This window comes from Perissodus microlepis, chromosome 16, assembly GCF_051167445.1.
Source record: "Perissodus microlepis isolate ML-2025 ecotype Zambia chromosome 16, ASM5116744v1, whole genome shotgun sequence".
NCBI lineage: Eukaryota > Metazoa > Chordata > Actinopteri > Cichliformes > Cichlidae > Perissodus > Perissodus microlepis.
This window is the reverse complement of record NC_140476.1, coordinates 30,514,637-30,635,447: the sequence shown is the minus strand read 5'-3', so window position 1 is coordinate 30,635,447 and position 120,811 is coordinate 30,514,637. Positions and strand designations below refer to the sequence as shown.

The following is a 120,811-nucleotide window of genomic DNA, read 5'->3' as shown; positions in this document are numbered from 1 at the left end:
TCCTTTAATGTTTGAAGGCAGCAGAGCATATGGCCTTTGTAAAAACGCAGGCACGGCAGGAATTAGGAGGCTTAGGAGTCATTAACAGTTTAGAGAACAGAAAAGGAGATTTTCACTGACACAAGGTTCACAGAGCTCAGGCCCCCTGAACTGTGGATCTTGAAACTGCAATCAGTAAGTGCCAGGGCTTTCTGACACATTGTTTCAGCTATTCAGCTAATAGCTCCCCTGATGCTGCTAATTTAGCATACAAGGTACTGGGTAAGTGCTGAAATGCAAATATTTACTTTGTTAAACAGAAAAACAGGTTAAAAACAACATCGAAACTTATAAAGTTAACATATTAAAAATAAGCAGTAGGAATTCGTGTTTTGTTTTACATGTGGACTGCATTTTAAGCAACCTCAGAGTAAACCCTGCAATATGTTTCACTATTAAAGCACCACAGCAATAAATTTGAAATAATTACCATCAATTATTTAGCATACTCGTCCACAGTCTGTCTAGCCTGGGACAAGATCAGTAGATATTTACAATATTTTTTTCTTTTAAAAACAACTACAAGTTAGCGAATAATTTAATCGAATTATAGTTAAACAACATAGATTTGGAAACACTCAGATTTCTACAGTCATTGCTCGGAAGTGAGTGACCGTTCTTTCACTGATTCTGCTCTGTCGTCAAACTCTTGATTGGCCTGAACCAATCAGAAAATGAAACACTTCGCTTGACGAATCATAACGAACAGTACTTTTGAAGGGGCGGGACTTAAAGTGCCAATGAGCTGGCCGAAGTTCTGTTGCTGTACATGGTTATCGGATAAAAAAGAGCAGCGGAAACTCAAAGTTTACAGCTCATGAAACTCACAGAATGAATGGAACGGCTTACTCCAACTTTGACAATCAAGAACATGTGCTGAAATTGGGAGAAACGTTTGAGAAACACCCTAAAAGTGCCTATCACACAGTGCGATGTAAGTGGTGGTTTCACTCGTTTGGTTTTGTGATCGCTAACCGTAGCATGCTAGTTAGCTCATTAGCTGAAGATCCGAAAACAGCTGTTTGGTGTGTAGCCAGTTTAGCAGCTTCGTCAGTTCGTAGCTGTCGACTTACTGGTGAGACATGCTTGTAAAAGTATATAGTAAGTTAACGCTGAGATATACGTAGACTTTAAGCTCTGAGTTGTCAATATGCTAGATAATGTTAGCCCAGCTTAAGTCTGTACAACACTACCACCTGCTGGTGCCGGTACCCCACTGCAGCACTGTCAAATACATCCGTGGTTTACGTTTACAAATTCAGCAATGTCACTGTCATTATTAGAACATTGTACACATTGTTATACGTGATGTACCTATACCTTGTTTACGTATGTGTTATTTTACAAATTCTTGATTTTCGTTTGCGTTTTTTTTAAATAATTGTTGTTGTTGTTTTTAATTGCCACAGATGACTTCAAGCCAGCATCCATTGATACCTCATGTGAGGGGGAGCTCGAAGTGGGCAAAGGAGAGCAAGTCACTATTACGTTGCCTAATTTAGAGGTTAGTGTCTAGTGCTCTAGAGCTTTACACTGCAAGACATAAATGTGGATTTCAGTGGTGGATTATGGTGCAATCTTGTTTCAAGACCTCTTTTGGAGCTCATGTTTTTAACTTGGATGAGTGTTTGCAATCCACAATAGATCTCAACTGTTGCTGATCTCAACTTTCTGTGTGTGTGTGTGTGTGTGTGTGTGTGTGAGAGAGAGAGAGAGAGAGAGAGAGAGAAAGAGGGGAGCAACAACAACATTTTCAGCTTTGTGGTTTAAATTTTTGACAGATTTTTTGAGAAATTGTTAAAATATTCTCTGAAAAATTAGCATAATAGTACTGTGACATCTAGCTTACATACATACTTACTTACATTTATTTTGCATTTTAGGGTTCCAGTGCTCCTGTAACGGTCTTCAAGGGATCCAAGAGGCCTTACATGAAAGAGTGTATCCTCATTGTAAACCATGACACAGGAGAGTACAGACTGGAGAAGCTCAACAGCAACATAGCTGTGAAAAAGACGAGGTGGGGTTAAAAAGAAGCAGCATACTAATCTAAAGTGGTATTTCATTTACACTTGCAAATTTGTGTGGCAGCAAGTGGCATTGTCACTATTTGATTCGATATAAAACTTTCCCCCGCAAAAAAAGAGAAATTTGAAAGAATGAAAGGTAGCGCTGCCACGATTAGTCGACTAGTCACAATTACGTCGACTAATAAAATCGTCGACGACTAATTTAATAGTCCTTCATTTCCCCAGATTTGAAGGGTGGGTCAGGTGTATACTTCGTGGCCCAACCTATCCCAGAATTCATAGCGCGGCCCAGCTCAGTTTCCAACAATGGTGGCAGCTAGTTAGTTTTAATATTAATCTTATTATTCTTTTTGGGTCACAAAATAAACGTTTAACATATTTTCAGGCGAGAATGTAGCTGTGTATACTTCAAATATCTGCTCAGTTTATCAAGACACCACATATTTTAAAAAGCGCTCCGACGTTTTCAGAGACGTATTGTTACCCACCAGCTCGATAGCTAGCCGGGGTTTAAGGCTCACTAGAGCCGGCGAGAACACCGGACTCCCGGCAAATTGTTTTCAAACCCACCGCTGTCTTTCGCTACTCAGGTTAAACATGATATTTAAGTCACTTAGATAACTTAAAAATGTTATTGTTTGGCTTTTTTCAGTATTTTATTTGTTCCTGAGTAAATCGGTTTGGCTGAATAAACGTCAAGCTAGATAGCAATGAGCAGACGGCTGAGTTTATTAAACTTCACCGAAACAATCTGCAAATTTCATTAAAATTTAATAAACTATCATCTTGTCTTTATTTTTCGTTAGCACATACCTTAAAATCTTAAAGCTGTAAGCTAATGATAGTTATATAAGAGCAGATGCATGCTGGTGCAGTAAGCTGTACGTTTTACGTCCAATAGATGCATGATCTGATTAGTCGACTAATCGCAAAAATAATCGGTGACTAGTCGACGATCAAAATAATCGTTTGTGGCAGCCCTAATGAAAGGTTAGTTATCAACATTTTTAAAAAAAGAAAAAAAACTTAGAAAAAATTATAAAAAATGTCCGTGTTTGCCTGTCCTTGTGGATTTTCAGGGCTGAGGGTAGCAGTAAGATTCATTCTCGACTGGAGCAGCAGACCAGTCGCCTGGGCCAGCAGATGAGGAGTAATAACAGCAGCAGTAACAAAACCCCAGCCAGCACTAAAAGTTCTCCACCAAAAGAGAAGACTTCCCCAGCATCCCCAATGGATGACATCGAGAGAGGTAACATGGAGTCAGACTTGGTGTGTTTAACTGATGACATCCACATCTGTATCATTTTTATTGGGTTCGGCAGAAGAAGACTCATCTTTTCTCATAGACAAATTAGTCGTCATATCTTGAAGTCTTGTGAAGAAATGTTTAAGGATGGGAATTGATAAGAATTTAACGATTCCGATTCCATTATTAATATCACTTATTGATTCAGTTCTCATTGGCTCATCATCACCACCCTCTCTAAGCAGCATATCAAAGACATTACACATATTACACAGAACACTTTTTTTAAAAGTGTGGGTGAGCATTCACTCAGCTTTAACATCACTCTCAGTTCTTGACTAGCTAAGTAATGTCCATATCCACACTGCAGACTGCGCCATTATTTTTCTCCTCCAACACACGAACTGAAATCAGCTGATTGTAGCGAGAGTGCAAGAGCCGATAAGCGGGATTGATACGCAGGCAGACTTTAGGATTTCCAGGACTTGGTCTACTGGGAACCGATTCTCTAGAAGAACCAGTTCTTGATTCCGATCCCTAGAAATATCAGACATATTCACAAACACATTTTCTAGTTATGAAGTCACGTTGGATGTGATCCAAAATAAACCTGTAGCTTGTCAGAGTTTTATGGAGATACACTAAAGTAGCATGCTTTCCCTGGCAGAGGACATTAGAACATTTTCTGATATATTTGTTTTGGATATTTCTGCATTTCTGGGGCTGGACAAAAGGTGGAATAAAAGACTGCCTGTATTTATTTTACACTTGGGACATACAGGTGATGTTCCAGCCTTGAAATTGGAAAGGGAACCAAGATCATTTTAACACCCTTGTCTTTTTTTTCTTTCTTTATTTTTCCCCAGAACTGATGGCCGAGGCTCGAGTCATGGATCAGATGAGCAGCAGTGACAGCTCCTCAGACTCTAACAGCTCATCGTCCTCCAGCAGCGACGACAGCTCCAGCAGCAGCGATTCAGAAGATGAACGTACTTCCGCGGCACCCTCAGTCAACCACAGCATGCCTATCATCACCAGCACCGACTCCAACAGCCACCACCACGAGAGTGGAGGAGGACTCATGAACACGCTCAGTGAGTAACCCCCTCAGCTTCATCTAAGTTAGACGGACGTCATCTTTACATGAAAGTTGATACCACCTGGTTGCTCCTAAGTTAAAGTTGTCACCATAAATATGAACACATGAATCATACGCACCACAGAGCTGAAAGATTAGTTTTCCATTATAACATGTAAGGGCAGGTTCTCTCTTTAGTGGCAGTTCTCATTATTGTCACCCAGTATGAAAGCAGTTGGAGCTCTTAAGCTCCATCCACATGTCAGTCAGTTCACATAGCTTTGTAGTTGACGGTTATTAAAGCGTCTGGCTAACCGGATAACCCTGCAGCTAGAGCTGGGCGATAGAACGATAACGATATGTATTGCGAAATAACTTTTTCTCGATAGAAAGATTAAACTATTGCGATAGGCCTCATCTCTCTTGTCCTCTACAAAAAAAAAAGAAAAAAAAGAACAGCGAATCCAAATTAAGTAGCGCAGAGCGGAAACAATCACAGCCGCAGCGTCACGTCACGTGACTTGTTACGTACAGCACAAGTGCCAAGCCGCACATGTGTATTAGTTTGGGAAGCAGCCAGCCGCCGTACCGCCCAGGTAATGGAGGAAATGAGTGTGCTGACTAGAGAAAAATCAACCGAGAGTGTGACCGAAGGTTACCGAAGAGAAAACAGATGATGGTTCCAGTGCCGGACAGATTGTCGAACGGAAGAGCCAGTAGTGTGACGGTATTTCGGCTATTTCAAGTCTGACAAAAAACAGAGTAGCGTGCACTGTAAATTGTGCCGGAAGCAAGTCTGGAAATACAATAAACCGGTGCATGCTCAATCTCTGACTGAAAGCGCTAATTCGTCATTCGGCTTTTGTCAGACTAAAGTAACTGTTAAAACTGTTTGAAAAGCTAAGCTATACAACAAGGAGAGATTGGGAATTTCCTTTTAGTTCTCAGTTTATTTGATATTGACAAAAGTTAGTCAATTTTGTCTGTTCTTCTGTAAAACAAACTAAGATTTATTTTTAGAATTAATATTTTGTTTTTAAGTGGAATTGACAATTTAGTAGTCTGTTTTGTTTGTTCTCTTTTGAAACTTAAACGCTGCCTTTTGTGTAGTTTGCAATATTTGCCTTTATTTATCTGAAAAAGTCTCATGTTCCTTAAGTACATCTACCCTGTTGAACTTATTATGGGAAATAAATATTTAAATCAAAACAAGCTGCTGATTATTTCACATTTTACTTGTGAGCAACGGCACATTTAAATCTTACAAATATAGTTATTTGGCTTATATTGTGATATATATCGTTATCGCCTGAAATGAAAAAAAAAAAAAACATATCGTGATATGAAAAAATTTATATCGCCCAGCTCTACCTGCAGCGTATTTTCACCATCAACTGTATTCATTACTCACATTAGTAGCTGCTTCACGCACTCTATTCAGTGTTGTTTTGTCCTTTTTTTCCCTTTACATCTGTCTTGTCTTTGGCTTTTGTGGTCAGAATTATGATCTGAATGGGATGTGTCAAACACATTTTGCCTTTCCAAGATAATCTCTGTAAATTCTCCATAGGTTTCTCTTGTTCGTGTGTTTCCTTTATCTGTTTATTCATTTCTATTAGTCTGATTATTCGTAATTTTTTTTAAGTGTTTAATTGTATGATTTCTTTAAACTCCAAAGTTATAAACTACTGTTGTAGTAATTGAATAATAAAAGGGAGAGGTGAAACAAACCAAACTGTACCATACAAAAGTGATGCAGAGACCCTGTGCAAAGAGTAAACTGAGCTTTAAAGACACATGTATATAATCTTAACTTGCTGTCTGTCCGTCTGCTGCAGAAAATGACCTTCAGCTGAGTGAATCAGGCAGTGAAAGTGACGACTGAACAGCAGGAGGACACGTCTGCCTGTTTGCAGATCTCAGGAGCATTTACAGTGAGGAGTGAAGGAGCCAGTCACAGACCTGTCAGTGTCCTGCTTCCATGAATATGGAACAGTCTTCTCTACATATCAAATGTAATGTGCTGCTTCTCTGCCAGAAATCAGTTTTTATGTCACATGTGTTGCTTTATATTTGTGTGTGAAGAGATGCCTTAGTTGAGAGCGCTGTGATGTCATTAATGTGAGAGAAGCTGTAACATATGATGTGCACTCTGTGATGGATCTCACTGGATGCCTCTGTGTAGTTAAACCGACCGAGAAAATGTGATTGGCAGGATGACGGTGGTCTTCATGTAATCGTCTTAAACAATAACTTGGCTTCCTCAATTCAGCTTAGAAACATGAAAAAACTTTAGTTGTGCTTAGATAAGATATAAGTTGATGGCTTCAGGTCCGTCTCAGCTGCTTAGGTTTGTTTTATTAGAGACATATCTGTGTTAACAGAAATGAAAGCCACGCTGCTTCAGTTACATTGAGCCTTTTATTTTGGTTTACTTAAACGTTTTTGTTTTATTTTTTAATTTTAGTTACATTAATTACTTTATTGTTTGGGCCATCACGCAAAGAATGCAAGTCTAATGCATATAACTCCACGCTTTGCTTCTTATTTAACTCCTGAGAAATAGGCCAGACTATCAAAACATGGGCTGAAAGATGCTAAAATGCTCCATGGAGCAGAACTGAAAAGGTAGGTGATGATTATCTGTAGCTCAGACCACTTTTCATTGCACTAGTCATGTATTCATTGTTAAAATAAATAATGGTTATTGCAGCCTGAAGTAGTAGGACGTCTCCAAAACCTTGTGGATCATGATGATTTAGTATACAGCTGGGTATTATTTCAGGCAAAGTAGTCCACTATGTAGTTGGCTGACTCAGAGTCATGCTTTGTAGCTTTAAACCTGCAATACTTGAATCTTTATATCTCTAAATATACTCGACCAATGATTACTTGCTTATATTTTATATATATATTTACCAACCAAGCAACTGGAAGTACGAGTAAATAGTGAGTGTGAGTCTTAAAGAACTTCATGTGCCTTGTGTTGTTTCCTTCCGCCTTTTATAACATGGAGCTTCCTATTGATTTTCAAGCGAGGCCCCCTCATCACTGCTGAGCTGTCGCTACAGGCAACAAGCTGCTGTTTATGGTCCAGAATGTCTCTGGCATCCCTACTGACTGATAAATGGAATGAGAGAGAAATACAGAGAAATTCAGTTGCATGTTTAGCCTAAAGGAGAGAGAGAATTGTTTGAGAGCAATTATACAAAAACAAAGATTTTAATGCTTTCCTGTGCTTTGGCGTCAATTTTCATTCATGTGACTGCAACGTCTGTAGCGCTTTGTGCTTTGGCGTTTACTCCAAATTTTAACGCTGATATTTAAGTGTTGCTGATCAGACCAGGTGACCTTTTGCATTGACTTGCTGCCATATGATTGGGTGATTAAAGGTTTAAGTTGTCAACGAGTTGAACAAGTGTACCTAATAAAGTGATGTGAGTTATTATTTTACTGAGATACTTCCTTGTAGAAAGCTATCTGTTACACTGTTAGGTGTATTACTTGTATGATAGGTATTTACATTGCATAGTAAAGTATTACCACAGAGCCAGCAGCAATGCTCCACCTCTCTAAAGGCATAGATGACTATTTTCTCCAATCAGCCATTACGATCATGGCGAGTGTTTTCTGTCGTAGTAAATTCTAGGTTTTCCCTTCAGTGTGATGTAAGTAAACTCCAGCATGTGGAAAGAATTTCAAAGTGAATTCCTTTCTGTGGCTCGTAGAAAGAGTACGTGTAAAAACACGTATAGTTTTCTTTTCACAACTCTGTTATGGCAGAGAGCAGACGTATGTTTTTGGTTCAAGTGCGCACACAACTCTACATAAAAGATTAAGATCACGGGTAATTTCTCTGTTGTAAACAGACTGGGTGATAGATTAAAGTTGAAAACCATGAATTATTGCAAACAAGTAGAAAATAGAAACGGCAGCATTGATTTAAGCAGATCTGATTTAAAAATATATATATTTTCACTACTAAAAATATTTATTCTTGATTGCTGACAGCTATTCCAAAATAGTTCATTGTAGTTAGTTCAATAGTTCTACACCATACGTTTTGTCCTTGCTGTAGAAGGAAGAAAAAAAACTTTATTTACCTGCACATGGGAGGAAAAACTCCTTTTTCTCAGAGACCATCTGCCTCTGCCATGGAGTAAGGAAAGCGTGGGGAGAGTAGAGATTACAACAGAAAAATAAACACTCGTTCCATCAGTTGGACCATTAATTGCAGATAAGAAACGTGCAGCTGCAGAGCCAGCGATACCTGCAGAGCTATATAGGGAAAGCCAGGACAGAGACAAAAAGCAGAAACTACAAGAGAGAATAGAGTTAAAGGTAATTACACGCCGTGATGGAATATAACTGGACGATGAGGGAAAGGGGAGAGCAAATTGCTGAAGGCCTAAATTCCAATTAATGTGCATGTGTCAGTGCACTTTTTGACCAGATTTGAAATTAAAATTTTGTATTTGGGCCTTCAGGAGCTGCAGATCTCAAAACAGAGCTAAATATGTTCACCAACGTAGCTAATTTGATTAAAGTAGCTGCACAATTATTCAACTTCTGCACCAATGTTAACTTTCTTTAAAGCAAAATCTGGATAATTTAGGAAACACGTCTTTTTGAGCCTCTGGGACTAGATGCACAAATAACACTTTGAAGCTGTTAACATACCACCTACATACAAGGATCCTCCCATACATTCTGTGAATAGGATGAACTTTGACTGTCAAAGGGTTCATGTGGCAATAGCACTGTGGAGCACACCTAGTTGCCTTTGGCATAAATGCCTCTTGGCATTGAAAGTCAGAAAGTTGACACTGAGTACTGATGAAAGGTAAAAGATTACATAAATAAGACTATTGTGAAGATGGACATTTCATGTCCTTGAACAGCTGGAGAGGAAATACAATCTCTTCAATAATACAGTTTTATGTTATTTGCAGTTGCAATCTTTTCTCAGAGCAAATATAGGCCATGAAATAGAGACTCGTTCAGCACGGAATGGGAGAAAATTCAATTTCTAAAGCATATTCCCGTTTACAGAGTCAGACCCCCAAACCAGGTCTGCATAAATCTAGAGTGAGGTGGATTTAAACATAGCATCAATGGAATATCTTTTATTCAATTCAATTCAATTTTATTTATATAGCACCAAATCAAAACAAAAGTCGCCTCAAGGCGCTTTATATTGTACAGTAGATACAGAGAAAAGCCCAACAATCATATGACCCCCTATGAGCAAGCACTTTGGCAACAGTGGGAAGGAAAAACTCCCTTTTAACAGGAAGAAACCTTCGGCAGAACCAGGCTCGGGGAGGGGCGGGGCCATCTGCTGCGACCGGTTGGGGTGAGAGAAGGAAAAGATTAGATAAAAAAGCTTCACCAGAGCTTTTTATCAGATTTATTCCTTGAATAGTTATTCAATACCTATTTTAATTGCATATTGAGACTTGTTCGTTAAAGCTTTCTTCTTTAATTGTACCTCACACCACAGAAATTACATCTACCCAATCCTGAAGTCTCTACCTTTTAAGAGTGATAGAGATATTTTACCTGGCTTTGTACAAAGGTGCCCCCGTTCTGGTATGACCTCTGAGATACAGTCGCTTGCAAAAGTATTCGGCCCCCTTGAACTTTTCCACATTTTGTCACATTACAGCCACAAACATGAATCAATTTTATTGGAATTCCACGTGAAAGACCAACACAAAGTGGTGTACACGTGAGAAGTGGAACCAAAATCATACATGATTCCAAACATTTTTTACAAATAAATAACTGCAAAGTGGGGTGTGGTAATTATTCAGCCCCCTGAGTCAATACTTTGTAGAACCACCTTCTGCTGCAATTCCAGCTGCCAGTCTTTTAGGGTATGTCTCTACCAGCTTTGCACATCTACAGACTGAAATCTTTGCCCATTCTTCTTTGCAAAACAGCTCCAGCTCAGTCAGATTAGATGGACAGCGTTTGTGAACAGCAGTTTTCAGATCTTGCCACAGATTCTCTTGGATTTAGATCTGGACTTTGACTGGGCCATTCTAACACATGGATATGTTTTGTTTTAAACCATTCCATTGTTGCTCTGGCTACATGTGTAGGGTCGTTGTCCTGCTGGAAGGTGAACCTCCGCCCCAGTCTCAAGTCTTTTGCAGACTCCAAGAGGTTTTCTTCCAAGATTGCCCTGTATTTGGCTCCATCCATCGTTCCATCAACTCTGACCAGCTTCCCTGTCCCTGCTGAAGAGAAGCACCCCCAGAGCATGATGCTGCCACCACCATATTTGACAGTGGGGATGGTGTGTTCAGAGTGATGTGCAGTGTTAGTTTTCCACCACACATAGCGTTTTGCATTGTCGCCAAAAACTTCCATTTTGGTCTCATCTGACCAGAGCACCTTCTTCCACATGTTTGCTGTGTCCCCCACATGGCTTGTGTCAAACTGCAAACGGGACTTCTTATGGTTTTCTGTTAACAATGGCTTTCTTCTTGCCACTCTTCCATAAAGGCCAACTTTGTGCAGTGCAGGACTAATAGTTGTCCTATGGACAGATTCCCCCACCTGAGCTGTAGATCTCTGCAGCTCGTCCAGAGTCACCATGGGCCTCTTGGCTGCATTTCTGGTCAGCGCTCTCCTTGTTGGGCCTGTGAGTTTAGGTGGACGGCCTTGTCTTGGTAGGTTTATAGTTGTGCCACACTCCTTCCATTTCTGAATGATCACTTGAACAGTGCTCCGTGGGATGTACAAGGCTTGGGAAATCTTTTTGTAGCCTAAGCCTGCTTTAAATTTCTCAACAACTTTATCCCTGACCTGTCTGGTGTGTTCTTTGGACTTCATGGTGTTGTTGCTCCCAATATTCTCTTAGACAACCTCTGAGGCCGTCACAGAGCAGCTGTATTTGTACTGACATTAGATCGCACACAGGTGCACTCTATTTAGTCATTAGCACTCATCAGGCAATGTCTATGGCAGGGGTGGGCAACTCCAGGCCTCGAGGGCCGGTGTCCCTGCAGGTTTTAGATGTGTCCTTGAACCAACACAGCTGATTTAAATGGCTAAATTAGGTCCTCAACATGTCCTGAAGTTCTCCAGAGGCCTGGTAACGAAGTAATCATGTGATTCAGGTGTGTTGACCCAAGGTGAGATCTAAAACCTGCAGGACAGCGGCCCTCGGGGCCTGGAATTTCCCACCCCTGGTCTATGGGCAACTGACTGCACTCAGACCAAATGGGGCTGAATAATTACCACACCCCACTTTTCAGTTATTTATTTGTAAAAAATGTTTGGAATCATGTATGATTTTGGTTCCACTTCTCACGTGTTCACCACTTTGTGTTGGTCTTTCACGTGAAATTCCAATAAAATTGATTCATGTTTGTGGCTGTAATGTGACAAAATGTGGAAAAGTTCAAGGGGGGCGAATACTTTTGCAAGCGACTGTATATTAACTCATATCATGGGAATCACTGTTCCTTTAGATCCTGAACTGAGTTTACTAGGAAATGTGACAAAGGTCAGTGGATCTGTAAGCAATCACCAAGCAAAGTTAATAGAAGTCTATTTATAGCAGATGGACCTCAGAAATGAAGAGTTGTAATCATTTGAACAAAGGCCAAAAAACAGATATGATGTATTTTTGAACATCTTGCAGCTCTAGTATACAGGTGCAATATTATCTGAGATTTCCAGCTATGTTACCTGACATGTGGTAATTGCTTCAAACTTCTATAATGAAATTTTATTCAAACTGCATTCACGCCTACGAAACGGGCGTTTACGCAACAGTGTTTGACGGTAATTTTCCACAAATAAATATAGGAGTGTGTTTTATATAGCTACGGGTAAGGAAGAGTAAGGAAGCAGACGTGTTTCCACCCCCAACATCCTTTAAAGGAAAACGGAAAACCGGGGCTTTGGCTCAACTCCACATTAACCTTATTTGTACTGAGGTTGTGAATTATGAATGTGTTTGACTAATTTATCTTCACCAGAGCTTTATATGTATACGAATAATATTTGTTCCTCTGCGTTTGCGCAGGTTACAAACAGCGTCCATAGGCTCACTTGCTGACGTTTATGATAATGTCAAAGTCCACAGTTGTTGGTAGGAGGCTGGTACACAGGCATCGGGTTTGCTGTTTCACAAACAAAGAGGCATTATTTCACCGCTCGCTCTCTCTCTCTCACACACACACACACACACATAGACATATACAGGCACAGACACCGGGGCTGATTCACTTGGTTAGCCTCCTGTCACGGCACAAAGAAGGGACAGATAAGACGCACTGCATGGTTAAAATGCTCGGGAGATCTCTGATGAACGTCGGACTGCGCGTGAAGTGTCAGCAGCTTAAAGGGATCCAGAGAGTGACAGCGGGACTAAACCCTGCCAACTATGGGGACACCCTCCGCCGCGAGGCAGCCTCCACCAGCACCGTCATGGGTGTCAACAAAATAAAAACTATGGATGATTTAGGCGGACCGAGTTTCATGACTACCTTGTATTGGCTTTTTATAAAGGGATATTTCCAAACGACGCAACAAATGCAAGTAAGTTGGAAAAGAAGGTGAAAACAGAGTTTTCCTTCTGGACTAAGGGTTCAGTCCGCCCCCTTGAACTACAGTGCACCTTCCCCTGGAGCTGCTAGAGCGATCAGTGTATCCTGATGACCCCACTGTGGTATTTATTCACGCACAGTTTGGGGTTTAGAATTGAATCTTGGTTTAATAAGCGCTTAATAACAACGATTAAAATCATCTGTAACAAATCCTGTAATACAAATAAATGAATTTAAAAAAAATCTATATTAGTTTTCCTTTGAGAGACAGTCACAGTCTCAGGAGAGTTTTTCACGATAGAGGATAAGTAAGAGATATTTTTTTTATAATGAGGATACTCTAAGCCAGGGGTGTCAAACTCAAATACACAGTGGGCCAAAATTCAAAACTGGAACAAAGTCGCGGGCTAACGTTAATATTTATTGAAATATATTTATTCCTCCAGATATAAGAATGAATCTTTTCTTATGGACTCAAACACGTTTTGCTGAAAAACTGAATATGGAACAAGCAAAGCTTAATACTAAACAATATATATATTAGCTGTATAATACCAGTAGGCCAGCTCTAATAGTAATTTGGTATGGCTTCCCGGGCCAAATGTAATTAGGCTGCGGGCCAAATTTGGCTCGTGGGCCAGAGTTTGACACCTATGCTCTAAGCAAAGATAAGTATGCACTGATATGTCATGATATTTTCTAATTCCAACAGGAAACTGTTGGTCTCCTTAAACATCATTTTACCTCCTGATAACTCTGAACATGCAACTAACCTATTAACTCCCATTATTTGCTCAAAGATTGAGCACAGCAAGATATACGGCCCCCTGTGGAAGTCCAAATACGGCCCTTTGGTCGTGGTGAATGTGGCCAGTGCCGACCTGATAGAACAGGTGCTGAGGCAGGAGGGTAAACACCCAATCCGGACAGACATGCCCCACTGGAGGAACTACAGAGAGCTCAGGAACCAGGCCCATGGACCCCTGACTGAGTGAGTGAAACCATCACAGATCCACCACATCTGTGTCCTGAATCCACACTGCACTGTAACTCTGAGCAGGCTGACAGCATGTTGTTTGTTTTGTTTCCGCTAATGAAATCTGTCTGATCAAGCTGCAATAACATGTGATGTAGCAACTGCAGATCATTTCTTTTCTACAAACAAACAAACACGATACATTGATTTTTTTGTTGTGTCAGTTGCTATGCGAAAAAACTTTGTCCTATGCCAAACTTTGCTAGGTGTTCAGGTTCTTTAACATGGGAGCAAATACGTGGACTTTGAATGCAATGTTATGAACAAAAAGAAAAAAATCCATAATATAATCCAGTCAATATAAAATATGTAGGTATTGTCACGGTTCTGGGTCCGTTGGACCCAGTATTTTGAGTTTATTATGTTTTGGTTTAATTTTGCATCATGGATTGTTTTCTTGTTCTCTTGTTGTGGTTGTGATGGTTATTATTAGAGTTTCATGTTTCTGTTATCCATGTTTTAGGAATTGTGGTTTCATGTTTAGTTCAGGTTCCATGTGTCATTCTGTCTGTCTCTCAGTGTCAGGTCTGCGTCTTGGTGTAGTGTTCTCGTTTCCTGTTTTATTGTGAAGGTCTGCGTCTCATGTGAGTGTGTTCAATTTTACCTCTGTCTCGTCTTGTTGATTATTCCCAGCTGTGTCCCCCACCTGTGTGTAATTCCCCCGTGCTTCTCTGTGTGTATTTAAGTCGTGTCCTCGGTCATTGTAGTTGCTGGTCCGTCTGTGTATCCACCATGTCGCACCTGTGTGTTCTCCCTGCTGTCTACCATCGTCTGCCTCTGCTCGCCCTCCTTCATGTTCGTGTTCTGCGCTGTAGTTCAGTTGTTTTCCAGTATAGTTTAGTTTGTCTTCGTTTGCCATTCTTCCTTTGCCATTTATTCAATAAACCACCTTCACACCTTCACGACTGCCTGCGCTTGGATCCTCCTTCATTTCTTCCACACGGCTCTTCTCACTCGCCGTGACAGGTGTATATATATATATAGATATATAGATAGATAGATCTAGCACATCTCTCTCCTCTTGATTTTGCCTTGAAACAGTTCTAACAGATTGGAAACTATAATTTAACATAATTTAATCTCACCTCATTTCAGTTCATACCTTCTGTATGAAATTACTTTGTGGTTAGTATTTGTGATGCATACTTGTTGCTGACAGGGAACATTGGCAGCATGCAGGGATTCAGTCCAGGCCTGCAGCTCAGTTTTTTTGTTTTGTTTTTTTTAGTGTTAGAGACTGAGACCAATATAGACGTCATCAGTTTCATATAAAATCTAAAGTATTAAAAGGAAGGGCCTGTGGACCACAATGTTCTTTGGCAGAATAACAGACACTTTCTCAGCTCCTCATTTATTCTTGTCCGACTTGTTTTAGCAGCACTTATCAGTGTTGAAAGTTAAGACCCTGGAGCAGTACTAACAGGCTTTCAGACACTATTAGACAACCCGGAACTACTCAGGGTACACTCGTTCATGTGCATTTAGATATGTTTAAAGATCTCAACCACCCACTCGTGTTTCCAGAGATTTGCCCATCTGCTATGGATATTTTATTTTGAACAGTTTGAAGCACTTTGGAAACAATAACACTTGTTATTAGTATTAATTCCTTGTTGACTTTGGTCTTTGGATGGGATTTGTTGATAAAGAAGGGAAATATGGAGACTCTTACTAGCCTTGCCTGTAAAGTGAGTCCATTTAAATGTAAGCAAGAATAAGCCAAATACAAATCTATACTTATAGATCGATATTATCATAAAATGATTTTTCAAAGAAGTAATTTTCTATGACTTGCTCTCTGGAGCCTCATTCCCTTGTTTTTATATTGGTTTTTAGGATGGGGGCCAAATGGCAGCGGATTCGCAGCATCTTGAATCCACGAATGCTGAAACCCAAGCACGTCTCCTCCTATGCCAACACCATCAATGAGGTGGTGTCAGATTTCATCTGCAGAGTGAACTGGCTGAGGGAGACCAGTGGACAGGGAGTCATGGTCAATGACCTGACTGCAGAGCTCTACAAATTTGCTTTTGAAGGTTAGCAGAAAACAAAACAAATAAATGAAATGTTGTTAATTAATCAGCTTTAGAAACTCATGCAGTCCATCTCATTTAGATGCTTGGAAACAAGAAGAAAACAGAGGAATATGCTGTGTAATTGTTCTTGTCCTTGATTTTTTCAAACCTGCAGACCTCATTTTCTGTGTGTCATTCAGTAAGCCGACAGCTGCTTTTTCTTTTGGCCTTGACTGCTGATTAGACACGATAATGTGGTCATATAATGCGACACGGTCACTTTGATCGAGATTATTTTTAAGTGTTACAGTCCCGTCTCAATCATAAATCTAAAATCCGACAGCAGCACCGTCCAAAGGAAATCCATCTTCCAAGACGGCACATTCCTGCTTAGAATGTTGGTGGTGTTATATTTATCTTATGCTAGCAGATCTTTACACTAAGGTACAATGACTGCTGGCCGTAGCCTCATAAACAGAATGTGATTTCTTCCATTTCACAACACATTACATTTAAAGATGCGCTATGTGAAACTTGCGTCACATCAACTGACCACATATAAAAGATCGCAGTAGCATCTCGGTGACAAAAGCGAAGGGTGGTTTCCCGCAGATGTCTCGTCTGTGACCTCAGTAAACAATGAGCTCGTTGGCTCCGTGTCAGGTCTAGTGAAGTGGAAAAATTCAACCGGAGTCCAAGAATAAACACAGGGAAATACTAGAGATGCATCACAAGCTCTTAAGTAGTATCCATACCAAAACAGGATGGCTTAAGGATAACATACATAAGGAACAAAGACAACCTGAGGGAATAAATACAACAGAGGTGAAAACACAATCAGCAAACTAAGAATCAAAGTGGCAGGTCCAAAAAATGAGCGCTCACATTCAGTTTTACTGAATACAGCCGAGTTTAATTATGCTTGCCATCAGAGTCAGAAAGGAGGCTAAAGCAGGGTTTGCTTTGCTGAGTGACTGACAAGTGGCTAATGGACAATGGGCCTCATTCACAAATATAAGTGTGGAAACATTTTTAATTGGTGCAAAAAATGAGTTTTGCATGCAAATTTACTGTAGCATTTGTAAAATACGAGTATCAGTCTATTTTGTTCTCACCACCGTGCATATGCTAGTAAATCAGAATCATTCGGGACCAGCTCACAATATCCATACACGGAGATGATTTATCTGAATTTCAGCAGTGGGATAACCTCTCCATACACACCCCTTCTGGTTCTCTGTCTATACATGACCACCCCCGGCACTACAAGTTGTTTGTTCTTGTTTTCGTGCACCACCCTCCCTCCCTTTTAAATACATTCACCACTCATTAGTACGTGGGGATCTGCCCGGCCCGGGAGCCTCGGCCAGTCCCCTCTGAGACCTTCCCCACCCCGCAGCCTCAATTCATACTCAAGCCATCTGCCATTATCTGCTAGAAATGCTGTCAAACCTAAAATGAGGATGTGGTCCAAGCTACTGAATTGCATTTTATCGGTGCCTCCATTAATCTATATATAAAGAAACACATTTGCTGCCAGGTGAAGTAGAAAACGTGGTGACTGAGATGAGGTGGAAGCCAGAAGAGGTGCAGCTTTCTAAAGAGTTTCCACAGGAGTGACCATCTTTCAGTCATTTCACCTGAGACAAGAAAAATGTGGAATCAAAGTTGATATGAAAAGATTGGCAAACAACAAGAAAGGAAGGAAGAAAACAGGTGGAGGACAAGGATCATGTGACCTGTCAGCCCCAGATGAGAGAACAATAAAAGCCAGATTATCCAGCATTCATGGGATAGTGCCAAAAACTTATTCTATGAGTGACATTCAGCAATGACAGAAGTCATTTGTAATGAAAGATAAGAACATTTAAGATACAATAAGGGACAGTGGAATATGTTTAAATGGAAAAAGGTTAAATATATAAATGTTTTCTTTATATTTATTTATTTTTATTGCATTTCTGAGCATTTACCATATTGTGAAAACTGTAAATAATGACCAAAATTTGATAGCAGAATAATATTAATAATTAGTAGTAGCAGCAGGGATCAGTGACCCTGGACACATTTCAGTGGTCTGTGCTGTTTGCAGGAAGGTTTTTCTATTGTATGCATGTGCTGTCAAATTGATGTTGTTTTGTCAAGTTGCATTGCACTGAGCTCTTTTGACAAACTATTGTTTTGTTTTTAAACACAGGAATATGCTCAGTGCTTTTTGAAACCCGTATGGGCTGCATGAGTGAGGTGATCCCCGAGAAAACCCAAAAGTTCATTGTCTCCGTGGGGGAAATGTTCCATCTCTCTCAAGTCGTCATCCTCTTCCCACAGTTCCTCTGGCCCTACCTGCAGTCCTGGAAAAGGTTTGTCGCAGCCTGGGATCATCTCTTCAAAGTTGGTGAGCAACATTAATTTTTAACCAGTAAATAAAAGTGTGGTGTGTTGGTAAATTCACTGCTGAATATTTATCCCCTTTCTGCCATTATGTGATTTCTAAAACCACTTTGAGACATTTTTTTCTGTTTTAGTGCAAAAAAACCAAACACCTTTCAGGCTTTTCGTTAAATATTCAAGATTTAAAATTGAAAAGACTTTTCTAGTTGTCAGAAATTTGTAGGATTTAATTCATGGAAACATTACCTACTCCCGATTCCATACTGGTTGTGGATCACCAAGGTTAGTTCAGTTCAGGGTTCATGGACATTTTCAAGTAGCACTATCAGCTAATTTCAAGGTCAGCACACACAACACACACAAAGAGACAAAGTCCACCTTACATGTGACATTTCACACAATCAGTGTGCTAACAAGATGCCTAACTGTGTCTCTCTTTCCCCATCTAGTGGGCAAACATGTCTTCTCACAGTCTTTTTCTTTTAATTTCACATGAGATAAGATGATGTTGTCTCTCGTAGCTGAAGAACTGGTGAATAAGAAAATTGAGGAGATCCAGGAGAATGTCCACCTGGACAAAGACGTGGAGGGAGCGTATCTCACACATCTCCTGCTCAGTGAACAGATGAACAGCACAGAGATCCTGGGCAGCATCACTGAACTCCTCCTGGCAGGAGTAGACACAGTGAGTAATAACTACACCGCTCCGTCATTCCCAATTCCCAAAATAAATTTGTTTGCATTAAAGTGTCTCCCATTATTCGTTTAGGCTTCCAGGTTTCCATCTTCCCAGAGCCACTTAATAAGAACCAAAAAAAAATAAATGTTAGTTTTCCTTTATATAAAAACAACCCACTACCACTCACCCTAGATAGAGACACAGTTATTGGGAAACAGTTTTACTTCTTCTATTCTACTTCTAATTTCTATTTCTACTATTGCTGACAGTGGAGCTGCTAACATGTTGGTTAATTTAAGTTTCTTTTTCTCTCTTTTCAGTTCCACCTTTTTTCTTTTTGCTTTTGTTTGTTCCTCTTTATTAAACACTTCTTTCACATTAACTCTGTTCTACAAGGTGCACGAGTGCACAGGGAAGGTAGGGGACGGGCCAGCGGTGTTACCAGAATTGATTGGGCATTGTATTGTCAGTAATGAAAATGAACTAATGGGCTGCTGTGCACAATGCACGGTGCACAGTAGCCCTTCAAGCCAGCCTGTATAGTTATATTGACAAAGAAAAAAAGAACTATACTGTGGCGGCCCATCAGGCAGATTACCAGTCCAACCTTGGAGTATAGCTCTCAGCTACAAGTTAAGAGATAATTTTTGAACATATTAAAAGTCTTCTTAAAGTCAAAGAATGCATATAAAAACAAGAAGTTGAAGTTGACTTAGAAAACCAGTTGTGCTTTTCCACACGGAGGCTGATTTTTTTGTAAATATACTCTACTATACAGAATGATGCCTTAATTCAGCATACAGTTTATAGACTACTCACTGGGCTGATTCCTCTGTAACTACTGGTTTTGCCACACACTGTGCAATGCTGTCATGTCAATATGTACCAAAGTCTCCGAGGAATGTTCCTGGTATGTTGTTGAATCTGTGCAACAAATAATTAAGCCAGTCGTGAAGGATAAAACCAGCAAGGTGTACCTAGTGAAGTGGTCAATGAGTGTACGAGTTTTGGCATTCCAGAATAGTCATTTTAAATTTGATTAACTTGAGAAGTGGCCCATGAGAGTATAAACAATTATTTTTAAAGATCATTGGTCGCATGCTTGTCTACGGATTTACTCAAAGCAGCATTTTATCCACTTAAATATGAAATAGCTTTGTCCTGGATTGGAAATCTTGAGTAATATAAATGAGGTGTTCTTGTCTCAGATGCTGCAGATGAGTAATCGTCATGTAAAAACATGAAAGGTATGCCATTCATTAATCAATGCGGTGAAGTTTTCGGGAAGATATTTCTCAACCCAAAGATCAACCTCCCTGAAAGTAAAACACAAAACTTTATATTCTGTCAAACCAAGCCCAGCTCTGAACTTGGCTGGATTGTAATGGAACATGTCAAAACATTACATAAAACAGAACATTACACTCTGTGTTTCTCTGATTTGCAGACCTCCAACACTATCTCCTGGTCTCTGTACCATTTGGCGAGGGAGCCAGAGATCCAAGAACAGTTGTACCAGGAAGTGATAAGCGTTTGCCCTGGGGACAAGGTGCCAAACAGTGATGACATAGCTCAGATGCCGTACCTGAAGGCCATCATCAGAGAGACACTGCGGTAGGAGGGGAATCTTTTTATTAATAAGATAATATCCAAGGTGAAATGAAACACTTATCTGCTCCTAAACATGGAAGTTAAAGAAATAAAACCACTTAAAAGAATACTTCACCTTTGCTTAAAGTTAGGAGACATGGTTTATGGACTTACATGTTTGTAAGGGGTGAGATAGCAAAGAGTTGCATTTACTGAACAAATGGAAACTGTGTTGATGCCTTTCTGCATTTTGTGGTCGCCAGCCTGTATCCAGTTGTGCCAGGAAATGCCCGCATCACTGTTGAAAATGAGATTGTGGTGGGAAATCATCTCTTCCCAAAAAAGGTAAGATGCACGTTAAGCACACCTGGCCTCTTACTAGTAAATAAATGCAGTCTTGTCTATACAGCGCCATCTGAAATCAGTTGGGGTTGTTGGGGTTCAGTCATAGCACAATAGCAAACGTCATGGGTTTTCTCTCTTAGACGCTGTTCCACCTGTGCCACTACGCCGTGTCCTATGATGAGAATATTTTCCCCAACCCCCACACCTTCCTGCCGGAGCGCTGGCTCCGAGGAGGGGAGGATAAGTCCAAGCAGCACCCGTTTGGGTCAGTACCATTTGGTTTTGGGATCCGGGCATGTCTAGGTCGGCGGGTGGCTGAACTTGAGATGTATCTCCTCCTCTCCAGGGTAAGAACATCTGTTCCTAATGCTAATGATGCTCCGTGCTTGCTTATAAAGAAGCAACTTTTGCCAACACAGCAGTGTACTTTGGCTTTGAGCAAAGCTACTGTGTCAAGTCTTGCCCAGGCAGCAGAGTGGATAGTGATAAAAGCTACTAGATTATACATCTAATCCAAAAACAGTTTGCATGATTTGACAAACTGTAACTTGCACTTCAAGTTCTTAAAATATAACTTTAAGTGCAAAATTGGAAAAGGTAATGGATAAGGTTTGGAAGGAGTGCTGTGAATTAATACTTTGCTTTACGTGAGTTGCTGAACAAGTTATTATAAAAACTCAACAGTAGCTTGATGCTTACAACTTTAAAGACTTAGAAGCTACGGTTAGGTTATTATTCCACTGCATATTGTGTTAAAGGATCCATACAACTTTATAGCTATAAGACTGCAAGACTGAAATATGCAAACAAACAGGGTCCAAACATTGTGCCATTGCTTTTTTAAATTTCCTGGAAATCGGTTGTTCTTTAGCTTCATTCAGGGAGCAGTATTAACCTAAAGTAACTTCTCGGCCCATTCAAAGCTGTTTACTCTTTTGTCGGCCTGGGCATGCACATGAATACAAACCACTCATCAGTCACTTTGACCTGAGTCATCCAAAATACACAGTAGTCAATTGGCAAGCAGCTGGTAATCAGTGAGTTTAAAATTTCTGCTCACATAAATAAATGTCAATTGCATGTTTTTCTTTTTAAAGAGTACTCTTTCTTTTTTGTGTGTTTGAAGTTGATAAAGCACTATGAGGTGAAGCCTGATCCTGCTGGAAAACCAGTGAAGCCAATCACCAGAACTCTGCTTTGCCCTGCTACACCAATCAACCTACAGTTTCTGGGCAGACAAGTTAAGCAGGTGGAGCCAAGAGCAAAGTTAGCAGGTTCTCCATGAGCTGTTTTTCTATTCAAAGTCTTCATTTCACTAACCACTTGTTTATGTGGAGTTTTATTTCATGAAAACTGGATTTATGTTGTACAGTATATAATGGAGACACACGCACACATACATCTTCCTCCACTACTTACCAATTTAACAAGATAAACTGGATCACATTCAAACATACCTGCCTGGCCACCCTCTACATTGACATCTTCACCCTTCTGCACTCCTTCATGACTGAAGAATTGTAAAATATTACTATTAGTATTACTATAGTTAGATAAATATCTACTATATTATAAAAAAAATTATATACTATTGGCTGAAAATGACAAGCAGTGGAGGAATTTTTCAAACCATTTCATTGGGAAAAGGAAGCAATAAAACACCATGAAAACACATTATTAAAGAAAAAACTGTATTAGTGGAAAATTGTGCATGAAGTATAAAAACTGAGATAATTATTCTGAAGAAAATTATTTCTCATCAATGTTAAATTGATTAATATTACTGCTATATATGTTTAAGGGTGACCTCATTTTAAATACTTTATATTGTGTTTAATGTCCAGCTCCATTCACAAAATATCTTAATTATGAGTTTGTAGTAGCTGTCCAGTGAGGAAGCTGTTCATGACCACAGAAACAAAAGTCTACGTCTTTATTTTACACATTTAGCATTCAGCAAAAGCAGAATTAAAAGGATTGAGCAATACGTGACATGGTTTACTGTACAGGGTGATTTCAAATATGAATGAAAAAAGAACGTGGAGTGTTGGCAAAACAGCTGGTTAAACATTTAGACATTCTCATAGATGCTAATCTGAAAGTGCTGGCTGACCCTGCACCTGGTCAACTTGCCTGTTTTTATTAGACTGGACATGTTCAGAGAAATCGTCACAGCTTTCCTTGTTAATGTACTAAAGAAGTTATTAAAAACTTTTTCATGCTCTTCTTTACATCAGATATGTTAACCAAGGGTGGTTAGCAAGAGGGAACTTCTCTGTTATGATGCTAAATCACTGAAGCTGGTTTGCTTGGTAGTGCAGACCATAACTGATCTCAGAGCAGTAAAAGCTGAGCTAGCGGCAGCTTGCCTGTCACGCTAGTCTGCCATCGGTTTACTGGCAGACCAGTGGTTTGTCCACAATGCACATGTGCAAACCACAAGAAAAAAGGTTTCTGGCCTCTCAGCCTGCCCAGCTTTAGTCATTGATAACAGGAGATGGACACACCCTCAGGGACAAAGCTGTAGTCTCCTATGAGACTGAAATAAGCCGGCGGTCACAAGATGGCAGTAACGTAAAGCCACACATCAAGTGAAAGAGAAGGAGCTTTATAGCAGTGCTGTCTGAGGTGAAAGGAGAGAAATCACTTTACTTTGGTGTGTTTTACTTTTTGCATATGTTCAGACTTGACAACACACTCACAAATACACACACACACAAGCAGTATGTAATCTTGGTTTAATTAAGGAACATGTCTGTCAATACAAGTGACTGACTTTGAATGCACATGCAGTATTTGTGTGTGGATGTGGAGGTTTGGTGTGAGTTCATTTATGTAGAAATTGGGGACCTATATCAGCTCACACACCAGTTGATTTGGGACTACTGTCCTCAGTTAGATTTGAGGCACATAAAATATTTGTATTTAGGGTGGGGTTTTTCTGTGTTGTATTGTGTATGTGTGTGTGGTAGTTCTGAATGTTAATGTGCATGGTTATCTGTCTCTCTGTGTTAGCCAGAGTTGCATAAACGGAAGGAAATTAATAGGTGGATACCCCATCAATGATCATGTCTGAAAATAAATCTTTTTAAAGGCATTTTAACATAAAGTAAATTTTCTTCAGGAAATCCATCATTTGAAGTTTAAATTTTGGTTTTATTGCTGATTGTTGGAAAGTTTTAATGTTTACTGTTAGTAGTATGTACTGTCATAGACCAATGCTGCCCTCTTGTGGTCTGTTTTGTCCTTGAAAACATTTTTCATTCATGCCTTACTCATTTTCTTTCTTTGCAGAGACAATTGATTTTTTTAAGCTTCTTTAATGTGTCACTGTCCAGACATAGCTTTTATAGTCACAATAAAATGATCAGGTGGCCAGTGAGCAAGCAAATGTTTAGCTGTGTTCTGGTGACTTGTTTGAACAGCCATGTGATTGTTATTACCACTTCTATTAGCTGTTCGAAAAATGTTAATCCTACACTTACAAGTCATGACCCACAAAGTGATTAATAAATCCCTACATGTCAAAAGGTTGTGATTGTTTGGATTCTTTTATAATCTGTTTAATGCTGTATGTTCAACTAGAAAAAGTCTCTTTTCTCCAGAGAGCTTCGTGACCCATAACACCTGTACGGTGCTCAGATCCTGTGGGCTGCAAGCCCAAGAAGAAAAAGAAGAAGACAAATCCTTTTATTGTTAATATGTGCATAACGAAATTTTGTTCGGTAGCTCTTGGCACAGAAGAGAACACCCTTTTACATACACAAATATACTGTTCATACATATACAGATACACTATAAGACAAGTGAAACCACACTATCCATGTGTGCAGGTGTGCAGAAATAATATGTGCAAAAAGTCACAGAATTGTATTTCACAGCTCTGGGGAATGAAGCTGTCTCTCAGGCTGGTGGTACGTTTTCATGTTCCTATACAACTTTCCTGAAGGAAGCACGTCTGGCCCTGTTTTTGGGATCTGTCTAGCGTACACCGAGTCCAGATGTGGAAGTGGCTTTCCCACAATCCCTTGTGGTGTTTTCATCACCCAGGCCAAGTTCTTTCTGTCTTGTGCTGTGCAGCTGCCATGCTACACAGTCATACTAGGACAGATGATACTTTCTTTTGTGGCTCTGTAGAAGTTCATGAGCAGCTGAGAAGAGAGTTTGTTCCGTTTTAGCTTCCTGAGGAAGAAGAGCCTTTGCTGGGCACATCACACCCAGAAACTTGATGTTGTCCACACGCTCTACTGCCTCTCCGTGTATGAGGAGAGGAGCGTGTTTTGTCTTGCCGGACCGCCTGCAATCCACAATGACCTCCTTGGTGTTGCTGCTGTTAAGCACAAGGTTGTTGTCTAAGCACCACTGTGTCAGTTATTGGACACTCCTCCACTTTGGTCTGAATTGTGCAAAGGACATTGTTTGCACAAATCAGAAATCTTTTGGTTCGTTCAGATTCAGCTTTGGAAAAAGAAGCCATGTTGCCATGTCCTTTATAAAGAGAAAAGGCTTTCTTCTGGCAACCCAACGAAACAACACCATTCTTTTTAAGACTATATTTCAGTTAGAAAAAACACTGTTTTACAACAGTTATTTTTTTTGCCCAAATCTTGGCACCGGTAACTTGTTACCCTAGATACTACTAAACTTCTGGCTACTACACTGGTTGTCATTAATGCCAGCACAGTGTTGGCCAGTGGTGGTTTTGGACTGATGTTCAAACAGCCGGAGATGACATCTACTGTTTCCTTAAGTCTCATCTCTCAAGGTTTGGCATGTTGCATGGGATGTTATACCAGTGGTTCTCAAACCTCTTCTGGTGTGCTCCATTTCAGAAGAATATTAATAGAAAATATTAATAGAAAATCCAAATAAACATTTGTTTAAAGTAAGTATATAATATATATATAGCATCATAAGCTCTTATTCATTTATTTCCTCCCTCTCTGAAAAATAATTCTGGTCAACTTTATGTTTTTTCTCCTGGTTATCTGTGCCCCACCTATGATTTCAGGCTAATTTGTCTGTTTTGTTGTTTGCAGTTTTTGACCAGTGTTATAAATGGTGGATCCAGGCAAAGTAATGTAAAAATAATAATTTTAAAAAAAAGAAGAAAAAAACTTTTGGAATGAGTAAAGCATATCCTACTTGAAAGCAATCGAAATTGGCTTTGTATGTAACGCACTTTCAGTAATTTTGAACAATGGCACTGCAAAGATTTTAACAGTTATTTCTGTATCTGTGAGTTTTAAAATCACGTGTGTTTTCTAAAAGTCCAAGCACATTTTTTTAAGTATTAATTTGTTTTTGTTTTTTTAACAATCTTTTAATAAAAATGGATAAAGTGAACTCCAACTGTGGCGTCTTTAAACCACTTTTTAATCTTGTGCTGTCTTGCTCATGTTTAAATTTAGCAGACTTAAACAATTGTGAAGATTGGAAAAAAATCTGCGTATATTGGTGGTGACCATTAGACCACATTAAAACCACACATGTGCTCACAGGAGCAGCAGCATTTGTGTCACTTCAGAAGACATAACTAACGTAGCCCACATTAATATATTATACAAATACAAAAATACACCACTATACAAAGTTCACTAACATCTAATGTTTTACACTATGTGGACATCCTTTTTGCTCCCAAATGGGATACAGGTCCCCACAGTGTGACAGTGTAAAAGTATATATGTGTAAAAGACGCATGTCCCCACAATATGAGTAATTCAAGTACACACACACACACACACACCTTTGTGGGGACATGATCGTGAATGAAACAACAACTGCAATTACTTTGACATCGTGCATTCTCTAGACTTATAGGTTTACCTTTACTATGATTGAATGTCTAAGCCTAACCCTAAAACCCATCCCTCAAACAGCAACTAACTAACACGTGTACTTGGGACACACGTCCACCACCACCGCTGATATTACTCAGGGTGAATAAAAAATAAATAAATGATACACTCGAAGTCATCCAACCAGAGATATGCGCTTTGACCCGCACATCCATCCCACAGTCAGGTCTGCGGCTGAGTGCAACAACGACTCTATTGTACAAGTAGATCCCGCTTCACTGCAACTTGCGCCCCCCCCCCCCCAAAAAAAGGGAGTGAAAGGCGTTGTAAATATACGCATATATAAACACTCATCTGCTACCTCCTTTTTAATATTTCACAAAAGACCGAAGTACGGAGGCTCGCTACTTTTCCTGAGGTGACAAGTCCAGTGTTCTGTGGTGGAATATTAACTTTGAGTGTGCTTTAAGAGTGTAAGTGTCCGAGGTTTTTGCATCTGTGCCTTCAGAGAGCGGAACGGAGTGGGACGGACTTGGATGACAGTCAGGAGCTCCCGGTGCTGCCGTAAAGATCCTAAACTCTCTCATCTAAAACGACAACATGGGAAAGGTAAACGTGCTGTTTTGTGATGTTTTGCGGATCATGCGCTGAGTTGCTCAGTTAGTTTTGTTGTGCGTCTCTGATTTTTACCACGCAAAGATGCGTAGTAAAAGAAAAGAAAACAAAAAAAAGAAAAACAAGAAAAAAGAAAAGTTGTACGCGGGTTGGAACGCGTACAACTTCCACGTCTGTGGAAATAAAACACGCAAAGATGTGTTGTTGACGTGTATGCGAAGCATGCAGAAGTGGGCTAAAGAGACAGAGGGAAGTCTGCTTTGAGACCAAGCTCTCACTGAAGCTCTATGCTAAATTATTATTGGTAAGATGATGCAACAGGCACCCCCTCCCCTCTAAAAGTAAACCCACACTAACTGCTGCTTGGAGAAAGCTGGTGCCACATGTGGCCTGAGCGATTATGTTTTTGGAGATAGCAAATCCAATAATGGATCATTTTTAATATGCTTACTGTACAGATTTGTTTAATCTCCAGGGGTATCATGCAGAAAATGGACAATATCTACCACGCTTTGATTTTCCTCAGTTGTAGAAAACTGTTGATACAGCGAGGTAAAATTATATATCAGAGGCAAATTGAATGGACTCATGTTGAAATTGAATGGACATGTTTTCATGCTTTGATTAATTGAAATTAAATGACACCAAAACTGACATGGGGATGGGAGTAAATATGTTCGCTGTACATTTGGTAAACAAACCCTTAAATTAAGTCTTAGCAATTAAAAAAAAGAAACATTACCAAGTAGGGACGCGCAAGTCTAACTACTCCTAGTAAGTGTTTATCTGCTTGTATACACTGGAGTGACTGTGACTCACTGACTGCCTAAAGCTCACTGAATGAGGCCATGGACCTATGATGATGATGATGTTGATGATGATTAAAACACTGACCTCATATTAATTACATCCAGCTCCAGATCAGTGAGCACATCATTACCAGTAAAATTCTACAGAAGCCTCCATTTTTAGCAGCCGGTTGTGCAAAGTGTTTTACTGCTTGTAGACAGTTTGTATAGAGCTGTAAGTACATGAATCATACCTTTACATACCAGGGCTACAGCTGATGTGAATGATACGACCTGACAGATGGCCTAAATTGTCAAAATGCACTAAAGCAACAGCGTATAGTTGCAGATCATTGTTAATCAAAACATCCCACACGGTGTTTAGTTGAATACTAAACATCCACTCCAGAAAAATCCACTCAGAACTCAAGCGATGGATATTTTTCTTCATTTTAACTGAGCCTGGTCTCATTAAAGCTTTAAACCTATAAAACTTCTATTTTTGCGTAATGATTAACTTCAGTATCTTGTGAGATTGACTAACAGGAAGAATATATCAGCTACATTCCTCTCTTTTCATGTCAGAGTATTCTCTGTCAGAAAATAAAACTGTTCACTGAACCTGCCAGTTATTGTTTATATTTGACAAAGGTGGGGGAAAAAGATTAGATAGTGGATTCTGGATGTGCTTTTACTTTGGTGTGATTGTTTGGAGAATAATGTGTACTCTTTAAAAAGTGCTGAACTTTGTTCTGTTAATACATTTTGCTTCTTTTAGAAATTTTTTGGGACCAATTACCCAGTCAGCATCTGCTTCATAGTGGTGAATGAATTCTGCGAACGCTTCTCCTACTATGGCATGAAAGGTATGCAAATAAATGCCTGGGCAATATTACAGTGCAAATCTATATAAAGCCTAAATAAAAGCAAGGTTTTCTAGATTCACAGAAAACATTACAGATTATGAGTATTACTGGGGCAATATAATAGAGAGGCAACAAATAAGGTTTCTCTTGTTCCCTCACACGACCTCACTTATCTCCACAAGTGACAGATTTACTTCAGCTGGATCACACACAAACACACATGTAAATACACCACGCAATTTCCTGCAGTTTTAAGCTGATGCACTGTGTCCACAGTTTCAGCTACTGAAATTTCTCCTCAATCCGAGTGAATTTAAGACTCGGGGGTTTTATTTAATTATACTGTCTCTAAAATGTGAGAGAATATTAAAAAATAGACCCCAAATATCTCATTTATTTCAGTCTTTAGTAAAAATACCAACGGTATTAATTTTACTAATGAATAAAAGAAGAGAGATCGCATCAGAGAGGTAAGTGGTTTGAAAATAATGGATTACTGATATTCTGTAACCATCAGAATAACCAAGTTGTTTTGGATTTATTCTGGTGGCCTCTACGGTAATTTAAGAGCTACAAGCTAGCACAACTGCAGTCAGCCAGGAAATGCCATCTGCTGACGGAGATGAAGAGATGTAGTTGAGTACTCGGGAAAAGCTAGGACGTCTGTTTTGAATGAAGATGTTGCTTAGTTAACAGTGTGAGTTTTGCAGCACACAAGGTTCATCTTGAACTTTCCCAAGCGACTCTCGTGTCTGTTATGGCTTATTTATTAAGAAAATGTCCCACAGCTTTTTGGTTTTAGGTTAAAATGCCTTAGCTTACCTGAATGACAAACTCAAACCCAGAATGTTTACTTGTGGATCGTCTAAGCTTAAATGTAAGCACAGTGGGTGTCACCGATGTTTGGCTGTGCAGGATGAGCCACCAAAACACAGAGGTTGTGTCAGGATTACATTATTTAATGTGATGGTTTAACCAGCTTAAAAAAAATATCTTATAACGGAATATAATCATGTGGTATTGTTGAATTCATGAACTGCGGAGGATTCGCTGAAAGGATTCTGAGTGCAATAATACTTTTAGAATATGACAGTTCATGTTGAAGGCTTACGATGTATTGTGGTGTTTAGGTGTGGGCTTGGGCTTCTCCATCCTGTGAGCTGATTCACAGCTTATGCTTGCTCGTGTGTGTGTGTGATCACAGCATTGCTGACACTCTATTTCCTCACCTACCTGAAATGGGACAAGGACCTCTCCACTGCTGTCTACCATGCTTTCAGCGGCCTCTGCTACTTCACACCCATACTGGGAGCTTTCATTGCTGACTCCTGGCTCGGAAAATACAAGTGAGTCTCTCAGCTGTAAATGCACTAAAGTGTGGATTCAAGCAAATAACAAAAATACATTGTGCAAACTGTGTTCATGTTATGTGGATACATTCTAAGCTTCTGCCACTGGAAAAAACAAACATTTGTTGCCATCGATAAGTCAAAAATTTGGGTTTTTATCTCAAAACGTCTCACTTCATAGCTCGAAATCTTGACTTATAGCTAGCAAAAAATGTATTTTTCAGTGGTGGAAACAGACACATTTTATGCATGTGCAGTATTTCATCATCTGCTTTTAAGCTGCTAGCTTTGCCTGACGTTGCCTGCTACTGGAGATGAATCATTCTGAGCACACATAGAGATTTTGAAGAAGGCCTGAATGCCCTGTACATAATCACAGCTTGCTCCCCACAGGACCATCATCTACCTGTCCATTGTATATGTGATCGGCCATGTGGTCAAGTCGGTTGGAGCCATTCCCACCGTGGGAAGCACCGAATTGCACATGTGAGTTGTCATGAGCTAATTCTATCACTCTGCACAATCACAGCCCAGCACTGTTAGAAGAGGAAGAGGTGAGGAGGTGTAATAATTAATAATCCTTATTGCACTGAAGGAATTTGAGCATTGATTTCAAAAGTTTTGAATCAGGATAAAATTATTTTTTTGGTCCATGAACGTCATGTCATTGATAAACTGATGCCCATCACAGTTCCCAATGCCATACAGTTTCCCATAGTTTTCACTCAGCGATTCTTTGAGTGCCATTCATCCAATCTCTTCTTTCTTTTCAGCACTGTACTGTCATTAATATACACTGTGTTGTAGTTTGAATCAGCAGTTTGTTTGTGTTTTGTGTCCGTGTGTCCTACAGTGCTCTGTCCATATCAGGTCTGATACTCATAGCTTTGGGCACCGGAGGGATCAAACCCTGCGTGGCGGCGTTCGGAGGTGACCAGTTTGACGAGGAACATGTAAGCCTTCTTTAGTTTGTGGACGTATTTGTATTATTTTTATCGGTACACCAAGGAAACAAGTTTATCAGAAACCAATCCCAGCTATCTGATAACTTTTATATAACGCTTTTTTTGAGGCGCAGCTTAGTGATAACTACCTGCCCATCATCAAACATTAGGTACTGAGCCACACATACTTCTCAGAAGTTATCTGTGGCATGTAGGAATTGGCAGTTGCTCGCTAATGTCGGACTCTGTAGTTTTCTCTGGTCCCCTCCCCAATCAGACCAGGACTGACATGTTTAGCCGCATGTTCTCCTTAAATTGCTGGCTGTCTGAGTGGTGTCCCAGAAACGATGTGGGCTTCATAGATAATTGGCAAACCTTCTGGAGGAAACCTGGTCTTGTTAGGAGAGACGGCATCCATCCCACTTTGGATGGAGCAGCTCTCATTTCTAGAAATATGGACAAATTTATTAAACCCCCCAAAATATGACTATCCAGAGTTGGGACCAGGAAGCAGAGTTGCAGTCTTACACGCCTCTCTGCAGCTTCTCTCCTCCTGCTACCCCCCCAAAAACCCATCTCCATAGAGACTGTGTCAGCTTCCAAAAAGACAAAAAACAAACTAAAAACCAGCAACAAACAACTTAAACATAAACAATTACAAAGAAAGAACAATACAGTATCCACATCTGAACCAAAGAGTAAAACAGTGAAATGTGGATTATTAAATATTAGGTCTCTCTCCTCCAAGTCTCTGTTAGTACATGACTTAATAATTGATCAACAAATTGATTTACTCTGCCTTACAGAAACCTGGTTGCAGCAGGATGATTATGTTAGTTTAAATGAATCAACACCCCCGAGTCATTCTAACTACCAGAAACCTCGAAGCACAGGCCGAGGGGGCGGTGTGGCAGCAATTTTTCACACCAGCCTATTAATTAATGAAAGACCAAGACAGACTTTTAATTCATTTGAAAGCCTGATGCTTAACATTGTCCACCCCAGCTGTGAAACTCAGAAACCAGTCTTACTTGTTATCATCTATCGTCCACCTGGGCCTTACACAGAGTTTCTGTCTGATTTCTCAGACTTTATATCTAATTTAGTTCTGAGCTCAAATAAAATAATTATTGTGGGTGATTTTAACATCCATGTAGATGCTAAAAATGACAGCCTCAACATGGCATTTAGTCTGTTATTAGACTCAATTGGCTTCTCTCAAAATGTAAAAGAACCCACCCACCACTTTAATCACACTCTAGATCTTGTTTTAACATATGGCATAGAAACTGAACATTTAACAGTGTTTCCTGAAAACCCTCTCCTGTCTGATCATTTCCTGATAACATTTACATTTACAATAATTGATTACACAGCGGTGGAGAGTAGATTTTATCAAAGTAGATGGCTTTCTGAAAGCGCTGTAACTAAGTTTAAGAATATAATCCACCCACTGTTATCATCTTCAATGCCCTGTACCAACACAGAGCAGAGCAGCTATCTGAACGCTACCCCAACAGAGGTCGATTATCTTGTTAATAATTTCACCTCCTCACTACGTACGACTCTGGATACTGTAGCTCCAGTGAAAACTAACGTCTCTAATCAGAAGTACCTGACTCCGTGGTATAATTCTCAAACACGTACCCTAAAGCAGATGACTCGTAATCTGGAGAGGAAATGGCGTGTCACAAATTTAGAGGATCATCATTTAGCCTGGAGAAATAGTTTGCTGCTTTATAAGAAAGCCCTCAGCAAAGCCAGAACATCTTACTATTCATCACTGATTGAAGAAAATAAGAACAACCCCAGGTTTCTCTTCAGCACTGTAGCCAGGCTGACAAACAGTCAGAGCTCTGTTGAGCCAACCATCCCTTTAACGTTAACTAGTAATGACTTCATGAACTTCTTCACAAATAAAATTTTTATCATTAGAGAAAAAATTACCAGTAATCATCCCACAGATGTAATATTATCTACAGCTACTCTTAGTACCATTGATGTTAAGTTAGACTCTTTTTCTCCAATTGATCTTTCTGAGTTAACTTCAATAATTACTTCCTCCAAACCATCAACGTGTCTTTTAGACCCCATTCCTACAAAACTGCTCAAAGAAGTCCTGCCATTAATTAATTCTTCGATCTTAAATATGATCAACCTATCTCTAATAATCGGCTATGTACCACAGGCCTTCAAGCTGGCTGTAGTTAAACCTTTACTCAAAAAGCCATCTCTAGACCCAGCAGTCTTAGCTAATTATAGGCCAATCTCCAACCTTCCTTTCATATCAAACATCCTTGAAAGAGTAGTTGTCAAACAGCTAACAGATCATCTGCAGAGGAATGGTTTATTTGAAGAGTTTCAGTCAGGTTTCAGAGCTCATCACAGCACAGAAACAGCTTTAGTGAAGGTTACAAATGATCTTCTTATGGCCTCTGACAGTGGACTCATCTCTGTGCTTGTCCTGCTAGACCTCAGTGCAGCGTTCGATACTGTTGACCATAATATCCTATTAGAGCGATTAGAACATGCTGTAGGTATTACAGGTACTGCACTGCAGTGGTTTGTATCATATCTATCTAATAGACTCCAATTTGTGCATGTAAATGGAGAGTCCTCTTCACACACTGAGGTTAATTATGGAGTTCCACAGGGTTCAGTGCTAGGACCAATTCTGTTTACATTATACATGCTTCCCTTAGGCAGCATCATTAGAAGACATAGCATACATTTTCACTGCTATGCCGATGACACCCAGCTCTATCTGTCCATGAAGCCAGATAACACACACCAATTAGTTAAACTGCAGGAATGTCTTAAAGACATAAAGACCTGGATGGCCGCTAACTTTCTGCTTCTTAATTCAGATAAAACTGAGGTTATTGTACTCGGCCCTGAAAATCTTAGAAATATGGTATCTAACCAGATTCATACTCTGGATGGCATTACCTTGGCCTCCAGTAACGCTGTGAGGAACCTTGGAGTCATTTTTGACCAGGACATGTCCTTCAACGCACATATTAAACAAATATGTAAGACTGCTTTCTTCCATTTGCGCAACATCTCTAAAATTAGAAATATCCTGTCTCAGAGTGACGCTGAAAAACTAGTTCATGCATTTATTACTTCCAGGCTGGACTACTGTAATTCATTATTATCAGGATGTCCAAAAAACTCACTGAAAAGCCTTCAGCTAATCCAAAATGCTGCAGCAAGAGTACTGACAGGGACTAGAAGGAGAGAGCATATTTCTCCTGTTTTGGCTTCCCTTCATTGGCTTCCTGTTAAGTCCAGAATTGAATTCAAAATCCTGCTCCTCACATACAAGGTTTTAAACAATCAGGCCCCATCTTATCTTAATGACCTTGTAGTACCATATCACCCTATTAGAGCACTTCGCTCTCGCTCTGCAGGCCTACTTGTTGTTCCTAGAGTATTTAAAAGTAGAATGGGAGGCAGAGCCTTCAGTTTTCAGGCCCCTCTTCTGTGGAACCAGCTTCCAGTTTGGATTCGGGAGACAGACACTATCTCTACTTTTAAGATTAGGCTTAAAACTTTCCTTTTTGCTAAAGCATATAGTTAGGGCTGGACCAGGTGACCCTGAATCCTCCCTTAGTTATGCTGCAATAGACGTAGGCTGCCGGGGGATTCCCATGATGGATTGAGTTTTTCCTTTCCAGTCACCTTTCTCACTCACTATGTATTAATAGACCTCTCTGCATTGAATCATATCTGTTATTAACCTCTGTCTCTCTTCCACAGCATGTCTTTTATCCTGTCTTCCTTCTATCACCCCAACCGGTCGCAGCAGATGGCCGCCCCTCCCTGAGCCTGGTTCTGCCGGAGGTTTCTTCCTGTTAAAAGGGAGTTTTTCCTTCCCACTGTCGCCAAAGTGCTTGCTCATAGGGGGTCATATGATTGTTGGGTTTTTCTCTGTATCTATGAAGCGCCTTGAGGCGACTTTTGTTGTGATTTGGCGCTATATAAATAAAATTGAATTGAATTGAATTGAATTAACTGCTTTGTTACTGTGTAAAAATAATACTTTAAACTGCAGTGCTAGATTTACTCGGTGTTATTGATGTCCAAACAGTGTTTAGGACATATCCAAAAACTCATCTGAAGGCTTATACACTCTTTAACACAACAGTGGTCATGTGGAGTTGTTGTAGCAATGTTAAACTCAGTAAGTGATTATGTTTTTGATCCCTTCTAGACCACAGAGAGGCAGAAGTTCTTCTCTATTTTCTACATGTCAATCAATGCTGGCAGCTTCCTGTCGACTATTATTACACCCATATTGAGAGGTGAGCACATAGTCGTAGTTTTACATGTTACATTATATCCAGTGAGGTCCACTGTGTTAATAACACACACCACTCCTGCAGGTGACGTGAAGTGTTTTGGTGGAGACTGTTATGCTTTGGCCTTTGGGGTTCCTGCAGCCCTGATGGTTGTGGCTTTAGGTGAGTTTCCACCTCAACATTTACAGAGTTTTCTCCAAGTGCTTTTTAAACAGAGCAAGGGATTTTTCAACATAACATTTCTAACTTGACAGTTTTCCTTGGGAAGCATACATTATTTCTGTTTGTGCACAATAACAGAATTATTTCAGGGAAAAAAAATACAAAACACGGTCAGCTCCCTGAAAAACTGACCTTTTTATTTGAGCCATAGCACAAACCTCTGCTGTGGCAAGAAAATCTTGTAAAATCAAGTCCCAAGTCCCTACATTGTCCACAGTTTTTTTTACACAGCCCTTTCTGCTGTTTTTGAAATGCTTTAATCAACTTTTTCACAAACTCAGTATTTAGGCATGAAAATAGTGCCACTAATAGGGACTGAACTTACATGTTGTCCTTCTTCGATTAGAATCTTCAGTTCCATGTTTTTAGCAACGTGTTGCTAAATGCAGTATGTGTGCTTATGATATCCGATGCTGCAATATGAAAATGTTGACCTATTTTCAAACCTGCCAGTCGCATTTCGAGATCTGAGCTTTATTCCAGGCTGTGATCAGCATGCTGAGCTTGCGTTTTCACGAGCCGGCCTTACACTCGATCAAGACCCATCCACATTTGTCCTGACAGTCAGTTGTCTCTGCCTCTCGGTCCCCGTCACCCCTGATCCTTATGGGATTCATGCTTAACTGAACCCTCGCTTTGAAAACAAACTGTGATTTAATTCTTGAGAGGTCACAGACAGATCGCAGTGAGGGTGAAGCAGAGGAGGAGCTTTAGTGCTAAAAGCCTGAAGCACGTTTACAACATGGTAGGTTTTATTACCCCAAAGCCTTCATTAGCAGCTGTGAGAGGACAAACCATCCTTAAATAGGTACTCAGTATTATTTTGGTTGTTCTGACATCAAGGCAATCACTCGCTGTGATCTTCACTCAAACAAGTCCAGTCTGACTCTTTATTTATCGCACACAGTTGTCTTCATTGCTGGCAGCAGTCTGTACAAAAGAACTCCTCCCCAGGGAAACGTCCTTTGGGAAGTCTGCAATTGCATCGGGGTGAGTAATCCCATACTTCTCCCTCGACTTATCTGAGAGCTGAAGTGCAAGCACATTGATTTACTGCTTTTTACTGTCAAGAATCATTAAGAAAGATATGAATTTCACACTTCGGGGTTTCTGTCTGTGTTGTACACACTCCATTTTCATTCCAATTATTTACCATTGGCCTACAGTTTGCACTTAAAAATCGTTGGAACAAATCAAAACATGACCCACCGAGACAGCACTGGTTGGACTGGGCTGAGGAGAAGTACTCGGTAACGTCAGCGAACTCCTTCTATTAATTCATTGATGCGTAGAAGTTTTTTAAAAGTCATCTAACCAGTGTGTGTTTGTTTGCGCGCGCGTGTTTTATTTTACAGATGCGTCTGATTCAGGAGATAAAGATGGTTTTGCGAGTTCTGGTGCTCTACATCCCGCTCCCAATGTTCTGGGCTCTCTTTGATCAGCAGGTAAGACAAAATAATAAATAATAATAAACTTAACTTGTAAAACAGAGTTACTTTTACATAATGCAATAACAAGTCATAATCCAAAATCAAAAAGACAACTACACACAAATAAAATAACCGAAAACAGAAGACATTAAACCTTAACAGTGTGAATATTATAACAGGTAAGATAAATAAATACATTTATAAGAATGAATGAATTTATTTACCAATTTAAAGGTAGTTGCTGGAGAAATCCACAGCTCTAACACAAAATGTCCTTCTGTAATGAGCGTGCAGGAACAGATAAAATGTGTCTGAGGTGCGAGTAAATCTGTGATGTAGGTGTTGTGAACCACTGCGTTTTGCGGCCCCGAATGCAAGACTCAGGACACAGGAAATAAAGTCAAAAATCATCTTTTAATGCTGCAAGTTCAATGAAATAAACAGAATCCAAACAATTACAGAATAGGACAATAAAATCTAAATGCCAGATATGTGAACAATGCAATTAAGGACAAGAGGAGTCTGAGACAACATATAAACAAGACAGTAAGGGGAGAGGGAACAGGTGGGGAAATAGCCAAAACTTTCAAAGTGAAGTAAAACTAAATACATGTTTCTGTGCCTGTGAAGGCAACTGTTGGTACCTACAATAATATAGATGAAACCCCAACAACCAGACGAACAAAGCACTTGGCAACAGTGGGAAGGAAAAACTCCCTTTTAACAGGAAGAGACCTCCGGCTGAATCAGTTTCAGAGAGGCGCAGGCATGTGTGGAGCTGAGGGGAGTGAGACACAAGGGTAGACACAGAGTATTGAAATAAAAAAAGGAAGTCACTAAAGAAGTAACCACTATCAAGACAGGCTTATCAAGGCTTATCAAGACACAAAAGGATACGGGGAAGGCTAGATTACGCAAGAGATCAGAATGTAAAACAGTACTACATACCAACACACCTTCGATGACATTACTAAAAGCTTAAAAACAACTGTCCAAAAATGCAAAACCTTGGGTTTAAAACCCAGAACCATGACAGTAGGTAGCAGCAAGACCATGGAAGACTTTAAAACAGGGGTGGAGAACTCCAGGTCTCAAGGGCCGGTGTCCTGCAGGTTTTAGATGTCACCCTGGGTCAACACACCGGAATCACATGATTAGTTCATTACCAGGCCTCTAGAGAATTTCAAGACATGTTGATGTCATTTAGGCATTTAAATCAGCTGTGATGAATCAGGTAGCCAGTGAATCGTAGTGAGGTTGGCAGTGATGCAGTCTTTTGTTTTTGATTTTGTTAGTCTGAACTCGTGTGTTTTGAATGAGATTGAGAGGGAAGAGTGATTTTTGGTTGGGAAAAAGACATATGAACCTTCACAATGAGCTGCTCTGCATTATGTATCCAAACCCCATACTTTATACACCATGTACTAAAGTTAAATGGCCAATGAAAATAAGCTCTAGGAATGTGATTAGCACATCAGTTCAATTCGGTTTTATTTATATATCGACGAATCACAACAACAGTCGCCTGCATTGTAAGGTAAAGACCCTACAATAATAAAAAGAAACCCCCCACCAATAAGACGACTCCCTGTGAAGGAGCACTTGGTGACAGTGGGAAGGAAAACCTCCCTTTTAACAGGAAGAACCCTCTGGCTCAGGGAGACTATCTACCGTGACCGGTTGGGGGTGAGGGGAGGAAGACAGGACAAAAAAACACACTGTGGAAGACAGCCAATCATTAATAATAACTAATGATTAAATATTCTTAAGTATTATTTAAATTGTGTTCCACTGTTGTACTCAGGCCTTTATTTCCAGTTTAAGCAACATTTACAGTCACAGCTTTTACTTACTTTTTAATCAAAAAGAAAAACTTGCCTCAGTTCCCTTCCTACTTGGACAGACTGCATTCTGTGTCAGCACAAGATCAAGGTCTTGTGGCGAAACTTTCTTGCAAAATCCCATAAGTGTCTGTTATGTTCTCCTCTGACCAACAGTCAACACAACCATCTGATTATAGAAAAACCTCAAAGCCACATTCAACATTCCTGTTTCTCTTTCCTCCTGTATCCGTTTCTTCCTGTAATTCAACTGATTTAAAACTGATTTCTTAGAGGAGATGTCAGAAATACACTATCCCTTTATTATTATTATTGTCCCTTCCAGGGAAAATGAGGAAATCCCATCTGCTGTGCCTTAAACAAATTTGACAGTAACAGATGGCGTCTTTTCTTTATTGCAGGGTTCCCGCTGGACACTTCAAGCCACGAGGATGAACCTGGCTTTTGTAAGACCTTACTTACGTGAAGCAATGGTGTCAAGATGTTAAAAAGCTGATGCTGTATTTTCACATTGTTATCAGTGGGCTGGTTTAGATTAGCATCTGATATCACAGACAGGTCTTTAGAAGAGAGCTTTTCTTTGTTAGGGTGTTGCTGCAATTTATCATTTTATTCTAGTAAATAACATTGTTTATGGCTCGTTATCAAGTCAAAAAATCATCAACTCATCAAGTTTAGATTTATAAAGATAAAGTTTAAGTGTCTCTCCTGTCTTTGTCTTCTTTTATTATAGGGAAACTCCTTCGCTATTAAGCCTGACCAAATGCAGGTATGTGCAGCTTATTTGGCTCTTGCTGGGATGCAAATTGTGCGCAGTCTCTGCTAATCTAAAAAAGCAATAAAGAACGGCAGAAAGTCCAGAGAAAAGCAGAAAATGATTGTGATGGATGCAGATTTCTTAGCATATACTTGTAACAGTACTGATATATGTGTATGTATATGACCCAAAGTAGTTTTCCAATGGTTTAGCAAGCGAACACACTGTGCTTCAATGCTAATTTTTACCTTTGGAAATGGGTTAAGTTAAATTTACTGTATATTGCAAGGATTCAGTATTTTATTTATCACTGGGCAAATTGTAAACTGCTGACAACTGTTAAACATGCTTTTCTGGCTGATCAGCATATTTGAATTTCAGTAAGAATGATAGATATTTTAATGTATTGTGGCTTTTTAAAAACATTTCAAGGTGCTCTATGCAGTCCCCTGAAAAACTAAGTACACCCTTACAGTTTCTATAGATATTAAGAGGATAAACAGCAGCCAGGTGCTGCTAATCAAATGCACTTAATTCATCATGAACAAGTGTGAACAAGTGTTGGCAGTTTGCTGCTCTGGAGCTCTGTTAACACAATACCACAGCCTTCCCAGGAGTGGAAAATCCAAGAGCTACATTTCTGACTCTGTTTGCATGGAGTCTGTTAGCATGCTAGTTAGCATGCTAGATGCTAAAGTTCATCACAGTGCTGGCTTGTTTGTAAAGGTGGCCAGGAAAATGGCAACATGACTTAGGTTTGCAAAGTTGCATCTGGAGAAAACTCAAGAACAATGGAGCAATGTCCTTTGGATAGTGGAAGTAATGCATAGCTCCATGTTTGGTGAAGATTTTAAAAAAGGGACAAACACTTCATTCGAACTATGTTGATGGTGGGGTGATGATTTTGGCTTGTTTTCCAGCCACAGGACTTGGACACCTTGCAGTCACTGAGTCAGCCATGAACTCCTGTGTATACCAAAGTATTCCAGAGTGAAATATGAGGCCATCACCCTAACAGTTAAAGCTTGGCCCAAAATGGCCCATGTAACAGCACAATGACCCCAAGCACAGCAGAATGACTGAAAAAGAAAAGAATCAATGTGTTGAAATGGTCCCGTCAACCCGATTGAAATGACTGTGGTGGAACCTTAAATGAGAGTTCTGCAAAAAATAATGCCCACAAACCTCAATAAATGGAAACAACACTGTAAAGAAGAGTCCTCCAAAATTCACCCACAATGTTGTGTTAATGATGAGAGGCTGATAAAGTACAGAAAACCATTACTAAAGGTGGTTCTGCATACTACTGAATCATGGGGTGGACTTAGCTTTTCTCAGGACTTCATAGAGAGCTGTGAAAACTTTATTTTCACATGAATGTATGTGATTAGTGTCTCCTCCTCGTTTTTGTTTGTGGCAGTTTATCATGTCATAGTTACAGTCACAGTTTTTTCCTGCTAAGAAAAGCAGTAAAAGACGGTGACATGTTAATCTGCACTTGACCATTGGTCATGGCAGCCTTTATGGTCACTGGATAAATGCCAGACTCAATTTTTTTCTATTTATTTATTTAAAAGGGACAACACCGTTTGACATATTTCCAATACAGAGCATGAAATTGATGTGCTGCATTTAGAGTTTATAGTTCGTCCCTTATCCACTGAACTGGACTTTTATCCATTAGTTTCAGAATTTGGTTGTATAAAGGTGTCAGATGCTTAAATATAGACGGTGGTGCTTAGGCAATATGAAAAATTAGAAAATATCATCGAATGGATAAATAAACGAGCTGCTGAAATGGGCGTGTGGTGTTGAAGTTCATAGTCAAAATTTATGGTTGAAAGTGATTGTAGTTTGCATTGCTAAACCATTAGTAGTTTAAACTACAAACTAGTTACAAAAACTTGCATAAAGTTAAAAGCCACACTGTCATTACAGTCAAAAATAAACCAAAGCCATCAGGAAAAAATAAAATGTTTCTTTTTATCTCCAGTGTCAGCAGGCACTGTGGATGTCATGAGTGAGGCTTACCATGTGAGCCTTGCATTGCAGCTTCACTTATGCCAGTAAAGAGCATTACACAACTTGACCATAAAGTGTTAATGGTTACTGTGTTTTTAAGCTTTACGATTTAAAGACTAAGCATAAAAAAGAGCTTCATGTTGTTCTGATATAAACAACCTGGGACTCTCTTAAAGTCACTCCCTCGTAGTCTCTGTTAGGTTTCAAAGCCAGTGTGCTTGAATACAGCACCATAATTGATGGAGTGTCCTGCACAACTGTTATATATTTCTAATGCAGAACCTACCAGCTAATCTAAGGCACAGATTTTAAACATCCAGTGAAAAGAAGCATCTCTCAAGTCCCCTCACTAATGAAGACCAATGTTTGACTAGGCTGTGATGTCTGTGAAGGTTCTCAGTCATCCAGGTCATCGTAGTCAAAGGAGCTTGCAAAGAAAAGCGTCTGGACTTCTTTAAGTTTACTTGAAGACGTTTCACCTCTCATCCGAGAAGCTTCTTCAGTTCTAAGGTCAAATGGTGGAGAGTCCCAGATATAAACCTAGTGGGAGTATCCCCCCACAGAGGGACAAAAGGACCCCCTGATGATCCTCTAATCGCCTGAGCCAAGGTGTGAAACTGGGTGTGGGTCCCAATCAGCCAGAGTTTCGGGTGTGTTCATTGTGAAACCTGGCCCCACCTTATCATGCGAATTCCTGAGGTCAGATGGCCCAGGATGTGAGTGGGCTTTAAGGCGTCTGGGAAGGGATCTCAAAACTGGATTATAGATGGCAGAGAGTTGGTGTCGTAAACCCCCGCCTCTGTTCAAAGATGGTCGCTCACAGTGGACATAGATGGCTTCTTTCACTCCTCTTTCACACCATCTGTCTCCTCTGTCCAAAATGTGAACATTGGCATCCTCGAAAGAGTGTCCTTTATCCTTAAGATGCAGATGGACTGCTGAGTCTTGTCCTGTGGAGGTGGCTCTTCTATGTTGTGCCATGCGCTTGTGAAGTGGCTGTTTGGTCTCTCCAATGTAGAGGTCTGGGCATTCCTCGCTGCACTGTACAGCATACACCACATTGTTAAGTCTGTGTTTTGGTGTTTTGTCTTTCGGGTGAAAAGGCTGTGATGAGGCTATTTTCATGAAAACACTTTTATGGTTCTTCTTCACTGCCATCTCTTTACAAGCAATACCGAATCAGAATCTCTCTCTTTATTGACGCAACATTTATGATTTTATGGACTCTACAGAGCTTTTATAGAGTCGTTAAAAGACTAATTTTCCTCCCCCTTGTTGTCTAGATGTTGAATGCTCTGCTGATTCTTGTCTTTGTGCCTATCTTTGACCTCATCATATATCCGCTCGTTAGACTCTGCGGACTCAAGATCACGTGAGTAGTGGATTTTTTTTGGCTTTGTTTTGTACTGCCACCTTTATTTCATTCAGGATCATCTTGTAATCTCGTAAAATGGAAAAAATGAAGCATGTGATTCCACATATATTTCCCAGGATTATGCCTTAGAAAAGAAAGTTAACGATTGAGGGAAGTGTCTGTAAACACAAAGCTGGTATTCATTTACAAATGAATGTTTAATGAATGTTAAACATTTACTTTTAAACCCGACTCCAAAGTACTTCTCACAGTGTAAATATGAATTTCCATACTTGTTTCTCAGGTAGGGAAATTCACAGGGTCCAGAGAGTGTTAGTCAAAGCCATCTTTATTCATTCGACATGCATCACACAACAACTTCTCAACCCTCTCCAAACCCTGATTCCTCGTGTTTTAACATGGGGAATTGAGGATGCCACGCAGGTGCATCCGCCCTCCCTGCACGGCACCGCACACCACGCCCCACCACATTACATTTTTGGTCGCATTAGCATGCATGTGTGTATTCATTCTACTTGTGTGCACGATAGCTCATAAAGTTTTGAATGATTTCTGATAAATCTTTGTAAGCGTATAGAGTGAGGTCATATTAACAATTCATTAAAATTTGACTTATATCGACCAACGTCTTCAAGGTCAACTATTAGTTAAAAACTGACATAAAAACCTTATAACTTGTAAGTATAAAGAGATGGTGGTTCTAGTGAAATGTGTAATGTCGACATATAGAAACTACTGTAAAAGGATTTAAAATATCAAGTAACATTTGACCTCTGGCCTCTCCTTCAAGAGTATTAGGTTGATTTGAAAAAAATATAATAACGCTGTATAGAGCAATTTAAAACTATGTTTCTTACTACCATCCAGCCTATCCAAGCTGCCATAGGCCATCGTTTGTACTAACAACATATAGGCATATATATAACTGTCCAAAATGTCTCAGTATGCTGAAGCATTAAGAGTTCCCTTTACTGGAACTCAGGGGTGAAGCCCAGCTGCTGAAAAACAACCCCATACCATAATCCTCCCTACTTGGAGTCAGACAAGTACTGTTCTCCTGGTAAGAGCCAAACTCAGAGTCGTCCATCGGATTGCCAGACGGAGAAGTGTGACTCGTGATTCCAGAGATCACGTCTCCACTGCTCCAAAGTCCAGTGGTGGCATGCTTTACACCAATGCATCCAATCCAATATTTTTTTGTCGTGCAAAGCTGAGAAAGAAATTCAAGCTCACACATCAGTAAAAGCATTTTGCATGATCCATATACAGACACAGGAAAATAGAAATGCTTGGCAAAAACAGGATAATGTGAACATTTTAGACTCCCCAAAGTTTCCCAAATCATATTCTTAGTGGACCAATTTTCTTTTTAGGAGATCTTGACTTTCTGGAGTTTGCACCCAAGTGACGTAACGCTTCTGAGAGTATCCCAACAATCAGATGATCCCCAATGAGCAAGGAGTTGGTGACAATAGGAAACAAGAACTCCCTTTTAATAATAGGACCAGACTTAGGGATGCACAGCCATAACAAGGAAATAATGCGACAGAAAGTTGGTCAGGGAGGACACTGGTGTGGAAATAACCCTTCTGATAAAATGATAAAGCCATGCTTTCAGAATATTTTAAAAAGCAGTGAAAAACAGGTAAAGGTATTAACTGTTGGGCACCAACTCTCTCTGTTTTCAGACCTCTGAGGAAAATGGCCATGGGAATGGTGTTTGCAGCCCTGGCCTTCGGAGCAGCCACTCTGGTGGAGGTGAACGTTGTGGTACGTATGAGCAGCAATCATAGTGATTGCATCACTCACACTCGGCAAAACCCTTACTGCTCATGTTTCCAGGAAAACCTGAATGTGTACAGTTTAGATGTATAATCATAATGGTAGCTTGCAGTTTTAAAGTTTGGATGCCAAAATATCAACTTAACAGTATCTTTTTGCTAATATTAAGTACATTTGCTTTTTCTAGCATACCCACATGAATCTTATACTTTAACTGTTTTGTTGTTGATTTTATCTCATAGTGATTGTCTAAACTGGTCAAAAAGTGTTTTCGCTGATATTTTTCCATCATTGTGCTCTGATTTGCTTTTCTCTCTAATAGAAAACTGTGGTGAATCCTGCACCTGCAGGGAAGTGTCTCTTGCAGGTTGTCAACCTTGCTAAAGATGATGTCAGTCTGAAGGCTCCTGGCACCAATCTGTTTCTACAGTCAATCAAGTACCTTGAGGTAAGAAGAGTGCAGGTGGCTAAACTTTTCATACTTTTCACTGTTGCTCAAGGCGAATAGAATTAAAAACCACATTTCCCTGTCGTTCACATGTACAGTGGATTTTTCTTTGCATAAATGTCAGGAGTGTAGGCTGACCATTACTCAGAGATCCACGTATGTATGAGTGTGTGTGTGTTCTCCAGGTTTCTTACCCCTTTAACTTTGGCCTGCTGCAATTAGAAGTGTGTGTACCTTTTGAAAAAGCAGACATGTACGAAACAATAAATAAACAGAATTCAACTAGTAATACATGTAAGAAGAGAGAGATAAGACAAAACTAAAACTCAGTGTGCCGTTAACAGTGAAAATGCTATTTTAACTTTGATTGAGCTGTTCTACAGAAACAAGAGATTTCATAACTTCATTCTGGCAAATGAGTAAGTTTATAATTCAATTTTCTAAAAACATTAATTCTCTGGCTTCTCTCAGGACCCTCCTGGTTATGAGACTGTTCCACTGTCCAACGGAGAGCTGAATCTTGAAGTCACTGTAGTCAATGGAGGAAACTTTTCGGCTACCCAGAAGGTTGAAGAGAAAAAGGCCTACAGTGTCATCATTTACCCCGACGCTGCTGGAATCACCTACACATTAGTGAGTGTTCCTACGAGCTGTTACCACATCTTCACTTTTTTTCCCCAACACTGTTGACTATTGAGAATTAAATAAGCAATGAGTACAGTTTAGTTTTAAAAGTATTTTAAAAAATCGACATGAGGTCAGCGCTCTGATCCAGAAAGCAGGTTCAACAAACTCTGAGTCTGATCATAAACTCTGTGTTGGGAAACCGAGTTTCCTGTTCCAGTTAAATCAACTCAACTGTGAGTCAAGCATGTGCGTGTGTAGCGGGAGAAAGGCATCATCAACGGAACTCGGATTCCATGATTCACCATGGCAACGGGTATATACAGAGCAGAGCCTTCAATTTAACATAGTTGGCCGAGAAATATGAATGAGCGTCACTGTGGACGAGAGAGGAGAAAAGATCCTGTCATCATTTCCCAACTTGAATTTTCTTAACATTTAAATTTTAAATTGAATTATTCGTGTCAACGGCTGGAAGGGCGGTTTGTTTGAGGAGCGGACAGAAAAGCAGACGACTGAGAGACAGGATGACAGGATTTAACAAAAAGCGAGCGTTTGTTCAGGCTGATAACTAAACACAAAAGCAAAAGGCAGAGGCGAACAGAGGCAAAAACTAAACTTTAAGTTGAACTGGAAAAACTAAAACTACGCATGAAAACAATAACATGAACATAAGGATGAGGATGAAGAAAAACTAACACTTGAGAAACATGAAATCCATAGACATGACAGAAAGAAAGCAAACGACCTGACAATGAACAAAGGGAGACAGAGGACTTAAATACACAGGAGGGTAATGAGGGAAGCGGAAACACAGCTGACACAAATGAACATGACACCACAGGGGAAGCAAAACTAGACACACTGAACATGGAACACAAGACCTTCAAAATAAAACAGGAAACATGACTTAAACACCTGGACCAGACAACATGGAAACAAACGTAAGTAAACATACAGTCAATGCTATAAATGAATTAATACTAAATAATAGAAAACTAAAACATTCCAACACAAAGAATTCACAGAAAATCCATAATCTCAAAAATGCTGGGTCACAGACCGAGCCCCCTGACGATTTAGCTATAACATAAGCGGGACAAACTGTCATCTGCAGCAGACAGTTTAATTAAAAATCAATCATGGACCTTTGATAATAGGACAACCTATTTTGATCATTTGCAGTGGAAAAGATGTCAAGGTTCAAATTCAAATTTTTAGACGTTTTAAAAAGTTGTTCATTATCGTTTAATGACTGTATTTCAGCGTGTGCGCACATTTAACATGTTGTCAGAACACATTCAAGTTCTCTGAAACTCTGTAAACTACTCTTAGTCCCACTGCACAATCTGAAAGCCATTTAAGGCTCATCTTTACAATCTTGACATCATCTCCAACACGATGCCAATGTTGTCATACATTTTTCCATCAGTGTGACAGATTACAACACAACAGCAAATGATTCTTCAGTGACGAGTGTTTTTTGTGACTAAACCGTCATAGTTTTATTTAAACAGTTATTACCACAGGAATGGACGTGAAATATTTAACTGGACATTTCAGGTGCAACAGAAGAGGAAGAGTCAGAGAGAAATGATCCATTTAAATGAAATCTCTTTATGGAAGAGAAACCCCAGAGTTGCCATCATCTTGTGGTTGTGGAGTTAGACGTGTCTGCTCGATCACATTAAATAAACACACTAAGCAGACAAGTCCGCTTAGCAGTTTGGTCCACCTGGTTCACACTGAGGTCAGTTAGTAAAGAAAGGCAAAAATACAAATGCAGAAATTCAGATTAAGCTGTTTTATTGTGGGACTCGGTAACAGGAGATTAATACATCGGCACCATAGGTACATCATAACCACAGATCATTCTAAAAACCTACGCAGAATCAGTGTTGGGAAGGTTACTTTTAAAATGTATTCCATTACAGATTACAGAATACATGCCCCAAAATGTATTCTGTAACGTATTCCGTTACGTTACTCAATGAGAGTAACGTATTCTGAATACTGTGGATTACTTAATATATTATCATGCTGTTTACAACTACGTGAATGTACTATTGCTGTGTGATTTATTACTATTACTGAAGGTCCGCGGCTCCGAACCGTAGTAAATGGACCTCTGACTAATACCTGGGTTCCGTGTAGGGCTCGTAGCCGAAAAATAGCTTTACTTTGTTGTGTGGGTCAACTTTGCTAGCGAGAGACAGAGAGAGGCGTTGAAAGGCTGCTCCAACGGAACTTATTGTTTTTGGAGGAAAACACGAGCACAGTGTACAGTCGAGTCTTAATAGCTTACTTACAACTGGGCTCGTCAGGCACTCTTCTTGGATGCAGTGGTTATTATTATATTTACATGCTTCCAGCTCCCGTTTCTGCTCGATGACAGCTCGTACTTTTCCTTTTTCTCCCTCCCTCGCTCACAGACACATAACGGGTATGGCAGTCCATTCTCCCTGCAGCACGGACTACACTGCCTATGATGCTACATTCTTTAGAGCTATATCTGTAGCATTCTGCCTATTAGCTTAGCACAACAACAACAAAAAGGCGCTCTCTCACCCAGGAAACACGCAGAGAGAGAGCGTCACCCTGTAACCATGGCAACCGTAACGCTGCAGCCTGGAACAACAGAACGTAGCTGTCAAACAAAACCCAAACAGTCCTGACCCGCGACAAAATGAAACAGGAAAGTACCGCCGTGTAATCAATTTATTTCAACAAAGTAACTGTATTCTAAATACCACCTTTTTAAACGGTAACTGTAACGGAATACAGTTACTCATATTTTGTATTTTAAATACGTAACGGCGGTACATGTATTCCGTTACTCCCCAACACTGCGCAGAATAGAATAGATCTTTATTGTCACTTTTACAAGAACAATGATAGACATTTAGGCATCTCACCGTAAGCAGCATGTAGATTTTTATATTAAAATTCATATTTTATTTATTAAAATTCCATTAGAATAAGTTAAAGAGATAGTGCAAATTGAGTAAGATGGTTGCATTATAATAAATATGGTTTATAAACACAGTGGAAATGTTAACAGCACAGTTAACCTTCAATTAAGGTGGAGGTAGGGCATCTTTGACAGCCTGTGGGTAGAAACTTTTATTGAGTCTGGGGGGGTGAATCTGCATGCCAATAATAATAACATTAACGTCAGTATAAGGAATTATATTATTAATAGCCTAAGTGTAAGGAATCACAGATGTCCGCAAATTCATGGAGATTGCAAAAACTTGAAATTCTCAAGCGAAAATTTACAAAGAAGTGGAATATGTTTGAATAAAAACAAAACCAAAAAGCAAAAAGAGCGACCCAGGATTTGTTTCCATCATGGCTGCCACAACCACAAGCCAATGAACACATAATGCACCAGCACTCAGTGGGTTAGGTCGTTGGATCTACAAAGATTCACCACAGAAGTCTAAATCAGCTGTAAGAAGCTGAAGGAAATACACAGACTCTCTATGAACGCTAATCTCCATTAATATTTATACAAGTTTCTAAAGAATTCCATTGAGTGTAAATTGAAAATATGGCATAAATTACAAATAGCAGGTGTTGATGTTTTTTAATCTTTCAGGTAGAAGATCACATAACAAAAAACGAAGACGGGAATCCATTATTGAGGTAAAACCTTTTTTACCTCGAGGCTGTTGCTAAGCTTTTGTGCTTAAGCTGTAAAGCATCTGAATCTGCTTGTTCCCCTGCTGCTTTAAAATATAGGTCAACCTGGAATAATGAGGTTTGCTCACGAGTTCTCCTGGTTCATATTTAACAGGTTCCTCAACACACAGCCGGAGGCCTTAAACGTAACGGTGGGAGATAAGAATTTCTACATGTCCTCCGGGTACAATGTGACTCATAACAAGACCGTGCAGCGGGGCGAGTAAGTTGGATTTTTGAGAAGTGGTGGTCAAAACTGGAAGAAAAAGCCCTAATGCCAAATATCTGCTAAGCTTTTCCCAACCTCACAAAAAAGCAAAAACAAGAGACATCACTTTTTTCATAATTCCATGTCCAAAGAGATCCTAATGTTGAAGCTGTGATTTTTTTTTTTTGTTTAAAGCAACAAACAGTGTTAATATCAATGTATATCTTGTTAGTTAAATCATGCTGTTTGATTTTTTTCCTCTAATTCACGTAACTCTTCTGCCCTCTGGACAGATACACTGATGTCACCTGCATTTCAAACTCAGGGAAGACCTCTACACTTAACCTGGGCCTGCTGGACTTTGGCGCGTGTTACACTGTCATTCTCACAGAGGTCAGGATGCTTTCTAACAACTTCATTTAGTCATCACAGATCATAGCAGTTTTACAGCCCTTCTGTGTCCCTTCTCAGGAGGCGGGTAAAATTGTGCCTCACAAGATCGAGGATGTGAAAGCCAACAATGTGCACATTGCCTATCAGATCCCACAGTACATCCTCATCACTGCTGGAGAGGTCATGTTCTCCATCACTGGCCTGGAGTTCTCCTACTCACAGGTGAAGTGATACACGCTACCTATCAGGATTACCTGTACTCTGTTCCACTGAAAATCTTTGTTTGGAATATTAAACACTGAAAGCTTTTTGGCTTCAAAGAAAAAGGCTTTCAAGGACAGTAGCTTCCAACCAGGAAAATTCTCCAAACTGGAATACATCTGGTTGGAAAAAAGGGAAAATTGTCTTACAACACTTTTGTCCATATTAGCAAACACAAGAAGCTTTATACTCAGTTAATATTTGAGTAAAACTGTAGCTCTTAAATGTATTAGCCCAGCGGTCCCCAACCCCCGGGCCACGGACCAGTACCGGTCCATGAGTCGTTTGGTACTGGGCCGTGAGAGTTGAGGTTCGGGTGTTAAATGTATGGTTTTCAGTGTTTTTATCGGTTTTTAGCGTTATTTTGTTATCATTTTTGTCATTTGCTTGGTTTTTCTGGGTTGTTTCACGTGTGTTATGAATAAATCTTCTTTTTCGGTACCGGTACTAGTTTTATTTTGTTGTATTTATCTGCGACACCTTAAAGGCCGGTCCGTGAAAATATTGTCGGGCATAAACCGGTCCGTAGCGCAAAAAAGGTTGGGGACCGCTGTATTAGCCCACTGCCCAGTTTATGCCACAGCTGCCTTAAATTAACCTTGTTGATAGTTACAAAAATAATTTTTTATGTTTCTGTAATGGTTAATCCACCAGTATACAAAGACTTCAAATCTACTGCTGACTTCTCAGTGTGCCAGCTCAGTTTTAGGGTATAAAAATGTGAATTCAGTTGAAAAAGGTTTTTTAAACCAATGTTTTTGACAGATTTTGGAAATATTTGTGGTTTCATGACAGGTGGGCTAATAAAATTTGTTAAGCAATTTGAATAGAAATTATTACTGAAGCAGAGTATGATGATGTAAAGCATTTAGCTACCTTTTTATTCCAATTTAATGGCCATAAAGCTGACATCCACTAGCTTGCTGTGTCAGAGGAATGCTGCGTTTCAGAGCAACCTGTGAAATTAAAGACTGATAAACAAGACACAGGTTTTTAGAAGAGCTGTTTATTAAAGATCCCATGAAATTGGAATTTTCTGTAGAAATACTTAGAAAACGGTGCGTTTACTATTAAAATTTTAATCCACTGAACGTTGCCCAAGGAAGTGATTTCCCCTCCAGATCTGTTTCTGTCATATTATTAAGATGTCAAATTCCTACTTCACGAATCAATGAAATATGTGTACAGTCCCAGGGCTGCCAGCTGTCTTTATTTCTTTAACCCTGCATCTGTCTTACCCCCAGGCTCCAGCCAACATGAAGTCAGTGCTGCAGGCTGGCTGGCTGCTCACGGTGGCATTTGGCAATGTGATAGTGCTGATTGTGGCAGAAGGGGCAGGACTGGAACAGGTATGACTCTTGAAGGGCATTGTGGGAAACATTTAAACTCTTACACAAAAAAGAAAGAAAGGTTTTTAATCACCGGCCACTTCATTTGGTTCAACTACTCAGTAATCAAGCATCTAATCAGCTAATTGTAGCAACTCAGCTGCAACTGGCAACATGCACCTAATAAAGTGGCCGGATAGTGTATAAACCCTAACTAGTGAAAATTACATCTTAACGTGTTAATAACTGGTAAGGAAGTAATTGTTATTGTAATTCAGTGAGACATAGAACAAAATTTGTTGTGTCTGTTGAATGAAAGAAAGCTGCATCGCAGCCTAATAGATGATGTCATAAAGCAATATACTTAAGAGATAAAAACACTGAAACGCTTTAAAGTAACATAAAATAATAAAAGCCATAAAAACAGACTCTAATGGACAAAAAGAAAGAAGTGCTTTGTACAAAAGTTTCATTATTGCAATGTATCATAAAGTAGAAATAAACCAAAGCTACCTGTGCACTGTAACAAGGTTTAATGGAGAGATAAGGATGAACTAAAAAAAAAAGATGTTTTTGGGGTATCTTATAATCCACTGGAGCGCGTTTCTCACCTCTTTTATCCCACAATGCGTGTACCAAAAGTGTTTTCTTTTAAATCGCCAGCTTAAATAAAACGTACATCAGCAACTAAACGGTTCTGTGTCTTGGTGAGCAACAAATGAACTGAATCGGTCGCGAGCGCATGCAGCAAACACTAAACTGTCTCTGTTATCTCAGTGGATAGAGTTCTTGCTGTTTGCCTGCCTGCTGTTGGGCGTCTGCATCATCTTCTCCGTCATGGCCCACTTCTACACCTACGTTGACCCCGAAGAAATGGAGAAGCTTTACCTGGAAAACTCAGTGAGGGAGGAAGACGACAGTGACTTCAAGAAGAAAAACAACGAGATAGAACTGAACAAAACGGGTAAGAGCACCAGAATGTAATACCGCGACATTAGTCACACCTTATTATACGTTTGGCTGCTTTGTGCTTTATGAAGGTATTATTTTAGTGAAAATGAAACTCCAAGATGTGATTGTTGGAGATTTCTTGTGGTTTTAAAGTGTAGGACTCGTGACATCATTTAACATATGTTGTGAAAAACTCCCATTTCAAACTTTATAATCTTACAAGGAAAGGACTTCCTGAATCAAACTTAAAATATGAAATAATGTTCGAGGAAGACAAAACAGTCATTTCTGCAAAATGATCAAGTGTTATTAAAGCATGTTAATACTACACTGTATATATTTGTTGCATATTAACCCCATGTCAGAATGCTGTTCATGATAATCACAAGCTGTGCAAATATTGGACAGAAAGCATTCAGTTCGCTTTGTGTGCCTTTATCACAATGATGTTTGATTTCCAGAAAACAAAGCTCATCATTACTAAACGTCTGATGTGATATGATCTCTAATTACAAGGGTTTTTCTGCCTGTTTGTACCTGAACAACTAAACAAAACAGTTTCTCAAACAAGTTTCAAGGGTCTGCATGTAGTGCAGCCAGTGTCTGAAACAATCTTTCAGTAGTTGGATACAAGTACACAAATTTACAAGTTTGTCCCTCTAGAGCTGTTTTTTTTTTTTTTTTGAAGAAACAAAAAAAGTCACATTAGCCACTTGAATTTTAAAAAAGTTCCAGTCTGGTTGTTTGGATCTTAGAAAGCAGCTGTTTCATTACAGAACCTCAACCACTGGATAGATTTCAGTCCTGATTTATCAGCTTTTGACTATAACTCATAACCTCAAAACTGCTTCAGAAGTCTATACAAGGGAAAATAGAAGGATTGTATTGACACGTGTCACATGTAGCGCTAATGGTTTTCCCCTTTTACTCACACATAGTTAGGTTTAGACTTTTAACATTGATTAAATGACTTTCACATATTCGATGCTTGAATCCTCTTTTGTTCTTGGATTGGCTCCCTTTGCAACCACAGACACAGTTTTAACGTACACAAGTAAACCTAGACGGATTCATCAGGGGTACCTGGGGTTCAGCATCTCGCCCACAGGCACGTCCACCGCTGCAGGAGCTGGGGAGTGAACAAGTAACCTTCTAAATAGGAGACAATCTAAGCAGCTGTGAAAGGAAAGCTTTCTGAGGGCCTTTGGTCAGAAAGCAGTGAGGAGCATAAGGGATCCATACAGGAGCTGAAAAAGTAATCTATTGAATAAGTCCACTTTTATTCATTCAAAAAGTCTTATTTATGTCACCTGAAAAAAAAAAAGAAGTCTTTTTTGCATTCATTTGTACCAATTGTAGTCCTTGTATCCACCTGTGAATGATTTCCCTGTAAAGGTTTCTGCTTTGCTGACGTTGAAGTTTTTCTGGCAGGTTGGGAAGTTTAAAATTGTGCAGAAACATCCAGCTTTGTTTTTGCATACATAATGATTTCTTTTACTGATGACTGTTTGAGAATAGGCAGAAAAATCACAGATATGAAAAAAAAAGTAAAAATTATGAAAGAATTTCATGCTACTGTTCATGCTGCTCATTGGGACACGTCATCATCACAGAGCCATCTTTGCAAATCAACAAGTGTGCTGTTAAAAAACAAAAAGAAGTATGATGCAAAGTGCTGTATGTGTGATTTTTTCAAACCTGCAGAAACTGATGTTTTTTGCCTGTGGTTTGTTTTTTGACAATATGTGATGTTTTTTTATTCAGGGAAAAGTATAATTTTGATTTTTCCTCTAAAGTTCTGTAAATAAACTTGTTTTGTGATGTTTGAAGTTTTAATGCAGATTAAAACTTGTATTCTTGTCAATTGTTTACTCCCGTTTATCATAACTGCAACAATTTTGCACCAAAATCTGACAAAAACTCTTTGACCAAGTTTAGATGTGTAAAATGTCCCCACGTAGGACAAACCAAGTACAGGGAATTCAATTAGGCAAAGTGGGTATATTACATTTATTATCTGCACACATACAGCAGACTATTCAAACATTTCATTTATCACTTCTTACACAGCTTTCATCAATCACAAAACTATTACAAGGAGTCCTTTGTGGCTGGTCAATGATGATTCCCCCCTTACTAACTGACATTGTGAAACATTGTTTTCTGCACAATGTTTGTATCCCTGGAATATTATCTTGAATTATTTGGTTGTTTAACATACTAAATTGATTCCAGTGGCCATTTTTCCTAGTTTGGAAGAACCAAAAAGGATCAGCATGTGCAGGAAAACAAAACAAGGATATGTTAGACTGTCACTTGCAGCACTAGAATGACTTTTGGCTGTGATTTCCTGCATCTGTGGTTCACGCCAAGAAGGTCAAGAGTGACAAATGAGAGAAGAAATAAAAGTCGGGCCTCTTACTTAATGATGCCAAAACATGACTCGTAGCTTGGAGGGCCAATTTCTGGGTAAAAAAATAAAAATAAATAATAATCGTAGCTCACAACAAACCCCATGTTCATGTTGCACCTGATAAGTGAATATCAAAACTAGGATGATCAGGTGGTCGTATCACTTCCTGTATGCTTTTCTAGAAGCAGCTCAGTGACACGGGTGATGATGTCTGGATGCACCAGGCAGTCTAACAAGTCGTTAGTGGTTATTGTTGTATGCGTTGATGCCTTATAATCCTCTGACAAATTCTTTGATGTCCCATCTGCACAGTCACATTCTCTACACCGAGTTGAACCAGTGTTACATCCATGTGTTCTCTGATCGAGTCTGACAGCAGCTGCAAACTTGGTTGTCTGTGCTGGATCGGAGCTGACAGCGCAGTCCTCTTGAGATCTGACTGCACCGTTGCTGGAAGAGTTGACCTCTACATCTTCGGGGGTCGTCCTCCTCAGTTCTTGCTGACAGCGTACAGAGATGAGATGTGGTCCGTAGGGAATACTGAAGGGTGCACAATTCCTAACCCGATCACTATTTTTCTTGATTTGCCCACCCGAGTCCCGCTTGACTCGACAGGTGTCTCGCAACTCTGGGCTCAGTTTGCTGTGGCAGGAACTCCTTTGTTTCTGAGCCCAAGCTCTCACCGCCAGGTTCAGATACTGCATATTTTCATTATGGGATGTTACTTCTTCCTATAAAAACAAAACAAAAACGGAGAGAAAGCTGGAGACAGCTGCCACGAGATAAACAGTGTGTACAGCCTTTAAGATTACAAAATGAACTGCCTGAATTTTAATTGAGCGCAATCTGCTAAACAGATTCAGGCAAAGCAATAAAGAAAAAAACAAAACAAAATCAATGCATGCCTGGAATGACACTTAGATGGTCTAATAAAACTGCATTATAAATCCCTTTAATGCTTACAAGGTTCTCCAAACAAGAACTGCCATTAGAATCATTTACAAGAAGCTGTACTTAAATTAATATTCAACTCACAGAGGCTTTAGAGTTTGTTTAATATGTTTAATACTTTGTATATTTCCAGAAAAAGCCCATCTTGCAGAGGCGGTTAATTTGCTTATACATTTTGGGGAAACCTTTGTACATAGATTTTTATTAATGTGCTGGGAAGTAATTGTGTTGTTTTGCGGTGCCGTTTGTTTGCAACTCAGCAAGATTATACAAAATCTACCAGGCAGAACCTAGAGAGCAGTCTTCCCACTACATTTCTCAGAGTGCACTTCTACTTCTTTACTTTTGTAGGAACAAACCAGCCACACTGGACATGCAACCAACACAAACAAAGAGGAGACAAGTGACTCCAGGATGCCTTTGATCAATCAGGCAGAGTGCCACACATCAGCTCTCCTTCAAGACAAAGGGTCAGGGAAGTGTGAGGCCAAGGAGGCCTGGCAATCGAACCACATGCATTACAGCTCACACCAAAGCCATTTCTGCAAGATTAGACCTACTAAATGGCAGCAACGGACTGGAACCCCATGGCCCACTACAGCCACTGTAATCTCCATATCTACAAAGGAATTAGCATTCATCATTTAGCCTTATGAAGAAGAATCTGTATAATTTTCACTAAACCTGCCTCCAGGAATTCTACCTGGCCTAAAGCATTAAAAGAACATTAACAGGCAATTCCCCCCCCTTTCCTGGAAATCAGATGCAACACAAATGTGGTGGGAGCTCCTCAAAGAACCATGACTTTTCCCACACAAGAGGCATTTCTTCACCTAGGTCTTCCCTTTTTTAGTCTAAATTTGTGCACATTAATATATAATACTGTTTTGTTCCACAGTTTCTGGAAAATGGAAATATAGGTTTAAACTGGCGCAGTGAAGGCATCTGTGACTCTCCTTGTAGGTGGGAGACTATATCCTTTCTTGGCTAATCAATATGCAAAGAGCGCTTTTTAAAAAAGTTACCTGAAGCACAACTTTTGTTGCCACAAGAAAGACTTCAGCTGAACTGCTCTACCTGACTTCAAGCACAAGTACTCAGAATCAGTCCATCACAGCATCGTAATTATCCCCCGTACAGATCACTGCTACCCCGCTGTTTGTTTTTAATCCTTCAAAGTCAGTTTCAAAGTCCATGAAAGGTCATCAGGGAGAATGTTATCATAGTCTATTTTGATAACGATATGAAACTGGGTGTGCAAACAGTTGAACTAGACTAAAAATACTGCGTAATTGGTCCTGAAGTTATGCAAGCATAACTACCATATGTGTTTAAAGCAGAGACGTCCTTCAGAACTCTTATTACAACTTATATAGCCGTCTCTAAAAGGACAACTGTGGAAAAAAATACTCTTTTAGAATATCACAATAAAACATTTCATAGCAGCTCTGAGAAGCTACTTTAACAGGGGTTTAAGTTCAATGCCTATGAACTTATGCAATTGAGAGGCTTTCAGCTCTCCTTACATTATGACACTGCAGCTCATACTGTATCTGCATAGAAAATGATACACAGTAAGTGACATAAATATAGTCTGTAAGTGGGACAAGCTGCCTGGCTGAACCTACTGATAAGCAGAGAAATAAGAAGGTGTGGGGGGGACAATTGGTTAGTAATCTAACAAAGTCAAACCAGTGTCTCAGCAAGTTCGTGGAGGCCTGGATACATTCATGCAGAAGTCACTTACACTTCAAATCACTAATGCAATCCAAAGAAGGACTTCTCATACTTCACCAAAGATAAACATACGGTCTCCAGGGTGCTTTCATTACTTAATCAAGGACTAGAAGAACTTCATCTGTAATCATTTGCTATTCAATAAATGTTCTGAGACAAAGTGTAAATGTCCTTTGTTTGAGAAGTCAGATATCCCTCTCATGTCTGTACCACATAAAGCTATAAGCCAGCAAATGCTTAGCTTAGCAGAGGATTGAACCCTGGGAAACAGCTAACCTGCCTCCGTCTGAATTCAAAAATGAAAATCTTTGATTTTCCAGGAGGTTTTGTGCGCAGCTATAGCTTCACTATATGCTTGACTCTCTCCAGGTTGTCTGACAACGTCATTATAACAACACTGGCCAGGATACAGTCGTGGTAAAAACAAAGTACACCTAATACTATGGTCATACATATCAGGACTAGGGATGGGTATCGAAAACCGGTTCTTGTTGAGAACCGGTTCCCACTGTTTCAATTCCTTGGAATTGTTTGCCATTTTTGCAAACGATTCCCTTATCGATTCCAGTCACCCCGAATGACGTCACCACGTTGCGGAGCGTCATTTACCTGGCAGGAAACACGGCGCCTAAGCGGCTCAAACGCTCAAAAGTTTGGTTATACTTTACCAGAACGGATGACAATAGGGCAACTTGCAATACTTGCAAAGTAGATATTTCATTTAAGGGAGGAAACACTACGAATATGCAAAAGCATTTGCTCACAAAACACGCGATGACCTTAAATGAATGTCGTGTTTTTAATTCCGCTCCGGACTCGTGAATCTCAACCCAGCAGCAGCGGTAACGTTTGCACGTCCTCTCCCGTTAATGCGGCAGGTAAATAATCAACTAACAGTGCATATTATGTTAGCGCGATCTGCCTTATTACAAAACCTGCCATTACTGTGCATTTAGGTGACCATGATGAGAGAGAGAGTCTGGCTGGCTCAGATGCTGCCAGTTCTCGCTGCAGTCTACCGGTAGCGTCTCCTTTCAGGCCAGGATAGACGAATGTCACCGAGCAGTGACTAAGTTTGTGGTCAAAGGCTTGCACCCATTTGCCACAGCAGATGCCCCCGATTTTCGGTAAGTGAATGTGTTTAATTGTAGGCAGAGACATTACTGGATATTCTTGTGTAATTGCTACAAAATAATTTATCTTATACTTTGTTATTGCTACAGAAGAATATTTATTTTATTATTTTACATTTACAATTTTTTTTCCTGGGGACCCTGTGACACCCCATTGAAGAGCCGTAGGCTGGATCTCTTAAGATCTCACTGTTGGGTTTGTAAGGCCATGTTACTCCTAAATTTCTATCTTGTTCAAAGAGAAGATATAAAACAAAGTTCTAAGCTAATCGACCTTAGTGTTCTCCTTTTTTTAAAAAGAATCGATAAGAGAATCGATAAAGAATCGAATCGTTAAACAGAATCGAAAATGGAATCGGAATCGTGAAAATCTTATCAATACCCATCCCTAATCAGGACATAATAAAACATTAACTAGTTATTATCAGATCATAAAATTAGGTAAATACAACCTCAGATGAACAGCAATACACAACAGTGTGTCATTATACAAATTTATGCAAAAGCAGTTCATAAAATACTGAGAACACTCCAGGATGCAGTAGCTTCTACACCCACTTTTAGCAGCAATAGTTTGAAGTAATCATTTTCTGTATGACTTCTTTGGTCTCTCTCTCACCAAAAGTCAAAACAGGAAAAATGGAGGAATTTGAGGAATCTTGGCCCACTCCTCTTTACAATGTTGCTCCAGTTCATTGAGGACTGTGGGCATTTTTTTCTATGCATAGCTCTCTAAAAGGTCCCACCGCAGCATTTCAATTGGGTTGAGGTCTGGACTTTGACTGGATCGTGATTCTTTTCTTTTGCAGATGGAGAGAAGAGTCTTCCTTCTGGCAACACTCTCAAAAAAGCCGTACTTGTTCAGTCTTTTCCAAATTGCACCGTCAGGAACTTTAACATTTAACTTGCTAACTGAGGCCCGTATAGTCTGAGATGGAGCTCCTGGGCTTATTGCTGTTTCTGAGAATTGCACAATATGACCTTCGGGTGAATTTGCTGGGACGTCCACTCCTGGACAGACTGGCAGCTGTCTTAAGTGTTTTCTACTTGTAGATAATCTGACAGTGCAGAGTGGACTTCACAGTGTGTGGAAATTACCTTATAATCCTTCCCGGACTGATGGAAAGTCAGTCAACAGTTACGTCTCATCTCACTCTCAGATCATGTCATTCATCCTCGGCATTGTGTTAATACACACCTAACACCCCAGACCAGCAAACTTCCAAAATGATGATCAGTTAATCCAGTGCATTTGATTAGCAGTACCTGGCTGCTACTTCCAATGGAAGCAGTAATGGTGTCCTTAGTTTTTTGGCTTAGTTTTGGTTAAAAACAGTGTAATATGTCATTTTATTTATCCAAGCCTTGTTAAGAAGCAGATGATTTTTATTATTTTCTCATACATAAAACCTTAAAACTGACAGAGGCTGTACTTTCTATTTGCCACGGCTGATTATCATCAGATCATCTGTGTGAAGCGGTGGGAATGAGAATCAGCACCTCCAAATCTGAGGCCATGGTTCTCAGCCAGAAAAGGGTGGAGTGCCCACTCCGGGTCAGGGACGAGTTCTTGCCCCAAGTGGAGGAGTTTAAGTACTTCGGGGTCTTGTTCACGAGTGACGGGACAAGGGAGTGGGAGATCGACAGATGCATTCGGCTGCAGTGATGCGGATGCTGTATCAGTCTGTTGGGGTGAAGAGAGGGCTGAGTATAAAAGCTAAACTCTCAATTTACCGGTCGATCTACGTCCCTACCCTCACCTATGGTCACGAGCTGTGGGTAGTGACCGAAAGAACGACATCACGAATACAAGCGGCAGAGGTGAGCTTCGAAGGGTGGCTGACCTCTCCCTTAGAGATAGGGTGAGAAGTTCAGCCATCCGGGAGGGGCTCAGAGTAGAGCCGCTGCTCCTCCACATCGAAAGGAGTCAGTTGAGGTGGTTCAGGTATCTGACAAGGATGCCTCCTGGGTGAGGTGTTCCGGTCATGTCCCACCGGGAGAAGGCCCCGGGGCAGACCCAGGACACACTGGAGAAATTATATCTCTTGGGTGGTCTGGGAACGCCTTGGTGTTCCCCCGGACAAGCTGGAGGAGGTGGTTGTGGAGAGGGAGGTCTGGGCTTCTCTACTTAGGCTGCTGCCCCCGCGACCCGGCCCCGGATAAGCGGAAGAAGATGGACACAAATATGGATGAGTGGAAAATTAAATAAAGCCATGAAATGCCTTAATAAGAACTTCAAGGCAAGTATGTGAGACTCTACTCGAAGGCTGTAAGGTCACAACCCCCGGTAGATATTCTGTCATCTGGTTATTTGATGGAGGGTGCTATTCCAAAAAATCTCATTGGCTTTCAACTAGGTTGAGATGTGTTGAATCAGCCTGGTTATCATTTAATTCTAATCAAATTTCATATTCAAACTATTAATCCGGCTTTTGTTCCCTTTAACTGCATACAGTGTCATCCTGGAAGAAACTAGTGCCCTCAGAATGATAGCATTTTATCACACAGGGCTCTAGACTAACTTTTTGCCATGGGCGTACCGGTACGCCTAACTTTTTAAAGTTAGGCGTACCGGCACAAAAGTTAGGCGCACACAAATTTTATAATAATTTATATAATATAATGTGTTTTTCTGGATACACTGTGCTTTTTCAGCATTCAAAGATTGATGACATTGATGAATTTCAGAAGGATCAGGCCTTAACTTAACAGAAAAGTTAGCAATAGTTCTTTTCCTATTACAGCTACATCCACTTCTGTCGTGCCTAAGCTGCTCACTAGGGCTGGGTATCATCACTGATTTCTATAATCCGTTCGATTCCGGTTTTCAAAGTCCCGATTCGATTCAACTTAGCCTCAGACAGTCAGAAATATTATAATTCTGATCACTTATCAGTACTGACTTCCATCAGAATTGTGAACATCACAGCAGATGCCTTTGTGTGAAAGTAACTGAGAATAAAACAGAAAAACATGAAGGAGATTTTCCTGGTCTGGCTTTTTATAGCAGATAACCTTAAAAATATTCTACAATGTTCTGCATATAAAGTTTAAATTTCTTCAGTATTGAACAACAGAAAAAATAGGCTTTCTTGTCCGAGGTCATTTAAGTGAAAAAAAGAAAAAGAAAAGAAAAAGACAGCAGCCGACAGCGCTGTAAACAACGGTAGACTGGTGGGTAATAAGCGAATGAATAATACAGAAAACAGAGATTGGAGACGGGAAACTGTTCTTGAAGTACAGAGAGAGATAGAGAGAGAGCTAGCTGTGCATGGAGTGTGATTTTAATTGTCGTGGAAGCAAAACAGCAAAATTCATGACGACATTGATCAAATGTGAAGCGCAGTTTGCTGCTTCTTTTGCTGCTGGCTCGGTGAATTTTGGTTGGAGAGAGACAAAACCTGCAGCTCAGAATCAGCGCAAAAAGACGTAAACACAGCGCGGACCGGACGCATCAGAATCACTAGGCTCCGACAGCGTGTCCGTCTACGGGCCGTCGGGTGAGAAAGCCGAGAAAGACAAAGTTAATTCTGATGCGTCGGGTCCGCTCCGTGTTTACGTCTTTGTGTGGAATCCGTGTACCTGCTCTCATTTGCTGTTTGGTTGTTGTTGAAATGGTTTTGTGAGCTTTGATCTGAGAATCTGGCGTTTCTGGCAAAACACAGTTATATTTAAAAGTCGATTCAGGATTTAATGAATTGATATCGCTTTATTCAAGCTACTCACCTCCCACTTCCACCTGCACTTTCAACTGGACCACGGCCAATCAGAGAGGTCCCGCCCCTTACTATCTCTGATTGGTTTAGTCCACGATAGGGGCAAAATGTGTGTCTGTTGTTGACCACAGGGAAGGTTGCAGATTTTTTTTTTTTGCTACCCGAACAGTTGGTCGCACAGGTGCAACCAAATATTTTTTTTTAGTCGCACCACTGAAAAATTTGGTCGCACTCTAGAGCCCTGTCACAGGATGAAGATCATTACTGAGAGCTATTCTATATTGATTTGCAGTGACCCTTCCTTCTAAGGGGGCAATTGGAAACAAAGCAGGTCAGCAAACCCCCCACCCCCAAAGCTAAAGAGAGATAAGAGAACATCTCACTGTGGAAGACAAAGGCTCAGGTTTTATCATCATCTGCCTGTAGTTCAATTGAAGGTCAACAGCTATAAAATCATCATGGATAAAAGGGACCCACTGAGGAGCATCCAAATTTGGATTCCTATTTTGCCCTTTGACACACAGTATTGCTCTCTAAATAATTCCCTACACAGCAACAAAGAACAGTGAATGAAGCAGTGAAGCGTTTCATTTTCATTTTGTAAAAAAGCAACAAAAACCTGCATTTCTTTGCACTAGATCAGAATATGATCCTGACAGGGGATCTACACAAGCAAGAAGTAGGTGTAAGAAGACAGCTTTTAAACTGACACAGTAATTAATATCAAAGAGTAATTACTCGTTACCTCAGTGGGGTTGAGCCAGCTGTCAGTGTTGTCATCACTTCGAGCACTTTTAATGGCACAGACAACCGTCTTAGTCACAGCCTCACCAACTCTGGCGATGTCATCCACTTCCTGTGTAGAAGCAGAGAGCCGAGAAAGAACACACATGATCAAGATGGTTACCATCAATGATAAGAAGAAATAGTTTGTGGTGTCTGTGACCTTGGCAGAAAACAACTAGAGTGGGGCAAACCTCCGAATAAACATTTGTCTTGCACCAGGGAGCCTTTTTTCATGCCCCATCATATACATACACTCATCATAATGACAGGAAACACTTTACTGCTGGTCCTGTTCATTACTCAAAAATGAGAGGAGCCTTAATCTGAGAGGACTTAATACAACATGAATCAACATCTTCGGGATATTAACTTGCCATCTACTCTGAAATGTTTGGAATATATATGATATTGTGTCATTTTGGGGCGTTTTTGGTGAGCTCAGGATGAAAGAGACATGATGCTGCTTACCAGCTCAATCCAGGAGTTGACACTGACGGTGATAGGATCCACTGACTCTACATAATGCCACCAGTGCCTGGGGACATAGAGCACCTGTGCAAAGAAGATAAAGTCTTCACAAACTTATCAGTAATGGCAAGGTCAATGACAGCTCCCACTCTTTTTCTTTCATCTTCCTAAATACTAGGAAATACACGACTGCACATATCCGCTAGATGGCAGCATAAACCTTTCCCCCTCTGCTGTTAATCATTCATCCATTCATACAATGCGTCTGTTAAAAGAAAAAGAAAGAATGCTTATTGATTCCCCGGCCTCCACAGCAGTCTTGATTCGTCTGTGGCCTGCTGCCTGACAGGAGAAGAGAAATGAGCTGTCTTTTAATTTGATTTGCAGAGGTGGAGCCATCTTTGAGGAGACTGTGGTAGATACTCAAAGTATTCATTCTGTCTCAACAGCTGAAGCATTTCTAGGTTTTCTTTGAAGCATAAACATAAACTCAGAGCTGACAGCTGTATATAAAAGGTCAGGCCAAAGCTTGCTGCAACACTGACTGGAAGAGGTCAAGGTTATTAAAGTATCCCAGCTGTCATAGGGCGAGAGGCGGGGTACACCCTGGACAGGTCGTCCGTCCATCGCAGGGCTAACACAGTGGGCAATTTAGAATCGATTAAAACTGTCTTTGGACTGTGGGAGGAAGCCAGAGTACCAAGACCACGCAAACATGGGGAGAACATGCAAACTCCACACAGAAACGTGGTGGAGTTGACCTCAGGACTTTCTTGCCATGAAGCAACAGTGTTATCCACCACGCCACCGTGCCGCACTGTTGCAATTTATTTCACTATTAAACAATAAAACACAAGGGTGAGCTCTGACCCTGACCTATAAATCAAATCACAACTATCGGACTGTTAGTTAGACGACAGCTTGTTTTTTTGTAGGAGGGTATTTAATAAGCTACGTGAGCTCCAGAACAAACAGATAGTGAAAACAGACAACTGGATAATTGCTCTGTGTCCATAGTGACTGTTTCTTTTTCTGAAACAAGGTGAAAAAGGATGACCTTCATGCAGGAGCACCTTCACAATTATTTATAATCAAAGGAGGACAAGTGTTAAAATTACCATCATGAAAACCCAATTTGGATTCCACAAAACTTCGGTCGTATCTTTGGCTGAGCACATGACACAAACCTGACTGATTTATCAGGCCTATTGGCCTGGACTTGACCCAGTTAGATCAAGAGCGATAACGCTGCTTAACCTTTCGCTTTCATCACTATAGGAACAGCAGTCTGTTGAAGGTGATCCAGTATAACTGTAGATGCCTGACTTTAATTGGGACACAAGTCACGACCGTCGCCTTGCTTCAAGCTTTTATGAAGGACACCAAGACAAATAAATCTCACTGTTCAGTCTACTTTCACATGTTCACTGCTTAAGGACCAATAAAGTTATATTTTATGGTTACTGCTTCTGTGTCACGAGCACTTCATCATATAAATGTAAAGCCACAGCATTGCATAACTTCAGACTTTACTAAATCACTGTGGTTTTTCTATAGTCTGAAGAAAATGCAACTGATTTAATCCAAACAAAGAGGTGTCAGCTCACCGTTAGGTATAAATTATAGAGACTAGGGCTAAACAGTACTTTTGTATTCTTCTTATTAATTTCTTATTAATTTTGTTTATAAGCATCTGGAAAGCGCTCTCTCAGGGCAAACACTGATGATTATTGCTCATTTACTTTATTGATTACTTTACAAAAAATAAAATATAGAAAAATATTGGTCAGAGATCTCTATAGACATGATGTCATCAGAATTCCTGACCTGTCCTGGCTGTAGAGTGACGATGTGTTCACTGGCACCGTGGAAGGCAGGGAATCTCCTCAGGTCAGGATGAAGAACAGCCACCTGGCTGAAGACACTTGACTCTTCGTAGGGGATTCTAGTTGGGTAAAGCTTAGCTGTATCCTCCGGGGGAAAGAGGTGCCAGCGCTTCCTGCATATAGGACACATCAACAGAATGGTTAAATACGACTTTAGATTAAAAGATTAATGCTAGAAATTAACTCTTTTGTCTGGTGACTCATGCGGTGTCAATTGATGACCTTTTAAGCTGTAAATCAAGCTTGCAAATAAAACACTGATAAAAAATTATCAATATTAAAAAGTGCTAACAGATATTAACATTGATATACTGTAAATTTAGCACAAAAAATGCTAATCATTAAAAGAGGAAGAAATACTTCATATCATTTACTTTGCGCTACAGTGAACAATAATAAAAAAAAAGAAAACGATATTGCTGTAAAGATCCAGATATCCAATATCTGTTAATTAAAGAAAGCTTTAAAACCCGTCTTATTCTGGGAGACAACAAAAGCTGACACGACCAGCTACAAATCCATCGCTGTGAAACAACTCTATTTTCTCTAACATGAACATTAAACTACATTCATTTTTTTTAAAGTACTCCACGCCCATGATTGTTTTTCCGGTACTATGACCCACCATTCACACAAATGTCATGAAATCAATCAACACTATTTTATTTTTAAAAGATCAGCGGTGTCAAAGGACCGCTCGAGCTGGATTTCATTCCATTAGAGATCAATACCAAATAAAAGAACTCAAGACCCAATTACAAGTGGTGAGATATAACCGTTGCTCTCTGGAAGAACAGTGCAGCGAGATAAGGAAGACCTGCTCCCTTATATTTCGTGACTCACAGAACCCCATAAAGCGTCTCACCCTCTGTCTTCATTCCCACCCTTTCTAGCAAGCTCTGTGACAAATCAACTCTTTTTCAGAGGGCAGAGGACAACTCGCACTCCGTGTCAGCATTTACAGTACTCTGCACCTCCAGTGTTGCAGAAGACCTAAGTGCTTAACAGGCAGAAAACTTCCACAACCACCAGAGGGGTGAAACACAGACGTGGTTTTATGAAATCCTGAAACTTCTCACCGCTCAGCTGCAGCTTCTCCCCATTAAGTGCACAGGTATGACAGGACAGTGTCACTTTTTATTTCACACCTGACAGTGAGTGCTTCTCACTGCAAACTTTTTCTGTCACCCAATTAGAAAATGAACGTGCTCGTCTCTTTGTAACGAGAAATGTGTCGATAAAATAAATGTTTGACTGGTGTTAAACTCGACTACAGACCCAGACAGTGTGTCTATCTGGCATTGCAACACTTTTTGGGCTAGCATCACAGTACAGAATACCAAACTATTTACTCATACTTACACCCTAGTTTTACCCAACCTGTTCTGTTTTGCAACATAATCAAAACCTTGGATGCAAGTTGAAGCAACGCTGTCAAACGTAAGAGACAATGAAACAATGACAAACAGGAGTTCCATTTCAGATGGCCCATTAGAAAATAGATCCACATTTTTAAATGTAGGATTTTTAAACACAAAAAAGGGGACATTCATCAATTAGACTAAAAAACTGCACTCTTTGCGGAGAACTCGATCAAGTTTCACTGCATACGTGTAATTTGTGTTATTAAAATTGAAGAATTATTATTAGAATATATAAATCTTGAGAGTTGTAAGCACTGGAACACAAATATGTATGTACATAACCACACTTATGTAAATATGTAACCTAACAGCTGAAAAACCCGACGCAAAAACCCCCCAAAAAACCAAAACGCTTGGTTTTTTTTGTCTGTATGGAACGTTGGAGGCACGGCCACTCTGACTGAAAGATTTGTTCACCTCTGCCAATTCCTGTCAATAAACAATTCCTGAGACCACTCAGCCATTTAGTGCTGTTGATGCCTGCTTTACTTAGTAGTAATGAGCAGGTCTCTGTGCACATAACGATCATGGGGTTTATGAACGCAGCTTGGTTCTGTTAGCTGATAACAAGGCACTTCAGGCTATCACGTCAGCAAAAGAAAAGCATTCAAGTACCATTTAAACCACCTCATATAACCCAATTTTGTTTTTCCAGTCTCATGTCGTACGTATGTTTGCATTTATCTTATCTTCTGGTTACTGAGGAGCACATGAAGCATCAACACAGGTAGCGATTCATCTTACCGTCCTTGTACCTGCAGTACAAGGTTACAGCCGTAAGAGTCCAGGTGGCATGGCGTGTTGGCTCCCTCTGTGCCGATCCATAAGGTGCTCTCTCTCCCATTACGCCCCTCAAAGCCAAACTCGGACCATTTTACATGCTGCAACACACACACACATTCGAATGCCATGTGTCAATCCAAAATGCTGTGTGTATAAACGACTGTTTACGATTTTCAGATTATGGTTTTGGTGCCTTCTTTAATAACGTGACATGGAAACGAGAACTGTCACCACTCTTCTATAGGCTCACAGATGTAACCCAGCCTCATCAGCTACAATGACAGGGCCTATTTATTACAAGTGACCAATGGAGGTCCCTGAGCAGAGAAACCAAGCAACAGCATTTGTCATCTTTCAAGGAAAACTAGTCTGTCAATCATGTGCCATCAGGACACAAAGGTGTAGCAATCACACCGGCATCCTGAATAATGAAGTCATTACCATACATGCAGGCAGCTGTAAGCTTTGACAGTCTGGTCAATGGAGCCTTCAGGCAGCCTTTTTGCCAGCACCATTTATCCTGCAAAAAGCCCATGTCTGTCTGTCTCAAAGGCATGAATGTCAGGAGGTAATAATTGGAGGTGGATGCCCAATAAAAATTTATCACCGAGATAAAAATGAAATAAATTTGCGGCGGTGGCTCAAGAAAGGATGGCACTTTTATGTCTTTACCGGCCAGATGATGAGAACAGCTAGTATAAAGCTGCCATCACAAAAGCTTGACATTTTAATTGAAAATGTCAAAACAATATAAGAATAGAATGAAAAAGTTATTTTGACTCACTTATTTGAATTGCTTGTTAATTTCAGTTTCTTACAAAGGGATAAGAAGCTTATAGTATGAAACATTTTAAATTAAACCTTTATTATTATTGTAAATAAAACGCATAATGCTTAGACTGTATATGATGTCAAACATTTGGTCATGCAATCTTCGACATGTGCTGTAGAAATACCCACACTACACAGTGTATGGGACACAACTGCAGTTCTGACATATTTTAAGGCTTCAGCATCAATACAATGAAAACACAAGTAAATCTGAGCTCTTTTACTATTTGTTGTGCTTCTCTTGTTCAATACATAACATTTGGTCAGTGTGTCTGTTTGAGAAGGAATGGACCGAAGGTGTGAGCTAAGGAAGAAGACTTTTTGTGAATGTGTGTAACTGGCAGTGTCCCTACATGCCCGCTTCACACTAAGTGGCTTGTCTGAACACACAGCCCATCCACCACCACTGAGATATATTAGAAAGCAAGCTCTGAGTCAGACTAATAAAAAAAATTATGCTGTGACTTCCTGGGAGCAAATCCTGGTTCTCTTAATGTTCTGGTAGCCAGATACATGGGGTCAAATGTGTTTTCAATATTTGAGCAGCCTACATGCTTAGAAAAAATTATTTAACTAAAAACCTCCAATACTTAAAATAAGGAATTTTTTGGAGTGCAATCAATATAGTGAAAATGGATCCCTGCAATATGTTTTCAAGCACTAAATCCTCAAATTTTAGTTAAGTTTAATTAGCTTTTATCTTGCTTTCTTGGATATTTAACCTGATAAAATAACCTGACCAAAAGTCTTTGTCACTGCCCTTTAGTTTCAATGGCAATTAAATATCTCAGATATCATTAAGATTAGCAGCAAACTTGTAAACTTGTGCAAACACTGATGCCAGATTTCAGCTGGACTGTTTAACTTAATGTCAACATGCATGCAGCAGGATGGTTACCTCAAACATGAAAGGCTGATCTTGAAACAGCATGGCAATATATTTGTAGTCAGCATAAGCCCAATACTCTGAGTAGGAGTATTCAGAAAAAGGCCCCACGTCTGTTCCAGACTGACCCTGAGTCCAGCTGAGAAACTGAGCTACACTGGCCTCCACGTAGGAACACTGGGTCTCAAAAAGAGGAGCCGGAGCTGAGAAAATAACAACAAACACAGACAAGACAATAATTAGTTAAAGGTTTTGTACAGTTTTACTGAAACGGTTCAGCTGATCTAAACTACCAGTGACCAACTTTGGTTTAAGTAGATATGTAGCCACAGAACAGCAGCTTAACTGATGATTATCGAGTGTAATCACCTCCATAAAGTAGGATTTTTGACAGGCTGCTGGTCTGGAACATTCAGGTGTGTTAACGCAATGCCGCAATCTTCCCAGGAGTGAATGTCCTGACAAATTTCCCACAAGGTAAGACTGCAACACTCAGAGAAACTGCACAAATACTGACAGCTGTCAGCGGTATCCCCAAGCTCTCAGTAATCCTCCTGCACCTATTGTATCAATTTTTAAATCCTAGGTGACGTTTCCTCGGGTTATCGCAAACAAAAGATTAAAAAAAATACAGGGAAAAAAAAAGAAAAGGAAACTCGACCACCAAGATTCAAAGTTGTCAGAGATTTTTAGTGGGTGGATTTATGGTATCAATTTGAAAATCCTATGTCCCCTCAGTCTCGAGTTATTGTGTTTACAAAGTTGCATGTCAACACCACCCACTCAATACCCAATCAGCCTTTTACGCCTGATGGGTAAAAAAAACCCCAAGAGTCACATCCCAGACAGGCCTCAGTCAGCATGCTAAATGTTAAAGTTCAGTACAATTAGAAACAATTGTTTGGAAGATTTTCTAGAAGAAAGCCTCTTCTCTGCTGATATTGGACAACCCAGCAGGACAATGATCCCAGGCTGAAAAACAAAACAAGATACTGTAATAGTCCAAAGTCCAGACCCCAACTCAACTGAAATGCTGTGGTGGGACCTTAAGAGAGCTGTGCATAAACAAATGTCAAATGTAAAGAAGAGTGGGGCAAAACTGCTCCACAATAATAATCATACAGAAAACAATTACTTTAGGTCGTTGCTGCTGAATGTGGTTATACAAGCTACTAAATTTGGAGTGGACTTAGTTTTTCACAGGACTGCATTGAGTCTTAATTAAACTTGTTTTCACAAGACTGTGTGTTAAGAGAACTGTTTCATTTACCAGAACCACAGCACTTTTCAGACATGATTTTTTTAACCCACTTCATAGGAAAAATGAATCAGTTGTAATGATTTATTATTTCTTTTTTTCATAAACAAGGTGTGTCTGTAGTTGAGTGATGACATTTAGAATGCATGATGAGAAATGCCCAACCTGTAAGCTGTTGCAGCTATTAAAAAAAGATGATTTAGAAATCTAATTAGCCAGCTTTTATCAGAGGGCATACTCTCTGTCATTTATCAGAGAAAGAATCATTACGGGAGCCGTTTCAGAGCCACACTGAGGGCAAAATACAGCAGATGCTCAAAAACAAAGACCCTCAGTGTGTTTTTCATCTGTGAGACATTATAAATCACATCGTTAAACAGCCGGCTATCCTTTATTAGATTATATCAATATATAAATTTTCATTCATTGGAAATTGTTTGAGATGCTATACAAGTTTCCATAAGCTCACACAATACTAGGAACTAAAACAAACCTCAGTTTATTGTGATCAGTTATTGCTCAATAGAAATAGATCATCACTATCTTGTATTTTAACAGGTCTTGTATTTTTTTGTCTTCTTTCATTTTGTGTTCAAAAACTGAATTTTAGTTACAGCATCTGAAATCATCGAAATCCATTAGAAAGGAAAAAAACAACACAGCCCCAGATTTGTAACAGCTAAATGCAGCAACAGCTGAGTTTTCCTTTAAGATATTACTTTTAAAAAAATGTTTTATTACAGCTTAATAAATATGCAATATCTAATAAAACAGCTTAAGCCCGATAGGAGTGCTTGTGGGAACTGAATTTATCTTTTTGGTCACATAAATTTCATTGTGAATGTTTAATCCAGGTGAGTAATTACAGATAAATTCATTCAACACATTGAATTACTTACCTTTTGTCTTTTCTTTTCTCCCAAGTCGGAATCGGATGAGTCTGTCACCAAGACAGCTTGACAGATGCTCTGCTGTCCAGTGGAGAACAGGCCAGTCGCAGGTCATGTTCAGGAAAACTGCGGGCTGCTGCAAATGATGCATAATCCTCCGGGTCTCCTCTGGGCTGAAGGGTTTATTAATCTCGGTGGTGTCAGCCATAGCCTTTGGTACACACTGACAGTAGGATGAAACACACGACGAACATAAAGCTGATTAAAAACGATGATGTTTTATTATTAGTCAGTGCCTACAAGCCATGTTCCTCATCTTCTATGTTAAAATAGTGAATAAAACTACAAAGCTTTTAATGTGTGCTGAAAGAAAACTCAATAGTGTGAATGCATCACAGCATTCACATAATAATAGAACAGAATAGTCCTTTATTGTCATTGTACACGTACAACGAAATTGTGGATGCTTCGACTGTGCCGGAATAAAACATGATATAATATAATATAATAATAAGCCATTACGATATCAGCAAGTCAGTGTATGTAGAGACAATCAAAACAACCTGCTGATGTTCAAACCGAGCAGCAGAACTGTAATGAGGCTATGATGTGCTTGGGCTCACCAAAATTGGACAACAGAACACTCGAAATATGTTGCCTGGTCGAATGTGTTTTGATTTCTGCTGAGACATTCAGATGGTGGGGTCAAGATTTGCCATAAACAGCATGGATCAATTCTGCCTTGTACCAACCGTTCAGACTGATGGTAAATGGTAAAATGGTAAATGGCCTGTATTTGTATAGCGCTTTACTAGTCCCTAAGGACCCCAAAGCGCTTTACACAACCAGTCATCCACCCATTCACACGATGGTGGTATAAAGGTGTAGGAGCTATTTTTATGGCACACTTTGGACCTCTTAATACAAGCTGAGAACTGCTTAAATGCAACAGCCTAACCGATTATTGTTGCTGATCATGTCCATTTCTTTGTGATCACAGTGTGTGAATGTTCTGATGGCTGTTTCCAGGATAACACACTATACCACAAAGTTCAAAGGGGTTTATTTAACGTGGCAGTGATTTGAAATAGCTTCCACAGTCACCAGGTTTAAATCCAGCTGAGCACCTTTGGGATCTGATGGAACAGGGAATTCAAATAATTGATGCGCGGCTGATATATCTGCAGCAAATGTGTGATTTTATGTCAACATGGACCAAAATCTCCAAGAAAGGTTCCCAGGCTATGGTTGAATATATACATTTAGGAATTAAGGCAATTCTGAGAGGAAAGGGGGGTCAAACCCAGTACTGGCAAGGTGTAAATGATGACGTGACCTTGGAGTGCATGTACATTTTATGGCAGAAAAACAGCAATAAAATATTATTTGTTAGCAAATCAAGAAGTTTTATTACCTATCAGATCAGATGGCATTTATCTACCACAGGACAGTGGGGATTTCCTATTTAGAATTTAACTGGTAATTGGATATCAGTGAAACTTTGATTCTCGCTCTTTGTAACCAACTTCTTAAACAACTTGGATCCAGATTGGTACCGTTTTCTACTTCCCGATACTCTTAGGTATATTCTTCCACTTATAATTGGTCAAATAATTATAATAAGACTTGGTATCACTGATATTTCCCACTTGACTAAATGTCGCTAACTAGCGTTACACGACAGAAATGAGCAACTTCCTGAAGAACTATCAAACAACTCCGAGGAAAGAAATAACGCCTAGGCTCAAAAAGCGCTTTATAAAGGGACAGACAGCGCTCAGGTGGCGTTTGATTCAACAAGTACAAGTGTGAAATGTATAATTAATTACAGGAGAGCTGGAAAAGACCAAGGCCATTATTAATGTTATTAGGAACACCTGGGATTTCCCCAGACAACTTAAAACGTCTGGTGTGAAGTAATGAGATAGCTAGGTTAGCTATGTTTCATCTTTGTGAACATATTTTCTCTATTTACACTGTAGAAAGATGCTAAGAAACTAGCTTCGAAGAAATACCAGGATCCTTGGGAAAAAACACCAGGACTCACCTTTCACTACACGTGTAGACGAGGTTCGGGCGGAAGTAAACAAAGATCACATGACAGCGTACGCGTTCCAATTACGTCTATAACACATCGCTGTGAATCTGCACCATTTGGGCGCTTGCGATACTACAAAAAACCCGCTTACGCTAATTCACCAGACGAGCCGAAATGGCAGCTACAGAGGAACAGTTTCCGAAACCCGCAACTATTTCCGGTTTGACATGCGCAGTTAAAGCAAACACCAGACGCTATCGGCTGTTTTTGTTTGTGTGGCCGAGGTAGTTTGTCGTTGCTGTACCGTCGTTAAAACCGGAATTTTTAACTAGCCTGACAAACGGGAGGTTAATATGGGTGCCGGTTCGAGCACCGAGGCCGAGAGGGAGCCGCTTCTTGTTCCTTCTTATGTGGAGACGAACAGTAATCCGGTAAACAGCAGAGTGTATGGGAGAAGATGGCTGGTTCTGACCCTGTTTTCCCTGCTGGCACTGATGCAGGGAATGGTGTGGAACTTCTGGGGTCCCATACAGAACTCAGCCGCTCACGCTTACGGCTTTACCAAGTCTGACATCGCGATTTTGGTGCTGTGGGGCCCGGCTGGCTTCCTCCCTTGGTTGCTGTTTATGTGGTTAATGGATAAAAAAGGTGAGTTCTTTTAATGTGGCACACTGTGTCATACCTCAACGATGATTGTGCCTGACCTGGTGATTTTTCACCCCACCAAGATCTACAGCGATGTAACTTAATGACGTATTTTGTTTTAGGTTTCGAAAATTTCTGTCATCATTAGTTTGACCTTATGCAATCGCAGAATATATTTACTCTGATAAAATGCAGTATTTAAGAGACCTTATAGTCTTCATTCAGTTTTTAAATGGGTTGTTTGTGCCCAGTAAGACACATAGATGAGTTGGAAACATGAGAGGAATGGGGGAAAGTGCTTATATGGGACAAGCAAGTCTTAATTTACTTTTTAAAAAATCTTTATTTTCAGGTTCAAAAGCCAATGCAAAAGCAGTATTTCTTGGAAAGAATGAAAGTAGCCCTCTTGCGTGTGCTTTACCAAACCAGTTCCTCTGCATCACCTGACTGTAGAAGTTTGTAATGACCACGCTGGTTGTCAGATGACAAAAACAGTAACAAGGCACTAACAACAGGGACCAGACTGCTGGTCCATGCAGAATCTTGCCAAGAAGTTGCATAACTCACCTTGTGATCACAATCACATTAACAATTAGGTGTTTTTGTTGCCTAATTTAATTGTAGGCAACTCGATAATGGTGTCTGCTTCTTTCAGTAACTTGTTGTAAATTCTTCCTGGTGTAGATTCCACTCAGACCTTACAAAAAACCTTGTGGTCATGTCTGCATCTGAGTTAAGTAGTGTCAACCATGGTGTGCCCTTGCAAAAAGACTTATATGACTTGCAAAGGTTGTGATATGCTTAGATCTAATCCAGCTTGACTGTGGGGAAAGTACTTGGTTTCCCTTTGGGAAAACTGGGCACCAGTGGCAGACCTGCCTGTTTTCCTCTCATTTAAAGTGAGCATGGTTTTGTTCTGTGAGCACAGGTCCCACTAAAGCAACCTGGACCCTCATGATACTCATATGGAGTCTGATTTTGAGGGTTTGGTTAGAAACACGCACATGAGTAATCCCATCGGTGGTCATGTTGTAGAGCTTTGGGAATGCTCTTCCAGTTCCTTTTTGCACAAACTTGCACATACACTATTGCTGTTGTGTCAAAGCCTTAAATGGGGCTGTCCAACTGCCACTATGTACCAGCCCTCCCCTGGTATCTCCTCACTCATGAGACAGTGCCAAGAGACAGGTAGCTGGACTACCTGTGTAAATTGAATGGGCTGCATATACCATCTCATGGTGCCAGTAGTGACAAGGACACTGTTAAAATGAATATCTAAATATATGGAAATAACTATAGATTTTCAGCTGCAGTTGTGGTGATCATTAACTTGCCCTTCATGTCAACAAACTGTCTCTTGAGCACGTAGATGCATACTGTGCATTGAAGTATGCAGCTGTAAACTTGCAGGTCTCATTTACGGTAGATGTCCTCCAGCATTTCTCTAAAATATGTTGCTGGCTTTTTCTTTCATTTACTGGAAATGTGGTCACAGTTGTGCATGCATTCATTTAGAGAGCTGCTCAGTACAGCTAAAGCCTTCTCAAGACAAACATTATGAATGTTTTGTTTTTCACTCATAAGTACTGATGAACAATTGAGGAGCATGAATAATAAATGACAAAAACATAAAAATTGCATATTGGGAAAAGCTGGAAGTGGCAAATATTTGCCTTTTTTGTTTGCGCTTTGGTAGAAACAATTTAGCAAATATTAAGATAATAATTTTTGGATTACCTGCTGCAACTAGTTCTAGTTGGCAAACCTTGCAAAGGTGGCTATTTCTATGTAACCTTAATGCAGAACTACAACTGCTTCTCGGCCTCTGTGTCTATGAAGGTGCCATTATAGTAGGAAGTCAATATAGCATCAGCTTATATGATATGAAGTGGGGAAGCTTTCCAGTTTATTGGAATACGTTCAAGCTTCTCTTTTTCTTCCGTTGATACTGCTCAGAATGGTTTTATGAGGTCGTATATTGTAAACTTGTCCAACTCATGGCAGTGAAGCTCTTGTACGTGAGTTGCATACAGTCTTGCTGTTATTTCGCTTTCATGCTCAAAATTTGCACAGTCCTCATTTTTCTAAAAAGAAAGTGGATCAAGGTTCAATAACGGAATTGATAAATAATCTAACTGATGAGCAGAATTCATAACTGCACTGGTATCAATAAAGTCTGCATTCATGATTGATATTAAAATACAGTAGAGGGTTGTGATAGAAGCCAGTATCTATCGAAGTGCTTGTTGCTATTGAAGTCTCATGCTGCACACGCCATTACGCCTCATTAGTATGTTGTGACCCATATATATATTTTTTCTTCATTATGGGTTGGTTAAGTATTCTAACCCAGCCCTACAGGATGTTGTTAATACGTTGATCCTCTTTCCACAGCGGTCATTTAGTTGAACCTGTCAATCAAACATTCAGAAATGGTAGTTCACATGCAGAAAAGAATGGGGAAGTGCACATAATTGTCTAAATGGCTGTCATGTGGATGAAACTGAGAAATGAGACTTGAGTTAATGGTGAAAGAAACAGTTCTCATACTATTGCTGTTACACAAGTGATATTTAAGAAGGAATTTTCTGTTTTAAGATTTTTGTTGTTGCTTGGTTAGTGATGCTGGCCAAATGCGTTCCAATCCCGTTCAGTTATTTGTTAAAGCTGTATTTATGTAGAATGTAATCATTAATTTAGATCACTTGTAAATAATTGGGCATGTTTAACTAGAGCTTATTGTATAACAATTGCACTACAGTATATTTCTAACTAACCAGGCAGCTCAGTCTTTCTCTTGGCAATACTTTCGTTAAAGCTGTAACAGATTTTTGGGTCATGTTGTCAACTCAAAAGGCAGATGAGAAATGTAATGTTGCAATGTTGGCTGCAAATTATAATAATGTGTATTTTTAGAATCCCCATTAGGGCAGGGCAATATGGCCAAAAATATTTATCACGATATATATTTGGAAAATTTGCGATAACGATATAACTGACGATATAAGTGGCGCGAGACAAAATACTTTACAACTCCACAACTTTATTAGTGCAAAAAAACCCCATCAATGTATTTTCACTTAAACAAGCAGCTGTTTTTTATGTGCATGTGCTTGCATGCTCTACCAAAAAATGTGCTTTGGTGTGTATCTGAGGGAAGAAAGTCAAACCAGTTCCACACCACTGAAGTGGCAGCATTTTTACAAACCAATTCTGGTTCATCTGTTTCATTCGACGATCCGCTTTCACCCTTCTCCTTCACCGCCATGCTTTTTCTGCCATGTGCGTATGAAAACAAAGGCACTGCGCATGCGCATTTTACCCATTTTCTATCGCGATATTTCATTTTCTTATCATTGCCTAACATTATACCGGTATTACCATGAACAGTATGATATGGCCCAGCCCTAATCCCCATATATCAGCATCAATTCTTAAATGCTCCTCATACAAACAAAGGCAGTAAGAAACATGGTTTTAAGTAGCTCTAAGTAGCATTATTATCACTTTGATCTTGAAGGAGAGGTCAGAGGTCAGCAGTGACAGGATGTTTTAATCTTCATGCAGTACTTCCTGACCCCCCTCTACACCCCTTCAGAGTTTTATCAGCATTCATTCATAACTTTTCGTGAGCTCAGACTGACATCAACACTACCAAAAACATAATCTCCTTGGTCAAGGTAATTATGTAAAATATTTATTCCAGATTTTAAAATGTGTTAATTTGCTGCTTTCCTCTGTTATCATTCGATGCTTATTATCTATCCAGGAAACTGGATTTTGTTTTTACTTTTTTCTTTTTATTGTTAGATAACTAATTCAATATGAACAGAAATAATCCTTTGTAGTAGCAAAAATTGAGAAATCCCTACCATGTTCACTGCTGTCTCTTTACTTTTTCTTACACGTCGGTGTTGATGCAGTGTGTTGTGTATTCCAGGTTTGCGAGCATCCCTCCTCCTCTCTACCCTCTTCATGGTGCTAGGAGCAGCTCTAAGAAGTATCCCACTGACAGGCCAGCCTTTGAGACGATGGTAAGAAGCCTGTGTAAATATTAAGGTAGCAGATGGCGGCACGATGCAAGTGTGATGATGATCATTTGAAAGATTTTGGAAAGGCGGTGCAAAGTGACTCATGAGCTGCACTGCAGTTAAACAGGTTCTATAGTCTCCATAACTCAGTTTAGGCAAATTTTCCGAGTGAGTGCCATAATCATTTTAGGACCAGCTTTGCACAGCGTTTCATTGAAAATGAACTTAGCTACTGGCCAAAGTTAGGACCATGGAAAAGTTACCCTTGTGTGATGTTTGCCAATGTGTGCAATGCGTTTGACAAGATTACACAAATTGGGATTTGGCAGTACGTGAAAAACTAAACTTTTTTTCATATAATTGTTTCCATTCAGTTTTTTTAAAAGAAGAAATATGAATCATTTAATCAGTAACATTTAATCAAGATGGCATGCACAGATGTCAGAGGTCCATAATTTTCTGTTGTCATGTCAATTTTGTGCTTGCTAAATGTTCCATGATGGCCACCAGCAAAAGTATTAGACAGAATAATAAAGTAATTACATTTCAAATTGCACTGAAGGGACGGAAGGTCACATATCGCAACACTCCAAACAATAATTATCAACCTCTTGATATCACTAGAGGAAAAATCAGAGAGTTACTAAAGTCAATAAATTATGAATGTCTGCACAAAAGTGGCCTCTTAGGGTCTTGTACTGTTTGCATTTGTACTGATTCAAGCTGAGGTCGTGCTTCTTTTTCATTCTTGATATGCAGATTTGTAACTGCGTAGAGACAATGAGACTATTTATGTGGCAGAGGATGTGATTGTGAAGGACAGATCAACACTGTGTGGACGCTTTGCTTCTTTTGGTGTCTTTGCTGGCAGTTTTCTCACTTATCAGACAGCATTTTGACAGGCTGTTGCTGGAAAACAGTTTCCCACTTTCATTCTCATTTTCACTTGAGTTCAGTGTTCTCATTTTTAGAAAGGGTAAGAGCTCAGAGAAGGTCATTTCAATTATACAGTGCCTTAAAAAATCTAATTTCCTTGAATATTTTTGGTGGTAATCTGTGTAATGATTCCTGTTGGGCTTCACAATGAGGCAGTATTTTATAATGAATAAAGAGAATCATATTTCCATGGAATAAGTCACATATCACTTTCACTTTATGCAGTTGGAGCTTTTTAAAATAGGTTTTGGCTTTCAAAGAGCAGATAAATTAATTTGTTTCTCTTTTTCTGTCTCGTGAGGCTGCACTAAGAAAACCTAGCTGCTAATATAGTGATACGGCCTAAAGAAAGAAATAAGGCATGAAAAGCTCCTGGCAGTGTACAAGGAGAATAACTGATATAATCACGATCTCCAGGCGATAGTCTGTCCCAAAAAAGTATTTACAGTTTGGAGTGAAATATCAAGCTTTGCAACTTTCATTTATGATTATAAAATTGAGTTTTTGTATTTTTGTCAGCCTGTTTGTAATAACTCTAAAGCCTTAAATCAGGAGTAGCCAAAGTCCTCTTAAAAGAAAGATGCAATACATTTGGGCCATGTGCAGATGTGGGCAGATGTCTTATCTGGGAAACTGACCTTTGATAGATTACAGTGTGACCTAAAAGCTTAATATTATTAATGTGTTTCATCAAATTACTCATGCTGAGACAGGGACGTTCCCATTTTGAACTACCTGTTATGTGAAAGGGACAAATACCAAAGCAAAGGAGTGTCTTGTCAGGAAATCTGTCTTCATGCAGTAAAAGCTGAGCTTCATCAAAGCTACCATATGGCCTTAAAAAAGTCTCCAATAAAGAGCAACAGTGACCTAAATCTGGATGTAGCCTGCAAACAGATCTATGGAATCTTTTTTTCTTATTGTTGTTGTTGTTGTTCAAGAGACTGTAGAGAGCTGAAGTTTTTATTTTAGCACTAAATTTAAAGACATAACTTCAGAATAATGAAGAGCACTCCAGTGTCTTTAAACTACTAAAGTGTTGGTGGATTTAAATTATTTAGAAACAAATGCAGAAGAGACTGGTTATATCCTGACTTTCAGTTCTTAGAGGGCAGCAATACTGGATTCTGCACTTCCATATTTCCTAACATTTTTATTAGTCTCTGCCTAGTAATGGTTGGTGTCTCTCCTCTTTTTCAGTTTGAAAATGCATTTGCAAATTTATATACCTCCCAGCAGTGACATGTAAACTCAGCTTAAAGTGTAAAATTCAATCGTTAAACTTTAACAACAGCATTCACATCGTTGAGTGTTGGTCTGTGAAGCTGAAGTGGTTTTTAACCTAATCACATCTTGTAAGCTGAAGGTAAAAATATCATCTCCACAAAGCATAACTTTGACTTGACATAAATTATTTAAAAAAATAAATCCCAATTACGTGCATGCGCACATATTTTGACCACGCTAATGTTGCAAAAGGCTTTTACTGTAAAGAGGAAATGGAATAAAATACCAAGCTCTTCCTCTTCTTTTTGGACGCACTCGAGGGCAGTATTGTTAGAAGTTTTCAACTTGCCTCTCGCTGTTGCTCGAGTGTCACTTCAGTCCAAAAGCCAGTCACACGAGCAAGCTTTCAATTTCACCTCTGCTGAATCCAGCCATGAAATATCAAGTTTTTATGTCCGCTCAGGTCGAGCTAAGAGTTTTTAAGGGTCAACAACGCTGCCCGCTGTGCACCCGTACCACGATGAGAGTTATGCTGCTCTGCTGCGACCTTCAGCTCTTTAGATACGGCATTCAAAGTGGAAAACAAGATAGGATGGCGAAAGCAAAGAGGACATGAATCACACGGCAAATGTTAGTGTGTCACAGTTCAGTTTAATTTGCATATTAAATGTTATAGGTCATAGATCTTAAGGTGATGAACGGCATACTGGATTATTATAGAACTGTAGAGACTCAAAGCTTGATGTAGCTGGATCACCAGTAGAGGTCACTCTTTGCTTTGCGGTAGTGATCAAAATGCAAGGGCTTTGTTTACTGACGGGTGTCGCTGATGAATGTGCTGCCTGTCATGCAGAGGATACTTATCAGATGGATGATGATGTAGATTACCTTAGAGAGTGAATCGGGACATAATGGAGTTTAAGTTTTAACAGTTAAGTTTTTCAGATTCCTGAAGTTTGGATATGGTGTTCAAGGACATTGCAGGCGGGATCAAACAATAGTTTGAGGAGACGTCTATCCAGGTTTAGAAACCGTGACATTCCTTCAGTAACCCCCTGCAGATCTGTTTGCTCCAGATTCCTTTTCATGTTTAAAAAGGCGATTACCTCTTTTTGTTTTTATGATAACCTCTTGAGGAAGTAAGGCGTCTCTTTGTTTTGAGGTTTTAAGATCCATTTTTGAAAATCAAAGGGAGCTGTGAATGTTTGAACACTGAAAAGTGGAACTTTCTCTCTTTTTAAACAAGATCTTCTGTGAAGCCACATTTAAAAAAAGACCTGATTTTGTTTGTTTTGTGAGGTTCAGTCAAGGAGATAAAAGGTGCTGTTGAATTGGCAGTCACTGATTAGACCTTGCTGTGATTAGTTCTGCTCTCAAATCAAAGGTCATTTTTCTTTTTTCAAACCCTTCTCATTTTCCTGGCTTTTCATGCATCTACTTGTTTCTGTTGCTATTTCAATCTCCGTCTGTGTTATGAATTCGAATACAGACCAGCTGTGTGATTAGCATCTATCAGTTAGATCTCAGACTCACTCCGACAATGTCTGATTGGCCATCAGAAAAAAAAATTTGTGGATCCCATCGCATTACTCCAACAATTGCGATGGTGCCATTTTCAAGGCGGAATTGGTTTGGCCTTTTTGTGATGGCTGAATTTTGGTCTGTCAGCTCAGGCAGAGCAGAAGCAGTCAAATGACTTCGCTGTAGTGCAGGTTTCTTTGTCTCATTCTCAATCAGATTCAGTCTGACAGGGTTCATAAATAGTGATTCATCATCTCTTGTTGAAAAAGCTGCTCTATTCCCTCTCTTTGCTTCGCCAGCCACAGTGCAGTCTCATGTGACCGCTCATCCTCGTGTTAGTCACCATCCGTCCTCATCACCTGTCATATTAAAGGCACTTTTTTTTTTTTTTTAAGTCTCATCTGTTCTCTAATCTAATACAGCGAGGCTGGTTACTGACCAAACTTTGTCAAACTTTTTAAAAGGTGTGAAGTGCTAAAAGCCACCATCGATTGTTCAGATTATTAGTTGATTCCATAAGTTTTAATTTGGTTTGTATTGTGCATGAAATGCAATAAAAACAAAACAGTTTAGCTGCTTCGATTGTTGGTGAGATTCAAAATGAGGTCACTGTAGATCACAGTTGCTGTTGTAAATTATGCTGCGTATCTTTGTCTCTTTAAATGTCAGTTTTGTTTTTGTTTTTTTGGAGAAAGTGGATTAGAGTGCCGGGTTTGGAATAATCGTCATCTAATGAAAATGTCTAGTACAGCAGGTGGACAGGACCACTCTGTCTGCACCCTTTTGAGTCCTGAATGAGACCGTAATCAGTATGTGCGCCCAAAAACCCGATTGGCACTGGGACTGTTGTGCTAGTTGGCTCCGGGTAGCTCTCGATTTCAATTCAACAGACACAATGACAGACAGCCAGCTTGACTCAAAGGCTCGGTGTGGTAGGTAGAAAAATGTCATATGTATCAAGAACATATTATAAATCATGTCGTTGTTACCGTAAAATACAAATTAAATGTTAGCTTTTGCTCACATCGTGCTGCCTAATTCATAGACCTGCTTGCTTCGTGCTACCTGCATTGCCATCTTTGCACACTGACCCATCCAAATGGAGGACGGCCACAATAAGATGCCAACTATTGCAGTTGTAGATTTGTTTTTGCCAGTACACACAAGTCTTAATCATACAGAGATTATACCAGTGGCTCCATAGTGTAGTGGTTTACACATTTACACAAGCAAAGGATCCCTGCTTAGATCCCGGGGAGATTGAAAATCAAAAAATCTGCCAAATCAAAGATGCAGAGCTACCAAAGTAGTCTCTGTTGTTGCAAATCATTTTCTGAATGTTTCAAGAGGTTTTTATGCAGTAGGGTAGATAGAAAAGCACATTTGGTACTTGAGAGCATGAAGACCACTTATTTTTGGTTCTGGCTGCTCTGTCAACACCTCGTTTGCTGAATCTGGTGTTTATGTTTAGTTGAAAAGTAATGACGGGGAGACTCTTTGATAGAAATCATGTAGTTAAGTCAATGAAAACATAATGACAAGTGATGTAATGATAACCTACATGCTTAAGTGAAAATGACAGTGTGACGCCAATAAGGAGGATAAATTTTTACTGCTTGTTGCTCACACTTCCCCTCTCACATAATTAGATGAAGAAAATGACAGTTGTAAATACAGCAGTGTCCTGGCACTGGGTTCATCTACATCCTGTCGAGTTAACTCACTCGGTACAGAAATGACACACGTTGGATGCGGAGGAGTCAAAGACATGTCTGCACCAACGCAAATGACCAGATCAGAGAAGCTCGATGATGTCAGAATCGTGTAAACGGGGACTCGGATAACCAGGTTATTCAGTGTCAGTGTTGAAAACATACCCAGTTAGCGATAAAGACTGAGAAACAAGGAAAGAAGAGGTGGGATGAATAAAAAGTATGAGGCACAGAGTATTTTAGGAGGTGTTGGTGTGTAGGAGGGGATGTTAGCAGGTCTGAGATGTGGGAAGAAGATAGAGGGTGAACAAGTTATTCTCCAATCAGCCTGTCACTGACCACAGCACTTTGTATTCTGCTGTGACACATTTATCTGTGAACCCCAGAGGCAGTGGACTCCAAAGTTAGAACGAGTTAGAGGGCAGAGACATGTCAGCACACTGGAGACTGAACAAACTAGTTTATGCCTGCTTTAGACATAAAGCAGGCATAAACTATATTGTTTAGACAGGGCTCAGTATTAGAATTAAAGGTTTTGTCAAACAAAATGGCATTCAAGGAATTTTTTATATTAAGTATTAGTGTAAAATCTAATAATTTTGATACTGATAATATTTTTTCAGTCAATATTATAGAAGATTTTTAAATGGCATAAGCTCAGAATTAACCCAACATCTTCACGTGTCCCCCTCTCTCGTTCTCTTCTCTCCCTGCTGAGCCAGCTCGGACTGCTCTGAACGAATGGTGTCTTTACTGAGCGTACAGACAATCAATCAGCCGTGAGCCGTCTCCAGCGGCTGGCTGTCTCGGTCAGACAGTTCTGGAGGGGGCCGTGGGGTGGTGGGGGTTCTGGTGGAATCGGGGGACATCTCAGAATACATCTGTCTCACACAATTCAGTCTGAAGGTGCAGAAGTTAGAAAGAAACTTCAGGGGCAGGTGGTTACTTGACTCCTCTGGGATAATTATGCCTTTATTTTTATTCCCTCGCCTGTCAGTCTTCCTTTAGATGCTCAAAAGAAATGCCTCATTACTTTATGTCCTTATTTAGTTTATTTTGAACTTAATAGGGATACTGAGGGTGATGCCGTTTTGTGTTTGTTTCAATGGGATATCAAAGAAGTGTTTTCCTGGCACATCCTGATATGAGGCATGTATTTGTGTTCTAAATAGGAACATTTTTTTTTTCTTTTACAGGTTGATACATGGAGGTCAGTTGCTTAATGGTTTAGCCGGCCCCACCATGATGAGCGCCGGCCCCTATCTGTCCACCACATGGTTTGCCCCTGATCAGAGAGCCACAGCAACAGCCGTGGCCTCACTCTTCTCCTACCTTGGAGGCGCCGCTTCATTCATAGTGGGACCTCTGATAGTTCCAGCTCCCAATGACACCCAGGCACTAACCACGATCTCGGCAGCGGTTTCCGACATCTTCATCCGGGACAGGATCCAGCTAGTAATGTATGCAGGTACTAAGAAAAAGCAGAGCCTCTGAGGGCAAGTTGGATCGATATCGCATCATTTCGACATCGTGTCAGCCCCGTCAAGGGACAGAAATACAATCAGGCGAAAGGATCCAAGAATATTGCACAAACACCAATTATAATCTTCATAACTGCATCTCTGAATAATGGCTTTTTAGGGCTGATATGCTTAACTGATTCAGAAAATTAAAAGCATGCTGAAAAGAGAAACAGGCATGCTGTAATAGATTGAGGCAGCGGCTTTTGTTTAACCTAAGGTAGTATTGTTATTAATTTCTTAAGGGCAAAGCGGATACATTTTTGTGAATCAAAAGTTTTGCAGGCTTTCAAGTAAGTAAAAAGGAGTCACATAAGAAGTAAGCTGATATTGTATCACTTATCACATGATGGAAAGAAAGCGATCCACTAATGTGGCTACAATGGAGCTTTTTAGTAAATGCATTGCTATTTTAAGAGACGAGTTGTGATATCAGCTGATGCTATGTCAGATTGCATCGTTTTGTTAGATGCATTTATTCTACAGTCTTGTCTAGTAGGCTGTTATGTTCATCACGGGGATGGCTTCAGAGGACTTCTAGATGTCACGGTGACCTTTTTTTTTTTTTTTTTTTTTTTTAAATGTCAAACTGGACTGACTGTCTCATCTTTGAAAATAACATGTATGTCTCTTTTCATCTACGTCGCTGTGTTCCGGCAGAGTTGGCTGCTATTGCTGTGCTTTTTGGAGCAGTCCTGCTCTATTTCCCTGCACGCCCACCAATGCCTCCCAGCGTGGCCGCTGCAAGCCAGAGACTCAGTTACAGGAGCAGCATCTGCAGACTTCTTAGGTAAAATCCAATGCACACATAGATGATCATGTGAAAGATGATGTTGAGACCATTCTTTCAAAACATTATTCAAGAGGCCTAATTTGATATGTCCTTGATTTTAAATAGATTACAAAAGATGTGTATTTGGATTTGGCTTCGTGCGGTGCTATTTTGTATGAAGGCGGTCTCTAAGAGAGCAGTTGTTAGCCTGTTTTAAGCATTTATTCTGCTCTGCGGATACATTCAGTCTATTTTGGTGATGCAAAGTATGCTTCTTGTCTCAGAAAGTGACAGAATCTTATGTTACAGTTGGCACTCACCATCTGCCTGGCCTGTTATCAAAGAAACTCCAGCCTTCGCTCTAGATTTGTCACTAAGCTCTGGCCACTGTTGAAAAAAGACATCACCCCGCATCTACACTGTGAGGGTCACTTACTTACAATAACTCTCAAGAGACACAGCTGATGCATGTAGCTGGAGAAGAAGAGAGATGTTCTGTTATGTTGAGGATCTGACTCTCTGTGGACTTTTTCTTCCCCCACCCTGAGAAAGGGTACAGGCGAGGTCTACACGGCAATCTAGAAACAATGATTGAATAACACTTTATTATAAACCTTGCAGCACCATATCCCTATATGTCTTCAAACTTTCCACCATGGGAATAGTAATCCTCTGGGGCATGAGGAAACAGCATTGCCCCAGAATCAGTGCCCTGGCTTGTAAAGAAATGAGGCCTGTGGCAGTGGCCATAGTTTGGATTAAGGCTGGGGAAGGGTGAAGGAGAAGGGAAAAAGAGCTGGATGATGGCACCCAGGAAGTTGGCCCAGCTTGGTTGGCTACTCTCGGTCCCCTGAAGTAAGAAATTGCTTCACTACAGGGCCAGACTTTCCACAGGCCTCTGACCAGCACAGACAGGTTTAACTCATTAACGAGTTCAGAAACATATGCGATCAAGCTGATATCTATCTAATACATGTTTTTTGACACATTTTATTCATGCGCGCATGCTCATACGTGCAGAGGTTTCTGGCCAACTTAACTAGGCCATCCAGCTGTGAGGGTTTCTGTTCCACTTGTGATAGGCAGGCTTCCAGTGACCTGTTTGGGCAACATGTTGTATCTCAGTCCAGCAACATCAAGCCGTACAGTTGTCCTGCAGGGACTGGGCATGTAGCAGGAAAAGTGACTTGAGTCTTTGTGGCCTATGCACTCATAGAGCAGTTAGACAAGTTTGCCTTAGTTTGAGAAAGTACTCCAACTTTAAAGCTTTACTTAGTGAAAATTTAACTTCTTATATGACTCTGTAATTGTAATTTATTAACCACACTGCAGCTTTCCATGAAGCTTTCCATGAAACTTATCCAGATGTTTTAGGTTTCACTGTTTCAGTAGTGTTTCTCACCCTGATTACAGGCGGATCAAAGAATTTGGCTGTTTAAACTTATTTTACCTCACTGTGTAACATCATTTTGCATCGCTTTTAGGTATCTTCAAGCCGGGGTTTGCTGTGAGTAGCTGATAATCCACCATGTGGAATAATTGGTAATTAGACTGATAGAGACAGGGAATTGGTCCTGTATGGACAGGATCTGTTTGGTATTGGGCCCGATACCAAGATGGCAGATTTGAATAGTGCACCTCGCGCTGTATAATATAGCAGCATTTTGTAGCCTTCACAGTGATGGCAGGTACCCGCTAACTTGCCATTAAGCTTGATGCTTATCTATTGATGTATCTGTTCATCCATTTATCTGTCAGGGTCCGAGCACTGGTTAACGATCTTCAGCTTGATGAGTGCTTCCAGCTGTTCACATCTGCTGCCACAGCAGCAGTCTAATTAGAAACCTGGATGTCTCCACACATGGTGCAAAGTTATCATTGTATTCTCATCACCCTGTGTGGTAATACTAAACAGGCCGAAGCTTGACTATTAATGACCCCTTCCTCCCACCCCCAGTCATACTCACTTTGAAAGTTGTCATTTTGATGCATTGCGCTCCAGCCGGTTCTGCCAAGGACACTTAGCTGATGACACCGGCAGCTTTGAGACTTCTTTGGAAATATTTCATCCCCAGCAGGAAGTGGGGAGGAGAAAAAACTTACCAATAGATGGTGTCTGCCTGCTTGCATTTGGTTGTCTAAATAAGCTCATCTTTAGAGGGGAAAAAAATGCATGGATATTGATTTCCTGTTGTTGTGGCAAGGTTAATGAAAAGGGTGCTAATAGGAAAAGCAGGGGGAGTACTTTGTCACAGGGCTTTTATGACTGTCCCTACGTACTCTGTCCAAGGCCAAACCGCTTCATACTGCTTAAGATGAGACAAGCCGTCTGCAGCTGAGAGACTGGCGGCGTTTGTTTTTTCGTGTATAATCAAAGCATTCTTCCAATAAAGCGATTCATTGTGTGAGGTTCACCGGTGTCAGGAAAGGGAAGGGCTGTGGATTTGTTTACAGCAACACTACTTTGGCCGTACAGGTAGTTTGTCCTGGGAAGTTCTCTCTCTGTAGTTTGTGTGTATTCGTGAACTTTGTCTGCATTTGAAGCATATGGGCGATGCCGGCCTCCAAGTGTTATCCAGATGTCCCTGCTTGATACCGTTCAGGATGCTGGCTGCATTATAATAAAGCAGGGGCAGAATAAATGTAAGAGTTACCGGTGTCCATAAACCAACAGCAGGAGAAGAAAACAATCTGTGAATCTGCTTCCAGCCCTGCCTCATTTGTCAGACACTGAGTGATTCTAATCACATTGTTTGGGTTGAGGATGTGGCTCTGATTTTTAAATCACCATGTCACCTCACTGGGCGAAGGTGATTAGTGTGGGTGTTTGTGTTCCAAGTGATTGTATTTGACTTTCATGTGATTGGAGAGGTGTTATATATTCTAAATAGATCAACTTTGAGTGTATATTGGGCACACATACATAAATACACATACACGCGACTTTATTAATTTTCTCCCTTTTGCAAACAGTTCACTGTGAGCTAAACTGCTTGTGTCAGCCTCATGTCTGCTGTAGCATTTAGATTCCTGCTGCTGCAGTTTGATTCCAGTAAACTGATGAACGGTTATTATCTACAAATGGATTTACCTCAAATCAAAGATGCATTTGTAGCTTTTAATTTTGAGCAATTGTTACAGTTTTTTTTAAACAATTAAACATTGTTTTGCAGCTAATGAAACAATAAATGCAAACACTAATGGCTCACGTGCAGTTAACTATAACCTCAAACCCCGTCACATTTGTGATTAATTGCAAACGAGTGGCTGTCTTTGCAGAATTTACAATTAAAAGGAATCCATTTTTTTTTTCTTTTAAACCACATTGTTATGCAGTGACAGACATAACAGTATCAAAGATTTGACTTTCATTAGAGAGTGGAATAATAACAATAGATGGTTTAACAGCAACTATGTAAAAATGTGTTTACACTATTTTCTCATGAGAGTACCTGAAATGTAAGATGGCAAACGCAGGAAGGCTCTTATAGGTTTGCTATTGAAACAGGTTTTCATGTGATAGAAAGTGTTCCAGCTATAACAGCAGTCACTGGTTGCAGTCATTATTTTTATTGCCTTATGGACAATTTATAATTGAGTCATTGAACGAGTACATGTCACACACTGTTAAGCTATACAGTGCAGTGCCAAGAATTCAAAGTATTCTGAGTGATCATTCAAATTCCTAATTTTGAGTTTTTGGTCCTTATTTTAGATCCTTTAGCTTAATGTTGGCAGCTTCCCACCAGTGTTCAGGTTGCTTCTTATCTCTCTGTCTCTGTGCTCTGAACAGGGATGGATTTTCTGTTGTGACAGGCACAGGGAGATGAGCCAAAGTGGTGTGCCTGTGTGTGCTGTGTATTATCCATGTTGTGAGGGCAAAACCTGTTTGTGTAATCACATTGTGGGGGGTGGGGGGCGCGCTCACAACTGTTTAGTGGAATAGGAGCAAGTTGCAGTAATGTTGGTCAGTAAATCTGTGAGTGAAGATTGAGTAAGGTTGGCAAGTAGCTGGAGTAGTTTGTGCTAGTTGTCACTGTCTGGCACAATTTCAATGAACCGCTGGGCGTTTACAGTTGGGGCTAGCATTAAGTTTAGTCTGGGACAAGTGTTGGAGGCAAGTATATAATGTTAGACACAGGATTTACAGAATGCATTAATGTCAGTGAGTACCCTGACAAAGATAGAAGCACTTGAGTGCGTGTGGCTGTGCGTGTCAGGTTGGATGACAGCTGATGGCAGACCTCTAGACATCAATGAACAGGACAGGAAAGACACACCACGTTATGCTGCTTTCATTGTTTCATCTCGGGCCACTGCTGCTGGGATGTAGGCTGTAATTGGAGGCGGCATTATGCATTCATGCAATTAGTAACATTTAGTGCTTGGATTATAATTATGAACCCCTCAGTGATTCTGCAGAGGATATCCTTTCAATTAAATCAAGTGACCAAGCTCTCACATTTATATGCAGAAGTCTTTAGAGGTACACGAATAAATATCAGATAATCATCTGTTTTTGCTAAAGTAAGAGCGGCGTTAGGAGTAATACACCAATACACAATTAATATACTATTTATTTATTTTAGGACTGAAATAAACCCAGATGCTTTCAAGATATGAAAGATCTGGATAACTGCATGTTAAATTGTAGCATTCAGTGAGATACTGTATCTCTCATTAATTAGTACATATTGTAAACACTTTTGGTCTCAAATCTTTTTCTTTTTCCCAAGATTACATTGATAGGTTCTACAGATGTGCTGAAATTTCTGTCTGGAGGCTGGATGATGTATAGTATAATATAGTTTGTTTGTTTTTTGTCTCTTTCAGCAATCTGCGGTTCCTGATGATAGCACTGGCCTATGCAGTCCCCACAGGAGTGATTGCTGGCTGGTCGGGCGTCCTCGACATGGTTCTTACACCAGCCAAAGTCAGCCAGGTATGGCACAAATGCACACACAGGATAACATACTACCTTTGCACCAGCTTCAGTAAAGTGAAGTACCTCAAAGCATTCAGTAAGAGGCTGTTTCTTCAGATTTCATTTTTTTTCCAGTGCCCTTTTGAAAGAACAGGTCAGTACTGGTGTTTTGACTGCCTTTTGAGGAAAGTGTGGAGACAAGGTCAGCATTTTTCCTTCATAACAGACTAGTTTTCATCTGGGTTACCCTTTAGGTGGGTAAACTGCAAAAAAATATGTATGAATATTTGTATTTCTCTTATTTGACTAGGTAAGTAGTCAGTTTTCATCCACCTGTGTCTATAATTTGAAAAGCTTTTCACACATGTGGAACAATGGGGCGAACAGCTGGGGTCCTTTCTCCTGCTCTCATAGTTGCATCTTGAAATATATCTCAGAAGTTCTTCCTGCCAGTAAACTGTAAGGTCTGTCATTATCAAGATGATGCACTGAAATGACATTACACACATAGAACACGTGATGATATTCAGGACTGAGAAGTATATTTTGATGTGGAAGGAATTCTGACGTTTGAATTCTAAAGAACCAGTTTGCAAGGGTGTATTAATCCACTCTTATGCAGGAATAAATACACACTGTCACTCCCCATGTGAAACCTAAAAATAACCAAATATGATCACATATTTTGATTTGGTGCTGTCTTTTTCTGTTTTGCACTTATTGAGCCTACACATAGCTGCGTCTTTTGTGAAGGGCACAATCAATTGCAAATCGCTATCCGCATGCCTGCCAGCCATCTTCAATTTGAGACAGAAAAACAGAGTAATTTTGAGTGGTGCAGCTTGGAGGAAGAAAAAAAGCTCTGGATGGTTTGCATCTTCCAGGTCTCAACACAGCAGCATGTCAAAAGGCGAAGGAAGCATCTTTTCAAGGTTATCGCCAGACAGGTGCTGCTGGAGAGGAGATCACACGCAGCAGAGCGGGGGATGAAACACTTCTTGTCACACCCTCTACATTATACCTCTGTCAAGAGGAAGCAGAGTGCATACCAAATTGTTCTTAGATTTCATTTGTTCTAAAAAGTTGTTTTTTTCTCTCATTCTTTTTATCCATGACACTTGAAAACACAAAAAGTATGTTGCAGTGAGATGAGCTATCCCTTGGGTATAAAAGTTGAGCTTAAAAATAAATGAAACGATGTGCGTGGTGGAGTACGAATGCAACTGAAGCTTTGTTCTTTGGGTGTGGAGACATTGAAGTCAAGTTGAACTAAGGAAAAGCAAATACTGCATTTTATTTTGTTTTAGCTTAAGATGCACCCACAGATCCCAATCGCAGCTCGAGCTTATCTTGTTTTTCTGTCTGTTTTAAACTTTGTTGACTGTCACATCCAGAGACGGTGCAGACAGACGCTGTGCTGGGAGTAAAATAGGCATTAAAAAAATGCAAGCTCTCATCTAATTAGATCTTTTTCTTCTTTCCCCAAGCACCAATGCATTTGCACTGGGATTTTTGTTTCAGTGCAAACTTTTCTCTTTGCATTTGCCTTCAGCTCTTACTGACATTTTAAAATGAACAAAGCATTAATAGCAAAAGAGAAATTCCCAACTTCATGTTAATTTCTTCTTGCTTTGCAATGATTTGCTCACAAACACACGTTTACACCTTTGCTTTACTGTGGAGTCATTTTCTGAATCCACGTCTGGTTGAAATTGGATGTAATGGCTCATCAAACAAATGTTAATATTAGACAAAGATGACCAGATGAGATGCAAAATGCATCATTCAGTTGATGATTTAATTTGAGTGAAAAAAGGTTATCACAAACCGATGTGGAAGTAATTGCCCCCTAAACCTAGTAACTGGTTGTGTCACCCTTGGCTGCAGAACAGCATTCAGTCATTTGCATTGCTGTGGAGGAAATTTTGCTCAGTCTTCTTTGCAGAATTCTTTTTATTCATCCATTCATCCATAATATTTGTTTGTTTGTTTTTTTGTTTTTTTTAGCTGTTTCTTTAGATCATGGCTTGATGTGTTGCTTTTTAAATTTTTATTGTTTGGCCTACTTCACTTTGTCAGTTTGGCAGATTCTATTTGATGGATTTCTTGATTCAGCAGGTCTGATATTAATCATGCCTGGGTGTGGCTGGTGAAATTTATTCAGTTAAGTCAGATGATTCATCATAGGTTTGGATAGCTCTTCTCTCCCCCCCCCCCCCCCATTAATAAATGAAATCCTCGTTCAAAACTACATTAAAAAAATTATTTTTGTCTAAAATAAAAATGTATTTGATCTTTAATGTGTGACAAATATGCAAAAAAGAAATCACGAAGGGGGCAAATCCTTTTTTCACTGCACCGTATATCAAATTCTATTTTCACTTCTTTTTCTTTTATAGTGCACACATTTGGTAACTCAGTTCTGCTGCTGATTCATGCAGTCATTTATCCTTGGTGTGTTTCAAGACCTAACCTCATCTCTCCTCCTCCTCCTCCCTCTCTCTGTCAGCATTTTTCTTACACATGCTTCTTCGGGGTCCTTTTCTGGAATAAAGATGCTTCTGTCATCTGTTTCCACAGCTAGCCACCCAGCCTGAGTGAGAGGTGACCATGAGTGCCGTGAGGCAGTAAGAGCAATCAGTTGTCACTGGATTAGACAAATGTTGATGTCTCCTTTTTTTTCTCTTTTCTTTTTTTCCCCTCTCCCCCAGAGTCGATTGGAAATACAAACATGTCCTTGTCCCACAGCAGAGTGTCTGAAAAACTAATAAAGAAATAAAACGTGAAGGCGAACGAAACATGCTCTGCAAGTGACAAAGACTGTTACAGCACCTAGCCAGCTCTCTGGTCTCAGTCGTCATGCTGTTTTTTTATGACTTCATGAAATACGACCTAGAAGTGATGTTTAACGACTTACAAGGATTGATTGAGTAAATGACTGGAAGAGGGGCAGAGGCACACAGATCTGTTGGCAGGGAAATGGCACAGCATGTGGTGATTTGACAGAAGCCCGACTAGGAAACTCACGTTTTCATGTTTGTTTGGTTTATATGCGAGTCTTAAAAATATGCGTGAAATTACTGAAGCTCTTAGAACATAGTGTGCACATACAATCACCCAAGCCCCAGGAGGGAAGAAAATGACAAACTCCACCGAGGCCTTGTATCTTCCAGCGAGCAAATACAAGTCAGCAAGTCATGCCTCAATATATTTCCATACTGACACGGTGTGTGCTGTGTGGCCACCCAGAAAAGAGATTGAGACAACAAAATTTGTGTTGTTTTTTATTTTTTGTAAAAAACTCATGTCAGTGGTTGAATTGCCAGTCTTTTCAATTTTGTACCTGCAATTGGGCGCTCTCTTCAAATGCAATCACGCCACAGTTTCTGTGCCTCTCCACTGTGATTGTTTGTGGTAGGAAGTGGGAGTTGAAACTAGGACAAGAGCCATCGAAACGCAAAAGGATGAGAAAAGTAAAAATGGTCACCTATTCTATTATAACAAGGGTGTGTATTTCTGGAATTTGGATACTAGATGCACAGGGGAAGCGCCAAACGTCTGATGCTAAGGATGCCATTTGAGCTCTAGAGGGGAAATGTGCTAAACCTGCAGATACAAGTATCATCACAATCCGTAGGTCTCGGGAAATGGGTGCTTTAGTGCTTCAGCTCATCAGTTTTTAATGGAGACTCATTTAGAATGCATAGAATTTGAATGCAGATTGTGTCCTGCTTCTTTTAGTAAGATTAGTTTTTCTTTTTTTTTAATACCAATACACAACCACTGTGGGAGTTTTGAAGCACTTTTTAACTTCACAACATATGTTCTGCCTTCACATAAAACACTTCTCAGCATTAAACACTGCTTTGTGGATTTTTAGGATTACACGAAGAGATTCAGCATTAGCACAACATGCCACTTCTCAGAGGATCAGGTTTATGACATTGGCTCAAAATGGCTTATAACATGCGATTAAGAGAGAAAACAGAAACAAACACATTAACATGATATGGCTTTCTCCATCCTAACTGCAGTCGTCGCCAGCTTATTGACACAGTCACAAAATAGCAGACATGATTAAGCTTCAGGCTTGGCCTTTTAAAGGATCCAAGCACTGAGAATGCTGCAGTTAATTAACTCTCCACCCACACATGAAACATAGTAATTTGTATCTTTTGAATTGAAATGGCTTGGCATGCAATTTGTGTTTAGCTCCCTGAACTGGCGCACAAACTGATGTGACATACACCATAGAAAATCCTAGCATCAGTGCTGCACGGCCTACGTGGAAGATAAACAGCAATTATAGGTGCTACAGGGTTGTGGGTGTTTTGATTTATAATATATATTTTTAGATCTTTGTTATTTACTTGGGGAGTACAGTTCACCTCTCTGTGCTGCCTCAGGCTATGCAAACATGAGACGAGTGCCTTTCCACTGAGCTTCACTGCTTCACAGAAGGCTGGCCCACACAAAACTCTGATCAAATATAATGGCATTTTGGCATGCATCACTTGTAAGCTAGAATCCGTCTACATTTAATAACTTTGATAGTCCACTTTTCTTCATCGTGAACTTTCTTGACAGATTGGTGCAGAGTGTGATTAAGCAGAAAGCATCAGATCCTGCTTTAGATTCAGCTTCCTCGCTGAATGATCTACCATCTGAATTTGACTTCATGAAAGTTATTGTCCGTAGAAGACTTATGAGAACCAAACGCATTTATTGGCACTTTGACTTTTCCTGTGAGTGTGAGAGAGAGAGAAAGGGAGGCGTGCTGTATTTTACCTGTTATTGATTCTGTGGCAGTCCCTTGGTCAAAGCGTCCTTTCTTCTGACTTTGTGTGTGTGTGTGTGTGTGTGTGTGTGTGTTGACTTTCATCCTGGTAAATAAAATAAAAAAAATAAAAAAAGGGACAGCAAGCTTTGCACACATACACGCATGCAACATTGCCAACCCTGGCAATTTACCGGACACGGTGATTGGCAGGCCTTCACAGTCTTCAGGCACTTAGAGCCTGCTCTCCGTCTAGCTCTGTCCTCACAGTCATGGACTGCATGTTGAACAGGGTATATGCTTTTCTGTTTCTGTTCTTTTGTCTTGGCTTTTCTCTCCCAAACCACCACCTCATTTTCCTTTGTTTTCTTTCTTTCTCTCTCTTTTTTTTTTTTTTTTTTTTTTAAACACAGGTGGATGCAGGCTGGATTGGTTTCTGGTCGACCGTTGGTGGATGTGTGTTCGGAGTGGCAATGGCCCGGTGAGTTATACCATCCTTTTTGTGTGTGTGTGTCTGTGCCACTCTGACTACTGAATGTGGATTAAAAGTGAAGCTGTACTTTAACACTGCATTGCATTATGCATTATGAGTGAAAATATTACAAGTCTGCTACACTGTGAAAAAGACCTGCCATGAAGTGTTGGTTTAAATGTGCTGTGCATGTGTGTATGCATGCAAGGATGAAAGAATGATGGTGGATGCTTCACTCCATCACTTAAGTGCTGAAAAACAGTTGAGAGCAGTGCAACTTTGACTATTTTTTATTTTTTATTTTTTATTGTCAAGCCCATCATGAGAGCGACAGTTGGTAGCTTCATATTACTGGCTTTCATTGGAAATGACTCATAACCATTGACTGATCACTGCGTAAGACTTCACACGTTCAGACTGTAATGACCTGTCCATGTTTAGACCACTGATATGTAACACATGTCCCTGCTGCACCTGCTAATAAACCTGTCAAACTACATGGACCAAGCAACAATCTCACCCATGTTATGTCACTTTTGCATTGTGTAATAACTTAACTTAAAGTGTGAGTCTGCTGATTCCAGAGCTGAACTAGTTTTAGCGTTTCTGATTTTAAATGGCATTCAGTCTGTTTATCAAATTAAAACTCAATAGAATCAGTGAGGCGTCAGATTAGAAAATAAACATTTACTGTGACCCCTCATTTTACATTTGCACGCCGCCTTCACAGCTGAATCTGACACATTCATACATCTGAATACAGAGTTTCAGATAGATGGATAGATAGAGACACTCAGTCATTCCTAATCTGGGCGTCAGGTCCACCAAAGCAGAATAAGTTGTGGCATCAGGAGATGATCGGTGAATTTAAAAAAAAAAAACAAAAAAACCCACACACATTTCTGTCTTGCAAATTTCCTTCCTTAAACATAAAATTGAACATAAAGCTATACACACCTCACAGATTCATGGAGTTTATGATGATTTGATCTCAAGAGAAAAGACAATGCTGTGTTTGCCAAAAGCCAAAGAGTAGGGAACGATTTATATGGTGATGAAGGTTAAGCAGATACACTGAACCCCACTTGAACATTATTTGCATATTTAAAAGAAAAGGTAAAATGGAGCCTGGATAAAGTGCACGTGTATTTTTATTTATTTGTTTAATGTAGTTCAATACTAGCTGGAGAGTTGGCAAATGGAATAACATAATGCAAAAAGATTTTGTGAACAAAGTGTTTCTTTATTCAGGAAGCAATGAAATAATCAAGTGTTCTTCGTGAGAATTTTAGTTGCACCTATTCTATATAAAAGGCATATTTAAAAAGTGTTGCCTGTGAATGTTTTTCATTGTGTTAATCTCTCTGTTCACTTGGTCTTTGCGTACATATTATATGTTGATGTGTACACCTGCCACTTGCAAGGCTGTATTGTTTCTAACAATGTTAATAATTAATAAATATCATAAAGAACAGTGAAGGTTGATTTGAGGTAAAAATAGGAGCTGCTCTTGCTCCTCTCTCATCTGCTCCCTTTTAATATACGATCTGAGTGCAGCGATGCTGCAATAGAGCGAGGGAAATTGATGCTAATGCAGCTACCACTTCACCTCCAGTGATGGATCGGGAGCCACGCTATGAAGACAAAGTGTGGACTCTGCAAAAGGAAGGGACTCATTCATGTCTGATAGATGTATATTTGTTGTAGGCTGAGGTGCAATCAGCACTACCAAGCAGATCCAGTGTTTTCTTTAAGTTGTAATCAGGGAAATGAGCCTATAACTCCCGCTGTTAATCAATGAAGCTGTTTGCTGCATTAGGTGAAAGTATATGTAAACAGAACTGTTGAATTATTGGTGTTGATTGCAATAGTCTTAGAGTCAGTGGATGCATAATTAGTCTTTCTTTGATGCAACAGTTGATGGGTAAATGAAATTCCTCCAACCGCTCCTGTGTCATTTGGGTTGGGTTGTCTTGGGGCTTGATCGTGTTAAAGTGACTGAATATAACTTAAGTTCATCCACTTAACGACGGTCTTGTGGTTGGTTGTGGTGAACACTGGATATCCGTTCATCCATCCATGTTAAAGTTTATTCATCTGTAGTTGGTAATGATTAATCTACCTGTTGAACTGCTGCTGTAAATCCAGAAAAATTCACATTGCTTGTTCCCTCAGTTAGTTTAAGCAGTACATCATATAATGTACAGTGTATTGTTTGTATATATTTATTGCCTAGTTTTCCATGGCCACTCTAAAAATTTGAAACCAGACTGTGGAGACTGATCATGAAAAGCTTTTATGTGGATTTTAGTGCATATAAAAGGTTTATTTATATATACATTTACAAATCAAACACTTATACACTAACAGGGGACCTTACCAAGGAGTGATCCACACTATACTTAAAAAAAAGTTTACTTTAAATACATGTATACAGCACTTGGTTTGGCTTGCATCACTTTTCCTATTAATGACAGTACAGACCATAAGAATTTTGAAAACAGAAGAAACGCAGCAATTCTTTTGTAGCTTTCTTTTGTCTGTGCAAGTGCTGGAGTGAGGTAAGTGGAAAGATAATTTTGTAGTCGCTGACAGATTATTAGAAAAGGTCTCAATTTTTATTGGAAAGGTCTGAAACAATCAAGCCTGGAGAATGAGTGGAGTCTTTTGGTGAGCTCGGCCTTTCTCTGGCACCTGTCTATGTTATATCAATGAAAACTGTTAAGCTACTGTACTTTTTATCTGAATGGAAAGATGATATGAATATTTGTCTGCAGCACATAAATGATCCTGGTTGGAGGACAGCTTTAGAACTGGGAAGATAATAGGACCTGTACAAATGTGCAGTTGCCCTTGTTTGAAGTATGAAGTAAAAGCAGGACACGATTGTTTAACTTGAGTGTCCTAAAGTTTCATTTCTACAACGAAGAAACTTCATCTAACAAAAAACAGCACAGCAGTGCCCTTCAGTGCTGCGGAAACCCAGAAAATATGTTAGATCTCGCTTTGTTTACCAAATATGAGAAGGGAAAGCAAGTCCTTTTAAAAATGTTATGACTTTGTGTGTTACCAGTAAAATAATGCCCCATTCTTTTGACTTAAAGTGAGTCAGACGAATGATATTGCACCTTCAAGCGTTGATGATGATGCCAAGAATGGTATGCATGCTGGTATGTTTTATTAAGAGGAATTATTGATGAATCATCCTCATGCGTGAATGATACATTATAGCCGTAATTCTACATGTGCGCCATAATGATGAAGAAAAGTGTATTCTTTTTAGACTCCCCTGCAGTGTGCACCATGGTGTTGCATGACAGGAAGCTGGTATTCTCATGCAGTACTTCCAGTCAACAGGCTCACAGGCCTTTGGGATTTTAGCTCCTAGATACTATCTAGGAGCTAACCTCCATTCTTTGATTGGAAAAATGTTTCTCAGCTAAGACAGAAGAAATTACTTTTAAATGTGTTAAATTCTTTTTCCATTTCCCCAAAACTCTCTATTCCCCCTTTCTGTTTTTACTTTTTGTCATCAACTTGCTGTATCACAGCATCATTAGATAAATTCCCAGGAAAGATTGTGCTAATGAACTGAACAGAGCAATCTCTGTCCCTTGTCTCACCCGCTAGCAACCCTTAAGTTGTTAATGTCAAGTTGTAGCTTATTATACGCCACTAGCCGTCCCTCTCCCTTTAGTCAGCACTCTGCGTGCCAGTTGCGAGCACAGTTTGCCACAGGGAGCAGGAAATGTTCTTCTTTAAATGCGGTTTTGCTGCAGGTGTTGCAGTTTCACATTTAAAGTGCTACTGCTGCTTAGCTAAATTTCTTTGGGTGTCAGCACAAGCCCTTTGCCACAAAAATAAATTAATAAATAAAGATCATACACAGGCTCGTGCAAACATTGCGCTCCCTGTGTCTTGGCTCAGTGGATGTTTGAATGGCAGGGACCTCGATCCAGCAGGTTCAATTAGCGGTGGTAGCTGCTCCGAGGTGTGGCCCCCGTCATGAAAACATTTGACAAACAATCTGGCATCTGTGTAATTGTCTGGCCCAGACAGATGCTGATTGGACGACAGCGGCACGACACTGCACACTATTTTTATTTATTTATTTTCCTCCAGATTGAGGAGAGTGGAAAGAATAACTAACAAGCTTCACTCATTATCTCCCCATTACAAGCTCTGGGAAAAAAGGGGGGCGAGGGGTGAATACGAAGGAGGTGGCAGAAAACAGAACCAGGTTATTCTCCTTCACATCACGGAGGTCTGAGCTGGAAAATACTCCAATAGAGCAAACGCAAATGAGTATCAGCTGCAGCCTAATTTGTTTTTCCTTCAAACGAGAACAATCTGTGATTGCGTGTTGGTCATCATATTATATCGTTCTTTTCTTTTTTCTTTTGCAGGATGTCTGCTCCTCACTAAAAACGTAGACGGGCCTAAATTATACTAATGATGATATTTCATCATTCCCTGCAGGCACCGGGGAGCAGAAAATGGAATCTGATTCTACATGACTTAAATGATGCTATCTTTATGGCCAATAAATCCTGTTAGGGGAGTGTAAAAGATAGGCTTTTAATTCTGACTTTACCTCATGAGATGACATGACCCTCTTTACTCTGTGAGTAGTGTAACAGTTATATCTTAATCTTATTTAACAAATCCAATGGAAGTGGCTCTTTCATGCGTCATATGTGACAACCTCGTTCCCATGAATGTGACGTATAGTTCCACTTATACAAGAAGTTGTAGTGATTTTTTTTTTGATTTTTTTTTGTTAATTTTAATTGAATTAAATTTTTTTTTTAATGCAGTTGTATATTTTTGCTTTTTAACAGCACGTTAAAATATTAGCAAAATGTTTGAAAAAATTTGTGCGGGTTCAACTCAAAATATCTTTCAAGTTCTTTTGACTTCAGGAACGCAGTGTAATGTTTACTATTTATAATTGATTTTTGCATAATAATGGAGTTCTGTGACGAAGATGAATACATTACTGTATGTAGGTTTTAAACACAATTTTATCTGCTTGTAATTTTTGAAGAGTAAAGGAAGGAACAGCTCAGTGTTACTGGTCTTACTTCTAAACGAGGACCTTCTTATCTGTCATACTCATAGTGTGTGATGGATGCTCATGTTAAATATGGCCAAAGTTTGATTTTTTTTTTTATTTTTTTTTTTTAATAATTTTATTTTCAGTTCCAACAGCATGTTAATAGAAAAACTTTGAACATACAGTACTTTTGCTGTTCAATATTTACAATACCCCCAAAAATAACAGAAAGAGAGCAGCAAACAAACAACAACAAAAAAACCCACAAATATAAAAATGAAATGTATAAGGGACTCAGTGTACAGTTAACTATGATAGTGATATAGAGATCTGGTGTCAGGTCTTGATAAGCTGGTCATTTTAAATGTTTCCATGTACATTAGAAATGGCTGCCATGCCTTAAGAAATTTGGTGGTTGAACCTGATAGTATATATTTCATCATTTCATCAAGCCACTGTTCATGTGTGAGAGGAGCTTCCTGCTTCCTTCTTAAGTATAAGGCGCCTTGCAGTGAGTGAAGCAAAGGCCATAGAATTCGAATAGTATTTTTGAGAGATTGACGTTTCGAGGTGTCTCTCCAAAGATAGCTGTTAGAGCACAAGGATCAAATGAGAGATCGAGAGATCTCTCGATCTATCTATCTAAGTTAGCGACATTTAAACTGACATTCATGAGTCCAAATTTAAAACGTGTCACACGCATCATATTGTGCCAATGAGTAACCAAGCTCTTTATCTAGTGGAGTGGGGATCCAGAGGTGTAGTATAGGAAATAAGCTACTTATGGCATTTTAGTCTAAAGGATCAGATTGGATGTAGTACAGGGGAACAGTCTGTGATCCCCTCTGCAAAGAGATGAGCTCTTGGCTGGTTGCAGACTAAGGATTTCGTCCCTCTCTGGTAGCAGGAGTGGTTGAAGGGTTGTGAATGTGAGCCAGTCAGTGGCAGATGGGTGATGGAGATTTCAGGGGTGTAGCTGTGGGTAGAGAATTGAGATCCCCGTGTAGCACCAAGCGCTTGGCCCTCTTGTCTAGCCTGCCGTTGCTATCAGCTCATTCTTGTAAGCAGAAATATGAACCATTTAGTTGGATTTTTTTTTCCCTGAAAAGGCCAACAAAAGGAACCAGGTTATGCATCTTAGCCTCACACAGTGATTTAAAAGACCAAAGGTAAAAATCCAGAGTATAGCTGATTTTCTGTGAATATGGAGATGATATGTAGAGACGATGAGTGACAGCTCATGAAATCCAAAGAGACCATAATTTCATCTAAAAATGCCACCCTGGAACATTCTGAGTAGAGAGCTTCTCATTATCCTTCCAAAGGATGTTTTCCCGCGTCCCCTGGCCCTCGGCAGACTGACAGAACTTCAGAACCTAGTTGAACTAATCAACCATTTTCCAACATGGGTTTTTTATTCTTGCGTTAAGTTCATTGTCAATTTCCGCCCTCCTTCTCTCTCAGCATCTTGTCTGTGAGCAACAAAACAAAAGTAATTAGTGTCTGTCATCGCTAAAGGCTTCTGTAGCTTCATCTAATCTTTCCCATGCATACATATGCATACCCAGAGGAGAAGAGAGGAACCTAATGAACTATGTGGGTTTAGAAAGGGCTACAAAGAGAAACCGCAGAGCTCGAGAGTTTGGGAATGGCCCGATGGCTTGTCTTCCACAATATAATACAATGTGCATCTCAAGTCTGCCTGCTTAGCTGGTGAGACAAATTGAATCTACTCTTGCAGTAGTGTCTCCTTGTGTAGTGACAAGTGCAACTGATGCACTCAGAAACAAGTGGGAGAAGGAAATGATCTAGCTCTTCTGTGAAACAATGCATGCCTCCAGTAATAGATTATGACACAAGTCGCGGAAGAAACAGACATTGAAAAATTGCATAGATGCTTGTTGTGTTTATGAAGGATGCTTCTTGTTTCTCAAGCAGCTGTCTGTACTCACTTCAGTAGTCTTGAGTGTTTTTTTTGTCCTTGACATGTTTTACTCTGCTTTTATGTATTTATAGTCCGCCTTTCTCTCCTTTTCCCAATGCATGCGCTCAGATTTGCAGACTCTATCCGCGGGATGCTGAAGCTGATCCTGGTGCTGATGCTGGCAGGAGCCTCACTGGCCTCTACGTGGTTCACACTCACCTGTCTGAGCAGCTATACCCACCTCCCCTCCACTTCAGGTGAGTCCACAGCTGCATAAAATCTATGTATACCTGTGTCACTTGATCTTTATCCAGTGTGGATGGAAATGTCTTCAGTACATGCAGGTCACAATAACAGGTCTCACAGGCTGTACTGTATATCTGCTACATATTCATCAAAACCAGTTCATTCATTGATATCAGTGTTTGGGCTGCCTTTTCCAAAGCCAAATCAAAAGGCAGAGCAGCATGTCACCCGAAGCCACTAATTTTAGTCATCATCATCCATCATCATTCTCCAAGCCCTGGAACTGCCACTTAGCCCAGACACTGGCAGTCTGCAGCTGCCAGGCTCCATCCACCTGGCATCTCATAGAAGAGGGTGGTATGACACTGCAACAAAATCTGCCAAAACCAGTTATTATCCTAGTGTGGGACGGTCACTAGCATTTAAACACCGATAAGCGTAATCTTTGGTTTCTGAGAACAAGCAAACAGGTTTTGGAGGGAAATGAAATCCTCTATCTGATTTATTACCCATGCAACACAAGTCTGTGGGCCAGAAACCCCAAATTCTAGTATAGTCCCTCAGGAAAATATTCTGTGTTCTTGAGTAGTTGTGATCAATCGTGTCTCTTTCCTTCAAGGGATCTTCTTAAACCTGTTAGGAGCTGGTGGCATATAGGCTAATCTTATAACGCGAGGCGCGTGTGCAGCGGCTGCAGCATTTGATTTGAGCTCTTTGGTAGCACTGAATGAAAAGAATCAGGGGGGACAGCTGCCTTTGATGGCTGCAGCGTGGCGGTTAGATTCCCAGTCACAGGCAGGCAAGTGGGCACGCTGGGCCCTCAGAGGCACTGTGATTAAAGGGACGTGCAGGCTAATGGGGAGCTCGTTTGGACCAATCTGCTGTGATAAGGGAGATTGAGGGTGCCGTGATGCTCCAGAGGTGACTGCTTAATCTCGCCGCACATCCGCTCTAATACACGTGTTTTACTTTAGGGCCAGCTGAGGTCTGCAGCTGGGACGAGAGTACGCAAGTGCCTAACTTACTGAAACATTTCTGATTGGTCTACAAAGAAGAACACACAAAAACAAACCTGAATTATATTTTCTTTTTCCCCACTTCAGCACATAAATCAGCAGGTGTGTCCAGTGCACACGATTCTCATCATGCACAAAGAGCAAATGAGACGAGCTGTTTATTATATGGACATCTGTGCATTTTGGAAGTAGAAAAAGGAATTTTATTTTTAATGTAGTGTTGATTCTGTGAAATGAGTTGCATTTTGATTCAGAATGGGAATGAAGTTTTTTGTTACATACATTTATGGAAATGCAAACCAAGCGCATTAAAAACACCACCCAGGCCTTAGTTTCAAGTACATTTATATTTGCACCCTCCACTGAGCACCTGCTACCTTTAAAGCGGTCCTTTCTAAAACTGAGCGCATAAAGTGGGAATAGAATAACAACACAGTAAGGCAGAAAAACACATTTCAAATTGCAAAACTGCCACATTCAGGTAATCAGTGTGACACTTCAGACCAGGTATAAGTGACGGTGGGCTTGGGGTAGATGTGACTTGTTGTTTGGGTTACAAACTGGCCATTTTCTGTCAATACACCTCCAGTATATTGCTTTTGTTTTTGTTAAATTGCCACCTGAAGGGCTGGCAAATGAAATGTTGTTTTTAGGATGAGGGTTCGTCATAAATCTCAGTGCTGCTGAAAGCAAATGGTAGAGTACGAAGCTGTGGAAGGTGGAATAAATCACTACCGCTGTTCCATAAAGTTGACCAGTATGGCATCTTTTTTTTTAAAAATTGCTCATTTGAGATTTGAAACCCTCTTTCATCAAAGCTTCCAATTAAACTGTAGCTTATTCTGCCCCACTCTCTGTTTTCACAGCAATCCTGTACACTTCCTGCATCCTGGTCGGCATTTTTATTAACAGCAGTGTTCCGATATTCTTCGAGCTGTTCATTGAGACGGTGTACCCGGTCCCTGAAGGAATCACCTGTGGAGTTGTCACTTTCCTGGGTAACCTCGTCACGGGCCTGCTCCTCTTCTTCCTCACCTTTTACTGTAAAGGTATGCTCAAAACATAAATGGTCATTCGTTAATTGAATGCGCTCATTTTCACCCCTATTCTGCCCTCGTTTAGTGTCATGGGGTAAGAACAACACCAGTTAAAGCACTAATTCGTGTACTTTATGAGGCTCTACGAGCAAAAGTGTAATATAGTAGTCATAACAAACAGTTCTCATCTCTGAGAAAACAATACTATCTGTGTTACTGCTCAACAATCCCCTTATGCTTACTTTGAAAGTCCAGTCGTCGCTACACAGCTAGCCCTGCCTCCATCTTGTTGACTGGGTGAGCATGTTGTTGTTGTTGTTGTTGTTGTTGTTGTTGTGGCAGTCCTTGACATCAGCTGCCTCTTTAGTAAGTTGTTCTGACAGAATGACTTCAACTCCACCATCTTGGACTGCATGTGGCAACACTAGCCTTTGTTCTGTTCTGGAGCTCCACTGTGATCTCAAGGGTCGGCCTTAGGAGGTGGTAAACACTGGTTTCTGAGGAGAACAAGTACTTCTGTCATCAGCTGCAGGCCAATGCCAAGGAGTTGGAGTTCATTCAGCAGCCCGGATGCTGGAGAGGCATCTGATTACACTGATTGCCTATTTGCTTATAATATATATACGTTACAAAATGATTAAGATATTTGCTCGAGACAACTTTATGAACTCCTTAAACTTATTAGGAAATCACAAAGTGTGTGTGCGTGTGCCCCAGTGTGCATGCACATGCTCTTGCCCAGCATGAATAGCATGAAAATCTGATAATTATATCTTCATTAGTGTAGTGGCTTTCAAATGGTGGGGCATGAAGCCTCTGCAGGTGGGGTGCAGACAACCAGGTGAGAAAATGTGAAGCGAAATTAGTTTGCATTTTATTTTTATTTTTAATATGTGGGAGGTATAAAAACAAAGAAGCGCTGCTGCTGCTGCTGCACCGACCTTTATTCTATTTTGATTCAATTAAGATGAAGTTGAATCCTTTTTTTTTTTTAATCATTATTATCATTATTATTATTATTGATATTTGATGGAAAAACTAGAGAGAACCTTTTCAGCTTTTGAAGAGGGGCACGCCAGAAAGTGTGAAAACTACTGCATTGGTGTACCATCACTAAGAGCAGTTGTAATTTCTCATAATTAGATGGCAAGTTGGGTTCTTCTTTCTGTTTTGTTTTTGCTTGCTTTGCCCAGTTTCTACAGTAGCCGAACATTAGCTCTGGAGACGGCGTCATTTTTGACAGCGAGGGGCGAAGAACGGTTATCTGTTCCTGTAAAGGTTTCTCGCACTTCCCAAAATCTGGAGTTTTCATTGTTTACTAAAATCCATTATAGCCCTATAGACGCAGCAGATAAAAGAGGGGGGGGGGCAGCAGGAAAATTAGGTTTCTGTGCGATTGACATGTTTAGAACAAAGAGAGAAACTTCCTGCTGAAATTTAGCCAAAGCCTCATCTTTTCGTTGCAGCGTGACAGAGTTTGATATGATAACCTGCTTCTCTTCTACCTTTGTGGTTTTCACAGGAGGAAGTGAAAGTAAAACAAACCCAAAAGTGTGTGTGTGTGCGCGTGTGTGTGTGTGTGCGTGCGCACATGCATGCATAGGTGCGTGTATTTACAACCACATGAATGTGTGTGTTGGTGTGTACACGGGACCAGGGACCATGTTTTTCCCTGTGATCTTTGCCCACCTGCCTTCAGTTTCTCTGTAAGTTTTGTTGTTCAAAGCTCCAATTATCTGCTGTTACACATCCATCACAGACGGGCACTTCTTTCACCCTGTTTGTTTGAATGAATATGATATTTTCAGAAGCCTATAAATATTTATGAGCTTCATTTTCGAAGTCCTTGTGATTGCTGCAAGGCTACTGACAGCGGCTGCCTGAAAACTGCATCTCAATCCTGCCTTCTGGGTTGTTTTGCCAGTGCAGAGGGAATACGAATGTTTGACCAGAGGCCCTCGGGATCCACTAACAAGTACAACAACCAGATCATGAAACCTGCTTGCCTTGCTGGGAGGGAGGAAAAAGGCTGTAGCGTGATACAGATGGCATTATGGGACAATTTCAAGACTTCAGCTAACAGTTTTTATCCTGGGTTAATCTGTAGGTCATATCTGAAAATGGTGAAATGTTGCCGAGGTGAAGTTCACAGCATTTTTTTTTTTTTTTTCACTTTTCACATTTCCCAAGTGTCAGTAATTTATTGTGGATTCTTGCTGTGCGGCTGTCATTTTAGGATATTCTTGTTATTTTATGAGCTGAGATGGCCTCCAGCAATTTAAAATGTGTAACTGAAGCACTGCAGTACACTTTCACTGACGTGCAAGTTCCTAGTCCATGTTTGAGCACCTCCTGTCTTCTGAGAAATGATTTTGTCAGTTTTAGTTTACAGAACTAAACGTACCTGCTGCTGTCACAACTTTCTTACCCAGATAGATGGTAGAAAAACTCTGAGCTCAGATTGTTTTACTTCCAAGATTACAGCAGCAAAGTAGACATTTGGGACTTCAGTCATCTGATAGAGCGGCCATAGAAGAAAATATGAATCTGTTAGTTTTTTTGTTGTTGTTGTTTTTTTAAATTAGGATAACCGGTGGAGAGTCTCTCTATATAAGCCAGTGAAGAAGCGATGACCTGTCCAGTGTGTACTTTATCCACCCTGTGTCAGCTGTTATAGTCTTCAACCACTCTGCAACACTGAGTTGGATAACCAGTTAAAAAAAAAAGATGGATGGAACCGGAAACGTGTCAGTACAGTAGTAAATCATAGATCACACAGAATTGCTTTGGGTAGAGCAGCCGCACACATGGACACACACACTAATCACAAGAGTAGGACTTATAAAGAATACATGCTGTACCCTCTGCTCCACACCCGTCTGCAGCACCTGCTGATGGACTGCTTTGTCTGTGTGTGGTCCATTCTTTGCATGTTATTGTGCACTTAATATATTGCTGCATGTCTATGTGTATGCACACATGTGTCTTTGAGGGAAGGTGTGTGTGTCTGTGTGTGCGTGTGTAGGTGGGTGGGTGAGCTAAAGGGTTTCTGTTGTGCTGAGATGAGTCCTGACAACTTCCTGTGACAGCTGGGGAGAAGATCAAGCTGAGATGATGGAGGCCTTTGCTGCTCTTTTTCTTCACTTCTCACCCTGAAGTTGGGAAGGATGTATCGGAGTTCTCTTGTCAGTTCTCACTGCTGCAGGCATTTTAATATGAGTTTGCAGAATCTGTGCCGATTGCCACCTACAGTCTGTTTTACCTGCCAAATTTACATGAAATCAACCTTTTTCTGAGGTCAGATATCATTAGTAAGATAAATTAGCGTGTTGTGCATATAATGATATAAATGGTGTAATTTGGTTGTCGGAAAGTTGGCTGTATAGACGAAGTGAAATATGAGCCTGTGGCCCAGCAATGAGGGGATCAGTTTGAGATACTTAGCTGGCATTGTTTGGGGTTGTCTCCTTTGGGTGACATGTTCACTTGAAATCAATGCATAGTTGTTCTTGGAGATTAGGGTTTAACTACAGAAATATTTCCTGATTGCAGTGGGGTCTTCCAGAATTATTGAATAGTTTGAAGTGATGCAAATTATGTTCTTAAACTAAAAGAACACCTATATGAATTTTGAACCAATGTGAAGCACTATACACAATCATCCTCACCATGTCAAATGATGGAGTACCCTTTCCTATCCATTTGCTTCCATACTTCCAGCAGAGTTTCAGACTTATCGGCTCAACTTCAAGGCACAGTGACATCAGTTTCAGCTTACCACAGATAGATGGTTATCTGTCTGTCTCATCTGACCTAATTACCAGATCAGTGCAGAACTGTTCTTTAAAAAAAAAAAAAAAAAGTAATCCTTGCATACAGTACTGTGTCAAAGTCTTGAGGTACTCCTAATTTCTTTTTCCTATTAGGTATATTTGTGCAGTGAGTTATTGGTAAAACAAAACATGCATGACGTTACAGCACAGCCTGAACTCTTTGGCAGCTTTCTTGTCATTTCTTTAAGCAGTCTTCAGGAATAGTTCTCCAGGCTTCTTGAAGGACATTCAAAGCTCTTCTTTGGATTTTGGCTGCTTTTTGTTGCATTTTCTGTCATATGGATCCCACATTGCTTCAGTAATGAGATCCAGGATCCTGGGAGCCCAGTTCAATGCTGATAATATCCCTTCGAGTGTTTTAAAATTCATATGAGTTTGCTGGCAGCACGCTGAGATATGTTTTTGGCTAATATTTCTTTAGGAATCACCTTGTTGGTGCAAAAATGCATTTTCATCTTTCCTATTTCACACAACGCGCTCTGTTTAGACCCAGAGCAAACAGTATTGTTTGACTGATGGCCCTTAATATAAAAACTTCGGACTTTACGTTTCCCAGTTTTGCTTTAAGTTATTTTGTTATTTACATAATAATGTAAATAACCTAATAATGATCCTTATTGCTGTTTTAGAGGAGCGGTGCTTCAAAGGATAGTTGCAGATTTCTGTCACAATCTGCAGATTATACAGTACAAATAAAATGTTCACGTTTCTCCAACGTTGTCTTCCCAACAGTTTCACTGAGATCTACACTGGATGGCCAGGAAGCGTTCGCGATGTCTTCTCCGGCGCTGATAATTGGCGTCTGTCTTGTGTCAGTGGCGTAAAAGACGGATTTAATGCGACATGACCGTTCAAACAGCAGTCGCTTTCTTAAACATCGGATATGTATCGGATTCAGGACCACATACGAAAGTGACCCAGATCGGATTTGAAAATATCGGATTTGTGCCGTTCACACTGTCACACCATGATCGGATATGGGTCGCATAGGGTCAAAAAAATCGGATTTGATGCGCTTTCGCCTGCAGTGTGAACGTAGCCTAAGTTCACTATTTGAGTGAAAATGATCAGGTATAAAGCAGCCAAGAAAAGTCCAAAAGAAAACTTTGAAAGTCTTTCATCGGTGTAAATCTACTGTAGGAGAAGTGTCCAATTTGAGTGTGGATATTAAACTGTGACTGTAACCATTGATCTTTAAAAAAAACAAAAGGCAGGTGGCCGTGTCCTTCCTGGTCTATAAATTGGCAGCACTCTGTTCTGTTTGTTCTCTCGAGCATTATCACTCCTGCAAGAATAAATTTAGATTATTATGTAAATTCCCTTTGGAGTGTTTTAGTGGGCTGGCTAATTGCTCTAATGTCCTTTCTTTACTCTCATATTGTATTTAGCAAGTAATGTGCAAACTTCAAACCCCCTTCACCTTCTGATATTCATGAATATGGCAACTTTCACCTTTAAAGATGTCCACCTATTCCCAGTTTATTGTTCATTTTAGGGTTTTCCTTTTGGCTGCCCACTGCCTCGTTATGCATTCTGAATTATAGCTCCTTCTCCCTGAGAGCAAGGGGGCGTTTATGAATTTACCCTCTTGTCCGTTTTAATATCTGTGAGGAGCTGGTCTTGGATCAGTGAGCTCTAACTGGCCTTTTGACTGTCATGTTTTAAAAAATTCCCAAAAGTCTCTAAACCATGTGACTCAGAAATGTGAACGGAGCCTCTGGGCCGTATATCTGTACTTGTCCCTCTTTTCCGATTTCATCTGCTGCGCATTTGTGTCATTTTGTAGCGAGCATGGAGGGGAATGCAAATCAGCAGAGAGGTATTGTGGAGGAAGAAGAGCGTTAGGAGGTGGAGGATGAGTGGAACTTCAGTTGCATAGGAGGAAAACACAAATTATTCACTATTGAGAAATAATTGGCACAGTTCTAAGGTCCCAGGGTTTCTTTTCTTTTTCTTTTGGCTAAACTTTATAGTCTCTGAAGTGAAAACGCCTTCGCTGCCTTTTTCAAGCCCCTATAAAGATGGCGGAGAAGTTAAAAAGAAAGAAAGAAAAGGCAAACAACCTTTTTTTGTGTAGGACTCAGTCATTCCTGAGAGAATAAAAGTTTCATTTGCTGCTTTTCATTTTTGCAACAGTGCCACACACACCTTTGCACTCATTCTCAGTGATCTCCTTAAGTAAGTGTTCTCACCAACCTGTACGCAGACAGTTGTCATTTTGTGATGGATGGTCTTTACACCAAGCTGAGGTCGCTATCTTCATGCGTGACCCCAATCCTCTCAAACAAAGGCGACGGCCGTAAAGGAGAAGCGAGCTTCATTAATTATACCGCTGCATTGACCTCAATTAAGACTGATTAAGGCCATAAGATGCTTGTCGGCACACGTCTCAGTCTTCATCTGTAGCACCTTTCTGCTGACCGTGGCAGCCATAGGAATGGGCTGTTATTATGGTTAACTGTCCAGTGTTCACAGCGGTGTCCTCTGACTGTGATCATACAGTCACAGTGAACCCAGTGTAGTTCATGACATCAGCGATCAGTCGGATTGCCATTTGTCCTGTTAGAATTAGGAGACTGTGATGATGGTCAAGAATGCCATCTTACATCTGTGCTCGAATCAAAACAATCTGAAAAGGTAAGTATTAAAACTTTAGCAGAGTTGAATAACAAGAACGTGAGTGTGACCTGGTTTTTTTTTTATTTGGATCCCTCTACAATTCACAAGAATCTGCTCTCATACTTCAGTGCTTAATCAACTTCCAATGAAATCAAAGCCATGTGTATCATTTTCCATTCCAACAAGAACTGTTATTCACACGAGCGCTGAGCTCGACTGTAATATTGGTAAAAATGGTAAATGGCCTGTATTTATATAGCGCTTTACTAGTCCCTAAGGACCCCAAAGCGCTTTACATGTCCAGTCATCCACCCATTCACACACACATTCACACACTGGCGATGGCAAGCTACATTGTAGCCACAGCCACCCTGGGGCGCACTGTATTCATAGTGTCTGCGTGTGCCCCTCTGCTGCCCGTGCAGAAATGCTGTCATTAGGATCATTTATGGAATAGTAATATCTTAAACTGGGTTAGGTCTGGTCAAGAACAAGGTCTTTGGCAGTATTAACACAACTTAGCAAAATAGCAAATGATCCAGTGGCTTGAAATATAACTTTGCCACCTGTTGCATGCTGCTTGTATCCTTGTATACAGTGATCATGATCTTATTGGCATTGGCTTTATCTGTCATTTTAGACATGCTGGCAGATGTTGTTCATTTACTGCTGCAGAATTTTATGTAGACATGTTGAGACATGCACTTTTTTTTTCTATATCATTTCTAATATAATTCAGACTTCAGATCAAAGTGGGCTGTACGTGGCCCACGATGCAAAATTAGCTTGTAGTTAAAGTCTTGGGGATGATCGACTCACAGAGCAGACGGGAACATTAGGCAGGAGTAGATTTTGATGTTAGATTGATAGTGTTTGATAGCACAGTACAATGAAAGTCACCCAAAAAAAGTCAGTCTTTCACTTTTATTTCCCCCCTTTGCGCCGGAAAACACAAGTCTGTTATAGATAAATGGCTCATCTTTTTTTAAGACTTTCAGGTCTTCATCACTTGATTTTTGAACATTCAGGGTAGAACATCTAAAGATCAATCTTGGCCACTGACATGGATAAATGTCACGTTTTTTGGCGACGCATTGACAACGGCCAGCACGGCCATGATAATAAACACCCTCTGGATGTGATCTGAGTTTCTCCTGTTAATTGGTTTCACAGATCTCTACAAGCCGACACAGTGATGCAGTCGTATGACAGAAAATGTATTTATTTACTTTCAACTGATCACCACAATAATGCGAGATGATTATTACTGCAGGTGCTGTGATGCTTCTTATCTATTCGTTGCTTCTGAGACTACAAAGATCCGAACAAATGTTTACTCTGCGGTGTCATGTAAACTGTCAGACAATGACACGGTATGTCAATGTGTCCTAATGAGCAGGCTGCATGCTCTGTGAACAGAGGGGCAGACGATGTCATGCTGCACATTTAGTTTTGCTCTGTCGTTGCAGTTGCATTCCACCATAGCAGCTGGAAAAAAACAGACAAGGTTTGGAAATTAAAAATAAACCCACTGCATTAAGTTTTACGTGTGTGTTTTTAAACTTGGAGCAGTTCATTCATCCTCATAATGCCATAGCAGCACTGACAGGGACAATTAGTAGGGACTGGTAGAGATACGAGGACAAAAAAGGATGAGAGAGACAAAATTCTTTACAGAAATGGGTTTTACCAGCTCCTTGGCTTCTATTTCATAAAACATTCCCCGTCATCACCACCTTCCTCTTAGACAACCTGTTTATCAGTAACTTAAAAACCCCACAAAGTGCTTCAGTGCTGAGTATAAAAGCCTAATAATCAAATATGTAACAGCATGAGGATGTGGTGATCAGTTGAAAGTAAATAAATAAGAGGGAATTTATAAAAAAAATCCAAAATACTGTAGAAAAATGATGAAAATGGGTTTGAAAAACTTTTTTTTTTCTCTCTCTCTCCAAGCTTTTTAAGTGTTTCAAAACCAATAGTCCAGCAAGTGCTCAGCCTTGAGTTTAAGACAGAAATCAGCTGCTCGCTACGTTGAAGGAAAGTTTGCAGGAATGCAACACATGTCGAGCCAGAGGAAGCGTTAAGATATTATAATGGTCATTAAAGCAAACAGGTGATCGGATGAGCTTCAAAGACTTGGAGCTACTTTCACTTCTTTCTTTGCTGCTTCCTTTTATTCAATTTTAATCTTCTCCCTTCATCCTCTGCTCCCGAGTTCCCGTTTGCTCACTCAGACTTGAACTCCCTTTCCTCCATACTTGGCTTCACGTGCATCTTTAGAAATCAGAGAGGAGTAATTGGCCGTTTTCACCACATCACTTGGTTGAATTACTCCGATTGCTAAACTCCACATTAGCATTCATTTAGGGCCGTGGGCTCAGACCCACACGCTTGCACACTTTGTCTCTAACTTTAAATGGACACGTCTTTGTTGTGTGAACGTGTAAGATAGGGAGACAGTTAGACCGAGACTGCAGGTCAGATAAACAACTCCATTAACCTGCCTCCTTGCCAGGTCTCCTGCTGTCCGGCTCGCACGGTTCTGATTAATGAGGCTGATTCAGGAGTCTTGACTTCTCTCTGCAAACACCCTTATCCAATCCCTCACCTCCCTCTCCCCTCAAGCCCCTTCACCACCTTCTTTTTGCCCCAGTTTATCCTTTACTTTCATCTTCGCACTTCTGGCCGCACATTATTCCTCCTCACGAAAGCGGTGACGCATCAATCATGTGGATTTGTGTCGTACGGCCAGGACTCATAATTTACCACAAAGAGGCTGTGCTGTGCAGTCCGAGCAGCGAGCTCTTCAAGCATCGATCTGGTCAGCTGATTAATGACTTTATGAAAAGGATGTCGACTGGACACGGAGTTGAGCCGGTGTGAGTTGTGACACATTGTCCTGGCATGTATTCCTGGATTCTGCTGCCTGTTACAACCTGATGTTCTCTATATTTACTCTGTCAGCTTCCTGCTTCCACTGCAGCCTGTATCCTGGCTGAGATATTGGCCTTCACCAAGCGGGAAAGATTCAGCCTAACATCTTTGTCAGGACAGAGTCTCAAACACCTGCAACTCGCAGCCCTCGCTGAGAGAGGAGCAGCTTCACAGCGAGAAGAGCAGCTTCCCAGCGAGGGCTGCTTAATGCACGTGAAAGGAAGAGTTCATCGATTTGTGTTTTGTCCAGGCTTTAGACCCGTGTTTACGTGTGTGCGCACGTGCAAGCGTGCATGATGACAATCTGTGGCACGCATCACGGAGGCTGAACAAGCAGAGGTTATGTGTCTGAGTGCTGGTGAGTTAAGATGCCGACGGTTCAGCGCTGGTGTGAGGCTCCCATCTGCCCTCCAGATTCAGCATTATTGCAGACAGCCAGAGCACCTCTCCTGTGGTTAATGGAGCTTGAACAGAGCAGAGAAAATAGAACACCTCATTCTGCACCATGTTTAGGTTCAAGTGTAGGTCAATGATAATAGGGAACACTGCCAATATCATTGAATTATTGAGAGTGATTATGAAAGACAGCACAGGCTGCTTCTGTTTTGTGTGGCATGTCAGAAATTCCTGTTGATTAGCCATTAGGGCTGTTAATGCTAATTAATCATTCAATGTCATTTCATGTGAACATCTCCTTTAGGTTTCTGTATATATGTGGAGTCATATTTTATTATAAAGGAGCACAGTGTCATATGTAGGGGTTTGTTGCTGTGTACCAGGAACTCTGGTCGTGTCCTTTTCAGATTCTTTTTATTTATTTTTTGATGTGACCACCAATACCACAGTCATTTAACCATGATGATAGAGTCTTAATTGGCCGTGATGAGAGCCTAACCAAGATTTTGCTACAGTTCAGATCAGCTGATATCAAAGCTGACCCTCAGTTTGATGCTCCTTTTGCGCATTTAAAAAATACAAATACAGCGATGCTTTTTAGGTTGCTTCTTACTCTGGCCACCTTATGCTTTCCAGATATGTGCACAGAGGTGAATTGTGGGCAGGGATCTCTTTTAAATATAGTGGTACTGACTGAAAGTTATCAGGAAGCCAAGAGGGAAAAGGTTGAAGAGGCAAATGAGAAATGCACAGTTGTCCATCAAAATCAGAGTGTGGCTCTCTCCCAAACCATTTCGATAGAGGTCTGGTTTAATTAGGCCAAAATGACTGTTTGGTACCAAGATGGCTGCCAAGTAGGAAAACTTGCTTAAAGCTCTTTGGTGATTGAACAGAAATCTAACTCGTGCTTGTTCCCTTTCTTGTCTTCATCTAGATGTGTCGTGGCTGAACTGGTGTCTAACTGTCTCCTGTCTCTTCAGCCTCGTCCTCATCCTCTTCTTCAGGGAGTCCTACGATCGCCTCTACCTGGACGTCTTTGTCTCTGTGTGACACTATGAGGATGCAAATGTGCAACCGAATAATAAAGGACTAAATGATAACTCTTGCACAACGAAGATGAGAAAAGGGAGATGAAGGGCAAGTGAACCACCTGCGCTCTTTTAACATGTAATGTTTTAGGAATAAGCGTGATCTCAATGTTTACTCTTTATAGGTGATCGACTCAACGCCATATGACTATTTAACTCGTTATTACCTCCTTTTGTCTCAGTGTTTGTATGTAAACGAGCTTTTGTGACGGCTTGAGTTTTCTTTACCGGGTACAGCATGACGGACGGTTGTTTATTAACTGATGATGTAACATTTAAAGCTGTAATCAGTGTGCCCCCCCTCTTCCCGCCTTCCTGCCATGCGGCTGTTTGCATCCCTCCTCCTGATCATCATCCCTGCAGAAACTGGACACGCTCAAAATTACTGCACATCACGTTTACTACAGATCGGTATCAGAGGTGTGCCCCTAACGAGGGTGGAAAGGAAACATTTCCTCAGCCAATCAGCAGGCCTGGCTGTACTGGATCTCCTGGTGTTGTTGGCTGTTACAGATGTGCTCGTGGTGAGTTTGCCTGTAATATTGCCTGTCAGTGAGAGGCAGGGACTCGCACCCTGTTTTATCAGCCTCTCGAGACGAATCTCATGGAAAAAATCACCCAGATTTCGAGACATGGGCCGGGACCAGACACACCTGGAGTCTTCTACCAATCTGCTGCACATGTGGAAGAAATAAAATGCTCTCTGTGTTCTGCCTGTTTATAGATAACTGTATCAATTTCTGGGAGGTTTGCTTTTTAATTTGACATTCGTTTGGGGGTTTTTTGTTTTGTTTTTGGGGTTTTTTGATCGTTTTTATTCATTTGTTTCCTCAGAAATCTGCCAGTATTTACTGGAAACATCTCAACACTAACAAAGCTAAAGAGTTAAAAAAGAAAAATCATAACAGGATGAAAATTTCAACCCCTGCTAAGATCCACAAAGATGAGACAGGTTGTTTTATTATACAGACTGGATTACGCAACATTTGAATTACCAAGCTGCTGGTCTCCAAAGCACCAGCGGGTGTTTTGCACCAAACATCTGTCACTTACATTTCTAACTTGTTCATGTTTGTGTCTTTGCCTTGCACATCACTTATGACAGAAGTGTTTGTGTTTTCCTTTAGGTCCTCTAAACGGTTTCCTGGTGCTTTTTCGTCTTTTTCTTTCTTTCACACTTTTTTTTTTTTTTCTTGTACGGAAAAAAAAAAAGGGACGTGTTGCCTTAATTGCCCAGTGCAGTGCGTTCAGCCTCCCTCTCCTCTACACTGTGACTATTTTATGTGTAAATTTTGTAAAAGGTCATGTTGTTCTGTTTTGTGGCACACGCTCTGGTCACACTGTGGTGTCCCGGGTTTTGGTGATAAATGTTCTGTGGAAAAGAACAAACATGACTGTCAGATATTTCCAGCACCTTATTAAAGAGCATTTTACAAATAATACTGCTGCTGTTCTCCTATTGTTATGCTAATAAAGGTTATTGAAAACGTACCTCTGGATAACTTGTAGCCACCTGACATCAATTTGTGCTTCCCAGAGTTAATCTTTGATTTTAGTTTCTTTGGCCACTGACCTGTTCATTTGTTGCTTTTTTTTTTCTTTCACATCACAGTCGTTCTCTGACCTTTCCCCAGAGGACACTTGCCTTTATTCAGAAGCAGACGTTTCCTGTGCTGTGCGCTCACACAGCTTTTTCAAACACTGTGTCCCTCTCACTTTAACGCACCCTGTTTAGGCTTTACATACATTGCACTGTGATCCTTAGTCAAAATGCAGTCTTCAACATTTTGGATCATCACTTGTGCTCCATGCACATGCTAGTATGTATACAAAACACGGACCATCGCTCATTGAAGTCTGTTTTTAAATCTCAAATTTATTTTTTTAGCATGTTCTTGGGTTGTTTACAACCGTTCTATCAGTTCACAAGAACTGATAGTAGTAGTTATCAACCCACCTTAGCAAGTATATTTGGCAAGGTGCAATTATAAATTGTATAAGCTGAGTCACAAAGATGCACACCAGCTAGTTATTGTAAGAAACATGCAGGTAAAATGCAAAACTAAAGCTCACACTATGAAGTTGTTTATAGAAAGTAAGTCATGTTATTTTAAAATAACTGCATTAAACATCTCTTCTCTGAATGCAGAACTTATTATAGCTTGAAGCAGATTTCAGTTCAATTCGATTGAATTTTATTTATACACCACTAATTCACAACAGCAGTCACCTCAATCGCTTCGGTTGCTTAAAATTTAAAAATAAAGACCTTACAATAAAAATCTCCAACAATCTAACAATTCCCTATGACCAAGCATTTGGCAGCAGCAGGAAGGAAAATCTCCCCTTTAACAGTGCATATTACTGCGACATTTGGATGGTAAACAACATGAAAGCATGGATCTGTCCTGCTCTGCATCAACAGCCAGTGGTGCTGGTGGTGTGAGGGTATTGGGCATCTTTTCTTGCAACACTTTGGGCCTCTTAGCACTAACCGAGCATCATAAAGAGCCACAGTCTGCCTGAATATTGTTGCTGACCATGCTCATTACTTGTGAGTACAGTGTTCCCATCTTCTGGTGGCTGCTTCTGATAGGATAGCGCACGACATCAATTAATGCTTTTTATAACATCAATCACAAATACTTGACTTACACAGCTTGTCACACTGGAAAACATAAGATTGTGTTACAAATAAATATTTACTAACATAATAAAACATAAGTTTTCACGTCTTGAGTTGCGGAACTTTATGTGTTCACACTTGTATGGGCGATTGGGCCTTTAAGAAGCAGGTTGCATCACACTCTGGTGGGACCTGGACTTGTTTTCTGTTATTCTGGCAGCACAGCAACCTCCATACACATCATCCTGAGGCAGGAGGAGAGGAAGCTCCCAGGAGGACACCCGCATTCTAGGAAATCTTTCAGTTTTCCTGCTTTTGTCTCTCTTTGGATAAAAATCAGGAAGAAGATGCTTCACCCATTACCTCACTGTTTTTAGAGCCTTACATTACATCCATCCTGCCTGCACGGTCCCCTCCCTCTGGTGGACCAGCTGGGGATGAGCTCATGCTCTGTTGCTGGCGAGAAAAGGTCTCTGGGGCGAGTGTGTATGCTACAGTCATCAGTCTGGTTCCAATTACTATGAGTGGCTCTTCGTGTGAACTAAAAGATGCTGCGATTTATCGAACCCTCTGTACAATATTATTCTGTTGCGAACTTAAAGCTTTGAGCTATTGCCATTGAGACTGGCAGGAGTTGTGACCTGGGCCAAGACCTTTATCAGGGGTCAGATTCACAAAGTGACATAAAAAATAAGTAAAATCAGATTTGATGGTTTTAGGTTGGGTGTGCCATAAAAAATTATTGCACGGCATTTGAAGCAAGCCTGCAGGGACATAAAATGAATCCACTTTACGTCCCTGCTGATCCACGATGATCTGTTCGGTTTTGAAGACACTACCACAGTTAAAATAAATGTACCTTCTTATGCCCCGCCTCTCGCACAGCTGGGATAGGCTCCAGCGCCCCCCGCAACCCTGAAAAGGATAAGCGGAAGCGAATGGATGGATGGATGGATAACACAGAGATTTTTTTTCCAAATTAATCAACAACGCAGATTAAGAAAACTCTGAGGTTATTAATTGATAAAAATTTTTGTCATTGGTGTGTTTGTTTGTTTATTTGCAGTATCAAAGTCCAAGAAATGGTTCCAAGGGAAGGTCGATTACTCGTTACAAGTGGTTGTCAAGCCAAACTCCCGGAGCTGTTTATATAAAAGCAGCTGTTGTTCAGTAAAACTTTATCATGAAACTGGAATGGTGTCCAAGCAGCCATTGTTGATGGTGGACCTGGAGGATTTTAACTTCATAAACACAAGAACACAGAATCGATGTGTACATTGGGGACTT

General features: G+C 40.2%; 5 protein-coding genes across 6 annotated transcripts; 4 read left to right on the top strand and 1 right to left on the bottom strand.

Annotated features, from left to right (window-relative positions):
• The first annotated feature begins 768 nt into the window (after nt 1-768).
• On the top strand, nt 769-7,850 carry eaf2 (ELL associated factor 2). The gene is made up of 6 exons (XM_084908651.1): nt 769-973; nt 1,449-1,543; nt 1,923-2,059; nt 3,149-3,318; nt 4,182-4,409; nt 6,232-7,850. Exons 1-6 carry the CDS (start codon nt 871-873, stop codon nt 6,276-6,278), a joined length of 780 nt encoding a protein of 259 aa, XP_084764777.1. The 5' UTR covers nt 769-870; the 3' UTR covers nt 6,279-7,850.
• A 4,403-nt stretch (nt 7,851-12,253) lies between these two features.
• Nucleotides 12,254-24,549, top strand: cyp27a3 (cytochrome P450 family 27 subfamily A member 3). Its single transcript, XM_084908202.1, has 9 exons — nt 12,254-12,952; nt 13,761-13,951; nt 15,833-16,032; nt 18,209-18,406; nt 18,924-19,087; nt 20,529-20,695; nt 20,935-21,016; nt 21,157-21,363; nt 22,143-24,549. The coding sequence occupies exons 1-9, from the start codon at nt 12,476-12,478 to the stop codon at nt 22,299-22,301; spliced, it is 1,845 nt and encodes a 614-aa protein (XP_084764328.1). The 5' UTR covers nt 12,254-12,475; the 3' UTR covers nt 22,302-24,549.
• A 2,574-nt stretch (nt 24,550-27,123) lies between these two features.
• Nucleotides 27,124-54,873, top strand: slc15a2 (solute carrier family 15 member 2). The gene is made up of 23 exons (XM_084908116.1): nt 27,124-27,235; nt 27,326-27,426; nt 28,999-29,086; nt 30,291-30,432; nt 30,829-30,921; nt 31,289-31,388; nt 35,596-35,686; nt 35,768-35,845; nt 36,813-36,895; nt 37,072-37,155; nt 37,261-37,350; nt 39,578-39,622; nt 39,910-39,945; nt 43,239-43,327; nt 45,019-45,100; nt 45,435-45,560; nt 46,032-46,193; nt 49,786-49,832; nt 49,984-50,091; nt 50,370-50,469; nt 50,548-50,691; nt 51,975-52,079; nt 52,836-54,873. The coding sequence occupies exons 2-23, from the start codon at nt 27,418-27,420 to the stop codon at nt 53,040-53,042; spliced, it is 2,109 nt and encodes a 702-aa protein (XP_084764242.1). The 5' UTR covers nt 27,124-27,235; nt 27,326-27,417; the 3' UTR covers nt 53,043-54,873.
• Nucleotides 54,874-54,947: 74 nt separating this feature from the next.
• On the bottom strand, nt 54,948-74,416 carry hspbap1 (hspb associated protein 1). The gene is made up of 8 exons (XM_084908117.1): nt 74,219-74,416; nt 72,181-72,394; nt 70,036-70,226; nt 68,268-68,404; nt 66,041-66,212; nt 64,214-64,297; nt 63,705-63,815; nt 54,948-56,153 (listed from the first exon to the last, which is right to left on the bottom strand). The coding sequence occupies exons 2-8, from the start codon at nt 72,377-72,379 to the stop codon at nt 55,569-55,571; spliced, it is 1,479 nt and encodes a 492-aa protein (XP_084764243.1). The 5' UTR covers nt 72,380-72,394; nt 74,219-74,416; the 3' UTR covers nt 54,948-55,568.
• A 6-nt stretch (nt 74,417-74,422) lies between these two features.
• Nucleotides 74,423-118,389, top strand: slc49a4 (solute carrier family 49 member 4). Of its 2 annotated transcripts, none has more exons than XM_084908119.1 (9): nt 74,423-74,857; nt 78,795-78,888; nt 85,478-85,749; nt 86,462-86,591; nt 91,407-91,515; nt 96,688-96,755; nt 103,856-103,983; nt 105,855-106,037; nt 116,791-118,389. In XM_084908119.1, the coding sequence occupies exons 1-9, from the start codon at nt 74,563-74,565 to the stop codon at nt 116,901-116,903; spliced, it is 1,392 nt and encodes a 463-aa protein (XP_084764245.1). In that variant the 5' UTR covers nt 74,423-74,562; the 3' UTR covers nt 116,904-118,389. The 2 variants fall into 2 exon arrangements, with proteins under 2 accessions (XP_084764245.1, XP_084764244.1); XM_084908118.1 differs by having other exon boundaries at nt 74,424-74,857; nt 116,745-118,389.
• The last annotated feature ends 2,422 nt before the right edge of the window (nt 118,390-120,811 follow it).

Bases quoted from the DNA above. Each gene is read 5' to 3' on its own strand.
- cyp27a3 (XM_084908202.1), top strand. From the start codon at position 12,476: ATGATAATGTCAAAGTCCACAGTTGTTGGTAGGAGGCTGGTACACAGG. The intron at 12,953-13,760 runs GTAAGTTGGAAA...ATTTGCTCAAAG, and splicing joins AAACGACGCAACAAATGCAA to ATTGAGCACAGCAAGATATA. The intron at 20,696-20,934 runs GTAGGAGGGGAA...TGTGGTCGCCAG, and splicing joins ATCATCAGAGAGACACTGCG to CCTGTATCCAGTTGTGCCAG.
- eaf2 (XM_084908651.1), top strand. From the start codon at position 871: ATGAATGGAACGGCTTACTCCAACTTTGACAATCAAGAACATGTGCTG. The intron at 1,544-1,922 runs GTTAGTGTCTAG...TTTGCATTTTAG, and splicing joins TTACGTTGCCTAATTTAGAG to GGTTCCAGTGCTCCTGTAAC. The intron at 3,319-4,181 runs GTAACATGGAGT...ATTTTTCCCCAG, and splicing joins AATGGATGACATCGAGAGAG to AACTGATGGCCGAGGCTCGA.
- slc49a4 (XM_084908118.1), top strand. From the start codon at position 74,563: ATGGGTGCCGGTTCGAGCACCGAGGCCGAGAGGGAGCCGCTTCTTGTT. The intron at 103,984-105,854 runs GTGAGTCCACAG...CTGTTTTCACAG, and splicing joins CCACCTCCCCTCCACTTCAG to CAATCCTGTACACTTCCTGC. The intron at 106,038-116,744 runs GTATGCTCAAAA...GTCTTCATCTAG, and splicing joins CCTCACCTTTTACTGTAAAG to ATGTGTCGTGGCTGAACTGG.
- hspbap1 (XM_084908117.1), bottom strand. From the start codon at position 72,379: ATGGCTGACACCACCGAGATTAATAAACCCTTCAGCCCAGAGGAGACC. The intron at 66,213-68,267 runs GTAAGATGAATC...TCCTATATGCAG, and splicing joins GTACTGCAGGTACAAGGACG to GAAGCGCTGGCACCTCTTTC. The intron at 56,154-63,704 runs GTAACGAGTAAT...TTGTTTTTATAG, and splicing joins GCTGGCTCAACCCCACTGAG to GAAGAAGTAACATCCCATAA.
- slc15a2 (XM_084908116.1), top strand. The intron at 31,389-35,595 runs GTAAGCCTTCTT...GATCCCTTCTAG, and splicing joins ACCAGTTTGACGAGGAACAT to ACCACAGAGAGGCAGAAGTT. The intron at 50,692-51,974 runs GTGAAGTGATAC...TCTTACCCCCAG, and splicing joins TGGAGTTCTCCTACTCACAG to GCTCCAGCCAACATGAAGTC.